The sequence below is a fragment of the Dermacentor variabilis genome, chromosome 5, assembly GCF_050947875.1.
Source record: "Dermacentor variabilis isolate Ectoservices chromosome 5, ASM5094787v1, whole genome shotgun sequence".
Lineage (NCBI taxonomy): Eukaryota > Metazoa > Arthropoda > Arachnida > Ixodida > Ixodidae > Dermacentor > Dermacentor variabilis.
Window position 1 is genome coordinate 54,585,022 of NC_134572.1, and position 144,179 is coordinate 54,729,200.

Consider the following 144,179-nt stretch of genomic DNA (forward strand, 5'->3'; position numbering starts at 1 on the left):
AGATTACAGGAGGGGGAAGCGCTCATAGGCACACGGGTGTATACAAATGTGCACACATACCGCGTAGTAAAGTATTGCTTTTTTTTCGCTTCCTTTTTGCGGAAGCAAAAATAATCATTCTGCCGGCATGTGACAGCCCCGAAAACGTGCAGAGCCGCTGGCCAAAAAAAAAAAAGGAACGGGGACAAAAGAGTTAGCAAAATAAAAATGTAGTGAAAGAAAGAGCTGAAGCTAGAGGGGAAGAAATGCGGTAGGAAGCTTCATCGAAAGAAAAAGAAAACGCACAAATGAAATTTAAAAAAAAACTGTCACTTAGGTCTCCGAGTGCGTCTGCCTCTGTGCCCGGCTACAAAACTACGGCATCCTTCTCCTGTATCCTGGGCCCTGTATTCGTCATCGTCATCGCAGTCGCATCGCTTCAAGAGAGACTTTCGTTTTCCGTTCCAGATGGCGTGCCCCCGCCTTGCGGTGCGCGATGTTGCTTTGGCCTCCCCTGTTTGAATCCCACCGATGGCAACGGTTGTTGTGGTCGGACTGATGGTACGACCTGTTGGGAACTCGGCGCTGACGCCCGTTGTTGCACCTGGGTCGCAAGCCCCAAGGGTAGCGTTGGCCTGGCGGCCTGGGGTACAACTGGAAGCATCCGAAGGTCCCGGCAAAGCATGAGTCGACTGGTAACAACAAAACAACTTGTTTATTTTAACATCGCAAAGAGTTGGCGGTCAGGTTGACCGAAGTAGAGAGACGGGAGAGCACGTTACTCAACAGAAGAAATCGGAGCCCTCCTTTTGGCGTCCGGGGGCAGCTGTTTTTATACTCTCGCAGTTGAGGGCAAGAAGGAACCCCTCAATAGACGAGCACGTGATTGTACAATGGGTTAAGGTGACGCATACTGTCGTAGCGCCGCTGGTCGGGCACAAAGACTGGGAGGAGAAGGTAACTTCTGCTCTCGTAGCGCCTCTGGTCGGGCACAATGACTGGAAGGAGAAGGTGACTTCTGCTCTCGTAGCGCCTCTGGTCGGGCACAATGACTGGGAGGAGAAGGTAACTTCTGCTCTCGTAGCGCCTCTGGTCGGGCACAATGACTGGAAGGAGAAGGTGACTTCTGCTCTCGTAGCGCCTCTGGTCGGGCACAATGGCACATACACTCACACACGCACATGAAGACACGTGGCATCGGAACATGCCTGGAAACGCTTGGCGGGGAGCGTAGCGGCGACGCCGAACGGGCCAAAATGTCTGCCGCTTTGTTGCAGTCGCGCCGGCTAAACCGCGCGTCGTAGGCGAAACGTAACAGACCGCCCCGCCGGGGGAAGGAGATCCCGATGGACAGGGGACTGCATCCGCTGTCCGGAGGGATGTCGCTCGATGATGCTCATAACCGAAGTCGGGCGTCCCTCGACGTTTCTTGAGCGCAGCGCACAGAGAAGGCCTCGTTCTCTCGTTCAGGTTCGCACGGGACACTGCAAAGTGACTTCGGGAGAGTTCACATTCTTGTTCTCGTTCCCGGCAAGCGTTAGAATTACGCTGAAACTCAAGCGCTCAGTCAGCAAGCACGGCACAACCCTCACTAAGCCCTGCCAGGCTCTTTCCCCTTTTATACCACTGCCTAGTTCCTTACAGTAGTCTAGCATCACTCAGAACGCGTCCACAAATTGGAAAATTGCACTAGAAAGCATATCATCACTTTGAAACACTAAACAAAAGCAATATGTTAAAAAAATCCTGCCTCAGGAAGAAAAACATCAGTAACAAACAATTTTGAGGCTGATTCCTACGTTAGGGGCTTCGACTTAAGCCATCGGCGTTACCGTTGAGACTCCCCTTTTTGTAGCGCACCTCAAAGGAATATTGTTGCAAAGCGAGGCTCCAGCGCAGGAGGCGGCCATTTTTGGGAGAGATGGTCTGCAGCCATTGGAGAGGGTAGTGATCCGTCTCAATGATAAACCTCGAGCCGGCTAGATAGCATGACAATTTCTGAACGGCCCACACGAGACATGCACACTCTTTCTCGGTGGCGCTATACGCCTGCTCACGACTGGTCAGCTTACGACTAGCATACAGGACGGGGTGTTCTACTTCTCCATTTTCCCGTTGGCACAGTACAACGCCCATGCCTCGCTCACTAGCATCGCACTGAACAACGAACCCTTTTGTATAGTCTGGCGATCGTAGCACAGGCTGGCTTGTTAGGGCACTCTTTAGGGCGCTAAAAGCTCTTTCCTTTGTCTCGTCCCAGACGACTGTTTGAGGCTCTGTTTTTCTTAGAGCATCCGTCAGGGGAGCCGCGATATCAGAGTACCTGGGGATGTACCTCTGATAGTAGCCGGCGACACCTAAGAACGACCGAATATCGGTCTTTGTGCGCGGTTGCGGAAAGTCTCGCACAGCGGCCACTTTTATTTCAGAGGGGCGGCGACGACCCTGACCAATCACGTGACCGAGGTAGACAACCTCGGCCTGTGCTAACTGGCACTTAGGAGCCTTTACTGTCAAGCCCGCTTCGCGCAGGCGGGTTAGCACTGCCCGCAAGTGTGCCATATGCTCAGACCAGGATGCGGAGAATATCGCTACGTCGTCTAGATACGGTAAAGCGAATTCTTGCTGTCCCCGCAACACTTTATCCATGAGGCTTGAAAAACAGTATGGCGCGTTCTTCAAACCAAAACTCAACACTTTCGGACGGAATGTTCCCATTGGCGAAATGAACGCCGCATACCTACTAGCCTCTTCTGTAAGTGGAACCTGCCAATAACCCCTGACAAGATCTAGGGTGGAAATAAACTGAGCGCTACTAACTTTCTCAAGGCGCTCCTCGATGTTAGGGATCGGATAAATTTGATCCTTAGTGATGGAATTAAGCCTGCGGTAGTCGACGCAAGGACGAGGTTCCTTGCCCGGTACCTCAACTAAAATCAAAGGCGAGGTATAATCACTCTCACCTGCCTCAATAACACCGAGCTGTAGCATTTTCTTTACCTCAGCCTCCATAATATCGTTCTGGCGGGGTGACACCCGGTACGCCTTGGATCGTACTGGCTCTGGGGAGGTAAGTTCTATATCATGAGTAAGTACAGAAGTCCTACCAGGCCTCTCAGAGAACAGACCTTGAAACTCTTGTAAGAGCTGGTGTAGTTCGGTTTTCTGCTCACGCGACAGCGATGCTTTACTGATAAGGTCACTAATGACCTGACCGGTGTCTTCCCTGTTCGTCACTGAGCCTAGTCCAGGAAGCTCGACCGGAAGCTCTTCAGGAACGTTTACCATCATGCACACCACTGCTTCCCGTTGTTTATAGGGTTTGAGCAGATTACAGTGGTAAACTTGCTGTGCTTTCCGCTTTCCTGGCAGACTTACCACGTAGTTAACGTCCGACAGTTTCTGAACAATTCGTGCTGGGCCCTCCCACTGCACGTCTAGTTTGTTGTTTAGCGATGTGCGCAATATCATGACCTCATCGCCCACCTCAAAACGACGGGCCCTGGCTGTCCGATCATAATAAACCTTGGCCCTCTGCTGGGCCTTTGCCATTGCTTCACCTGACAACTCCTGTGCCCTTCTTAAGCGTTCGAGGAGCTTAAGCACGTACTCCACCACGACTGGGTCGTCGCCCCTGCCTTCCCACGATTCTCGAAGCATGCGAAGCGGAGACCGAAGCGAGCGACCGTACACCAGTTCAGGTGGCGAAAACCCCGTAGCCGCATGCGGCGCGGTCCTTAATGCAAACATCACCCCAGGCAGACACAGCTCCCAGTCAGTTTGATGTTCAAAACACAATGCTCTCAACACGCGCTTCATGACGGAGTGGAGCTTCTCAACGGAATTCGACTGTGGGTGGTACACTGAGCTGTGTAACAGCTTTACCCCACACCTTTCGAGAAAAGTTGTCGTCAAAGCGCTAGTAAACACTGTGCCCTGATCTGATTGGATTTCCGCAGGAAAACCAACTCGCGCAAATATGGACAGTAGTGCATTGACTATCTCAACTGAGCTGAGTTCTTTAAGCGGCACTGCTTCAGGGAACTTTGTCGCTGGGCAGATCACAGTCAAAATGTGTCTGTACCCCGTGGCTGTTACCGGCAGAGGTCCCACTGTATCAATAACGAGCCGTCTAAAAGGCTCCGTAATGATAGGTACCAATCTCAACGGCGCCCTCGATTTGTCCCCTGGTTTGCCCACCCGCTGACAGGTGTCACATGTCCTCACGAAATGGTCTGCGTCCCGAAAACACCCTGGCCAATAGTACTCTTGCAAGAGACGGTCCTTAGTTTTCTTAACTCCAAGGTGTCCGGACCACGAACCCCCATGCGTCAAGCGCAACAGATCCTGACGATAGCACTGAGGCACGATCAGCTGATCGAACTCCACTCCTCTGCGGTCTAGATACTTCCGGTACAGGACTCCACCTCTTTCCACAAAACGCGCATTTTTCCTGGCGATACCTTCCTTGACATTGCAGCGAATGTTTTCTAGGCTGCCATCCTTCTTTTGCTCGGCTATCAAAGCCGACCGGCTGACTTTTAGCAACCTATCAAGTCCGTCTGACGTAGGCGCGATGAGCAAATCTGTAGATAGCTCTTCTAACTTTCCCTTATCGGGCATTTCCTCTCCAGTATCTGGCGCCTTCAACGCTACAGACTCAATTTTATTCAGTTCGGGCGTGCTCTGAATATCAGCTTGCTGCGCCTCTGACCCTTTTTCGTTGTTTGATAACGTCGGCCCCGCAACTACCGCCTTTGCAGCGAGCTCCCGAACCTTCGATCTGGTTAAGGCCTGAACGCTAGCCTCACCAAACAAAAGCCCCTTCTCGCGCAGGAGGTGATCGGACCTGTTTGAAAATAGGTACGGGTACTGGGGGGGCAGCATAGATGACACTGCCGCCTCCGTCTCAAGCGCTCCGAAAGGTCCTTCAATAAGCACTTTTGCTACCGGCAGACACACGCTATGAGCTTCCACGGCTTGCTTGATCCATGCGCACTCGCCCGTGAACATATGGGGTTCTACATAAGACGGGTGAACTACATCCATTGTAGCTGCGGAATCGCGAAGCACTCGGCACTCTTTCCCGTTCACGAGGAGGTCTCGCATGTAAGGCTCGAGAAGCTTCATGTTCTCGTCAGTGCTGCCTATTGAAAAAAACACAACTTTTGGTGTTGTTTCCGGACACTGCGCCGAAAAGTGACCCGGCTTCTGGCACGTATAACAAACGCGCGCTTGCCTCATCTCGAACCGCTTTCTGCGTTCGGCTTCGGCTGCCGCCGTCTCCTTAGGTTCGGTCGCACTGCTTCCACTCGCATCCGCACTACGCGTGTTCCCCTTTGCTCTCATGGGTGTGAACTTCGGCCTCTCAAACTTCGAGCCAAATTCACCCTTTTGACCGTCCTTAGCTTCGCGAGCCCGACGCGTCACAAACTCCTCGGCTAGCTCAGCGGCTTTAGCCACCGTACAAACGTCTGGCCTATCCAAGACCCAGTATCGCACGTTCTCCGGTAACCGACTATAAAACTGTTCTAGCCCAAAACACTGCAGAACTTTATCGTGGTCACCGAACGCTTTCTCTTCTTTGAGCCACTCCTGCATGTTTGACATAAGCCTGTACGCAAACTCTGTATATGACTCACTTGTGCCTTTCTCATTTTCCCGAAACTTCCGACGGAACGCCTCCGCTGACAGCCGGTACTTTTTTAGAAGACTCGATTTCACTGTGTCGAAATCCTCTTCCTCCTCTCTATCCAAGCGAGCGACTACGTCGGCCGCCTCGCCGGGTAACAAAGTGAGCAAGCGCTGTGGCCACGTTTCCCGAGAGAACCCCTGCTTCTCGCACGTTCGCTCAAAGTTAACCAGGAACAAACCAATGTCCTCTCCAAGCTTAAACGGCCGCATCAGGTCAGTCATTTTGAACAATACGCGTTCTCCTGCACCGTGTGCCTGACTTCCATTACGAGCGCGTTCCATCTCTACCTCAAGACGCTTCATTTCCAAAGCGTGTTGACGGTCACGCTCTTGTTGCTCTCGCTCTTTCTGTTCTTTACGTTCACGCTCTTCTTTTTCTTTCTGTTCTTTAAGTTCGCGCTCTTCTTTTTCTTTCTGTTCTTTACGTTCACGCTCTTCTTTTACTTTTTGCTCTTTAAGTTCGCGCTCCTGTCTTTTTGCAGTCTCCCTCTCTTCAATGGTCTCAAGGCATTCCGACAGCTCGTCATCCTCAGCTTCTAACTCAAGAATAGCCTTTAGCAGTTCTGGTTTTCTGAGTTTGTCCGAGACATCCAGACCCAACTCTCTTGCAAGCTCCAACAATTTCGGTTTTCGCAACGACTTCAAATCCATGGCTGCTCTGAATGCTGCTTTCTCTACTGCCTTCTATTGTCTTGCCGCAATCTAACCCGGCAGCAACGACAACCACAATTACCGGCTCTGTTTCTAACACTAACAAAAGCCTGGCAAAGCTCAGAAGAAGAAAGTCCCGCACTCACCAAACCTCGCAGGCAGGAATTCAGCGCAGTCGTTCCGCTGCAGGCAACCAGTCATCACACAGGGCTCGTTGCACTGCTCCCGGATCGTCGATGAGCTGCTCAGCATACAGTCAACTGCATCTCTTCGCTGCTGGCCTCCGTTGTCGCGATCTCACCGCTGGCAGACAGTTGTTTGAATCCCACCGATGGCAACGGTTGTTGTGGTCGGACTGATGGTACGACCTGTTGGGAACTCGGCGCTGACGCCCGTTGTTGCACCTGGGTCGCAAGCCCCAAGGGTAGCGTTGGCCTGGCGGCCTGGGGTACAACTGGAAGCATCCGAAGGTCCCGGCAAAGCATGAGTCGACTGGTAACAACAAAACAACTTGTTTATTTTAACATCGCAAAGAGTTGGCGGTCAGGTTGACCGAAGTAGAGAGACGGGAGAGCACGTTACTCAACAGAAGAAATCGGAGCCCTCCTTTTGGCGTCCGGGGGCAGCTGTTTTTATACTCTCGCAGTTGAGGGCAAGAAGGAACCCCTCAATAGACGAGCACGTGATTGTACAATGGGTTAAGGTGACGCATACTGTCGTAGCGCCGCTGGTCGGGCACAAAGACTGGGAGGAGAAGGTAACTTCTGCTCTCGTAGCGCCTCTGGTCGGGCACAATGACTGGAAGGAGAAGGTGACTTCTGCTCTCGTAGCGCCTCTGGTCGGGCACAATGACTGGGAGGAGAAGGTAACTTCTGCTCTCGTAGCGCCTCTGGTCGGGCACAATGACTGGAAGGAGAAGGTGACTTCTGCTCTCGTAGCGCCTCTGGTCGGGCACAATGGCACATACACTCACACACGCACATGAAGACACGTGGCATCGGAACATGCCTGGAAACGCTTGGCGGGGAGCGTAGCGGCGACGCCGAACGGGCCAAAATGTCTGCCGCTTTGTTGCAGTCGCGCCGGCTAAACCGCGCGTCGTAGGCGAAACGTAACACCCCGTACCGTCGCAGCGCTGAAAAATCTTCGCTGTCGTGCGCACTGCAACCCAGAGGATTTATCGATTCTGAAAAACGCTCTGGGACAAAATAAAAAGTGCGTCGGGATAAATTCTGGAAACGAAGAAATGCCAGGAGCTATAGATGGGGAAGCTTAGTCCTTCGGAGAAGAGCTCCGGTGCGTGCATATATGTAAGGAAGAGGAAGGGTAACGTGAAAGTACGTAGACCAAAGTGTACATGCAAGCGACGTGCGCGAAGTAAATTTGTAAAACGGGTGCGCGGTAATATAAAGAGACTCATACCGAAGTTCGCGGTACAAGATGACCCTTCGAGGAATGCAGCAAGTAGGCATGCGTCTTTGGACAACACACGGAGACAATCTGGGGACACGTAAAGAGAAGACGGCAGGCCGCAGACTCGACACAAAAAACGAATTGCGGGTTTTTACGTGCAAAAAACCGCAGGCTCGACATGTTGAGGTTGAAGTTCATGTACAGTCACATGAGGCATCATGATTGTGATTTCAATGGAGCTAAATACGAAATACGCTTATCAGTCTTCTTTCTCGGCTCGTAGCTCTATGAGCACAGTGAGCGAGGGAGCAACAGCAGAACAATTGTTATTTCTTTTTACTTCAAAAATGTTCCTTTCCTTTTAAAGAAAAAGCAAATAAAAGTTGGTCGAATCACGTCAAACAGATTATTTATGTGCCTAAGGAGACATAATTTGCAAGAAAGACCAAAGCAGTCACTTCACTAGCTAAACTAATTTCATTAACCTATTCGTTACAAAAATTATGGCATGTGTTTATATTGCAAAGTTGAAGGAAATCGTTATCAAAGTCTGGTTCATTGTGTTTCGAAATTTCAAAGCGTTCACGTACGGAAAATTAAGTGAGCTCAAGTTAGTTCTTGAATTCGCCTGATTACGCACGCAGCACTGCGAAATGCAGCACTGCGAAATGCGGCACCCTCCTGTGACATAGCAGACGGGCATAAATCGAAGAACCGCGAACAATTAATTTGAGGGCAATTATTTCGGTTTACATGGTCTTTTTGAAATGTCGTTCAGCTTTCCAATATGAGTATGTGCTGTACAGTTTGCAACTATGAAGTAGTTAATGTTAGTCAGTTTAATTGCTGATGTTATTGCTTTCATTTTTCTTGCGAATGATGCTCGCCTGGGCCCATATTTATTATGTAGCGGCATAATTCGAGCAACTTTTGTGGGCTTCATAAAAATACGTGTTCGATAAATAAAAGCACACTGTATACGAATGACATGAAAATCACGGCAGATATATTGCTCTATATAATAACAATTTCAGCCGGAAAATATTCAGCAATCGAAACAATACTTCAAGTTCACTACATATACTGCAAAAAAGGATGAGTAGGCAGTTTCCCGTCCTTTAAAAGGAAAAAAAAAGAATTATTGTACCTGTCTTGTCTCAAGGTGTATTCCGGTCTGATTTGTATTAAGGCCGGCTGATTCGAACTTCTCAACGGCTGGCGTGTGGCGATAAGCGGCAAAAAAAAATATAGCAGTGGTCCGCCAGTTGGCCTCAGCGGACTAGCTGTCCTAAGGAGCAATTGATCAGTGTGGGTCGGGTTGCAACGCTTTATGAAAATTAAGCGATCTGAAGGAAGAATTCATCTCACTTGCGGTGAAGTGTAAGGTGCGTGGTTATATTTCATCCGGGAAATAAGAAGACCGCCGGAGGTTCCACATTTATTTTGATCTCTGTTCCAAGCTTCGGTCCGAGGAGTGTAGCTAGGGGCTCTGATTTCTTTGTGTTTAGCGCAAGTATAAATCTAAAGCGCCCACACTGTCCACATAAACGCAACCATCATTGCACAGTCGTACACGACGTCTTCGTAACCGTTAAGGAAGGGATACTTCATAGCTGTCAGCAGCAACGAAAATCAATAGGTTAAAAATATAACTTCCATTTAGAAGAAACATTTTTCTTTTATGATACCTTCTAGTTCCTTCTACCTCTGCACGCCTAGACACGTCTCGAAATATACAGATTATTCTATATTTTTCTTCGGCCAGTACTACAGGTCTACGTTTCAAAAGAAAAGGCCTCTAGAGCTAGTACTTTTTATTAAAAACATTTATCGCATCTTAAGGAAACTACGCCTGCAATTGCTGCTGCGCCGACAGCCCTTCATCATTGTTCATAATTTCATAATTTTCTATACTGTTCTTTACGGATATTTTTTAATTTTTTTTATATAATTAACGCGCAGAGTCGTCGGAAGAATACAACCAATGCTGTTCTCTGGGTAGCTACCTCCTCACTACACCAAAGTAACTAAGGTCATCTTTCGGAACGAAATTGGTGGTTTGTGCAGCACATAGAGCCCTTGCCCTGCGGTAGATGGCGCCAGGCGCCGGCCTGATCGGCTTTCTCTTCGCGTCCTTTACCCTCCTCAACCCAGCCCCGTGTCAGCTCGCGGCGCCAACGGCCGACGCTAACGGATTTCGTTGGCGGTGTTCGTCGATCTAGCATCGCAACGGAGCAGTCGGAGCGAAAAGACCTGGGTCGAAGCGCGCTGCTCCGGAAACTTAGCTGCCGACGCGATGCCTCCTTTCGCATCTCGCGACGACGACGCTCTCGCTGAAGTCGGCGTTGGTTCGCCCATGCTCTGTCCTCGGCGCTCGCTCGCAGCCTGAAATTCACGCGCGTTCAAGTTTCGCTGCCAAAAAAACGTTTCTAGTCAGCCCATCAGCCTCACGAAACCGGTGCATTGACTTTTTATTTCCTTCTCCTGCCTCAGCTTTTCTCGCTGCTCCGCGTAAACTCTTCAGTAATCGGGTGTTGCCGGAAGACATTCCGTGAAGCTTGACAGAGCCAGGCGCCGGAGTTTCGATACTTCATCAAAAGTCACATCGTGCCATAATTTTCCTTCCCTTTCCGGTAGGTGTTTTTTCAACAATAGGAACACTTCATTTGGTGCATCACCGGATCTTGTGGCCGGATCAAGGCTTTCTGCCGCTACGTTCCCATCGCTCTACGCGCATGTGATTTTCGGAAGCAACGTTGTATCTCCTGCTGATCACCGTGATTTTCTTTTGTTCTTGGTGAATGAGTACTTGAAATTGAAACTGTTTCCGCAGTTCGTTCCCCGAGACCATCGATTTCGGACGTGACACTACCTTGAACAACATCGTGAAGTACGCCTTTCCTTCGCGCGGATACCCCTGCGCGGCTGTGTTGTGCCCTTGCAGTCGAACCTCGTGCGAGCCGTTGTTCCACGTGGACTGTCGCCGCAGCGTGGAGCTTTAGTCACTGCGTCGAGGATATTGCGTTCTGTACAGTCACTGGACTGGTGTGCGTTCTTCTGCGTAGATGCAAAAGACCTGTGCACGGCAGGTTATGTCCGAGTCAAGGGCACTCTGGTGGCTTCTTTGCTGGACTATCAGCTGCTTGTCGCTCCAAGGTAAGAGCCTTTGCGCGGCTCGGTCGTGGTGTTCGCTTTCGACACAAGATGAAGCGGTACGGAGTAGTCGCCGTATTTTTGTACTCTGTGATTTCAGGTTCAAACGGAGAGAAAACACGTCCCGTTTCAAGTTATTCATGAGGAACGAATTACAAGCACTAAATCACATACCGCATGATCCTGCATGAGGTTGTCAAAACAGATGGTAAAATATCAGCTGCAGGAAAGTGTAATTTCACTGGTGGTTTTACCTCGAAAGAAGCGTAACCTCGGGCGCTGGAGGAGCGGAACTTCCCCCACGTTCCATCTTCTGGGACGCATGCATTCACGCTGTAGGAAGAAGCAATTGCAGTCGCACCCTATGTTGTAACCAATGGAAGAGAGAGCTTCAGTGATTACATGCCAAATTACTTTTTTTTCGCCCTTGTAGTACTTTTTCCCCTCCTCTTAAGATCGTTTTCATACTTCGACTCCTCGTAGATGCGCTTTTGCTGCTCCACAGTACGTTGTTCGGAAAACGCTTACCGAGGAGCTTCATTGAGAGTCGTGCCCTGTGATTGCTTCGATTTCTCGCTGTCTCCTTTTATGCACTCATTTTTTATTTTACCTTCTGCGCTTAAACACGCGAACTTCGATTTTTTTCGGCACATGCAGTGCAGCAGAAAAAGCTGCTTCCTGTTGGGAATTCATAGTTTTAATCTTTCTTTTTTCTTTGTCTGGCATTACCACTTTGATTTCAACCAGTTAGCATTCGAGTACGATATAGTACTTCCTGTAGCGAGTGAAAATTATTCAGCTGTGCTTTTTTTTTTGCCTGCTCTTTCTCATTACGATTCACTATACATGGCACATATGCTGATGAAGAGGCAACAGCGACAGAATCGTCGCTATTTGATTACCGCTGAAATACCAGCGTACGTGTCGAATTGAGCTCGTTTGTATGCTTCTATATAAGTGAACTGCTTTAAACAGTATCACGTAAAACAAAAGCACAAGAAGGCCAGCGATGATGTTCAACTGAAACTTCATGCACACTGCACACACTAAATACAAGCGGAAGTGTATTGGTGCCAAACTATTGTGTGAACTCCTCAGAATACTTGAAAATTGTTCAAGGACAACACAGGACACGGACGAAGCCAGTGGACATACTTGCTTCGAAGTCTGTGTTTCCCACTGCAATTCTTAAACAGCGAAACTTGAGATGTGAGACTTACTTTGGACATTTTCTATGGCGGCTATGGGGTTGTCGTTGAATTTCCTTGCTACACTCACCACGAATGGAGCACAATGACCTAATAGTCACTGTTCTCAACAGCGGCTGTGCATGAAACCAGTCTCACAATTCCGGCCATTTCATCCTGTCATAAAAACAAAACCAATCGTGTTGGTTTGCTACCAGGCTAAATATCAAATACTTTATTCTCATTACAATGTTCTCGCTCTACGGTCCCAGGCTCGCCATTAACATTTCAAGTTTATCTAATTCTTGTGTTCTTGATATATTTCGTATGGCGCGCCAAGGACGAGAACGTGGTGTGATTCCTAATTAAGAAACGGATCCCGAGACATACATGTATTGCGCGTGAAGAAGTTTCCGCAAAAATTTTTGTCTGTGTCAGTAGGACTGAAGGCAACGCCAGCTAATGTGGCTACATACGAACGAACGACACCTGTCGTCTTACGGCGCGATGACCGAGCTTTTCTTATTTAGCTTTTTGGGCACTTTCACAACGGCCAGTCGTCGTCATTCGAATCCAGTGGCCCACGCTTGTTGCACTGGCTGCCACGAATGGTCCTGTGGTGGCTGCGTTGCGGAAACCATGAAAACGTTGTCACCCACGGTGCTTCTGCTAACCCTTTGTCGGACTCCTGCGCGAGGTCGACGCCTTGGGCAATGAGCACTGAGCGACACTCTGAGAGAAAGGCAGAGCCCAAGCAGGAAGGCATGCAGCCTTGCTGGAGAACGGTGCGCCTAAAAAACTTTCGCAGTCCTCCCGTGACTTTTTCTCACTTGTTAATCCCGATCATATAAAGCCAGCGGTCACTGAAACCATATGGATAATGAGCTGTGGTTAAAGTTGAAATTTAGAAAATGTTGAAGAAAAGGGGAAACAAAAGTGGATGAAAAGATGCCTTGCCACTTCTTTTATGCTCCTTTTACACGAAGGCCATTGGATCTCCGTCTGCTATTGAACCATAATTGAGAACTAATTCTAAGAAATCGTGCAGAAGCAAATCTAGAGACGCGCACTTTGCCTGCAAAGGATGACTCGATATTTTGTTGTCAACTCCCAGAACGGTCAAAGTTAAATAAGGCTCAATGTGCCGCCGAAGAATGTGTTAGAGTTCAAGCTCAGGTGGAGGAATTACCGGCATTCCATTTACATTCTTTTTTTCTTATTTTTAAAATGTTATATCTGCACGTAACAGTAACATCCTCCTCTTCCTATTCACGCCGCAGCGTATGATGAAAATGCGGCAAGACATTCTTATGCACTCGAATTCCACCGGAGATCTGTCCATACAGTGTGACTGTTTTTTTTGTGTCGAACCGACAGGCTCATTAAGTGAAGGTAGGTTTCCTGAATACGAAAACCTTCAACCGTAGGCTCACTTGCTACGCCTAATGACAGTGCTCAAGTGTTTGCAAGGCATAGCAAGCCCTAAACTGTGCGATATTTTTATAGTCAAGCGTTGGCAGCATTCCAACGCTATATCGCTTGTCGAGCAACACCCGCGCATTTACCCTTTGCATGCACGTTAATCGTACTTAAAGAAACAAGACAGAAACAGAAAAATTTTGTTGAGATGAAATTCCATGTTTCCTGTGCAGCTACACCCAGCATTTTGTTATCCATACGTGATGTAAGTCTAGTATCGTAGTGCACAACTAGAACCATATTTGCATGTTATTAAAGCACAGGTAGTAGCTGTAAAGGGCTGAAAAATGAATAACATAAATATATAAAAACACGGTGACTGAGCTGACGTACTGAACGTATGTGAAGTATTTTCAAAGCCATCACAAGGTCTCTTTGGTTACACGGTCAAATTGACGTCTCCACGGGCTCAGCTCAAGCGGCTGGTGTTGACATAGTGGTACGCTCAATACAAGACGTTCTCACACTAATGGAGACGGGCGTGCCTATATCGCAGTAACTACCGCTGTCGCTCTCATTTACAGTCACTGATACGATGAAAAAAATTTACATGAAATTTCACTCGGCACGAGTGCAATACAGTGTGGATGTTCTAGGAAACATTTCTAAACAGATGTGGGAGCCTCCTTAATCAGTACTTTAATTTAGTCTGCATAACTTGCGCCAGTTCCCCGAATGTATGTATGCTAGGATATCTAAGAGGTCTATGCTGAACTCTCGAAAGAGCTATTTTGCGTAGTACTCAGAAACACGCTACACTTTAAAGGCTCCCGATTGCGTCAGCCTCTGCTATAGCAAGAAGTTAGCTGCAAGGTGCGTGATATCATGCAAAGTGGTGGCGAACCCTTCGCACTGTTCGTTATTGCCACATTTGATGGTTAAAAATGAATACAACAATGTGAGGTTTTGACAGCAAACGACAATTAGTGTCCTTAAACTTGCGTGGTTGTCACTGTTCTTGTCGCTTACCACTCTGCGCCGCTTGAAACTGGGCACGAAAGGTAGTTTTTTTTCTTTAATCCCTGATATTTGGCCCCTTATATATATATCCAAATACACTGCGCTACAACGGCGTCGTGCTTAAGAAAACACGCTTGCTTTACAGTTAGAAGAAGATGGATTTTGAATATGGTGAACACAGTGGTAACGGCACGCCGCCTGCTCTGAAGGAGTTGAGGGAGGTTAGCAAGTATGTTGCTAACCTGTCTGAACTCCTTAGGCAACATACATGGCTAGCAACATAGCAACATACATGGCTAGCCTCGTAAAACTCTTTCAAGATGGTATGGGAATTCATTGAACGTAACGGTATGGGTGTGTGAAAGAAGTGAGATCAAAGTTACATTGCAGACTTTCTTTTCCGTATTGGGAGCACTGATACTTCATGAGGATTTGTCTTTTTCTCTGTTTGCATTTTCCATATTTATTGATGTTCTAACTCTTGTTAGTAATTGTTGAGCACCTGTAGCATGTTTACATTTTTGCCATCGCCCGCCGTGGTTGCTTAGTGACTTTGCTGTTGCGCTGCTAAGCCCGAAGGCACGGTATCGAATCCCGGCCATGTTGGGCGGATTTCGATAGGTGCGAAATGCAAGAACACCGGTGTACCGTGCATTAGGTGCACTATAAAAAAACCCTGGGTGGTCAAAATTATTCCGGAGTCCCCCAATACACCGTGCCGCGTGATCATATCGTTGCTTTGGCAAGTAAAACCTCAGAATTTATTTGTTTTATTTTAATTTTTGCCTTCTGACACGTAATAACCAGCACCATTTTTTTTGCTAAATTTTCTGGTATATTTGTGTCATGAAATAATAGGAACTATTGGGAAAAAACCGACGGGACACCCGAGTACGACGCCAGCGTTTCGACCCGAGAACTTGTCTTCGAAGTAAGGAAGGAGCTCTTAAGGATGAAAACACTCGTGCAAAATAAAAAGTAAGCCCTTGCCGCTGGCGATATACAACACTATCCAGATCCCACATTTGCTTTCAACGAAGCGTATTTCTCGAAACAAATTTGGTGGCTGTATCAAGTACGCGCCAGGACGTGATGCATTCAGTGGGCAGGATAATGCGGGCTACGCTGAGCGCGACGCACTGACCATCGCGGGCAATAAATTGTGCACACCGACACAGAACGACTTCAGCGGGACGCAAAGAAGGATACGTGAAATGGCGTGTTGTTCAGCCTTGCGTTGCGGATAACACAGCAGGAGTGTTCTGCAAAACGTTCCGGCTAAAGCGATTCAGCAGCTCTATCGGTGCGTTCCACGTGATGCCCCGCTGGGAAATGGAAGCGACATGGCTTCACCAGGTGCCAGAAAGCATGCAGTCGGTGCAGAGCGTAAAGTCAGCTGCGCATATCAGGCGCGCCTGGCTGACGCTCGTCAGTGATAAATTGTATACGCTGACACGAAGCGTTTCCGATACCCCTAAGCCCAGAGGAGGCTGGACAGAAAAGCGAGTTGTGGAGCCCTTTGTCGCGAAAAAAGATTGAAGAAATGCTGGAATGTACTACAGACATGAACGATCAAACAGTACCAGCTCCGCCTCCCTTTAATACTTTCTCACCAATCCCTTGAGTGACAGCCTGGATCAACAGAGATAAAAAAGTGTACTAATGGCTGTCATTCCAGAGCAAGGTAGTAGACAGGCTCTTCACCATGGCTGATAAAAGTTGGCGCTGCTATTCACCAGAGGTACAGTGCATGAAGCTGAAAATTTTTGCTTTAGTTAATAGAATATCCGAATCGCAGAGTATGAGTGGACATCATTTTTTGGATGCCACTTCCTACTCCTGTTGATGGCGGTGGTATTAGGGTGAAGGACACTAAACGTGGACATTAATTTTAAAAATTCTAACACGCAATTACCTGCTGATATGGGCGTTTCGTCATTTGGTACAATTGAAGAAACAAGAAAGTCGTCAACGTATCTGTACACTTTTAAAGCACGTATATTTTTTTCAAGTTCTGGTTGCAGCTGGCAGCCACTTTGGCTAAAAGAATCTCGCAAAGAAGCTAATATCAGCAGCTAATAGCGTGCTAGAATGTTTTGTTTTTCACATTCATTTTCTTTTACTCTTGAACTTCCCGCCAATGACGTGTTGCAGTTCTTAGACATTGCTTTATACTACAAATGGGAGGACTTTTTTTATTGGGAATACTTACCGCGCTCTAAGAAAATCCTTTTGCCATATGACTCTTCACAGATAAAGCTCGCCGAACGAGCGATAGCTCTGCCATGCCTCAATTTGACATTGAGAAAGTCTTGTTTGCACAAGGTAGAGCACAGCTTTAGAATGTAGGTGTCACGTCTAGAAAGCTCGGGTTTCCCTTCCGGTCTGTTAGTGGCCGTAGGAGGTTTGCTTTTAAAGAAGCACAAAAACCGAAAAAGGTTGTGGTGATGCGAAACATACTCGCAGTTTTGCACAACCTGAAGAAAGTCGGACGTAAGCATGGGCTGGACATAGTTTTCACAGCCCCTTGTAAACTCTATAGGTTGTGCTCAAGCGCAAAAAAAAAAAAAGATGCACCTGAGAAGAGGCATGGAAAGCCCTTTGTGACTTGTGCCACTGAGGTCGTTTACAAGATTCCACTAAGCTGCGGTAAAGTTCTCATTGGCCAAACGGGTTGATGTATAAACGACCGTCTCTGGGAGCACTCATCGTCTTTAAAGGCTGTAGCGGGTGGTATGCACCTGCCCGCGCACATCAGTGATTGCAGTTGCCCACCGCTCTTCAACGACGCAACGTTTGTTAAAAAGTCTAATGACAGATTGGTGAAGTAAATTCTTGAGGCCAGATATGTGCACAATCAGCTACGTCTGTTAGTGTCGCGTCAGTAGCGCTGATGGAAAAAGAAATTAGTTTTCCCGATAGGCAATAATATTTTTACAGCTTTTTCACGTGAATATGTATGAGCCTTGTACCTTCCTTCTAAGTGTGCGTGCGCGCCCACTCCGCTTCCTTGGAAACTATTCATTAAACTTAAATTGTAAGTGAGCGTCTGTGCGGTCCAGATCGTTTCTTCCCGCCCTTATTCCGATCAACGAAACTACATCTTTTTTTCTTTTCTCGTTCTGAGGTTCATCATCTTTCAGACGTGCTTCATTTCGCAATTATCTTTTACTTATGCATCATAATTTTAGGAAGCGGCTCTAATTAACATCCTCCTTGTCGACAGCGCCGGCTCAAAGAAAATAAACTACCTCAAGATTTTTTTTTTTTTTTTGCATCCCCAAGGTTTATATCTTGCCTCTTGGCTGGAAGCGGCTCATTTTTCAGGGAGACAGTTGTGCGGGTGACATGGAATGAAAAATTAAATAAAAGCAGGGGGTGTTAGGAGCCTTACTTCTGATCAGAATGAAGTTTAAGACTTCAAGAGCGAGCGCGCCCATTTGAGTCTTATGTTAGGCGCCCCCTAAAGTAGGGCAGCCACTCTGCTATAGCCCTGTTATCGATCTTCGCTTTTCATCGAGCCCTGTGTTATTCATGCCGTCCCATCTTTATATTGGTCAATATTAGTTTTGTTTCGGCGCGACGGCAAAGAAAATGATCTCCGCGATCTTTATGCGTTGCTCCCGCGCTACTCCCAAAGCAATCTTCATGACAGGAGCCATTGATGCGAAACTGTCGCCTGCGCCTCTCATTTTATCTCTCTCCTTTCTTTCTTTGTTTTCTTTATTCTTGTACTTGCTGCGCGCGCACTCGCATTTCATTGCTCTATGTGCTTCTTTTTTATTTTTATTTTTTTACGCTTGTGCCACTTTTACCAGCTGCCTGGGGTGCCTTTATGTACTATGAACAAGACCACGATGTTTTTTACGTTGAGACCTCGTAATGTGCTCAAAGTTTCTGCGGAAGATTTTATAGGCTAAATAAACATTAAACTTGAGACTTCTTTTTGTTTTTGTTTTTTCCACCGACCCTCACATGCTTGTCAAGCAATCTGGTGTCATACTTAACTTTTATGCTTCTTCTAGTTATCATATGCGGAAAGAGCAATACCAACAAGAAAGAAAAGAGAAGAGAGAGAGATTTACAGAAAGGCAGAGAGGTCGGCCTCAGCTATAATTTGCTCTGGCCTGCTATTCTAGACTGGGGAAAAGGAATGGGGAGGAAAAGGGCTGATGAATGATAATGATATGAGGAAGAGATGCGTATATACAAGTTCACAGAGTTGTAGCATCTCTAAAGCGGTGCGTCCAGCCCAGTGGCTAGAAGAAATGCTATAGCGGCACTTCTTATCACGGCTGCGCTGTAAGGAACTAAAAGAAACTCGTCTGATAGCGTCCTCTTATTCACGTTTGCAATAGAAGTAACCAGTTGCTGTCGTTCTTGAGCGTACGCGGAACAAAGACAAATAAACAAAAAAGAAGCAATAGGTTTTGCATAAGTAGAGAGGTAAGTAGGGTTTGATATAGTACGTAGACCTTTTGTGAATTCATGAACATGTGATCGCCAATTGTCACTTTTCTTTTCTTTCAAGTAGCGCTGTATGCTTTTTCTAAATTGTAGCAATCTGCTCTGAATTTATTAATTACGTCTTTGATGGCTCACTCTGTTAAAGCAGTGGGCGTGGAGTGCATTTATTTATTTATTTATTTATTTATTTATTTATTTATTTATTTATTTATTTATTTATTTATTTATTTATTGTATTCGTGAGTGCGTAAATTCGTCTGGCTAATAAGAAGGCAGATTCACTGCCCTCAGGCAATTTTTCAGCCGAAATCCCTTTGCACCACTCCAGTAACAGTGCACAGTGTGAAAACTATGTAAATATGACGTCTCGTGTCCTAATTAAAATCCAGAATTTGTTAATGAACAACAATGATGAATGCATTCGCATTCCATACCTTGTTTGATGAAATGCCATGAAGCAATCAAAATCATACTGCGACACAAACATGCTGACCGTGGGTGCCGTTCTCATTATTTTCGAGCATAGAGGGTACGCAGGTGCATTTAAGATACCAAGCAGATTTGCGTTTTGTTCATTTTATACAAGGTTTTAGTCGTAGGGATGCTACGATATATTCTCGATATATTTTGCTTTGCGCAGGTACAATACTTGTGGGCGCCCACTGAAATCGGTCCGTACGCATCAAAGAAATTTTTTTTGTAATTTCCATAGATGCACTTCATTATTACGCAGGCTAAATCTGGGCCTGCATAAGCGTTCTTGAAGAAAATGTTTTGAATTCAATGATAATTCCTGCCAGCTCTGCACGCTGAACAATGAATAGCTAAGACGTATATTACTTAAGTTGTAGCAGTTCAACCTCTACGTAAAGGATGCAGGAAGGAAGAAAGGGAAGAAAAGATCCAGAGAGCATTTTTATCTAAAGAACTATGTTTATGAGACAGTCTTCAAGAAGCTGACGTTAGTCAAAACTGGCGGTGTCATCGGTATGACATGCGAAAACAGATGTTTACTGCTACGAAAAAGCTGAGGAGCCGCTTTGTTGCTTTCCCTACCATGTGCTGAAAAGAGAAGTTGAATGAGCGGAAACTCTATGCGATAATGTGCTAGCCGGTTGGTGTCAACATTCCATCGCTTCGTGCATTATCACTTCAGCTGCTTGTTAGTATTTTGTTCTGTCGACGAGTAGGAGACTTCACAAGCTATTTTGAAACTCTCGTTGCACCATGAATAACAAATACCACCTATAACATGTGCGATAATTGCCGTAACCATGATGTATTGCTCATGGCGCCGATATGAATGTCTTGTTGCATGTCATGACGCCCCCACTTTTTTGCAGTGAGATGTCACCGGCGAATTAAATCAGTTTATATGGAAGCAATCCGGGTAGCACTTGCACGCTTCCATGGGACTTAGCAGCACTCGGGGTTGTAATATAACTTTGCAGATTCAAGTTTAACTATATGAATTTCGTTCCATCGGGCTACTTTCTTGGTTCGTTGGGTGCTTCTTCTGCCTGCTGGTTAACGTTGTTACCATCCTTGTTCCTTTCCTACCTTGTTGCCTACTCACGGTTTCTCTTCTCAGTAAGTATACTTCAACATATACTTGGACTTGTCACAAAACGATTCAGTCGCGGTGGTGGCTAAGTGGCTATGGCGTTGCGCTGCTAAACACGAGACCACAGGCTCGAATCCAGGCTTCAGTGACCGCATTCTTGTGGATTGCGAAATTCAAAAACACACGTATCCTTAGCTTTAAGTATGCGCTAAAAAAATAAGTAGTCAACTTTAATGCGGGTTCCCCCACTACTACGTGCATAGTAATCGGATCATGTTTTTCCACGTAAAATATCATAGTTTATTTATTTGTTTTCAAACACGATCTTTCAGCACGTTATTGGAGCTCATGCAGGGGCTGATCAACACTCATGCAGTCTTTACAGCGCTCAATAGGAACCATGAACTTATTGTTTGTTTTCCAGGTCGGCCAGCTTTGCAGGGCAAAATTTATTTGCAATATATATCAACACGGCTTACGTTACAAATTGGTTAGAGCTCGTCTAACTCTGTGATACCTGCGACACTGAGTGAGATTGTGTTAACTAGGGTGCTTTGCTGGGCGAGTTGGTGCATAGTGAAAGTATGATGGTTTCAGTAAAAGAAGCAGACGCGACCACAAGTAGAAGGAGTAGTCCTCGCGTCTTTTCACCTTGCTGAAACCATCCTGCTTTGAGAGAGTCAAAGCTCGTTCGTTGCAACCTGTTCTATGCAGCCTGTAAGCATTTCATTCCTAATAATCCGTTCGCACATTGCAAACGGGCTTTGCCGCAATTAGTTAGTGCTTGCGACGGAGCCAGCTTGCGGGTTGAGCAAGCTGAGTATATTAGTGAAGCAAGCCCGCATCCATACTCCGTTTCGCAATAATTGGGGGCTAAAGTAGAAGCTTTCAAGCATGCTCTGATTTTTGAGGTACTGCGTTCGACACTCAACTGTCGAATTTAAGGTCTACCCCGGAGAACCATGCGACGCAGGAATGTGTTAATTAGCTTGTTCATTTTCCTGATTGACGGACGCCAGCAGTAACTTACGCTACCGTTGCACATTCTTTTAAAACAGAGCGTACGCTTCATTTATCAAATTTTGTCCTTTTTGATGCGAATGCGCTTAATGGCTCATTGAGCGAAAAAAAAAAGAACCTGCGTCCCGCGTCTTTAGCAGCGAAACAGCACCTGAATTCCCATTGGCTGCGACGCCAGGGCACAAGTGCCCCTCGACGGAGCAGAGCGGGCGAAATGGCCCACCTGGCAGTACCGCGCCAGATGGGGAGAGGGCATCACCGTGACGTCGAATCCCCCTCGCTCTAGGAAGCTTGTGTTATCCGCGCGTTCCTTCTCCGCGCAAGCTCTTGCCGGCGTTCTAACTGCGCCTCAGTAAGGACAAATCAAAACTCGCCAAGCGCCTGAACGCGCTCGCTTGCTTGCGAGAAGCTCATAATTCAAAGGACCACTCAGTGCCGTGCAAATGGACATTAATGATTTCGCCTCCACAACTCGTAAGAAGGGCGTAGGTGTCCTCGGATATTTTCTCTCTCTCTCTCTCTCTCTCTCTCTCTCTCTCTCTTGAAACTAAGTGAAAGATAAGAAACGAGGACAAAAAACACACGCAGCAGGACTAGGACTGCAGGACTAGCAGAAAATTTAGTTATTACGCCGAATTCAGCAGTGAGGAACAACGAAAACTGTATGGTGGTTGAACACTGCTTGATAGCCGGCTTCCATGTAGTATCTACGGAAACGAAAGGATTTGATTTGATTTGATTTATTCATTTCCATTTACACACGCACACACGCACACACGCACACACGCACACACACACACACACACACACACACACACACACACACACACACACATGTACAGAGTAATGGTAAATGAGGTGGATGAGGGAAAAAAGCCGCACAGGCGTGGCTTGAGGTAACCTCATCCCCTTAGGTAAAATATGGCGGCATGGGGTAACACATCAAGCGCCATATAAATTACATTTATATAGTGTATTGCAGTTATGCACAATATAAGAAACAGTGAAATATTTCCACAATAACAATGCAAAACACACTGCGGCATTGAAATAATTAAATGATTTACACTTGGTAACATAGACAAAAAATAAGAACAAGACATACATTAATAATCATTCACAAACGCGCTATAGATGTTATAGATTATAGTTATAGATGTTACGGGCTGTAACAATGTTGTATTTCTCGAACAGGCTTTCAGTATGGGCGGCAAACGGTACATTAGCGATGACACGTGTTATTTTCTTCTGCACACGAAATAATTTACTCAAGTTACATTCAGTTGGGATGCCCCATACAAGATATCCATAATGTATGTGAGACACAAATAAGGCATTATAAATTAATAATTTTAGAGAAACGGGTAAAGTATATCTGTAGCGATTTAACACACCTGTTATGTGGCTACGTTTTTGGAGTACAAAGCTTACATGGTCGTTCCAATGCATAGTACTTGTGAAGTGTACCCGTAACACCTCTGCAGAGAGAGCAAGTTCTATATTTGTGGATCTGTACGCTAATGTTAGATCTGGAGGAAGGCTCATGCCTTTGGTATGAAAAATTATGGCCTTTGTTTTCGCCGTATTTACTTTTAAACAGTTCTCTGTGGACCAATAGGAAAGGCTGCACAAGAAGTCATTTGCCGTAGTAATTATATTGGTGCAAGAAACGGACGAGATGAAAACACTTGTCATCTACGTAAATTATAAATTTCGCCTTTTCGTAGATGGAAGTAACATCGTTAGCATACAAGTTAAAGAGCAACGGGCCCAAAATGCTACCCTGTGTGACGCCACAAAATATTCCTTTCCACAAAATATTCCACAAAATATTCCTACAGAAACAAACTGGCATCTGTTATTAAGATAAGATTTTAATAATTGAAGTACAATGCCTCTAATCCCATATTTCTCTAGTTTGTAGAATAAAATGTCGTGAATAATATGATCAAAGACCTGCGTAAAGTCGACAAATATACCTATTGTTATTAGCTTATGTTCGAAATTCTGCAATATAAATTCTTTTTGATCGAGAAGAGCTAATTCAGTCGACCTGTTCTTGCGAAAATCATATTTAGCATTTGAAATTATTTTGCATTTTTCACAGAATGAAGACAACTGACTTAGAATAATCTTTTCAAGACCTCTTGAAGAAACAGAGAGGATAGAGATCAGGCGATAATTTTTATATCTAATTTATCACCCTTTTTAAATAATACTAATATCTTAGCAACCTTCATGTTTTCTGGAAATACGCGTGTAGAAATGCACAAATTATAAATATATGTCAAAATAGGGGCTATATCATATATAACAAATTTTATAGGTTGAATCTGCAGACCATCGGCATCGCAGCTGCGAGAATGTTTTGAGTCTTAGGTATGCAGAACATACATCCGAAGGCATGAGTGGCTTAAAAAATATTGTGTTTGCGTTTGGAGCAATGTGCACATAATGCGGCATGGGATGAATGAGGTCAGCGTCTCTGTGTACAAAATAATCATTGAAGGAGTTTGCCAAATCCTCCTTTACCAAAAATCTACCGTTTAAACTCATTTGTTCAATTCGACCACTCCGCTGATTTCTGTTCATAAGAGCATTTAGTCTATCCCATAGTTTCTTTGAGTCATTCATACAAGACGAAAACATCTGCAGAAAATAAGCATCACGCGCTTTCCGTAACTCTTTGCTTAATTTGTTACGAAAAATGTTAAATGTTTTTAAGACCAGAAGCTCTAGAGTTTTGATTAATTTGGCATATAGTTTGTCACGCTTCTTCATTTTTTACAAAGAGCATTCGTTAGCCATGGCTTTCTGAGGCATATTTTTCTCCTGCTAGTTTTGTAAACAAAATGTTTTTTATGCATGGCAACGAACCTCTAAGAAAAATATTGTACGCTGATTAAGCATCATGTTCCTGTAAAACATCATCGCAGTTAATTTGCTTCAGCTCTGTTTGAAAGGATGTCAAGGTATCCTCGGTTACTTTCTGGAAGCTTTCCCGCTTGTGGCTCTGTGCAAGGTGCTAGCTATTCTAGTTTTGACAAACATGCAAATAGGCATACGGTCGCTTATAGCACTACTCAAAACAGCACTTATGATACACTGAGGAGAGTAACTCGTTATAAACAAATCAAGTGTAGTTTCTGGATTTTCTGTTATTCTAGTGCTGGAGTGAATTGTATTTATACAACCATTAGAAATGAATACCCTTTCAAAATCGCACCAGCGTACTGTATCCGCGCCAATATTTACATTAAAATCTCTTCCAATAATCATGTTTAGGCAGTTTTGATTAGCAAAAGATAACAGATCATCAAACATTCAAGAAAATGGACAAGAACACCATCAGCAGGGCGGTAGTATGCAGCAAAGAGGTCTTTTTCTGAATGAACACATAGCACTTCGCAATCACTCGTTGTACGCTAAATATTACGAAGCATATCACAAGGTATATGGTCAGACATTAAGAGGGACACACCTCCCGCGCGTCTTGTTAACCTATTAGGGTACAATGTTTTCATGTGCAGAAGCTGAAAAACGTGACTGTCATTCGTATACCAGGTTTCGCTTATCATAACAACGTCACACAGCTTGTCTATCCCAACAAAAAAGCTTTCCAGTTCTTCTATTTTGCTAGAAGCGGATTGAGCGTTAATATGAACAAAACTAATTTCCTTTTGTTCAGCTTCTGTGTGGGCAAACCATTCTTGTTTAGAAAGCGAGCCTAAGTGATTCATGGTACTGAAAAAAAAATCACCAGCAAGGAACATTAGCAAGGAATAAGTGAGAGTCGAGAGCTCATCCTCGTGCTTAATGACTACAGCCTGGGCACCATTTACTTTCCGTACAAGCTCATGCCCATTCGCGTGCCATGCATACTTATACCCGGAATGTTTTGCCCGTTCTTTAGCGACAGCCAGAAGCTTTCTGGATCGAGTTGTCATGTTCTCGTCGATGAAAGCTTTCATCGAACTATCTCTGAGTGATCGTTTCTTAGCAAGCCAGGCATTTTGCAGTTCCTGACGCGCGAAGCGCACAATAATGCCACGGGTCCTGCCCGACCTAGCTGGCAGCCTGTGTATAGCCACAACGTCCTGCTCCGATAAACATACGATGTTAAGTTGTCGTGCTGTTTCGTTCACTTGAGATAACAATTCTCGCCCTCAGTCTCAGGAACTTCATGAATTTCTAGGTTCAGGCGCCTGCTCTGCCATTCAAGGGCGTCAATGCCATCTCGAAGCTTACTAAGGTCCTCAGGGGCTCGAGCCCCCTTCCATCTTTTCCACCCTATGCTTTACATTGTTGGTGTCTTTTTCGTGACAGTCCAGACGTCTCTTAATTTAATAAAATTGATCAGACAGCATTTGTATAGATTGCTCAATGGCACTTACTTTACTTGCCAAGTCCAAAAGCAAATTAATCTTCTTATCCTATTCTACCAGCTTTGCCATGATTTCCGGATCTTTTACCTGACCCTGCACAGGCGCAACAGTTTCGCCTCCTTTCCCTTGACATGTCTCACACTTCCAATTTTTCTTGAAGGCTCCTCGTTTGGCCTCATTCACGTCCAAACACTGACCAATATGAAAAATAAATCTGCAGTCGTAGCACGTTAGAACTGAGTCATGCTCGCCGATAACTAAACGGCAAGTGCAACATCGGGACATTGTAGGCAGCTTTTACGTACAACCACAATCACCAGCACATGTGAGAAACGGTAGAGCTACAGTGGCTAAACACGTTAAGGGTCAACGCAGACAATCAGTTAGGCAGCAGACACGGACAAGCAGTTTGGCAGTGGCAGCAGCGGAGCGCAAAAATATTAAGGTTCAAATTACAGAGATAGACCAACCTGTGAAACAGAGGACCGTTCAAGCTTTCGTGCACGATGCGCTCCGCCGCTGCAGCCAAAAATTACGGGGAGTAGATAGTGGTCGATGTGCGAAGGACTAAATGTCACAATGTATATACTCCTTTCACGGGCGGCCTGTAACAAGCTCATTCGAACGTTTGCAAGGTTTAAAATGTGCAATCACATACATAAGCTTCCATGGATTTTCATGAAAAAGAGAGGGGAGTAACAGCTAGTCCAAGAATGAGCCCGGTCGGCAAACCACAGTCATGGCAATAATGCGCCTTGTGGTCTGAAGCTTGTCTGTTGGTTGTGCAGTCGTTGGTTGTGCAGACAGTAGCTAGTACTGAGGCATTTTTATGTTTGCATAACCAATACCTATACCTTAACACAGACAAAGTTATCTTGTAAATAAATAAATGAGCAAATGATGGCGCATAAGGAAGGACAAACGCTTTGCCCTTTTGATTCTGGAGCAGATACTCAACCAACTGCGTCACCAATTCATCAGGTATCTAATTGCATTTAATGTAATACAATGGTTTAGGAAACAGTATGCCTTTCTCTCACCGCATGCTGAATGCTCAAAGCGAGAGAGATAAATTAGATTCAAAAGGCTGGGAGCTTAACTGGAAGATAGACATCCAGTTTGCTACCCTGCACTGGGGGGTAAGTAGAGAAATAAAAATAAAGGATAAATACACACACACAGAAAGAGAGGGAGGCGAAAAAGGTTATTTGTACTGTCCATTATTAAGGTGGTGGTTTGAGAAACCGAACTCACGGAATGCATGGCAAGCAATGCATTAAGTTATGGTAAGACAAGGTAAGCAAAGGTGGTGTAAAACATGTAAATTAGTACGGAGAAAAGGGCTGTCGGAAGTGCTAATTTGCGCTTCAGACCAACGGAAATAAATTGGAATTCTTACGAAAATGAAATGCTGGGGGAGGCGAGTAAATAACTGAAACACCAAAAGAGACCGATGTGGCCAGCTGCTTCGTAGTTTGAAAAAGTTGTTAAATCAGCGATGATTTATATCGCACAGTTTTATGGAGAAGTCCAAGATGCTTCTAACTTTTTTTTAGAATTGTTTATGTACGAATTCACTCGTAACGCGAACTTGGACACCCTGACCTGCTCCATTCGCTACTCTTGGTCATACGTTTCTGGTGTTTCGCAGTTCAGCCTTATGCATGCGGTTTGTGCTCTACCGAACACAGGAACTGAACAATGCTTTCAACGCAGCTTTATGCAGCTGAGGGAAGCTGGCGACAGCTGCTTGCGCTTAGAGTGGCGCGAAAAGTGATAGTTGGCGGAAAGGAAGAGAACTTCAGAGCTAGACACGCGACGCGGACGTGAAAACATGGCACTGTTAAGCGAACGCGTAGAAACTGTAACGCGCTAAACTTGTTTTGTATGTGTGAGCTTGCAGAGCGCTAGCACGGAGTGGGCAACTCTCCTGCAGCTCTTAAACTCTTGCAGGTCATTTTTGGTTAAAAAATACGAAACAAAAACTTTAGGACAAACTTTAGACTTTTCTAACTAGGAACCATACATTACAATGCGAACTACCAGAATGCGGTGTATGGCAAACTTCTACTCTCTGAAAACACGATGATGAACGATGCATACTATATGTTCCCACAAATCGCTTCAACACGGCGACCAGTAAGGACAGTATCCTACAAAGTGCGCTTAAAAATTGCAAATCACCGGCTTTGTAATGGAAATTATGCATGTCATGATGGGTATGTATGGAAGTCTAGAAAGCAGCGAGGCAATCGATGATTGCCTGGTTATATGTTTACGTTAGATAATTCGAAATCATGGTTTTTAAAAATATTTTTTGACGATTTCTGCAAATAATTAGCATGTACGTAGTAGGTCTTGACGCAAGACTATCTCAGCCTAAATATATTTAGTATAGGTGTAGTTGTAGGGCTAAAGAGTTAGGGATCTCTAAACTAAAATAGTTCTTCTCCTGGTTATTTTCTTGTTTTGTTTTTGCACTTATTCGAGCATTTACGCACACTGTAGTGAAAGCAGACAACAGTGGGTAAATGTTTCCTTAAATGTCGAAGGCAGCTACTCTAACATATGTGGCTTTAATAGCAGATTAGCTCTAAACTAGCAAGCAAACTTGTAGTTTCAAAGTTTTATGCATTGCACATACACTCACGGATTTCAACGTCATCACTATTTGACTTCCCACCCGACCACATCTCTTATTGCGTCATATTTTGGAGATGTAGCTTCAGTTCCCGCTTGTGGCAAGTTTTCTTTTCGTCCACTTTCATTTTTATGCCTTATTATTTCTACATTGCAATTAAACATTACAATCAACTTCCCCTATGCTTTCTGTTACTTCATTTGCTCTCGCGTTGTATCGGTGGCTCACAACAGAGATCGCACAAAGCACACTTAGTAAAAAAGAAAAACTAGCTAGATTTGTAGTCCGAAAATATTCTGTGTTTCTTTTATTTTACGGATCTCAACCATACAACCAACTTCCGCCACCCTTGTTAAAAAGAAAGATTATTCCTTTCAGTCTCTGCCTTTCTGAGCACACGTTGCAGGCACCATCACAAGCGCAAGGAAAATAGCACACCGCTCGACGAAGTCAATCGCGGCGGCTTATAGATTTGATTCTAGCCAAAGGTATTTCTGCATCATCATCAGCAGCAGCCTGGTTACGCCCACTGCAGGGCAAAGGCCTCTCCCATAATTCCCCAACTACCTCGGTATTCCTGCATTTATCGTACTATAAAGTCTAGATCTACAATGTGATAGCAAATTATTGCTCTACCTCACAGCTCTGCCATAGTTTGTCCGCCAGAGACGCGTAAGATGTTTCCTTCTGTGCGCTACACGATTCTCGTCCCTTCATAGAGAATTCTTGTTTCTTTTCTCTACTCAGGATGTCTCCGAATGTTTTAAAGATGAAAACATTTAACTAGGTGCATTTCAAGGTTATACAGCGGACGAAAAGGAGCTACATCGAAAATACAACAAGAGTGAACAGCGAGAAATGAGCGCTCTTTATGTTTTACTTGGTGCGTGCGCTTTCCCAGTGGCACTCCGCGAAGCGCTCAGCTGTCGTAGAAATGGCACCACCAAAGGGAAGAGGGGGAACACGAACGAAAAAGAACCCCAAGCAGAGGGCCCATATGCTTCCGGCGTATTTCTTCGACGAGGTTTTCCGAGGCGCGCATAGTGGGCACCATGGGTCGCGGGCGCCTCGGGGCTTTCCGCTCGTCTTTGAAAGCCGCTGGAACGAAACAGCCGAGCACAACAGCATGGTCAGCCTCCCTCTCTCTTTTCTCTCTCTCGCAACTCTCTCTCTCTCTCTCTCTCTCTCATACGACTCAATATCTGGTACTTGTTCAGGCTTCTCAAGGGCGCAGCCTCCGCTTCGCAATTCGTAAGAGCCGCAAAACAAAATCAATCAGACGAGCAAGGCCTGAAGCTGCGCGCTACGAGGCCAACTCTTTCGCGTGCAGCTTTTAACAAAGCTGTGATTTCGGAAGCGCTTACACGGACAAATCTACGTGAAAGTGTCAGCGTTAGCCTTACAAGTTTTACGAGTGAAAGGGAAGAGTACAATGCTGCTACAGCGACAAGGTGGGTGCGGTGGATGGAAGGCAGAATGTTTCGGGAAATAATAGTTCCCTTTACCATGACAGTGGTGGCAACGGGGCGTGCACGGCCTTCTAGTCTGCGCTACAGGGAACATTGATCATGACATCGCCAACAACAAGATCATGTATGCGGCAACACCGTTCGACCGGTCGGTCAAAATACGCGGCCTTTCAAAGGCCTGTCCTTTGAAAAAAAATACTGTCCGCTCAAAGTACGGCACCGTTCTCTAACCTATACCCCTCGAGCATCTTAGTTGCATTCGCTCTGATGTTCAACAGCAGCTACCAGGTGTTCTAGGATTTCTCAAAACAACCATACTTAAGGAGCTAACGTATATGTAGTTATCAAACGTGTGAGCTTCTTAATTTAGTTGACTTCTGCCTCATCTGTTCCTTTTCAACATCATGTTCTACTTGTGTTTTACACATTGAACTGTCTAACTTGAGCTGTAGACGCAGAGTAGCTCACTACTAAATTTAGCATATTCCTAGTCATTGTGGCCCAGTGCTTACTGTTTTTTTTTCATATTTTGAAGCCGCTTGAATTGTACATCACAGAAAAATAAATTTAGCCCTGTTCTTTCTTTTTCACTTTCCTTCTTTTTTCTGAACCAATGTTCAAAAGCTAATTTTACATTCTGCACGACCTTTGCAAATTATTGCCAGAAACCTTGTTTCCCAGAGCTCTAAGTGCTGCTTTACGTGCATCTATAACACAATGCTTGGCGTAATTTCCGATCGTTTGAGCACTGTCGTGCCTCTATTGCCCTCATTTGAACTTGCCGTTCAGCGCATTTGAGAAACGACGGAGTGCATTTTATTTTCAGTTCTCCATGCACTTTAGTTGCGGCAACATTGATGTCTTCAGGCGCGTCGATACGGTGGTAATATCCATCACACGGAGTTTTCCCTTTAGTAGAGCGGCCGGTGACCGGTTAGAGGACGAATGGCATCAAAAAATGACGGGGGATGCGAAAGGCATGGGTATCCTACCACTAAAAGGAGCTGCGAGATTGCATGGAGTGAAAGGCCATCAAAGACAAACATTTGCGAAAAAAGGAGGGTAAGGCTGGAGGAGGGGAGGGGAGGGGTTAGTATTGAATGTGCATGGTTCGGAGACAAAAGCGCCGACTACTAGAGAGAGATCTTGAGAAACACTGCGCCATGACTTCACATTTTCTTTCTCTTTTCATGGACAAACGCGCAGCAGCGATCAATCTGGAACCCCGCAAACGCACTGTTCGACCATCTTTTGCCGTTTGTGCAGTTGCATGTTTTTCGTTTTTTTTTTCCCGTAGCACTGCAGTTTCGCGTGTGTGACGAATTCGCCGGCAAGATTTCTTTTTGCTCCCACGCGTATATATTTTATTAAGAGGAACGCAATGGGACGACCAGATGGGAGATAACCGCAAACACGCGACTTTAAAGCAAATATAGCACGCGTCGAACGGGGTCTAGGTGTTCGCCGTTTTTTCCAAGAGTACAACACGATGTCGCAGCTATGGCATTGAAGGCTTCTGTTTCTTTTTTCTTTGGGAGCGGGGAGGAGTGGGTCTGTTATCTTCGACCTCTCCTTGCTCATTCCTGCTGTCTTGCGTAACGGGCATTGTGAAAGAAAGGTGAGCGCGTGACAGTGTCTGTGTACCTATAAATGTATTTGTTCTATAGATTTATAAGGCGGGCGGGCAAACGCTCGATGATCGCGCCCTCCTACAGATTTCTAGAGACTGTTGGAGGCACGCGAATGCTCCATCGTCTCCGACAAAGAAAGCATTAAACGGCAAGGCTTTCCAATGAGACAAAGTAAAGTACGACAACGGCGAACATGCGCCTTAACTAATAATACAAAAGCACTAGAAGTAGGAAGAAGGCCCACGAAAAGCACACACGCAACTGTTTTGTCAATATTAGTGGCTTGTCTTTTTCTGTGTGGTACGTGCTAGAGTCCTAGGACTCTATGCTTTTATTTTTGTTCGCACCGTTGCTTTAAGCGTTATTTTTTGACATAGTTATCTTGTTTTGACTGTTACATTGTGACGTAGTTGTGTCCTGTGTTCATTGCGAGAAAGTCGTCCTTCGGTGTAAAATACATAAGAGTATATAGAAGTATTCTTCCCGATGGGATAGCACTTTCCTTACAAAAGTCGTTATGAATTTCATGCGGCTTCTTGATTTAGCTTTCTTTTGTTCAGTATATTTCTCGCTGAAATGCAGTTGAACGCTATGCATTATTTTTAAAAGTGTGTCTGTTTGTAGGGCAATGAATACTCACTGCCACATTCGTAAGCTAGCACATCCTTACAGTGTCAATAAGCAAAACAGAAACAAGAGAAAAAGAGACATGATAAGGACGAGGCTATGGGGGTAGGCAGGGGGGGGGGGGCTGCGTTTACAAGGCTGAGCCTGGTTGGCTACCCAGTGCTAGGGAATGAGGAAAGGATACTGAAAGCTGCGAAGGAAAGAAGTTCATGCTATGCACAGACACACACACGCAATAAGGCGTTTATCGTTGAGTTATTTACAAACGACCACACAGGCCGATGCATCTTGAAGCAGCGCAGCGGCGCAGCAGCGCTTTTGTGGCTTTGCAAGTCGCGTACGCTCGAGGCGACGGTCTAAGGATCTTCCCTTTCATAAAAGGCCTGTCATCTAATCGCTCTAAAGCTGTTCGAAGGGAAAGCACGAGGAAAGAACGCATTCGGGAATGTGCCAATTTATTTTTTCGCTTTTGTTGCCGTTGTTCCCGCGTTGCTAACCATTTCGTTATGTAGTACCAGCTCATCAGTATATGCCCGTCCTGTATAGAAAGAAAGCTCAAGTCGCGTGGCAGCCAGACGCTTTCTTCGTCTCTTCCTGCAGATCCGACGCCACTCTCTTCTATCCGACACGTCCGTCTAAACATTCGCCTTTCCTTAGTTTGTTATTCGTCTCCTTCGGGACAAAAGAAGTACCAGCGCGACAGGGAGGATATGGGCACTGAGGCGTGCCTTCCTTCATATATATATATATATATATATATATATATATATATATATATATATATATATATATATATATATATATATATATATATACACACGGCTGGCACGATCGAAAGGATCTGCCTCGATACGCGTCCGACGTAGGCAATTTTGCTCATCGATTAATCCCTCCTTGCCTCTTTTTCTTTTCTTCTCGCACGCACCCACCCGCAAGCGCTTCTTGCTTTCCGCATGCGCTTTTGTGAACAATGGAATGCCGCTGTGCACGGTGCAACATGCAGAACGGTGTATCGGAAAAGAAGGGTATGGTTTGTGTATGTGTGCGTGAGGAAGGGGGTTGGGGTTGAGAAAGCAAGAGGAAGACGACTTAGTATGAAGGTACTGTGAGAGGGCGACGGAGTTTTGTTTTTTTTCAGTGTGTTTTGCTGCTGACTCCACCACCCGTCGTCGACTTTGTTGCAGCGAGAGTGCTTTTCTTCCTCCGTGCTTCATTCCCTGTTGCCGCTCACTCGGCAGCAGAGACCCGTCACTCCTGAGGACTTTTCAACGATTTGTCTCGTAGAATGCTGGAAGTGAACGGCTTTTGTTTTAACGATTGTGACAAGAAGGGCGGATGCTCCGACCCATGATTGCGTATGCGTGTCGCCGGTTGCTGCTAAGTGTAGTTGAAATGGAAGGACAGCAAAAAGCGTAGAGACGAAGGGTGCACTTAACATCCTCCGAGAGATCGGTGAGCTATAGTTAAGATTGTTTACTTAGTCTAACGTCTAAAAAAAGTGAGCATGTTTGCTCTTTATTCAAGGATATTATCAGCAACCCTTTCCCAAATTCAGCTAAGTTGCAGCGGTAACTTAATCTCTACAGCTCGCCATTCTTTCTTTTTTTTCCTTTCTCCACTAAACTATACTTATAGAAGTATGTGATGTCAGACATACGTCAGACACTGCGGTGTCTTACTTATCTTTGCAACCGCAAGGTTCATTGTGAATGCTAATGTTTCGTGCTTGACATCGTCAAAACAATTTTCACGCATAAATAATGCTAAAAATTTGCGATAGCAATTATATTAAATATAAAGCTTGTATTCTTGCACACGTAATGCGTTTATACATTCTTCCTGACTGATACATATCGCATCGACACCACTACGTTCATTATCAACGTCAGTACCGTGCACAAGTCGAAACTGTGTTCCAAGGGTCAACGACAACGACAATTGCAACAGACATGACTGCCGCGAACTGTGCTGACCGCATGGTAAAAATCTATACCAGCGTCTGGTATCCAGTATAGCACAGACTTCCACCTGCTTTAAGAAACACACAGCAGCTACCACCGGGAAACATCCGTGCACAGAAAGGGCAGTAAGAAAACATGCTGACGACCGAAGACATGAGCATCCTGCATACATAACGAAAGACAAAAGAGAAGGGATATTGAGCAGCTGTAATTCGTGCGCGTACGTACATTAATACTGTAATTTATGTAGGATTAAAATGGACGTTTGGGCGAGTTGATAAGCCATTTTAAACAAAACAGTGCGTATTTTGACAGGGACTAGGAGGCAGACACGACACGGACATGGAGAGTTGCAAGTCAGCGCTGTCCGTTTCCTGTCTCCCTCCTAGTGCCTGTCAAAATACGCGCTGTTCTGTTTGAAATATTATGTAGGGTGCGCCTTACCTCTGTAGCGCTCATAGCGCGATAGTGAATGCTGTATTATCTATTTTGCACATGCTGCTATTCTTGCTCTTGCATATTGCTCTAAATGTATGAAGACCACGCGCGCATGCGTGCATACGTGCGTGCGTGCGGGGTGCTTTTGCATTTGGTAACGCATGGTTATTTCTCATAGCGTATTTGTGACACAGATACGTGGCGCTTGAAAGCAATCTGATTATACCAACGTTATTGTCTCGATGTCCTGAGAATGCTATGTATTTATTGTTCTGTGACACGCTACAAATATCGGCAGGACATCTTCCTTGTGCAAAAGTTCCGGGCAATTTAGGTTGAATGATTTAGAGCAAAAATAGGACGCGTTCTGGTTGCTGACAACAACCACCGTCTACGCCTCTCTGATGGCCACGCCTTTAGGTAGTGGTGGTTTCTTGTCGAGTAAAATCATTTCTAAGGTAAGTGGCGAGGGAGACGAAGGAAGACTTATTGAAGAAACGCACAGAGGTTGGCCTCAAGTAACTTACCCTAACCTGCTACTTTGCTCAAAGGGGAAGGGAAGAGGTGAAAAATAGGGGTAGGAAGAGCGATAACGAGGATAGGTAGTAGTGTGGGGATCGCGGCGTCGGGGTCACTCCAGTCTTCTGGCGACGGCAGTGGCTGCGTTCCTGGTAAGGCGCCGTTGTTACATCCGGCGCGATTCGCTGAATGCGACAAAGCGCCAGTTCTGCGTGCTGACGCCGCACGTTGAGTCCGGGGAGAGAATGCTAATGAAGTCAGTGTGCCGGAGCCGAAGACATGCTTACGCTGTTTTCCTCCGTCTCGAGAAGAAACGACTTCGGTGGAAGAAGGGGGCCGCCGAGACACCGTGTTCATTCCGCACTGGTGACCATCAGACGCTGACTAATCGCTTCTGTCGCGAACGCCGCCGTTCCGACGAACGCGAGGATTTCACAGCCTGACGAATCTGTAGGAAACAGGTAAGCAGTCAGAAATCAGAGCCGTGTAGCGTATTTCACGGCCACCAGAGCACTAGTGGCTGTATGTGTAAGTCTGAAAGTGTTTCGTTGCTCACGCGCTGCAAAATTCGTGGTTCACCGCGCTCTCACGTGAAACCCGAGTTCATGAGGTCGGGTTTCGTATGAGAACGCGTTGAAGAGGCAATGATTATCCGGAAGGCAGTGCTTTGGGTGCGAGCAGAACTTGACTTCTGGAAAGAAATGAATCCGAAAGAGAGCGAAAGACCGCTGACAAGTGAGAACGACAGCGCTTTTTTCATTCATTGATCACTGGCCAATGAATACATCGTCGTATCGTTCTTAAACCTGCATCCTCTGCGTGAGTTCTGCGCAGCTCCCTCTTAATTATATTTCCATAAAATTTAGCTTGGTGAGGAGAATATTTTAGTAGTGCTCATATTGGGCACAGACATTGGCTGAAGTAGTGTTGCTGTATTTGCTCCAATATACAGTCACTCTAGGCTAGGAGGCCAAATGCAAGCAAAAGGCTGAAATGGTATGTTTCAATTCTCGATATTAGGCCTCGTAAGTCCACTCTGGGTAGCAGGGCACTCGAGGTGAAAAAATTGCAAGAACACCATTGCTGAAAGTTCTTTAGGGCGCACTCTAACTCGGGCGACTCATATTCTGAATTTCTTGTACATTTCTGCTCTCATTTGAAATTCTGATTCTGTGCTCATCAGCGTTTCGCTCTTGCTTTGCAGATCATTCCTCGTGCAGCCGTATTATTCGCGATATGAGCTTTTCAGAAAGAACGTATGTCATTGGAAATAAGAGGGAGGGGGGAGGGTATCAAAGCAAGAGTTGAATGATTCCCGCGTTCTCGAATCTGATGGCAACAGGTTCCATTACGGAGCGAACCTGCGTGAAAGCTGCCAATTCGGCTTCAGTGTTTATGCACCGGCGCTTTGAAAGGTGGGCTGCCGTCCCGAGTGTTTGAAAGATGAACAAACTCGTCCTATTCAAGAAAATGACTTGGTAAATATACTTCCTTCCAGAATGGGAGAGGTGAGAGCCTCTTTGTTTGTTTCACAAACGGGCTTAGGTTTCGGTACGTCTAAAGTTCATTATGGTCCTAGTGTAGTGGTCCACACGGGCGCCTACTTTGAAGGCTTCAAAGACAGTGCGCAGCTTGCAATGTTGTCGGGAAATGCAGTAAGTCGTGAAAGCATAGTGCGACTGTTTTAGGCTTGTAGCGCAGCTCAGAAAGAGCAAAAAAGGAAGGCGGTAGGGGTAATCAAAGGGAACGGAAAACAGAGTGAGCGCTAACTTCCAACTGATGGTTTATTTCGTGACAGAAGACTACTTATACACTCGGCAAACCATGTGACATCAAGAGATTACAAAGAACCAAGCAACAAAACCGATAGTAACCAAGTGGCAACATATTCAGACAGCCTGTGGCTGCAGTCGGAGATACGCCAATTCATTGCTTGATAATGATAATGAGGGTGAGCTTACACATGCATGGCCCAGACCAATGATAGCCTTTGCTTCGATGATTTCTCTTGTGAGCTGATTACGACTATGACCTAGAATGACGCATTCCTCTAAGACAGGTTCGCAACCACACGTTTTGCAGTGCTGCGCAAGAAACCCCCCAGCTGTAATACAATTCCTGGCATTGTAACCATGTTCGCGCAGCCTGTCATTCAGACATCGGCCAGTTTGACCAACCTAAGGTTTTCCACACTTGAGTGGAAAACAATAAACAACACAATGTGCGCAATAAACGAACTTCTTTTTGTGGTTCTTATCACAGGAAAGAGGAGCTACCTTATTCGAATTAGTGAGCTTGCAAATCCTCATGAGCTTGTTAGGGGCAGAAAACACTACACGAACATTCGCTCGCTGGGCGATTTTCTTAAGTTTATGCGAGATGGTGTGAATATAAGGGATGATGCTTTTCCTAGCCCGAGTAGTTCCAGGATTATCTGCGTGCTGGTTGTCTTTTCTACACTCTCTTAGAATTCGTTCTGCTATTGACACTTGTAGGGACACGGGATAACCAGCCTGCGAAAGCCGTTCGCACTGAGAGGCAAAGCTAGACGAAACACTATGGTGGCACGACTTTTTCAAAGCATTATTAAGGCAAAGGTTATCAATGCCTCCCTTGACCAACTTAGAATGGGCAGAATGAAACGGAAGAAGTGGTTTGTTAGCACGAGGCTCATAGTACCAACACGTATGAATATCCGAACAAGCTAAACGCAGATCCGAAAACCGGATCGTATGATCCTGTGGGAGCTCGTAGGTAACGTCAAGGGGCGCAAGGCATTCTTTGACTATTCGCACTACCGAGGCAACCTCAGTCTCAAGGTCAGCCGGAGAACACTGAACACAAGACAAAAAATCGTCCACATAAAGAAATATTTTGAAAATGTTAGTCTGATAAAGGTTCACTGACATGGCGACGTCTAGGCGAGCTAAAAATAAATCACTGAGAAGCGGGGCAATGCACCAACCAATGCATACTCCGTTTTTCTACAAATAGATGGTGTCATTCCATGTAATGAACGTTGATGACAAATAAAAGCTCAAAACTTCTAAAAAGTGATTACTAGACAGCCCAGCGTTATTTTGAAAACGTGTGACGCCAAATTCATCAATTGTCTGCGAAATAGCTGACAGCAGGTCATTGTGAGGAATAGAATAGTAGAGGTCCTTCACATCGACGGAGAAGACTTGAAAGCCTCGATCAGAGTTGTCCTTTAAAAATTCAATTACTTCATCAGAGTTGCGTATTAACAACCGGTCATTCACGGTAAAATGGCTGGCTTGGCCTGCAGAAACAGTGCGACAGACTTCTGCCACCTGTCCTTCTCTGAAACAATAACCCTCAACGGGACGTCAGGTTTGTGCGTTTTCGCGCTAAAGAACACCTCTAGGTGATCTCGTTTGCTGCTGGCAGTGTTTCTCAACATTTTGTCCAAGTTGCGTTCCCTGCAAAGTTTCTTAGCCTTAGCTTTTACCTTACTTAAGGACACTGTATCCTGACGCTTGAAAACGGCGGAAATTGCCTGACCAACCTGACGAAATTGGCTAACGAAATAAACCATCAGTTGGAAGTTAGCGCTCACTCTGTTTTCCGTTCCCTTTGATTACCCCTACCTCCTTCCTTTTTCGCTCTTTCTGAGCTGCGCTACAAGCCTAAAACAGTCATGACATACCAACTCGCCCAAACTGCCACGCTTTTGGCATAGTGCGACACATACAAAGACGAACACTCCTATATTTTGTTTTCTTCTCGTCATTTTTCTTTTTTCCATGATCCAATCCATGTCTCTTCTGCAGTGTGACTAACAAGAAACATATGTCTCTAACCTCGCGGCAATACATTTCGTTTCGCCTGCTCGTTGGAAAAGCTCACTGCTTCTCAGCGTGCTTGTCAAGCCAAATTCTTCTTTTACTTATTTAGTGCCGAACTCTTGAAATAAGAGAGCTCTCGAGGGTACGGTTTGGTTAGGAGCTTCCTGGCAGGCCGGTGTCACCCTGTTTGTGCAGCTTAGGAAATCCGTAAGAGCAACGCCGTCCACAAAGGCTCATGGGCGTCGTTGGGACACTCACCTTGTTACTTACCAAGGAAATTTCGCTTGATTTTTACAGCGAAGCTGTATATGGCCAGTGTTCCATGCATTTTTCTTCTCCGTAAACACAAACTATCATCATCAATGGCCCATGCCCCCGTAAGCATTTTATGCTCCCGTAAGCAAGCAAAAAAATGCAGTGGCTCATAGCCCCGCAAGGCGTAGGCTACAATCACTCAGCAAAATGAAGCGAACAGTGCTTAAATTCTTTCTAATCACGCATACAATATACAGAACAGCATGTCGAGAACTGTCATCAATGGCTCATACTCTCGTGAAAAATGAGTGAGTGAGTGAATAAACTTTATTGCAGGTCCGGCGAGGACGCGAACTCGTCGCGCACCCGGCTAGTCCCACGTCGGGACCGGCAGGTCTAGCCCACTGGCCCGGTCGCGGGCACGCCGGACGGCCAGGATTTGCTTTTCTAGAGCGGGGCTATGCAGAAGCGAGTCCCACTCCTCCTTGATGAACTTGGGGTATGTCGACCCGCACTCCCAGAGCATGTGAGGTAGAGTGGAGGTCCGGCCGCAGGACGGGCTGGCGTCGTCGCGATACACGTCGGGGTAAGCCTCGTGGAGAACGGACAGACACGGATATGTGCTGGTCTGTAGAAGCCTAAGGGAAACGGCTTGTGCCCTATTCAACTTGGGGTGAGGGGGTGGAAAGACCCTTCTGGACATGTAGAAATATTTAATAATCTCGTTGTGAGTAGCGGGAGCGTCCCGGTGACCGTAGAGAGGAGGGGAGTCAGTGCTCCTTATAGAGGGAGCGCGGTCGGTGAGGTCACGCGCAGCCTCGTGGGCAGACTTATTGAGGTTCGGGGGAGCCCCCTCGACCGATCCTACGTGAGCGGGAAACCAGTGAATTGAATGGGTTGTGAGAGCATGTGGACTCGAGCCGCTAAGAAGACGAACAGCTTCCTTGGCGATGCAACCCTTCTGAAAAGCTCTAACTGCCGTTTTGGAATCACTATAGATTTCGGACCCACGACCGTCTAGCAGGGCGAGGGCAATGGCGACTTGCTCGGCGACTCCAGGGTCTGAAGTGCGAATCGAGGCGCTATTGGAAATGTTTCCGCTCGAGTCGACCACAACGACGGCAAAGGTCTTCCCGTCACTGTACTCCGCAGTGTCGACGAAGCTTGCGCTAATGTCGTGTCGCTTGATTTGTTTGAGGATGGCTGCTGCTCTGGCCTTGCGTCTGCGCTCGTTGTGGACGGGATGGACGTTTCGGGGCACAGGGGCCACTACGAACTTGTCTCGAATGCACCTAGAGATCGGGATACTGACCATCGAAAATTCCGCAAGGTGGTAACCCAGCTCTTCGAGGATGCCTTTACCTGCCGCTGTGGTGGTCAGGCGACTGAGTTGCGCGCGTTCTTGGGCTTCGGCATTCTCCTCGGCGGTGTTATGTACCCCCAGCTTCAAGAGATCCTCGGTATGGGTCCTGATTGGTAGCCCGAGAGCCCTCTTGACTATTTTGCGGATAAGAACGTTGAGCTTGTCTCGCTGCGCTCTGAGCCACTTGTGCTTAGAAATCGTGTACGTGAGGTGGCAGAGTACGAAGGCATTGATCAGCCTGAGAAGATTGTTTTCCTTCATGCCTCGATGCCGGTTTGCGATTCGGCGAACGTGGCGGAAAGCGTTGTCCGTCTTTGCGATGATCTTGCGGAGAGCAGTTCTGTTCCCCGTTGAATTCGACAAATATGCCCAGGACCCGAATAACGTCGACCCTGGGTATCATCCCCCCGTCACAAGTGTGAACTCTGAAGCTGCTTTCAGAGACTGGTTTCCAATCTTTGGGTCTGCCTCCCTTCTCTTTTCTGTAAAGTAGGAGCTCCGACTTGGCGGGGGAGCACCGAAGTCCGGTGGGGCGGAGATACTCCTCGATCACGTCGATCGCTTCCTGCATGGCTTCTTCGACTCTGCCCTCGCAGTCATGGGAGCACCATATGGTGATGTCATCGGCGTAAATGGCGCGCTTGACGTCCTCGACGCGCACCAACCTCTCGGAAAGACCAATCATACAGATGTTAAACAGTGTTGGGGAGATGACGGCGCCCTGAGGAGTACCCCGCCCTCCGAGGGGCACATCTGCGGAGTGGAAGTCTCCAATGCGAAGCTTGGCCGTCCTGTCAGTTAGAAAAGAGCTGACGTAGTTGTGGAATCTCGAACCGAGACCCATGTCTGAAATGGTCTTGACGATGAAGGTGTGGAGCACGTTGTCGAAAGCCTTCTCGAGGTCCAGACCGAGCAGAGCCTTGCCGTCTCTGGAACGGCCATCCACAATCTGATGCTTGATTAGTTTCATGACATCCTGCGTTGAGAGTCCGCGCGGAAGCCGATCATGTTGTACGTGTAAACCTCGTTGTCTTCGAGGTACCCGTTAAGCCTGTTGAGGACGACGCGCTACATGACCTTGCCGACGCAAGAGGTCAGAGAAATCGGCCTCAAGTTTTCGATGTTCGGGGCCTTGCCGGGCTTGGGAATAAGCACCGTGCAGGCCGTCTTCCATTCTGCAGATACAATGCCGCTCTTCCAGGACTCGTTTATCTTGTCGGTCAGAAAGACAATCGACGTGTCGTCGAGGTTTCCCAACATTCTGTTGGTGACTCCGTCCGGACCCGGCGCAGACTTGCGGTTGAGCGCGAAGATGGCCTGTCTGACCTCGGCAATGGAGAAGTCTTCATCCAGCTCGGGGCGTGGAGGGCCTCGGTAGTCCGGTTGTTGGGTCGACGGATCTCCGTCGCGACGGAAGGGCAGGTACTTCTGTATGAGTTTTGCGACGAGTTCATCGACCGTGTGAGACCTGGTGGCTTCGTGAAGGGCCCGGGGCAACGTATGCCGTTGATTTGACTTCGAGCCGCTTTCGTCGAGAAGGTGCTTCAGCATACCCCAGGATTTGCCGTTGCGCATCTGTCCGTCGATGGATTCTCAGAGCTCGTCCCACTGCTGCTAGCGTAGCGCCTTGCAGGGGTCATCGATGACCTTGTTGAGTTCCTAAATCTTCTTTCGGAGTCTGCGATTGAGCCTTTGACCTTTCCGTAAGCTGAGCATGGCGGTTTTGGCCTCGATCAGGTGGGCGAGTCTACTGTCCATCCGCTCGACGTCGAGATCTGTTTCCACTTTCTTGGTTGTCACGGAAGCGTCGTTCAGGATGCCTTCACACCATTCTTCGAGAGTGGCGGGTGCCCTGGCTCTCCCGGGTTCGTCACGAATCTTGCGAAAATGATCCCAATCGATGAACATGAATTCCCTGACCCAACTCCGAGACACCTTGAAGTTGGTCTCGAGAATGTAGTGGTCGCTGCCGAACTCCATGGCGGTGTTCTTCCAGCCCACGTCCTCGACGTTCCTCACGAAGGCGAGGTCGAGTGTCGAGTCCCGGGTGATGAAGTTGCCAATGCGCGTAGGAAAATTCTTGTCAGTGACCAGAGTGAGGCCCATCTCGTTGGCGTCTTACCACTCGTTGCGCCCCTTGGTAGTGTCGTAGACGTAACCCCAGATGCCATATGGTGCGTTGAAGACGCCGACGACGACGAAGGGTTGAGGGCCGGCCAAGGCGGTCGCCTTCTTGAGAATGGTCTTGAACTGCTGGCGCGAGTCTCTGGGGTTGCTATATACATTGAAGACGAACACGCTGTTTCTGCGCTGATTCCGCTGCGGAACGTCGAGCAGGATCGCAACCATGACATATTCGATTCTACCACTCGCCAGCTTGAGGTCGTGGGTAATATGAGATAGCCGTTTATCGATCACGGTGCAAATCCCTCGCCCCCCGGGCCGGCCCGACACGGCCCTGTAGCTCTGGAGCGAGGCGGTGGAGATTAATGTTTCCTGGAGAGCAATGACCTGAGGTTTCGCAGTGAAAGACCTGAAAAACTGCTGCAGAGGGGCTTTTTTGTTAAAATACCCTCTGCAGTTCCATTGCCAAATGCGAAAACTCTCTTTGAATCTATCCATTATGGCTGACCTGACGGACTACCACCTAATGGGGCAGTTAGGCCTGCGCAAAGAATGGGTCCTCCTGTCGCCGCGCTGGTGGGATAATGAAGTATAGCTTCCTTTAGTATGGCGGCGGGAACGGTTAGAGGTTGTACGACGGAGGCGGATGAAGCCACTCGCGCCTCAATGGCGTCGATGTGATCTGCGAGAGCTCTGAGGCCCCTGTTGGGGTCCCCGAGTGCAACCTGAATTTGGCGAACGTCATCACTGAGGCAAGCGACGCTAGCAGTGACCTGTTTGAAGCCGTCTGCCAGCCCCATGAGACTTTGCTTAATCTCGCTGACTTCTGCAGACAACGCTCCCGATTCACGTTTGTTTGAGTACTGCCCTGCGTTTGGAGGATGTCGGAGTACCGTCTACCGGAGCTGGGACTGGAGTCTCGGTGACCGTGACTGACGCACCGTTACCCGACACATTCGAAACGAGTTTCCTGATCTCTGCCATTTCGCTAACTAGCCTCTTGATCGTGTTCTTGAGGTCGTCGTCCTCTTTGCGTAAGCGAATGACTTCCGCGTCTCTAGCTTGCTCTGTGGGCGGGTTGCTACGAGATGCCGGAGCAGCCTGGGTATTGTCGCCGGGCTTGGGTCGTACCAGATCGGCCCAAACAAGGGTCGGCTGCTTTCCGCAACGTGTGGAGGCGGGCTGAGGCCCGGATGCTGGCTGAGTTCTGGAACCGGATCTGGACCTGGATCTGGATCGGAACAGGGATCTTGACCTCGACCTGGCCCTGGAGACGGAGCGGCTCCTGGTGCGACCGCTGGAGCGGCCACGAGACCTGGATCTCCCCCTGGACCGGGAGCGGCTGCGACCGTAAAGGCGTTCAGGCGATGCTTGCCGGGCTTGATTCGCGCCCTCCATGGGCGAGAAATGTTCGGCATTGAGGGCGCGGGAGCGTTGCCCCCGTCTGCGCCTGACGAGATATAGCGTCTGAAATCGTTGCTTGCACTCCTTGGCGGCGGTAAGGTGGTCGCCTCCGCACAGCTTGCATTTGGGATCGCACCTATGCTGAGCGTCAGGGTTCGCTTCTCCGCATCCTCTGCAGATGGCGTCGTTGGGCGAAAGGCAGACGTCGGAGCGGTGCCCGAGTCTGCCGCAGCTGTAACACACGTCCATTTGCTTGCGAAATAAAGTGCACCTGACGATAGTGCCGCCGTAGGAGACATAATTTGGCACCCGGCACCCCTCGAACAGGACCACCATGGTACCGGTGTTCTTGATTCTTTTGGCGCCCAGCGCCGTGGGATTTCTCGGGTTGACGAGTTTTTTTGTCGATCGCCGCGGGCCCGTCGGTAAGGGAGACGCCTCGGATGACGCTCTCGCACGTGCAGTGGGGGGCGGCCTCGTAAGCGCTCACCTCGAAACGTTGGCCGGCGACGGAGATGCCCTCGATGCCGACGTAGCGTGCAGCGTTGTCCCTGTTTGGTGTGCTGATCACCATTATGTTTTGTTGAAAGTTGAACAATGGCTCATACCCCCGTAAGCAAGCAAAAAGATGCAATTACTCATAGTCGCGTAAGGTTCATGGCTGCTCACTGCGTGAATTAGCTGCGATGACGCTACCTCTGTTGTCGTTGTCGGTGATTTCAATGCCGATGTGTAGGTACCGAAAAGGGAGCGGTTTACACGTTCCGTGTTGCAGACATACCTCTTGCGATTCCACACCGATCCTGCCTAAACAACCACCCAGCGGCGGCGTACATGTATCGATTTAAGGTTATCAAAGAATGTGATTGCATTTGCGAATGAAATAATGACCGCCGATCAAGACAATAAATCAGTGTGCATACTTTTTATTACGATGACCACCGATCAAGACAATAAATGAGTTCGCACCTTTGTTCGAAATTATGTGTCACCTCCGTGTCGTGTGCTAAACAGCTTCGCTAGTCAACCACCTTCACAGAGTGGAATGGCTGATAACTTTTTCTTTCCTATGTTCTTTCTTTCTCTCTTTCTTTTTCTTTCTTTCTTAATTTTTTCGTATACCCTTGTGGTCCCTAGGCGAATAAGGGAACTGCCTCAGACGGCCTAGAGTTGTCCTCATGCTTACAAGAAGACACAAAAAAAACAGAACTACAACGTTCTTCCTTCTTTATTTTCTCTTAGAAGCACTTCAAAAAATAAACGTGCATACTATTAAACTTGTTTCACCACTTTCTTTTTTCATGGTCATGGTATTTCATTCTGATTTTGTAAAACACGCTAACAAAGTGGCGCAGACGTAACTCGAGCCTGTTTGGCCTGGCACGTTACTCAGCACTGGCGATTTCACTTTGCATGAGTCGAACTATCCGCTCCGGTTTCACCACTTCTCCCGCTAAAAACAGCATACATAATCGGCGGCAGCGCACAAGAGAACAGCAGCCTGAATCGCGCGTTTCAAGCAAGACCATTCATACAGGTTTGACAGGTCAAGATCCGATACTTCGGGGTCATGAAAGATGACGTCCTGTGCCGGCCTCGCTTTCTATTTTCCCCGGAGCACCGAAGGGACTCGGTGGGAGGGGAAGTGCGTCCGCAATGGAGAAGGTGCCGACGGAATGCGTTCTAGCATCTGAAGCGCTGCGTGCAATTACTATTGATCGACCCACTAAAAACACAGGCCAGTAAACAACCTCTCACTGCTGACTTTTGAGAACGTGGTGATGGAGAATGTCTGGAGTGTAGGAGAAAATAGAAGAGTGATGTGCACCACGCTTCTATCCGGCTGTCGGAAGGATCTCTGGACCATCTACTTCAGATATAAATACTTTACAGTAAATCTATCAGGCTCCAGCTGGTCGGGATATTTCGCCAGTTCGTGCTCGCCCAGAAACAGTACCGCCGCCTAATGGCCACGGGCACTCAGGCAGACCTATAACGGCAGCTGGAAAAGGGCGTTGTCTTTCTCTTTCCGTGTAACAGAACTATATTTTCTCGTATATTCCTATTACAGTCATAAGCTACCATGGGCGCTCTAACGTAAAACTACTCAAAACTGTCCTATTCCAATTCTGCAATCAGCCCTCGCGATTGGTCACAAACTTTTTTGGACCACTCCCACTTCGCCTGTCTGTCACACGACGTCAAGGAAACTGCGACAACTCCCCATCTGATATGACGTGTACATACTTATAATGTATGATTGGACCGAACAAAAGCAAAATCGCAATTTCTGATTTCACCCCTCTTCCCCATTAGCCCTTGGCTATCGGTCCAATTTCGGGCTGCACCCACTTCACCTGCCTGTCACGCGACGTAACAAAACCGCAAAAACTCACCGCGTCAAAGTGACTTGTACGCGTTAAAGATGCATTAATATGCCGAACAAAACTGAATTTCTTTTGTATAGCCGCAGGCTGCCCCGTTCCGAAAGGCATAAAAGGTGGCTGCCGCCGATCGCTCAGGCACTGGCGATTCGCATCTGCCGGAGAGCATGGGTTTAATTGCGTATAATAAAACTTTCTGCATGGCCGTGTAACGTTTCCGAGCACTTTCGGCACATTTACGACCTCGTTCTGCCAACTACTCTTTGCTGAGGATTCGTTTCAGCGTCATTCCTAAACTTCCGTTGCATGCCGCCGCGATTTTCGACCAGCCACCGCAAGCTAAGTAAGGGAAAGCGGACCAATCGCAGACGCCGGCAGCACCCTCTTGATCCGGTTATCGATTTTCAGTGCAATGGCTCGGCCCCATCAAAACCCTCTCCACTTGAGTGTGCTCCTCGCCTCTTGTGAGCCAATTAGATAAGACAAGCCGCTCAGTGTAGGCAATATTATTTGTTCTTAAAGCAAACAAAAGTGACCTCCTATGAACGAGGAGAGCGTTTGGTGGGTCTGTTCCGACAACCCTGCTGGTGACCGCCCGATGCTTGCGTCGCCGGTTACGCAAATTTGACGCAAGGAGTTTGGAATAAAACATATTTGAATAGTTTTAGGTTAAAGGGCCCTATGTCTGCAGCTTGTGTGTAAGTCGTGCATTTCAAATTATCTGACGCAATTTACTTTGAAAATTCCAGTTATTTAAATAAGACACTTGCGCTTGGTGGAGGGCCTAGAAGAATGAGGATGTATGTTGCGCTTCCATACACGTGCGTGCACGTGCGATGCACGTGTGCACACAATACATCTTTCCTTGATCGCTGTGCGCTGTGCCCGTTACATCTGTCGCACGGCCTGTGTTGCGACCATAATCAACACTGTGCCAAACACTGTCCAAAAACAGTACCGCCACCTAGCAGCCGAGGCCAATCAGACAGACCTCAAACGGAAGCTCGAAAACGGGGCGTATGGGCTCATGCCCCTAGTCCGAGCGCACCTGCAATTGGTGGCGTGTGAATTGACGTCAAGCAGCGCAACCCAATCGCAGATGGCGGGCGCCTTTTCAAGCGGAAGTAGCGACCACAGGCAAGGCCATCGTTACAACTATAACGAAATAAAAGTATCACTTCAGCAATTTGGGATTGTCTAATGTCTCGTGTGCTGGTGGTGCTTGTCTAACGTCGCCTAATGTCAGTTGGGGTGGTGGTACTTGTCTAACGTCAGTTGTGCTTGCCTGACGGCAGCATACAGCTTTGCTGTACATCCACTTTCGTAGGATAGAATGGAGGCGGATTTTTCGTTGAAATCTTCTGTCTCCCTACAAAACTGTCTGTTCTTCTCGGTACTGACACGTTAGCTAACCCAAGATCTCAGGTGTCCACGTGGAGTCACTATTATGGTAACAAGCCCCAAAGCGACGTCGTAAGCACGGCAGTGACCTTTGGAGACGATGTCGACATTGGCAGGTACGCAAACTTCAGTCCTTCTGATTCCGAGCGGCTAAGATTCGCCCCTGCTTAGCCTATCGGTTTGGCAGTAAAGTTCGAACACGCAGTTGACAGAACGTTGTAACGATGAGTGCGGCACAACTGCAGATGAGAAAGAGTGTCCTGTCTTGTTTTCGCACACGTGCACGACTTATCAGTCTCGCAAGCCTTGTCTTCAGGGATAAACGCCCACCTTCTGTCGATGTGAACAAAGCACACGTGCAATAAACAAAAGCATTCAGCCGTGTTCGGTAATGTAACCGCTGGCTCGTTAGTCCAGAGAAGATCGATGTTTCTGGGCCTATTTCGGAAAGAGCACACGCCTCTCTGAATCGACCGATTGTGCCCGTGTCCTTATATGGTTTCTTCTTTTGTACCTTGAGATATTATAGTTTATACTTTAACATGGTCCAAAGTTCCATCCCTGTGCCATTAAACCCACAAACCGAACCAGGCTGCCCTTCAATGTTCGACGAGAAGTAAATGTAATACGCAAAGCTTTATTTTTCTTTAAAAGTGATCGTGTTGGTGAAGAATCGGCTCACTTTGGAGTAGACAGTAGATATTTTTGGTACATATGGATTGCGGCAATCTGTCAAGAAAAAAATTAAACAAATTAAAGCGCACGTGGAAATGCTGAAAGCTACATCGCTATGTGAAACGTGGCAAATTATTTGTCTAGAAGCGCTGTCACGAACATTTAGGACAAATATTTAGAATGTCATAAATGCGACTTGCGGCTGTTTAGCGCAGGACAAAGAATATACTTTTAGTGAAGCAAATTGAAAGTCCTCTAGGTCACTGTAGATACTATGTATCGACACATTGCCGTTGCGTCTTTACATATTAATAAAACGCCCTCTTTGAATGCCTAAGAGATGAACTTATGCAACAACAGTTAACTCATATTACCTAGAGCGGTATGTGCGTGAAGCACGTCAAATAAAATTTACAGATCTCTTCAAAAAATCATCACAAAAGGCAACACATTCACTCTCTGAAATCATGTTTCATGCGAATACCTCAACAAGTAAGAAAGACGAAAGGATGTGTCAAATCCTCCAGTGATGGTATTATTCGCAACGTTGTTCAAACCTAGAGCAACTCAAATGTTGAAGCTACTTCTTTTTTTTATATGTGATAGTTCTGCGGAAACCCACCAGGTGGAGAGAAGTAATTAATGAAGGGAAAAATCAGACATCTACCCGTTCGTAGCTATTGCTACAAAGGAAACCCATACGGGTTCCTCGAAAGAAAAGCCTAACAGTTGAAGAAAAATTCGTCCTGGTCTGGAATATTGGTTCCGGACCAGGACGAATTTTTCTTCAACTGTGAGGCTTTTCTTTCGAGGAACCCGTATGGGTTTCCTTTGTAGCAATGGCTACGAACGGGTGGATGTCTGATTTTTCTCTTCATTAATTATTTTGTTATAATTTACGCTTTCTTTTTTTTAATTCCAGTAAATAAAAATGAATGAAATAAATTTTTCAGCAAACTTATGTGGCCTCTAGACGACTAAAGAAAGTGCCTCAGACAGCTTAGGGTTGTCCTCAGGCTTCCAAGAAGAAGAAAAAAAGCACTACAATGTTCTACAAGTAAAATAATGTCTGATAAAGCCAAACAAAGAAAAACCTAGTGTGACGTAGATTATTACATGTCACTTCTTTTGTAGGGTGTGGAACTCACCACTTGTCCGCCAGAATAATGCTTACTCCACCCCTGTATTGCACAAACTATCTGCTACGCCCCTTCACCAACTGCAACTATTGCAGGATCGGAGTTTGCGAGTATGTATAAGAGTCCCAATAGCTACATCTAGTCACCTTACCGTAATTCACAGCCTGGAAACGTGCCGGCATTTCTTCAGAATTTGTACCCTGCATTCTGCGCACCCACTTCTTTCAATGATAGAGAGCCGTCCGGGTGCACAGATACGCGCCATGTTTCAAGAGCATAAGTCATGACTTCCACGACCGCTTTTTTGGCGTTCAGACCTCTGCTATTCATCATGGCTTCTACAAGTACCGAAAATAGAAACGTCAATCGAAGGTCTTAAAAGTAAAAGCGACGTTTCCACATTGGCAGCGAAATAATTAGCCTTGCATCAGCTATTTGACAAGTACCATGGAGTCTATTTGCGTGTACACGAATGGCTCTGTAACAAAAGAAAATACGACTGCAGCTTATGTTATACTATCCTTACAGGTAGACAATGCGTGTCATCTAGGACTCACGTGGTCACCAGCAACAGCGGAATTATTGGCAATTCTCCAAGCCAACTATTTTATCAAAACATATAAGATACTAAAAAAACTGGGTAATTTGTACGGACTCCTTATCGGCTTTAGCATCTCTTGAAAATATTGGTGACAACCAACCGCACGCACGAATGACATACGCAGTACTGCAGAGTTTCACTAAGGCTGCTGAAGGAAAACATTAAGTGATATTACAGCGCGTCCCAGGGCATATTGGTATAGCAAACAACCAATTACCGGACTCGTTCGCAAAATCGGCCCATAAAGGTGATGAAATTCAACTCATCGCTTCAACACGAGTGTGCACCCAGCGCATTTTAAGAGAGCTAAAAAAAGGACTTGTGTATGTCAGCCTGGTTGAATAAATATAATAAGCAATCGATTCTTTGCAAAATGGACCCTGAACTCAAATAGCGGCTGAATGTAGAACCTCCGAAAAGTACCGAGACACTAATTCATCGACTGCGCCTTGGGACACCATACACCAAACATTCCTTTATGTCGAAAAAAAAACTGGCATCTTCCCCGGCTTGCTCCTGTGGCAACGACGATGACGATGTTCGCCCTCTCCGCTTCCAATGCCCTAGACACGCTACGCAAACACGGCATCTAGAACAAGCTCTACACTCCATTGATCCTCGCCGACCTTTCTCACTCGCAAAATTATTGGGCCCATGACCATCGAAAATAACCCAGCGAAGAGCATTGAATGCACTAGAACATTTTTACGAAGATACAGCCATCTTTACCAAGTAGTAGATATCGCACTGAATAGACACACAATATAACTACATTTTGCTTTCATTATTTGTAATTGTTAGCGCTTATATATTACGTGTCATACTCTTTTGTATTGTTTGCTGAAACTCAGTCTTGACTGTAATATTCTGTGCGTGCATTATTTTAACTCTGTTGTTCCTCATCTGTTCTCATGCTCATCGCAGTCTACATCGCGGCCGCTTGTGTGACTTAGTTTGCGACTTTGTTTACAAAGTCAATGTGGCGCGATTTGCCCTTACCTTTAACATATATATATATATATATATATATATATATATATATATATATATATATATATATATATATACATATATATATATATATATATATATATATATATATGCATACTGTGGGTTTTTGACCCTGTAACGTCGTTTTTTTTTTCATTTTCCTACTACATATTTCTTTACATATTGTTATTTCTGCTATGAAAACAGGAGTAGCCATCACCATTGTATGGTGACTACATCTCTTTCTTTTATTTTCATTTCATATTAAAAAAGACAACTACACAAAGTGGACAATGCCGCGGGATGGTTGCGAGAAGCTCGACAGGAAAGCAAGGCGGGCTCAATGGGACGTAAAAAATAAAAGAATATTGCTACTGCTAATAAAATTTGGAGACGTAACTTGAAGCTCCTATACACCGTCTTGCTTGTTCGCAAAGAGCAGCGGGAGACACAGGCGTCCCGCTTAAAGACATTTGTCAATCTGTAAATGTCTATGCTGAAGCCACCACGCTTCAGTGGCATTAAAGATTTTGAACACGAGACGTAATCCTACACGTTAGTGTGAATAAAGCGAGCTAAACGTACACTGTGCGCGTATGACGATCAGGAAACTCTACATGGCCGGTGCTCATGAATCACGAGTACAAGGTTGCTTCTGTACTAAATTGTGGAGGTGGAACAGTGGAGGCTGTATCAGTGTATACCAGCGACAAAGCACGCTCTGCATATACCAATTTGCGTACAGCATGCCGGCTTCAAAATAAGCACAAAACCATTTAATATCACAATAACAATATATATCTGAACCTTCCGAAAAACAAAGCATACGGAAGGAAAAATTCGGCACAAGCAGGAGCTTTAAGGACTGGAAAGGACGGGCTGGTTGAGAAACGAGAGATCACGCTCTCGACAAAACACACTACAAAGATGAGAGCACGAGTCTGCTTGAGAGAGAAAGAGAGAAGGCATAAGATAAAGGCAGGGAGGTTAGCCAGGCTGATTCCGGTAGGCTAACTTGCACTCGGGAAGGGCGAAAGGGGATTGAAATAGGAGAAGGAAGAGAGAAGTACTGAAGTGCCACTAAAGGCAAGGCTAAACTGGTTCTAGGGAAGCAATGATGTTTGAAAGGCCGAGGATGAAGTGGTCTGCGGCTCTATTCGGGAAGTTCAAGAAGAATGAAAAATCGTGGGCACCTGTGTGTTAGTTTAGTTGTCTCTAACTTATTCGAGATCTACGGGCTTTCGAGATCGTAAAAGATTAATAGAATGACGTGGTACGGCAAAAAAAAGTTATGACAGTGCATCGCGAAGTAGTGCACAGGTAAAAAAAAATCTACAGCCAGCTCAGCCGCATCGGTTAATCAATCGGTTAATTAATTAGCATGGTTAATCGAAACTGGTGCCGTACCAGTTTCTTCGTTCTGTTTACATATCGGGCGGTTTGCCTCGGTTCTTGCACTTCAGTAGTGACCTCTCTTCGCTTGTTTCATGTCTATTTTGTCTTTGCCTTCGTTATCACTAAGCAAATGTGGATAAGAACAGGAGCTCGCTGCAGTGTCTCGCTGCTTTCTTAGTCGAGACATGGAGTCTATCCGTTTTCTTGGAATGAGGCTCGTGCTGGATTCGCCGCGTTGGGGAATTTTCTAGGAGGAGGTGAGCGGTCAGTTCATGCTTTCGTTAGGGAGATGGAAAACAAAGTGGAAGATGTAGATGAAAGCTTTTCCCTAGACGCAGCCTGGGCTCGTCTGCTTGTGTACAGGAGAGACCAAATTCTATCCTGCTACGCCTGCCGGTGTTATTCAGTAATTGCGGGAGTGGGGCCAGTTACAATTATCGTCACTACACGCGTGATGTATTGTTCAGGCTTCGGAACTGTTAATGTCAGCAACACGCTAGCGCATTATTACAAAAAGTAGTGGGGGTCATAAAGGGTTTTTCGAACTCCTACTGGAACACATCAACAAAACAACAATGTAACGCTAAATTGAACAAATTTATGTACTGTACTCAGGACCTCCAGCAGCAGCGCATAGGCATGCTACTATTGGCGGTTCTGAGCGCTCTACGCGAGCGGGTTCTGTGCACTACAATGGGCAGCCGCTCGCAAGCACACACTGTCAGCTGTTTATGCGCGTGATTCTGCGCACGCGTGATTGATTGATTGATTGATTGATTGATTGATTGATTGATTGATTGATTGATTGATTGATTGATTGATTGATTGATTGATTGATTGATTGATTGATTGATTGATTGATTGATTGATTGATTGTAACTGCTTTCTGATTTCAGAAGGTGCAAATATACCGCAGTAAATATTTTTTTTAGCATTGGGGATAATATTTTGAAAATTACAGTAAATTAAATTGGGGTACCTCGTCTTTTGCCTAGAGCTGTAAAAAAGTGCAAGTCACCCGTACGTGCAGCTTTGTGCTACATATTTGCAAGATGCGCGATTAGGATGTTCAAGGAGACGAAGTACCCGGCAGTGCACGCGTTCTCTGTAGCTGTGCTGCTGAGCCCATCTACGCAATTAAGAAAGCATAGGTTGAGAAAATAAGTTCAAGAGGAAAGAAAATTAAAAAAAAAACAGTTTCTTTGCTCTTGCACTTGTACTCTGACGCAAACTTCCAGCCAAGTAAATGATGCAATGTCATGAAATACATTAGCCCGAGGGCGGTGACGCGCTTCTCGGTGAAATCTTTAACCCTCTTTCATGTGCTGTATTCTTTTCTGTACAACACCCAAGCAACAAAAGACAAATAAGGGCGAATGCCTTGCAGAAGGTATAACGTGCTAAGCCGTAATGAGCTTGTCATGATGGCGTGAAATCAACAACCTAGTGTTCTTGTTATAAGTTACCCTATCCAGCGCTCATCCGGCATTCTTTGAGACAGTTCGCTTTCTGCGAATCTCTGAATGTTCACCTATGTGATTTTCTCCATTATTATTTTTCGATGCACACGGCGTTTGCCTCAGTTCGACACCTTAGAATTGAATACGTCCCAGCCATAGACCAGCCATAGACGGAATTTAAAAAAAAAGGCTTCCTGTGTATTGTATTCGAAGCCGTTACTATGGTCTTCAGGAACCGCATTGCACAACGCGCCTTGCACACGGCGAAGCAACTGATGGATTTCGCAAACCTGTCGGGGCAGTTACCATGGCGAGCTTCATTGCACGTCATTGTGTGGAAAGTTCGCAGGACGAAAACGGAGAACCTATAAAGACACAAAGCGATGAAAACAATAACAATAGCAGGTGAGGGCATGCGATGTGGGTAGGTGTCATTGAGCAAGATTGAGTCACGCAAATTTCTGAAACATTAGGTTAGAAGCGTCGTTCATACTTCAAAAGCGAAAGACGGGTGCATGCGTTGGCAGCCGTAAGAATTTCGTACTACGGCACGGTTTTGTTTTCGTTATTCACGGTTCCGAACTGGAAGTTCGTCTCGCAATCTCGCTTTCGCAAGGAATGCGAACGTTGTAGTTATGTGTTGTCAGAGGTGGAGAGCAGCGACCTAGGCTCGCATCAAAAGGGCACCGAACGCATGCGTTTACGGAGAGACGGAGGCCACGAGACTGCAATGCGACAAGCGCTGGCTGCCTTCATTTTTCACTATTCCATTAGTTCTTACGCTTCGAGTGATTTCTTGCGCTTAATTAATGAAAACACATTAAGGTCACAAAAGTATTTCGGTACAATAACCCGTAAAAGCGGGTCACATGATGTGGAAATTATGCCCGCTACTCTTAAAAAATGCGTCGACAGCACTAAGAGTAATTTCGGAGAAAAACGTAGACGTGACGTAATGAGCGTTCTTCATTGTGGAAGCCACGAGTACACTAGTGCGAAGCGCGGGAGTATAGTATGCCGCAAAGCATGCACCAGCGCCACCGACCGCATGCCAGCGTGTCTCGACAACTTCCCTCTCAGCGAGTGGCACCTGAAAGACCTCCGTTAGCTGCGGTGTCATCTGTGCACTGAGGACAAACACTGCAGCTGGTGACAGACCACGCGTACACGATCGTTTTCGCAATCCGCGTCCAATGGAACGGGGCCGCCGAGATGGTGAGTCGAACTCATCACAGTCACTGAGCTTAATAAGGCTTTTAAGTAAGGAAATGGAAAGGTAAAGAAAGAAAGAAAGAAAGAAAGAAAGAAACAAAGAACGAAAGAAGGAAAGAAAGAAAGAAGCGTAGGAAAGCTCTTTGTTTTGCTTCTATTGTAAATCAGAAACGATCGGAATGCCGCAAATAAATAGAAAATAACTTTATGCTGTGAAAACGGACAGACAACTATAAATTGGATAAGCGTTCTTGTTCACGAACGATTAACCTTGTAATGGTCGCAAAACCTTCCCTTGGAGTCATGGGACAGCTTCAAATTTCCCATTCAGGCCATCGGCAATTTCGTCCGCGGTATAGAATTTCCAAGCAAGCGTACCATGTCCTCAGGCGGCGCCCCCTAGGCGGCTTGACAACTTTCGTGTGGACCCCCGCTCACGCGGCTGTGCCCGGCAACACGTCGGCTCACAGTTTGGCTCGAGATCTTGCTTGCCGAGCCTCGTCCGCGGATGCGGATGGCGGGAATGAGGAGGAGAGACACGAGGAACCCTGCGAGTCTTATCATGAAATAGCCCATAGGTATCGCTTGAGGCGTCGCGCGCTCCCGCTACCGGCCAAGAAACTCGATAAAATGCAAACGATCGCGTTTAGGCGACTCCAGACAAACACATACCCACACCCAAAGTACATTAACAAAATCAGAGGGTGCAAAAAAAGCAACCAATGTAGGCTCTGTTCAGAAACAGGGACCTCCACACACATAATGTGGGAATGCACCTCACTCCTGTTTTCTCATCCCCCCGTCCGCAGCGAGACTGAATGGACAGCCTGGCTCAGTTCCGGGGACGTCGACCGACAGCTTGAACTGGTGGACAGGGCGGAGAAGGCCAAGCAGGCCCAGGGCCTTACTTGAGCCCGATCCCTCAGCCACGTTCCCCTTTACCATTCCCCCTTTCAATAAAGTTTACCACCATCATCCTGATGTATGGTAAAAACAAAAAACTGCGCCAAAATAAACACATAAGACTTATTAAGCCGGCGCACTCGCTGGTTCGTTCTTTGCCATTGCTCTTACTGCACTGATTGCGACACCTAAAGATAATTTGCACAACGCGCGCCCAAAAATCGTTTGTAAAATTTTGCTCAGGGTAGTCATCAATAACGGAGGCTAACGCACAAGAAGGAATACACTCGGCGCAATTGGCATAGTCGAAGACCATGAAGGCTATGATTATTGGCTGTCAAAATCCTGTAGAGGAAGCTCGTAAGTTCGCCGTAAACACGACATCGACGTAGAAACGAAATTCTGCTGTAAAATTCATATAGATGTATAACTGAAACAAGAAATGCGCAGGATAAAAACATACAATGTGCCAACGCAAAGTGGGCACTTGGGCGCTTATTTCATGCAACGAAACTGCTTTCATCCGAAGGAAAGAAACACGCTCACTTTTTTCGCACCCGGCTAAACACTAGGTCGAAGAAAGGCACAAAAGATTTCATCATTCGCCGACGATTCCCGAGCAAGCTCTTTCGCGTTCTTATTCACTTCGCTGCACTTGCAGTTAGATTTCGCGGCTTGCTCGATAGGGCACTTTCGCTGTTTCACAGTAACTTCCTCGAGCGTAAGCCCTTGAGTGTATGCCTATGCAAGCGCAGCTCACAAGCCGCGGATTCGAAGCGAACTCTTTGCGAAACGTAAAGCCGGCATCTCGGTGGAAACTCCTCTTTTAGAAACTATAAGGGCTCCTGTTCCTTTCTTTCTTCTTTCTTTTTTATGGAGGGGGGTGCGAGGTCTTTGTCTTTTTTGTGGGTGCCCGCTCGTTTTCCCTGCCTTCAGCGCAATAAAATTGCATACATATAAGAGCGCACTCTACATGTATGCCTCCCATTGGCGGCGTTATGCATTTCCGGTCACGGTCTCGCAGTTTCTGGCTCAAATCCGCTCTACGCCTCGCCATGCCGCTATAGCACTCAACGTTCGCGTCTCGCCTCGAGAATAGCGCTTCGGTCATTTTGCGGCAGCCACGGGGGAAGATCACGCCGTCGCTAGCTGCAACTGCTATAGGAGGCTTTCTGCATTCTGCCGGTATTCCTCCGATACTGTCACTGGTTGGCTGCCTCGCCATTTGTACGCGGCGCCCAGCCTTGCATTCGTGTTGCTGTTCTCTTTGCTTCCAGTCGTTGCCTCCTGATTATGGTACTTCGTTTTAGCCCCCAATGTTGTTTTAGCTGATTTCTTCACCCGAGTAAGGGACGAGCAACGCCGCTTTCGATGGCTTCGATGCTTGCTCACCGAATTGAATAGTTCGTATCGGTGCATGCGTTTTTGAACACTTTCAGTCGATGATACAACGCAGGCTTCTGTATTCGCTTTGGTATGTGAACCTGCCGTCTGGTTTGTCTTGTTGTAGCAGTTAACATTTTGTTCGTCTTCTTGAACGCGGCAGGGCGGCTCGAAGCTTACTTGCGGTTTCATTCACAATCTGTACTCCCCGCTTCTGAAGATACCAGGGAGGGCCTCGCTGGTGTCTGAAGCGTTGGAGGATAGCATCAAGCTTCGATTTCTTGACCACCACGACGTTGCCCCGTTTATGGGGAGTAGCTGTCTGTCATTTACTTTCAGTACTGTCTTGTGGATAAAAAGCTCTGGAGTGCCTGCCATTTGTTATACAGCTTTCAACGGTTCTCATGTCTTCCTTGAAGTCTCTTGCGTCAGAGCAGATCCTCCTTGTTCGGTTGACCATGCGACGACATGACCACACGGTTGTGGTTAGGGGTGCGTAGAGTGGAAATTCAGAAGTTTTGCGGTGTGCGTTAATTATCGCTACACGCTTTGTAACAGCGAAAGGCGGGCTAGTTGGTGGTCGATATTAGAATGCATAATGCAACCGCGCAAACGACAACCGACGAAGTCCAGTGTGTTTTCTTCTTCGTCCGCTGTCGTTTGCGCGGTTACATTATGCATTCTTACACGCTTTGACTTGGTCAGTAACTTAATTTTTCAATTGTGGTGTACTTATGTAGCCAAGGCGAGTAAAAAATGCAACATAATCTGCTACTTTATAAAAGCTAGTTGAAACGCGGGCAAAACAAGGCAAGTAAACTAGAGACAGCAGAATACTATCTGCTCTTCCTACTGGGTGTTTGCTACCATGAAAAAGCAAGCATAGAAATTTATTCCCCTAGAAAGCATCAGTACGATTCACCGCCACTCTGGCATCACTTTGTATCACAGCGTTCGGCCAGTGTTATAAATCGTACTGAGCAACATCTTCGACTGCACTACCTGTTTTACAGCATGTGCATGCAATGGACGAACTACAGGAACACAGGATAATCCAGGACATATCCTGTGCTCTTTCCTGCCGTCTATTGTCTGCAGTATACGCTGTACACCACTCACGTGCATCCAAGAAGTGTTTGGTATGTATGGTTGCATTTATCACGAAACTATATTTTTAGGCGTACAGGCAATAGGTTTGATTTAGTACGCATAGGGGGGCAGAATCGGTGTTATTTCTCGCTGCGTTCTGTCTTGCAGACAAAAGCAACTGCCCAGAGTAAAGGTTTTCAAACCATGCAAAGCGATAACATTGTACAAATCATACACAAAATGGATGTTCGAAAGAAATTAGTTGATAAATGAGGACGCCAGCCAATCTGTTTTTATCCTCTCATCAAATGATAGTCAACGCGGTCACCAATAACAAATCGATTCTTTGGAACCAAGCGCATTGGCTAGTCCGGCCTCGTAACGTTTCATTCGCAACTGCACATCAAGCCAGCTTTGACTCGAGGCTTCTACATCTTTTTCGGGCTTTGCCACACTATGCTCCTCATTAAAATTTCAGGCACACTGGCCATTTTTTTGTTGTTGTTGTTTCCAAGTGGTCGATCTGTCCGACGAAAACGAGCCGGTCACGCCCTTAGTATCTCGCCATCAGAGTGCGATGTACACGGTACTGGTCGTAATCTTCGCTGCGCGTAGCTTCAACGGGCCTGAGTGCAATCTCTGTCGCTCGCGCCCAACAGGAAAGGAGGTCCCGGGGGTATCCCATAAAAGGAACGCACCACTGTTCCGGTGAAGCGAGGCCAGTCAATCAACGCAAACCCTTTTATGTACCCCTGGCTCCATGTGTCGTTTACGCGAGGAAGAAAGAGAGGACAGGTGGCTCTTTTCAGGCTGTCGCCATCGACTTAGTCGTGGTCCCTCTATTCGGTTATCTGAGTGCGTGTGATCATCGCCTACTATTTCTCGCTCTCATGAATCATGCATGGCGGTTCAATTAAGATACGCGCACTTATAATCGCCTGTCCGTCCTCGCGGGGGGGGGGGGGGGATGTTATTATCTGTAACAGCTTTGTTGCAAGTGCAGGTGGCCTAAGCATGAATGCGCTCAATAACGCCACAGAAGCGAAGCGAAGTTCTTTATGCAGTTGTCTGCGGTGATATATTTTGCATTCCGCTGTTATTTTTATAATGATTGCTGTGGCAATGCACGCCACTGCTTTAGGTGCTGAGTTTCAAGTTTCTCACATCACAACTTCATGCAGTGATTTTTCCAGCAACTCCCGTACTATTTTCAAGTTCGGAAGCGATTGCGAAATTAACTCAAACTATTTCGAACTTCATCAGCTACACCTCTTTTAGGCAAGTGGACAAAGCTGTGGGGGGCGAATAATTTTAACTGTCTCTACAATTTATTATATTTCAGAAGTAAAAGAAACTTATTACCTAAACCTGGTCACCGCGTGTTTAAGTTGGTGCGCTGTAACTTTCTTGATCGGGGACGCTGCCTCAGCGACTGCCATAAAAGGGGCGCCGTCAGCGCTCCGTCGATTGTTTATACCCTGTCGTCATTACTAACTTTGTGCTCTCTCCAGCTCACTAACTACCCACGGCGAAACTGTGTAGCAAAAGTTCGCAACGGCTACTAACCGACTAGAGCAGAGAAAAATTTGATTGCTCGTCAATCTAGATTGCAGACCAGACTGGCTTTTTTGATTACTTCACATACGCCAGAATTTTCAGATACACCTCGGTTGGAGTATGTTAGCAAGAAATAAAAAAAAGCAAAGATTAATGTATTTTTGTTTTGGTGATAGAAAGGACCACCGAAAATTTTTGGTCATTTTTCATTTCATCATCATCATCGTCATCATCAGCCTGGTTACGCCCACTGCAGGGCAAAGGCCTCTCCCATACTTCTCCAACAAGCCCGGTCATGTACTAATTGTGGCCATGCCATCCCTGCAAACTTCTTAATCTCATCCGCCCACCTAACTTTCTGCCGCCCCCTGCTACGCTTCCCTTCCCTTGGGATCCAGTCCGTAACCCTTAATGACCATCGGTTATCTTCCCTCCTCATTACATGTCCTGCCCATTCCCATTTCTTTTGCTTGATTTCAACTAAGATGTCATTAACTCGCGTTTGTTCCCTCACCCAATCTGCTCTTTTCTTATCCCTTAACGTTACACCTATCATTCTTCTTTCCATAGCTCGTTGTGTCGTCCTCAATTTCAGCAGAACCCTTTTCGTAAGCCTCCAGGTTTCTGCCCCATATGCGAGTACTGGTAACACACAGCTGTTATACACTTTCCTTTTGAGGGATAGTGGCAACCTGCTGTTCATGATTTGAGAATGCCTGCCAAACGCACCCCAGCCCATTCTTATTCTTCTGGTTATTTCAGTCTCATGATCCGGATCCGTGGCCACTACCTGCCCTAAGTAGATGTATTCCCTTACCACTTCCAGTGCCTCGCTGCCTATTGTAAATTGCTGTTCTTTCCCGAGACTGTTAAGCATTACTTTAGTTTTCTGCAGATTAATTTTTAGACCCACTCTTCTGCTTTGCCTCTCCAGGTCAGTGAGCATGCATTGCAATTGGTCCCCTGAGTTACTAAGCAAGGCAATATCATCAGCGAATCGCAAGTTACTAAGGTATTCTCCATTAACTTTTATCCCCAATTCTTCCCAATCCAGGTCTCTGAATACCTCCTGTAAACACGCTGTGAATAGCATTGGAGATATCGTATCTCCCTGCCTGACGCCTTTCTTTATTCGGATTTTGTTGCTTGCTTTATGGAGGACTACGGTGGCTGTGGAGCCGCTATAGATATCTTCCAGTATTTTTACATATGGCTCATCTACACCCTGATTCCGTAATGCCTCCATGACTGCTGAGGTTTCGACTGAATCAAACCCTTTCTCGTAATCAATGAAAGCTATATATAAGGGTTGGTTATATTCTGCACATTTCTCTATCACTTGATTGATAGTGTGAATATGGTCTATTGTTGAGTAGCCTTTACGAAATCCTGCCTGGTCCTTTGGTTGACAGAAGTCTAAGGTGTTCCTGATTCTATTTGCAATTACCTTAGTAAATACTTTGTAGGCAACGGACAGTAAGCTGATCGGTCTATAATTTTTCAAGTCATTGGCGTCCCCTTTCTTATGGATTAGGATTATGTTAGCGTTCTTCCAAGATTCCGGTACGCTCGAGGTCATGAGGCATTGCGTATACAGGGTGGCCAGTTTCTCTTGAACAATCTGTCCACCATCCTTCAACAAATCTGCTGTTACCTGATCCTCCCCAGCTGCCTTCCCCCCTTGCATATCTCCTAAGGTTTTCTTTACTTCTTCCGGCATTACCTTCGGGATTTCGAATTCCTCTAGACTATTTTCTCTTCCATTATCGTCGTGGATGCCACTGGTACTGTATAAATCTCTATAGAACTCCTCAGCCACTTGAACTATCTCATCCATATTAGTAATGATATTGCCGGCTTTGTCTCTTAATGCATACATCTGATTCTTGCCAATTCCTAGTTTCTTCTTCACTGTTTTTAGGCTTCCTCCGTTCCTAAGAGCTTGTTCAATTATATCCATTTTATACTTCCTTATGTCAGCTGTCTTACGCTTGTTGATTAACTTCGAAAGTTCTGCCAGTTCTATTCTAGCTGTAGGGTTAGATGCTTTCATACATTGGCGTTTCTTGATCAGATCTTTCGTCTCCTGCGATAGTTTGCTGGTATCCTGCCTAACGGAGTTACCACCGACTTCCATTGCACACTCCTTAATGATGCCCACAAGATTGTCGTTTATTGCTTCAACACTAAGGTCCTCTTCCTGAGTTAAAGCTGAATACCTGTTCTGTAGCTTGATCTGGAATTCCTCTATTTTCCCTCTTACCGCTAACTCATTGATCGGCTTCTTATGTACCAGTTTCTTCCGTTCCCTCCTCAGGTCTAGGCTAATTCGAGTTCTAACCATCCTGTGGTCACTGCAGCGCACCTTGCCGAGCACGTCCACATCTTGTATGATGCCAGGGTTAGCGCAGAGTATGAAGTCTATTTCATTTCTAGTCTCGCCGTTCGGGCTCCTCCACGTCCACTTTCGGCTATCCCGCTTGCGGAAGAAGGTATTCATTATCCTCATATTATTCTGTTCCGCAAACTCTACTAATAACTCTCCCCTGCTATTCCTAGTGCCTATGCCATATTCACCCACTGCCTTGTCTCCAGCCTGCTTCTTGCCTACCTTGGCATTAAAGTCGCCCATTAGTATAGTGTATTTAGTTTTCACTCTGCCCATCGCCGATTCCACGTCTTCATAGAAGCTTTCGACTTCCTGGTCATCATGACTGGATGTAGGGGCGTAGACCTGTACAATCTTCATTTTGTACCTCTTATTAAGTTTCACAACAAGACCTGCCACCCTCTCGTTAATGCTATAGAATTCCTGTATGTTACCAGCTATATTCTTATTAACCAGGAATCCGACTCCTAGTTCTCTTCTCTCCGCTAAGCCCCGGTAGCACAGGACGTGCCCGCTATTTAGCACTGTATATGCTTCTTTTGGCCTCCTAACTTCACTGAGCCCTATTATATCCCATTTACTGCCCTCTAATTCCTCCAATAGAACTGCTAGACTCGCCTCACTAGATAACGTTCTAGCGTTAAACGTTGCCAGGTTCATATTCCAATGGCGGCCTGTCCGGAGCCAGTGATTCTTAGCACCCTCTGCTGCGTCGCAGGTCTGACCGCCGCCGTGGTCAGTTGCTTCGCAGCTGCTGGGGACTGAGGGCCGGGGTTTGATTGTTGTGTTCATAGGAGGTTGTGGCCAAGTACTGCACCAGGGTGGCCAATCCTGCTCTGGTGAAGGAGTGCGTTACCGGTTCTGGTCACCGGGATCAGGCCACACTCCAGGCCTGTTTGTGCAATTTTATCAACACGCGGATTTTTTTTTAATCCGGTGGAAAATTGCCGGCACCGGGATTCGAACCACGGACCTCTTGCACGCGACGCGGGTGTTCTACCTCTACGCCACCGCTGCACTGCTTTTCATGTCTATGCTTTTCATGCATAGACACTAATGAACCCTAAAGTTTGCTGCTACGTGCGAGTGAGAATTACACGGACCATGTCTTGGTGTGGGAAAGAAAAAGTACAATCAGCCGCCATGTATTTAGTTATGGAGAATCTTTATTGCGATAAATTGCGTAGCACCACTGAAAACAGACCGACATCAAGATCAATATTGGCAACATGGTTGACGTAGATCTTGTATTCTGGCAATCATGGTGAAGCATATTTTTACTTATATGTTCTGAGAATGTGTATCTAGGCAATGTTCGTTTAACGCAGCACGTTATATGATGTGTGCTAACTTCTCGTTCTTCTACGCCCTGATGACAGTGAGTACCAGTCTTCTATAGTACTTCTAATGGCATGGGTGAATGGGGAAACTTCATAATTAAACGAATGCCAATACACCAAAAATAAATGACGCAGAGTGTGCAAAAAGTACCTATAGCTTTCTCCCACATTCAAATGACAGTTCAGGGAAGGCAAAATGTAGAATGTGGTAAATAATGTTGCATGGTTTCTTTTAGTTTCTGCATATCTTGTGGCTGGCGCAGATTGCCTTAGTCGCTTTTGCGCCATTAAACCCGAATTAGCTATCTCTTAGCTTTTGCAATACTATTTAGGCCTTCTAGCGACTATGCCGTCAATGAGACGCATTACAAATAAAGTACGAGAGAAATATGATCACAATTAGTTCCCGTAACAATGACATCAATAAACGAAGAGAAGTTCGAGCAGCTGCACGTACTAAAACATAGAAAAATAGAAGGATAAATGAAGGGCAAAGCGTTTAACCACGCAGGACTCAACGCGGTTTACTACCTTGCATTCAAAAGGAAAAATGGGAGGGAAAATTAAGAGAAGTAAATGATTCAGTGTTTTCACCGCCCTAGTGAAAATTATCCGTGCTGCATCAAAGACGGTTGTTCAGTTCGGTTGCCTTCAGAAATCGCAGCAGCGATTTTTAAGCCTTCTGCAGCTGTGATACGCGAGACTAAGGTCCCGAGATCTTATACAACCAGGAAGTTTTTCTGTCTAGCTGGTTTAGACGGATGTGGAGGGCAAGTCTTTCATTTTCGAAGGACGCGGGCTGTAGTAAACAAGGTGTTCTATACAATTTCTTCGCTACCAAAGGCATACCAGTCTGTGCTGGCTTTCATTGCAGTCAATAATGAGTATGCTTCAGTTACGTGCCAAACCAGACCAAAAATTAGAAATATGGTATGTCAAGATGGTACTTGGTCAGACTTGATGAGGTGGACAAAAATGCGCAATGGTTCAAAATTAGGTGTCAGGTTCATAACGAATTAATACTTCATGGCTTAGAATCTTAGTACGAGTTAGCAAATGCTGGAGCTCAAGCTAATGAGCGTTTTTAGGACACCTAGATATAGTTAGTGCGCCTAACTTATCAATTTCAAAGCTTCAAATGTGTGCTAGCGATGGCGCTGGTTCCTTCAAAGTTGTTTGTCAGGAAACTGCTGTTGGGTCTAGACAGAAAATGGTTTTCTATTAAAAGCTGAGCGCCACGAGGCACACCGCAGTCTAGGGGCCGTTGTATGACCGCGTTTGTACGCTGCGTAAGGAAGCATCCAGTATGACGGACTCCGAGAGGATCTCAGTGATGCGTGATGATCCTGGTCATTATTGGCGACTCCTTAATGAGTCGCCAACTCGGTGCATCGTTAGCAGCAGTGCTCGAGGATATTTCTCGCTCAAGGTGAGCGTCTGGTGCTGCCTGGGCCATCCGGCTGCAGCTATTTCCGGTTCCGGTGTATTTGCAAGCCAGAGACAGTGCCATTAGGCGCTAAAAGTCCCTACGTTTGATGTCGCCTTGTGGTTATCGTAGGGACTATCCCTAGGTTTACACATGCAAAAGGAAATGAAAAACTGCTTCAAACTATTCTTTAGCGTGTGATTTTTTTTATTTGTGATTTTCTTCACAATAAAAGCGGTAGGTTTCTGGACGGATTGCTTTTGTCAGTTTTCGTGAGGCTTATAGCTTCGATTACGTAGGCCATGTCGCGGTGCCGACAGGATAGTATGACGTAAGTGAGCTTTTAAGAGGAAGCTTTATCTCGGGAGCGTCAACCTAAATACATGGGAACGGAGAAATCGGTTTTCTCAGCAACCACTGTACCAATAATTGATTACGTATATTTCATTTAAAAATAAGAATAAGAAATAAGAACTCTAGTCACAGTGAGAACAAATACTTTAATTCGGCCATCAGTGTTTCTAAAACATCATAGAAAGTTCGCAATTTAAGGAAGCTCAGCTATCAAGTTTACAACTCGGTAACTAAGCAATAAAAAAACGGTATCAAAATTTTGCGAAACGCACCTAATAATAAATATAATGCGGACAAAATTCATATGTTACACTTAGCTCTGAACTATACCACTAATTTAAGTGTCGGGCTTTTGCGATACTCTCGTAAACATCGTAACAATTTCATGTAAGCTGTCAGTTCATAAATCAAGTTTGCCCACTTTAGGGGCTTTAACGGATGCAGTTTAAAGAACTGCGATACCCATTTTGCTTCGAAGTTAGGATTTTGTAAACTTCGGCCTGCAATTTTTCTTTTTTTAAACGTCACAAGTGTGAAAAATTTTAGTAACATATTCCAACGTCTAAATCACACTACGGCTTTCTACAGTCAGTATAATTTATCATTCTCTCTCAAATGGAACAAATTCTATTCAAACAGTTTTATAACTGCGCAAACAAACGACGACAGAGAGAGAGAGCACACAAGGACATGCGCAGGATTGCGCTTGTCCTTGTGTGCTCTCTTTCTGTGGTCGTTTGCTTGCGCAGTTATAAAACTGTTTGCTAAAATGCACCAACTCATTCAACAAGAAATTATTCTAAGCTACATAAATTCTATTTAAATCGGCCCAGAGGCTTTCTTATAAAATAATTTCTGCGTGCATTTCAATGGGCGGCATCGAAGTTGGTCCCGAGCTAGAGCTTCCTCTTAAGTCGTTCTTCTGGCCACTCAGCAAAGTCTAAAATGCTTAATAAATTGGAGACTGATGGTGGGACTACACTTACGGTAGTACTCTCGGTGGTACGGTGGATCGCACGTCGTGGACCGTAATGAAATTCTATGGGGCAGGTGGGGATTTGAATTTTCTCGTGGAATGTTCTTCTTTCGCTAAGAAAAACATTGTGATGGCAAACATATTGATTATAGATTATAACATTATATAGATAATAGATTATTAACATATGATTATATGATTATATTGATTATAGTGGAGATTATAGTACAGAAGCTGCAAAAAAATGCCAACAGTCATCTTTGTAGTATTTTATCAATCCGAGAAGTCTGATTGGGCGCAGTGACGCTCAAAACTTAAGAAGGAGCATAACATCATATAGGAAATCAAAGTGCTATCCTGGCAAATAAACGGGTTTCTGCGCAGTTTTCAGTCACCCTAAGGGAATTGCTATTTCCCCCCCCCCCATTCCGTCTTTTTTTCTTTAAATAGATATTTTCAAACGCAGTCAGATATCTCTGTTTTGTTTTTCTTCACTTGGAATGTAGTTTTTACGCCTTCTTCTCTGTATCCATAGTTATCTGTAGTGCTAGAACTTGCAGAGTTTCCAGCCCCCCTTATCGCTCAAAAATGGTCTCCAAGACTTCATCGCACGGTCATGTATTTACGGTAAAAGCGCATAAGCTGTGCGGCTTCCGGGAGAAGGCTGGTTTCTTTGGTTTCCGCTATCCGTGCCTTCATCGAGCCTGAACAAATCCTGGGACTTGACTGCGCTCCACACACATCTTAACCTCCATTTCCTGTCGGTGAGGGTCAATCCGCGGCTGGCTCAACGACGTGCCCTTTGCCTGCACGCTGCTTTCCTTCTTGCTTCTCCCCCAGACTTCCTTTCCCGACCCATTATGACGCTTCTCCAATTTAGCCGTCTATATCTTTAAGATCACGTAGGTCCTTCCACGAAGAGGCCAGGTGCGTGAAAAAGCGAGGCGGTGTAAAGTCGTTTGACATTTTCGCTACTGATCACAGAGGACTCGTTTTCCGAGAAGTTGCCTTAGTCACGCACAAAAAAAAAATGAAGCCAAAAAGTGTGTCGACGTTTACCGGAAGAGCGTGAGCTTTTCTACCAAATTATAATAACCAAATTTTGTGGCAGTAGCAATCGGAGGCGCCAAAGCCGCGAGATCGGATGAGAAAAAGAATCGGCAGCAACTTATACGCCAAAAGAAGCATGCCGAACTCGCTGCCAATAGCAGTAGTCAAGTTGGTCGATCGTCAAGGGAAAGAGGAGCTGCATATTAATAGCCTTGGAACTCCACCAGCGGTGATTGATTGATTGATTGATTGATTGATTGATTGATTGATTGATTGATTGATTGATTGATTGATTGATTGATTGATTGATTGATTGATTGATTGATTGATTGATTGATTGACCGCACATAGAGCGGCGGCCATGTAAGAATGATGAGCTGCATGAACGGTGCACCAGAATTTGTGTTCCCGCCACTGCGCTCAGTGTTGAAGATGTGCTTGAAGTTCGCAGTGTGTCTGCCTATGTGTCAGCTAGGATGTGTCTACGCTACAGTTTTCGTATGCGCTTGTCATAGAATGCGGCAGTGAATGTGAATGAGGCTGCGACAAAAATAGAGAAGTTGCGCCCCCATCGTTAGTCTGCCGCCGCTCGGCACCGCTTGTCAGGTACTCTCGAAGAAAAGAACAAAACGTGGAGAAAAATTGTGTAGTTGCAGAATGATGAAAGCGGTGCGGAATCAAAAAGATGGCGGTGTGAAGGGAACCGTTCGAAGGAGCCTGGCGTGAATTATTAAAGCTAAGATCAACTTCTCTTGAATTTTTTTTTAAGAAGTAGACAGTGACTTGAGCAAATTGTGCGCGTATGCCTGCTCCCCAGCTGCTTATGAGCAAGTCCCTACGATTTACGACTAAGGGAAAGCTAAGCTTCGTGGAGGTGTTCGCAGATTTGAACAGGGTCCGATGGGGGTGCAATGCAAGAACTCTCGTGTGTCGTGCATTGGCTGCACGTTGATGAACCCCTGGTGCCCAAAATTATTCCAGAGACCCCCCCCCCCGCCCCTCATACAGACCAAGCAATGGCGTGCCTCATAATCAGGTCATGGTTTTGAGACGCTTACTACATATGTCTTGCGGTAAATATGGCAAAAGAAACGAAATAATTAATTCATTCTCTTTCCTTCTTAGAAACAGTCTGATGCAACTTTATTTTGCCTTGAAAAACTATGGGGCTCAGTGTGAGAAAAACTATCAAGCCGCTGTCTTTCAATGTAGATTCAACAAGCTCCGCGGTGCCCCACTCTTCATTTTGACCAAAAAAGCTACGTAACACTGGTGTTTACCGGTAGAAGTTGAAAAAATATTTAAATGTGATAAAACTAAGTCTGAACGTTTATATTCACATATTTATTGAAATAGAGTGTGGCGTGAAAGCGGCCGGCATTGCGCACCCGCACATAAGCTCAGCTTTTGTAGACACGTACGAAATTTCTTAATCCCGTGCTGTTAAGTGAACGTAATAGCTTCCTTTTTTTTTTTTTGCTGTAAAGGGAGCCAATATCACTCTTGACCCGTCGTCTGCCAGGGTTTACAAAGATGGCACGGGCCTTAACGCGTCAAATCTCTTTGAGCGAAGCTGCAAGTACGCAAAAGAGCTTCAGTGACTACATAAGTGAATAGAGCCACGAAGACAAGAGCAATATAAACATGTAAGGTAAACCAGCCGAGTCGGAGTTGACAGATCTGGCCACGAGGCGGCACGACAAATTACGAAGCAAGACGGGACTGAAAGCTGCGCTTACGAGAAGAAGAAAAAGAAAACAGTAAAAGAAAAGAACGCGTCATACAGATCTCATTCAGCCTATATATGGCATTAAGAACGACGTGAAAGCTTAATTTCGAAACGCCTGTTCTCTTAATCACTTCTCTTTTATCTTAATTCTGATTATTATTTGTGCTTTGCTTTAGCGGTATTTTCAGTTTGATTTCTGTAATTAAAGCAGACGCAATCTCAGGTTCAATCCCCTTTACAGCAATTCTGGCCAGAGAAATCAGGGGCTGCCAGGGGGAGAGCTGTTTTAACTTCTTGTTTGTTTGCGGCGTTAATTTCTAACCGTACGCGTTGGAATAAGGCGTCGGGGTAAAGAGCGTCGGCTGGCGTCCTAGTCATTGGAGAACGGAGGTGGCAGGGATTGGAAAAGCTGGAATGGCTGCCTTCTGCTTAACGACCTGACCGAGCCATCTTTCGCCCTTACCGTTCACCGCGCGCTCCTTTCCTTGCCGGCCGAACTCGAAGCCGGTCTCTCATCGGCAGCGAAAGGCCATTAACCGAAACGCGCTGAGCGTGCATGCGTGCGTTGTCCCTCCGGCGCACTTTGAGGCTTGTGCTGAGGTGTGCGCCTAACGTACAAAACCAGCCCGCGTGCAAGCCGAGCCAACTCGCCGGCTCGTCCGGATCAGTTACTTCCAGTTCGTTCTTTATATACCTACAGCCATTCGCGGCTCTGGTGGCCGGGGCAAACACCGGCGTGTATACATAGCGTACACGCGTGCGAAGTTTTTATATGTGCGCCGAGTTCTCTTATTCCGCTTTGTGAGAACGCCAAGAGCCGGTTAGTGGAAACCGCTTCGCGCATGCCGAGGTGAGCGTTTAGTCAGCAAATGTATTTCACTTTTGTGTTTGCGCGAACGAGTTGATGTGCAGTTTAGACCCTGTGCAAAAGTCGTCGAAATGAAGGCACGGTGTTATCAGCCGTCTGCGTGCTAGCGGGGTCGGTGTGCTCGCACGCCATTGTGCTAAAGGAGCCTGACGGGTGAGTGAGCGGCTTGTTATGAAATGCATGGCTCGGCAAAGCGTGCGACCGGTGCCTTGTCCCAACATTGTGAGCGAAGTGAGGGGCGACAATCTCGATTGTAATAAAAAGTGAGCCGGTTTCGCTTGATATATTGACCGTGTTTTTTTTTTTTACGCTTAAACGTAGCTCGTGATCCGCGAAGCGTGTTTTGCGCAGAGTGCAAGGAAGGACATGCAAGGGATCTGTAGATATGTAGCTACTATCAGCCCAACCGCAGTCAAGTTTTCTTTAGAACACTTTTAACAGTGAAAAATCGCCAGGTTTTGCTACACTCGTCGTTTATTTGCTTTCTGGTTCTAATGTAGTACATTTAAAACATTCGCTGTGTTTACCTATTGTCAAGCCCAATTCGCGGCTGCCTTGTGAAATTTTTTTTTTAAACATTATCATATTTGGGATTATCCAGACTCGATAAGTATTTGCGTCTTTTTATTTTTCTAGTGCAATCCGTATTAAATATCTCATATTTCACTTACTTTAATCCTGTGTGGTCATATGGTTTTATATGAAATGCACACGTTTTCATGCAGAGTTTTGTTTGATGATATATGTCGTCAAACGGCATGAATATTGTAATTAATACCATATAGTATTATGTTTACGTAGCATATAGGGCCTACGTTTTTTGTTTGTTGTTGCTGTTATTTTTTATACTGGCAAGGCATGTTCATGGTAACTGCGAGACGAGAGGTAACAGACAGTCTGTCCTTTCCTTGTTAGCGCATGCGCAAGGTGGAATACCTGAAGTGTTTAAGAGATATTTTAGCAGATCGCTCAAAACACCTGAGGCATGGTTGAAGGAACCTTTAATGTGAGGCAGTAAGTAGGTCTGGTCGATGCATATTAGTATTTGTGGCTGGGGATCTCGGTGTCGGAAAGCATGCTAGAGATACGTGATGTAGCACAGAGAGAAAGTACAAATTCAGGAACAACAAAAACCTTTCGGTCTCATTGCACCTTCAGCGCACTTCTCACCAAAGTATAAAGATACAGCGCCCGTTGTTCATTTAAGGTAGGCCTCGTCATTCTCCCTGCATGCGTTCGTCCTTCAGTTGTCGTTGGATAAAACTGCTTCTAACGTTCATATAGTTCGTGGAACATTTCGCGGAAGGATAGCTTGAAAGAAGTTCTACCGTGCATCTGTACCTTACTGGAAAACATCGCTCTTTTAAACAGGCATTGTCCTAACAGATGCAATAACGGGTCGATCGTCGGGCACTCTAGGGACAGGGCAAACGACATTTCAGTGATGGCCAATTTCGTTTTGTCTATCCCCTAATGGTGATATCCCACGATGCTCAGCAGGCATCTGTGCAGGAATCTGTGCAGAGCACTATTCACCGTAAAATATAGTTTACCGTCACTTGAGTTTAGCGCAATACAAGTTGATCTGAAAAGGTCGTTTCTGGGAGCGAGTGCGTCCCCGCTTAGTTGGGCACAGTTGACTTGCTGTAAGATAACGACGAAAGACAACGAGGCCTCATGATTCTACGCACTGCTTCACTCCAGCAGTTTTATCGCTTTTAGGCTCTTCGTCTGCTGCTATATAAGGGCGCCATGAAACCACCGTGATCCTATACTTCCGAACATTATCACACCACCGTAAACGGTAAAGGTTCTCTCCTTTGCGAGTTTTATCGCAGAAAGTCGAGAAGCCGGGTCGCAGAGGATCACAGTGATGTCGGGAGAATCGCAGACCTCCTTTTTTTCTTCCCATTCAACGGCGACGAGAAAGAGCAGCGAGTCGGCGCGATGGTCCCTTCCTTCCCGTCGTATATTGAGACATCTCCCCGTGTTTGAACCTGGCGCTATCGGCACCGCCCGCGATGGCGCGCTGCTAATCCGAGAGCCGAAGCGTAAGCCCAGACCTCCAGGCGAAGCCGGAAGGCTCTCGCACTGTGCTCGTGAGTAATGATCGGCGTGGAACGAAATCAGATTCGGGGATCGCACCCACTCGCCGGGGACAGTGTGCAGGAGACAAGGAGCGCCCGCGCGGAATTCCTTCGAATGGAGAGTCGGAAAGTCAGAAGAAAGCCGGTCGCGCGAGTTCTCCAAGTACATTTTCTTTTTCTACTTCCAATCATATATCCCTTTATCCGGCGGAATAATTCGGCGCTATTCGATTTCAACTTTGCGCCTACATATATCAGAACTTTTCATACTTCCTTTCCCGTCTTACATTATCTCAGTGAGATTTATCCGCTGTGGGAGCGGAAGAGAAAAAAATAAAGGACAAGAGACATCGAGAGCACAATCGTAAGAGCCCGTCTAGAGGGAAAAAAGAAAAGCGCTCTTTTCGGAAACTGCGCTTCATGGCCGGCGCGCGGAAATATTTCCACAGCGATTGGCGAGGCTTGGAGAAAAGGGCATTTCCAGAACGCTCCGGCTTGGGGGGGGGGGGGGGGGGGGGGGCGAGCTTCGGCAGAAAGCGAGGGCGCGCGGAAATGGAGGACAGACACGACCGGGAAGAGTGGATTCTTCTCCAGCGCGCATTCTCTGGCCACACTCATTCGCGTACAGCTCAGTGCACTGCGAAAGAAAATCGGGAAGATAAATTGACGCGGCGCAGCGTCAGCACTCGCCCGCTTTTCATTTCGATCGCGGGGACCGTGTACATTGCGAACTGTTAAAGGAGAGACTGCCGGCACGCCAGCGGACACGCTATATAGGCGAGAGCACAAAGGCGCCCTCTGCAGTCAGTTCAGCAAAAAAAAAAAAAAAAAAGGAAGTGAACGTACGCGAGCTTCAGATACGCATACCTGTTGAACGAACGTCGCACGTTAGCCTCAGTGGCTGAGTCCAGCAATATTGCCTGCTGTTTCGTATCTGGCGGGCCTTTCTCTGCTTACAGACTGCGGTTTTCTGGTTTGTTTTAAATCTAATCTGCCCCAAAAGTCGGCAAGTGGCCATTTTGTCTTTCAGTGATCGATTTCTTGGCACATCGGAGCATTTCGCTCTTGCAACAATGGCCACTTCTTTTTGTTGTCCTTGTCGAAAATTGTTTCTGAAAATGACTCCTCAGAGCAGACTCCTTGAGTCGTCTTCCCTAACCCCTTTTCACACCACCACACATTTTAAATGCGTAAGCGTTTTTATGCCTACCCAACGAGGAAACCCATCCGTCCGTCACGTAAGACGATCGCTTTCGAGATAGGGCCCGCAGCAGCGCGCAAATTCACCTTCGTGTTGCCTCTCGCTTCAGCGCGAACTAAGCGGCTAGAGCACAGCGCTCGCGAAGCTATCAGCACTCAGCGCACCCAGTCCCCATCGCAGATCGCTTTCAAGATAGGGCCCGCGCGGCCGCGCCAAAGGCAGCCGCCGCCGGAGTACGGTTGATCACGTTTGATAATGGTTCGCATCGAGAGGAGGCAGCTTCATCGATCACATCTGCGTACGAGATCTACCAAACGTGACACTGTTCATTTACGTAATGTACTACAGCACGCATCGCCCAGTGCTCAACTTCCACGAAGCAGCGGCTTCACACAAACGCACCATCATATGACATCACTTAACACTGTTACTACTCGCCTCTTTTTCTTCGTCTCATGCTGGTCAGTTAATATTTCGGTGTTGCAACCGCACTTCACCGCCTCACGATTCTTTCGCAGTGTTTCTCGCAGTTATACCAAACGATGACGAAACAGCAGGTGATTAGTAGCAAATGCTTACGCGTCATTTAGAAAAAATTCCATAGGAGATCCTGCGTGCACTTTCGTTTTCTTTCCTTTTAAAAAATATTTGGGTCATACCAATACGAGGCCAACCGAGATATGATGACACGTAAAATATTGCTGAAACATTAATTTATAGGGTCCGCACATCCCTTTCGCAGTAATGCTGTACGCTCCGCCCACGTATCAAAGTATAGGCTGCAGTCGCACGAATACGATGGTTTCCTGTTACATGCGGCTGAGCACACACTTTCAAAGCGCTATCCAGTTTTTCCAGTTCACGATTTCAGTTTCTTTGCATGTTGGTCGTTTCTTTGCGCTTAAGGGAACAGAAGCATCAGTAGCATTGAACCGTACATTGCCCAAGCCCTTTCTTTGACCAAGACAAGGCAGACCTTTACCAGCAAGCTGGTCGCAATTCAGGAAGTGTTCACTTCGAAAATCCGCGCAGCTTCGCTTTTTATGGATTAGCTATCAGTCTCGTAATTGTGATCCCTGTCACAAAAAGAGTTTGACAAGAAGACTCATCAGGTGCCATGACAGAAACAGAAAAAGCGTAAGAGAAAGAAGTATCACGACACATTTTATACAAAACTGACATACGGAATACTTTATTGTTTGTTAGTGGATGCTGATGTACCGTTTAGAAAACGTAAACTAGCTTTATTTTAATTTGGACGGCTTCTTGTGTGTCTTTTGATGTTAAAATGCGCTGTAAGTCCCCAAGAAAGGCTTGCAAGGAAAAGCACAGCATGGGTGACGTGAGAAGACGTTGACGCGCACACAGACAACAGAATGTTGCAATATCAACCAACCAGATGACGCAATCAGACGACGAAGGAAGTTGCAGATGCTGGCCATTTAAGCGGTACCCAGGTGCACTCATTGGGCCGCTGATGGAAATGGCAGCGACACGGTGTACTGCCGGTTCAATCAGAGGGGCTCCGGAGGAAAGGCAGCATTACAAGGCACGCACATCGTGTGCTTCGTTATATGGGAAATGAAGACGCGAAGCGATGCTTGCTCATCGTCTCTTGAGGCAACAAACAAGGCGTAACTTTAGCAAACAAGGGGACTAGCTGAGTAGCGCAAGTGGCAGGAAAAAGGGGATTGGCCAGGCTGTGTGTTGTCGCTATATGGGTAGGAGAAAAACAGGGTCCTGGTGTGAAGAAAAAAAAGTTAGCGCCACGTTTGTGTTTATTATCCCATGCTCAAGATTACCGCTGTGCTCATATAGAACACAAGTTTCACTCTTTCGATTAACGTTGGCGATGAAGATGTCATGGTGTATTTTCTTTTTCATCAGCGAATTCACCTTTGCCGACTCATTGCCGACTATCTGTTTCGTCACGTCTTTGCTGGCGAGGAAAGCGGCTCAGTCGTGCAATGACAACGGAGTTTTGCGGAGGAGTATGATGTCGCGCGATTGAAGCCCCCATGTATTTCTAGAGAGGTAGATTGAAAAAAAAAGCGCGTAGTAATTCAAGTTTGATGCCCATTGAATAACTCCGGCTGGTTAATGCGGGGCCCGTCGCTATAACGTCTCATAGGGCCTAGGAGCGCGGTTGGATGCTAAATATAGTGTGCTGATGTGACAGATGAGGCTTTTCATTTTTTTGCATTATATTAACATCCACACCCTTTGAACTTTAGAAGAATACTTGCAAGCGTCAGAGTGTCCTAAAAGAATAGTGCGCTAATTTCTTCTCCAAACCAGAGCCCGCATTTCCCCAAAAAGATCTTACGCTTGAACTGTTCTAAAATGCAGATGGCAGCGAATCCTGATGCTCGACATATTAATGGTGAAGGTGTCTAGCCAATGAAAAACCCCACCTACGAATGAAAAGGTTTTCTCTCTCTCACGAGACGTCACAAAACCACGAAAGCTCACCCCATCAAAGTAACATGTACGCGTTAAAGACGCTATAATATGCCGAACAAAACTGAAAGTTTTTCGGCCCCGATCCAAAATGAATCGAAGGCTGCCGCCAATCGCTGTGGCACTGGCTACTCGGAGCTACCGGCGAGCATGGATTTATTTGCGTATGAGATATTGCGTGGCCGTATAACGTTAGCGAGACTTTTCGTCACACATACGACATCGCTCTGCCAACTCTTTTGCTGAGGATCCGTTTTAATGGCATTTTTAACCCTCCGTTTCTCGCCGCCACGATATTCGACCAGCCACCGCAAGCTAATTTAGTAAGGGGAAGCGCACCAATTGCAAACGCCGGCACCCCCCCCCCCCCCTCCTAATCCGGTTATCTACTTTCACTGCGCTGGCTCGGCCCCATCGAACCTCTCTCCCTTTGAGCGTGCTCCTCGCCAATCAGATAAGAAAAACTGCTCAATGTAGGCAATGCTATTCGATTTTAATGCAAAAGAAAGTGACATCCTATAAACGAGAAGCGTGTTTGAATGGCCTTTTCAAACAACGCCGCGTGTTACCGCTCGATGCTTGCGTCGGTGGTTCCGTAAGACGTTAGCGCATTGTAATAAGAACAGATTGGAGTAGTTTTACGTTATAGGGCTCATGGTTCAAGCTTAGATTTAGCTGCTCAGTCGGTGGACGCGTCGCGACGTCAAGATATATTGCTCCTCGTCTGGAATCGCGGTGAGCGGCCCACGCGGGTACAGCCTGGAGACACGCGTTCAGCACTCTTGTCTACATTTTATGAGCAACGTCATCATACCTAGCCTTGTTGCTACACGATGTCAGCAATTCTTGCTTTCTCATGATGTCGCAATGATGTCGATTACTCCAGGGTGGAGTCTGAAGGTGAATTTTACAACCTAAGCAAAATCTACAACCTTTGGGGCCCAGCTTGTCCCCATACAATAATCTTCATCTGTCTGGTTGGCGTTTCCTTTCTTGAAAACTGTGCGCTCGCTGCTTTCCTGTCAAGAATGCTATTTTACGCTGATAACGAGCATGCTGTTCGCTACCTACAAGTACCGGGCGCACAGCGTTAAATAAAGTAAGACACGCAATTTAGATAGACAAGATATGCATAATAACTACAAAGTGTGCAAACCTTTTTTAGCGTTTGTAATAAATTTATTGATAAGTGTTTCTACAGCTTGCATACTTGCTAGGTGTTATTCTCTTGCGGGCGATAAGCGTGTGGTACCACTTGTAAAATGTGGGTCAGTATTCCATTAAGCCATATCAATTATTATTTGTTGGCAGAGAACGATCTTTACGAAGAACGCACTTCTCTGTTTTGTAGACTTTCTTAAGCCCCCCTGGAGGCGGACTGGCACGTTATGATGCACTAACGCGGAATTTGTTACGCAATCACGAGCTGGCCTTGCTGGATTCGGATTTCACTGCCGTAACTGCTGCGACGCGAGCGGGGAGCGCTTCTAAGCAATCGCTTAGCCGTCGCTTAGCCGAGTCGGGTCTAGATTGCACCTTGATTTTCTTTTTTTTAGAGCGCTGCTCTTAGACGCCTGTTCCTGCGTTGAGCGTTGGCGTCTGCGTAACCGAGCGAACGAGCACAGCGAAGGATGAAAGAACGTGCGCGGAGCGCAGTGGGGGATGAAGGACGGCTATAGCGAAGAGAGCGCGAGGAGGAGGCTACAGTGAAGGCATGAGGTGGAAAGCGGAAGAGGAGAGTATGGCTAAACGGTGAGGAAGGAAGGAGAGCGCCGCACGAGACTACGAGATGGTGCCATAGTAGCGTGCTCCGTAGTACGCCGGTGGCGGCATTACTAAGGCGCTAAGGCATGGGCGAGCGCATCCACCAATACCACAGGTGGAAACAGCGTTGGCGTATCCTGTGGACCCACATCGGATGCGCTACTTCGCCCGCGCCGCCACCGATAGAGAATAGGCATGAGAATGCGATCGGTGCGAGAAACTCGTTCCCGTGTTGGCGCTTTCTTTCTCAACAATGGGCGACGCAACCGATGGAATTCGAAACACCTAAAGAGCTGCACTCAAATTTCGCATTAGGGAGCATCGTAATCGTCGGTGAATTCTTTGTTGTTGCTATTTTACATTCAAAGATATGTTCCTAAAGCGTTTTTATTTTTGTCTTTGTGTTATCTAGCTAGTCCCTTATTTCACGGGTAGTTTATTTATAAAGTCCGTAACCGTATACGCTTTGTTTCACTGAGTCCCGCCTCCCTGGCATGAAATTATGTATCGCCGCTTCGCAGTTCTACCCGCGTCAAGTGTGAACAAATGTCAAATTCTGAGCTGCACACTTTCCTTCTCAAGAACTGAAATAACTCCTGACTGAAAGGTGCAGATAACGTGGAAATTTTGTTTAGCATTTCCGCATACGTCGTTGCTTTACAACCACTATAATGCACACCAGCAGCGTGTTTCAAACTTGTGAAAACTGACGACCACACTTAGACAAGTAGTTCCTTCTTCACTGAACTGAGAAAGACAGCCCGCTCTGTGCACCGGCATTTAAGTAATTCTTGCAGACACGACTTTTCTCCGGTGACGGCGGGGCCACGTACCGAGAAGCACAAGTTCGAGAATGTAAACGATGTAAACACTACAATAACCTTAAGCAATGTACTACACACGGCGTTAAATAAAGTAAAGAAATTGCAATTTTTTTTTTTTGCAGTGCTGCTTTCAATGCTGAAAATAACAAGACACGATAAACGCTTTCGAAGCACGCTTGAATGTGCCATATTCTGTGAAAGGCATGCAGAAATACCTGAATATAAAAACGACGAAGTTCCTCTAATTAACGCAGCGAAGTGATAACGGCAGTTTTCGGGAAAGTTGAAAGTATGCGTCAGGAAAGCACGAAACAGAATCATTTAAAGTATCCTCTTCCCGCTTACCGTACGAGCCTGTTAACGACGAGCAAATTTACTCGCGTGCTTAACATTCTTTCCTGCAACGCAGAGGATGGTAAAAGTTAGTGTTCCCGTCACCGCTTCAATCTTCCTGCCACAGGACTAATAGTAAAAATTTAGTTTTTACTTTTAATCTGAAGGTTTTTCAGTTCCATCACCCGCCGCGCTGGCTTAGCAGCTATGGTGCTACGCTGCTAAGCGCGAAGTCGAGGGATCAAAGCCCGGCCGCGGCAGCCACATTTTAATGGGGGCGAAATGTAAAAACGCCCGAGGCCCGTGCATTAAGGCTACGACAAAGATCCCCTTGAGGTCAAAATTTATTTCGATATTCCTACTACGCCATGCATCATAACTAAATCTTGGTTTTGGGACGTAAAACCCCTGAATTCAATTCTATTCAGTTCCATGGCGTTATTTTTAACATGTTCTGTTCAAATTTCATAAGCGCTATGTAATTGCAAAGGGCTGCATGTGGAGTGGTCTGTGATTCTTCGCTTTTTGTAACTTGCAAAAGAATAGCTTTTCAAAAGTTTTGGAGTAGTTACGGCACATAAGACGTAGAATGAATTGTCTTTAGCACCCAGAACAGATGTCATCTTATGCGAATTAATTCTTCCCTCTTTCATTTGCCTGAGACACTTGTCACCAAGTATCAAAACACATTTCACTCGCACAAACTCACTTTATCGGTCCTTTATAATTCTTTCGTTGTACTGATGTACACCCCTATGAAAATTGTCGACGTGTAAACAGCTTTGTAACTCTGTAACGAAAATTTTAGTGTTATTAGCTTTAGAGAATAACACAGCGGCCTACTGGAAGAGCCAGCTTTGAAATGTAGCGTTTTAAATTATTGGACAGCTGCATAATAAAGATTTGATACGAAAAATTCGGCCCTCTCTAAGTACGTGCAAATAACCAATTTCTGAAAAGCAACCTTACCTTTCTCTTTAAAAAATATTTAATTATCCATAAATATTTATGGACACAAACAAGCCTTTGTTCAGGCTTGCAGGAGCCTGGGCCCGAAGCCATAAAGCTTCTTGTTGGCAAGTGCTGTTGGTCATTTGCCGGCTGGCAGCTACCCTGACGAACAGTTGCAGCGTAAATTTTTTTGTCTGAGAACACAGACCCTGCTATTGTGGAACCATACAAAGAACAATATTTCATCTTTTTCATCACTGAAGCAGTTTTTCCCAAAATTTTCGCAGACTTCCATTTCACGCAAACTGCGTCATCGTCCGACGTAGTCCCACAAAGGACAGTACACATATAACGTATAGCCGTTTGTATACTGCCGTCAGAGATTCACAGGTCACGGGCTCTCTTCTGCATTAAATTGCGCAGTGAAATAAAACACGCTAACTCAATATCATCACTTAAACATATGTACACCGTAAAATTTATCATTCCTTTAATACACCAAATCGATTTCTTTGACTCTCTCTTCTTTTCTAAAAAGAGTAGTTTTCTTTGGCTCTTTCACACGTTTTTCACACCCGGGCTTTCACCCCTAAGGTCACTTGCTGTAGCGCAACCAAGTTGCCGGGCACGTTCATTAACAAACGCCATGTCTTTCAGGTGCACGTGGTGTCATGCGAGAACTTCGCAACTGCCCCTTCAGCGGGAGCCATCACCATGCGTGTTGTCTTCTGTCATAGTTACTGCGGTCACAGGATCGCGAGAAAAACCACAGCGCATTTTCTCGGATGAAAGCAGGCAATGCAAGCTTCATCGTTTCGAGGCAAGGTGCCCCTGTCGAGCGAGTTGGCAACTTATCGCGGCAAAGAACCAGCGCAAATACAGAAAAGCAGCTAAAGGGCCAAACGACACAACGCCAATTGCTAACGGACAATTGACTGCACAAGCTGGAAATGGGCAAGACAAAGTTTAATAGAAAAGTGGATAAAGATAAACTTAAGTGTGTGGTTTAACCAATAAAACCTCTTTGGGTTCACCATCCTGAAAATGCGCAGTGGGTGATGAGGATGGCTGTATGGTGAAATGCTTGGAATTAATGTTCACCACGTGGGCTTCTTTAACGCGCAAATACACCCACATACACGAGGGTTTTCACATTTTCCTCTCACCAAAGCAAGGACCCAAAACTGGGCATTGAACCCGCGACCTCTGCGCTCAGCAGCAGAGCGCCCTCTCTACGAAACCACAACGGCGGGTAGAAATGGACAGAAAGAAGCTAGTACTGACTGCATACACTAATCAGGTCCTTTATCGCTTAAAGAGAGACTACGCAGATCTAGCGCGCAAGTTTGAATCTGTGTGAAGCGTAGCTTCAGTGGAGTGTTTAATTAATTGCTATATAATTAAATGCGACACGTAAATTGTTATTATATTAAACGCGCTCTCTGGGGTAACGTTTATGTTTAACCACCGCACAGGCCGAAACTTCAACCTGCCGCAATGCTTAAATTTATGTGCTACGTCGTTCATGGGCTATGCTGAAATGCAAACACCGAATTGAGTGAACGCGCCGCGTGAAAGGCCGATGCAGCGACTTAGACAGGCAGAGAAAACTTCGCTTTGCAGCAAAACTCGTAGGAGTGGCGAATATCTTTACTATGTGTGGCAAGCTCAGCTCCCAGTTTCAACGTCGGGGCCTCTCTATATAGCAACGTCTGCGACAAGAATCGCTTGCAAATCCTCGTTTCGTGCGAGATCCGCGATGTACGTTAGGTGCCTCTATCCTGCAGTAGGTCGCAGGGCAGTGTGCAGAGACAATCACTTTCCGTCGTGCTGAACCAGTTGGAGGACCAGGATCTGTCAGAAGAAAAAATTTTACATCGACGCGACTTAACATCGCATCAGAAGGCCGTGCAATCGCTACTGCGCTTCTTGTGATCGATCGGCTTGTGCGATCGTCTGTGATTGGAACGGTTTTTCTGCTACTCGTTTTATTTTCTCCTCTTTGTCGTCTTTACAACCCCTATATCCCCACCCTCCCACCCCGCAGGACAGCAAACCGGAAACACGCCCCTGGTTAACCTCCCTGCCTTTCCCCTCTCTCTCTCAAACACGAATGTCAACAAATAGCGTGTTCAATTCAATACAATTTATTCAAATTTTCCCCCACAGTGAATATATTTGCGTAGTGCAGCAGGATTCATAGCCATCAGATCTATCAGCTGTTGTATATTAAAAAAAATGTGATGACAAACACAGAGTAGCCTTTCAATATCATCCCACCCCCCTTTGATAGGTACAGAGAAATAAGAATGAATAACAATTTGGCATATGTACAAACAAGTGCAAATGAGAAGTACGCTTTGAGAAGAGTTATGTTGGTCAGTCAGTCAGTCAAGAACTTTATTGAGGTCCTGAGGGGTCTAAGCCGTTGGAAATCGCACGCGGGGAGCTCCTTGGGCCGAAACCGTAGGCGACGCCCAAGTCGGGACGGGAACGTGGTGACGCTCCGCCAGTTCCTGGGCCCTCTGGACGGCCTTGAGTTGGAGTTTGAGGTTCGGGCTTTTGAGGGCTTCTTCCCATTCGGGCTTGGGAGCTTTAAGGTTTTGAATCTGCTGTTTTGCGTCATTAAGCTGCGCTGTAAGCACTTGTATGGTGGCCCGGAGACCCGCTAGTTCCTGTCGTAGGGCTGTGACTATCTCGCTCTCATGCTCGGGCAATGAAGACCGCGTTACCTGTCTGGTAGGTGAAGCGTCCTGTTGCTGCTGCTGGTGATGTCTCCCTCGTACTCGGTCGGCCCACGTCAGTTTGGTGTGGCCGGATGTAGGGCGCCCCCTAGAGCAGGACCGGCTGTTGCGTCATCCCCTGGAGCGGGAGCGGCTGCTGCGGAGGGCGCTGCCGCGCTCGGGTGTCGGCGTGACCGAGCGACTCCTTGTGGTCGCTACGGGAATACCCGAGGTGGCGCTCGAGTCACTGTGACTGGCGCCGTTCGGTCCTTGGGAGCGGCTATGGCCGCGTTGGTTGCGTCTGCGGCGGCGTCTCTGTCGCACGATGTAAGGGACTTGAAACTTGCGCTTGCAGTCCTTGTCGGCGGTGGGGTGCGGTCCGCCGCACAGGGTACAGTGAGGGGAACACTGGTGATCTTCCGCTGGAGTTTTGAGGCCACACTTCCGGCACCACGTGGTACTGGGGTTAGGGCAGAAATCCGCGCGGTGACAGATGTTGCCACAGTTGTAGCAAACTTCCGTGTGTCTGCGAAAGAATGTGCATCGAACAATGCTTGCTCCGCAGTAGATGTAATTTGGTACTTGCATTCCTTGGAAAAGGATTGCCACGGCTGTCGTGTTCTTGATTCTCTTCACCTCCAAGGCGTTGGGGTTGCGTTTCGTGACGATTAGTTCTCGGAGTTGGGAGTCGTTGAGCTCGAGGTCAATGCCTCGGACTACGCCTTTGCAGGTATCATCGGGTGGCTGGGGGTGCAGATGATGAAGATATTCTGAGTTACGTTGGGGCAGATGGAGTCTTCCGTGAGGTCTTGAGGAGCCAGGGCTGCCGCCATTGCCAGGGCTTGCTCAACCTGCACTGGTGTAGATTTGGCCACGTTAAGATCGTCTCGGGGTCTCACAATTATACGGAACGTGTCCCTCGGTAGCTGAGGGAGCCTCGAGGTAGCGACGAGGCGCTGGTATCCGCTGTTCGGTCCGGCGGTGCGATCGCCGTCCCTTCGTCTGCCACGAGTACTCAAACTTGGTCCTTGTGGTTGACTGGCCTTTCCTTTGCGCGATTTGCGGTTATATGCCGCAATCCAGCCCGGGTCATTCGCGTCTTCCGGCGATATCGTCTCACCGGTGACGATTTCCATGGCGGCAATGACTGACTTGCGGTGTTAGGCCTAGGCCTACCCGCCTTTGAACGCCGAGGTTGAGAATTCGAATGCAGAAAATGTTGAGAAAGAGTCCACCCACCGAAATAAATCCGGTATCCACGGAATCCGTATAACTTGCTGCTTTCGTTGGTACGCAATTCACTTCGATTTAGGGTGAATAACCTCGTGAAATCATTGATGATATCGGGAGCCGATGTTTGCACGTCCGCACTAGTCGGCGCCCCACTACCACCACCGTTATGTTGGTAACAAAATAGGTTTCACAAGAAACAAAAGAAAGCGCACCTTGCACTGCAAAAAAATAGACCAGGTTTAGCTGCATAACCTGTTCACAACTATCCGTAGAGTTGGTCTGCGTCAGCATTACAGGTACGTTGCGCCAGCGACCACTAGCGCAAAAATATAAACTTGCAGATTTCATGAATAGGTAGCAATTCGGCAGTGCATTGTGCCGCTTTTAGCAATCAGCCTTTTTTAACCTTAAGTGTCCTTTACAGCTAGTTACCGGGATCAGCAATCACGATAGATGAAAGAGGCGTTTGATATTAACCGGAAAGAGGCGTCATGCGTAAGCGTGCTATCACTTTCATTTTATTTTTCAGCTTTTTTGTCTGGACAATTGAGATCAGACGCTCGTGTTCACGAGTTCTCTTAGGGACGTTACTTATAGCATTGATTGGCGGAATAAGTTTTTTGGATGGCTGGATGGACAAAACCCGCATGGCTCTTCCGCTATAGTCTGGCAGAGGCTAACCTGTCGTTTTCTTTAATATCCGCCAGTTGTTTTCAGGTACCAAAAAGGCTCAAAACATCTGCAGCAGACGGCCAGCATATTAAAGAAATGTTCTGGCAGACAAATTCATAGAGCAGTGTTCATGGCAACTGGGTTTGTATAGCGATTTATACAGTTGTGCCTTCTCTCTCATATACAGTGGGCTCAGCTTCAAATGATTCAATGTTCACACCTTCAGTCCATGTTAGTGCATGGTGGATTTTTCTATCAACGATCAACGGCTGCGAAGTCTAGCCCGCGTTTGTTCAACATCGTGGGCAGCAGCTGTAGCTGAATAAACGCTCAATCTGGGCATCATCAAGGTGCCCTTTCGCTTCGTTGCGACTTACTTTACCTATTTCGAACTCGTTTAAAAGCGAAGCCTTTCTTTGCAAACCTCGCCGGGTTTCGTAGCATGGGTGCTTCGACTTGACTGTTCTCTTGCCGAATACATTCTTAAAAAAGCTTGCACCCTTTAGGGCTTATCTTGTCCCACAACAATAATCGTCATCTGCCTTGCATGACTTTCCTTTCTCGAAAACTCAGCACTCGCTACTTTCCTGTCGAGAATGCTGTGTCACGATGAGAACGCGCAAGCCGTTCGCGACTTGGAAGTAGCGGGCTCGTATAGAGTCAAAGAAAGGAACTGTGGGCAAGACAGATGACGATTATTGTTGTGGGACGAGATACGGCCCAAAGGGGGTAAACTTGAGAGCGTCGGTCAACCAATCACAGCTGAGAACGCACGCCGCGCGCGCCGCTGGGTTCCTTGAACCACCACCAGATGGCGCTCGCTTCCGCACATCCGCGGCAGCGGCGGCGACATTGCATTAATCTCTCTATAAGGCCCGAACAAAGCTTCCCGTGTCACTTTCTGCGGACATTTAGTGAACACAAATTCGTGTTTCTACTCTTTAGGTACTCGCACAAAGGTTCGCTTTATAGATTACAACTCGCTGGATCTGCTGCACTTGTTTTTAATTATTATATGCTCTATCGCGAAGATAAATTTAGTATAACCAAGCTATTTTCAACCTGAGCCTCTCCACAGCAACCCACTTACAACAGAAAGTGCTTTAGCTGCCGGCTGCACTGAGCCGGTGTAGTTTCATTAGGGCCACTGTTTGGAACCAATAAAGAGGACAGGAAATGGATGACCTGCATGGTCCATGTAAACGAGCGTCTGTGTAGCGGACACAAATGGAATCCATAATCATGGCAAGAAGCGAACACTTTTCGAAGAAGGCCCCGCTGTAACAAACCACAGTGATTTCACCATTTCGAAACTGAGGTTAATCACGGGAGATCCCCTGACTAAGCGTGTTCCTTCGCAGGTATCTGTGCCTAAAGTACCTGGAAATAACAGCGCGCTCGAAAAACGAGATAATACTTTGTAAGCTACTTAGTTCGCGGTTTTACAGCGTTTACCAAAACTACAGGCATATATAATGTGCGTGAACATTCATCAATGCGAACGAAAATGAAATTACCATATTGTATTGCATGCGTTTTCTTTTAGCTATTCTACAGCCGTATCTTCCGAGTACTCTCAATAAATTTATTCCGTAAACTTTATGGGCTAAAAACGCATTCACTGCCTTTTTATGTGGAATGCTGTGTAGTGTCGTGCCGAACATAGTGTAGTGCATAACGCTTGCGCCCCTTCTGTGGGAGCCCCCTGATTTCAACCCGCAAAGAGCAGCCCTCTCCGCCACCCTAGACAAACTGGATAAGCACCCAGTAACAGAAAACAACATCCTTGGAAACTGGTCTACGCGAAGATCAGCACGATCCGCTATCAAAATCAGAATCGGTTTTTATTGAGATGATTATGAAGATTAGAAGATGGTAATATACAGAAGGAGGTCCCGAAGCCAACGACTGCAATGAGACCTCCTTTACAAAGTAAACGTAATGAAACGCAAATGACAGCAGTTATGAAGGCAGTTATGGAGACGCTGCTGCGGTACTTAAAAGATACGGGACTTTCTGACAAATTGTGACTGTACACTGTGTGACGTAGGATTGGCCGGTAACACTGCGTAACACTAGGAACGCCTTCGCAGACTGCGTGACAGTGCCCACAAAAACAGTTCGTGTGTATCGTGTGTACGCGTGTGTGTGTATATATATATATATATATATATATATATATATATATATATATATATATATATATATATATATATGTTCTTTTTGTTTTGTTTTTCTTCTTTTCTTTATCCTTTTCTCTTTCTCCTATCGCATCTCTTTGTCCCTCCCCCAGTACAGGGTAGCCAGCCGGAGGTAATCTCTTGTTGACCTCCCTGTCTTTCATTTGCCTCTCTCTTTCTCTCTTTCTCTCTCTCTCTCTCTTGCGCAATGCGAAAATGTTTTGCTGCAAAGCTGACTGCGTTTTTGTCGACCAAACCAGCCAATGGCAGAAGTTACTTACGTGATGGTGTCGCAGCTCAAAGTGTTAAATACGAGGCACCATTCGCATGTGGCTGGTCTCACCTGCAACGACGAGATCGTGCGTCACTTGAGGCCGCTGCCGCGAACGGTGCTTCAGACAGTGAGTTCCAGCGATACAGCCGACGCAGCAACGCGCAGCTGCCGGGTGATCGGCTCAATTCCTATGTAGCGAAGTCTGCTCTGTCTGTCAGTGAGTCTTTTTTTTTTTCTCGTGGGCGAAGCACTCAGCGCGCCATGATGGATGGTGGACGGCCTCGCTTCCGGAGCCGATGCTTGCACTTCCTCACCGGGACCCCGAAAGAACAGAAAAAGCACGCGCCACGTTCTTTCTCTTTTTTTTCTTTTTTCTTCTTTGTCGTGCAGTGGCTAAGCGAGAACAACCAGTGAATCTTAAACAAAGGTAGTGTGCTGCGAAGGAGCGTTGTGTCGGAAAGAAAGAGAGAGCAAAGGCGAAGAATAGGCAACGAGGCGCACTGTACGTGCGCCCGGCTTGCTACCCTACACAAGAAAGAAAGAAAGAAAGAACGAAAGAAGGAAAGAAAGAAAGAAAGAAAGAAAGAAAGAAAGAAAGAAAGAAAGAAAGAAAGAAAGAAAGAAAGAAAGTAAGAAAGAAAGAGGACACTGAAGGTATCGCTTCGTTCGGAAATGCACATCGAAACTATGCACAATAACTCAGTGAGGTATGTCGATGTCACGTTCTGCAGTAATGCACATGTCGCTTTCTGGGCTTGTGCGGCATGTGCCCATGGTCCAAGTACTTGCGTCACCTTCAGCGATCTTGAATCAAGGTCATATAACGTAGTGCCGATTAGAAGATGACGGTCGTCATAGCGCGGACAGATATAGAGGAGGTGTTCGATACATTCACAAAGACCTATTCGTTCCTCATTGTGATGAGTGGCACATCGTGCGGCATTTGTGGGTTTTGAAGAATCTGTCGAATTGTTTTTGAAGCAGATCAGAAGTATCTGTATCATCTCATTTAGGATAAGACTGTCAGTTTCAGTTACGTGATTTAAGTAATTAACAGCTTCGAAAGCAGAATTTCCGGCTTTTCGGACTTCTCATTGATCGCTTCGGAGGTTTAGGCGCTCCGTCGAACAATAAGCAACGTTAGAGACATTTTATATAAACAATTGTGTATACTCCGCTATTGGTAGTCTGTAACCACAACCGGAGAATACACAATGCATATTCTCTATGCCGAATCATACAACCTCACATTTCTTTAACGAAGCGAAAGTTTCATTGAATGTGGTTTCTCATGACTCGGAGATGCACAGTCACATTACACGCGCAGTAGAGTAATTTCAAATATCACCGTGCCACTCTTTACGGATTTCATACTGATTTCGTGTAAACTCTCGATGATTTCGGAACAAGCAATATCGAAAACATTTAGCACTGCAGGACTGAATCTGGAACGTTTTAGTGGGGACAAGTATCACAGGCGCGGAGCTATCAGCGCAATAATGTGAGAGCTGGTAGCCTGGCTAGAATTTCTCGGTTTGGATGTCGCCTGGAAGAACCGTTACCGTTTATTACCCAAGTCACAAGGTGCGCTTTCAATGGAGATCGATCCACCTCCGTGTCTGATCACGATTGAAAGTGCCCCCTGTGAGATGTATTGGCGACCTGCCGGCGCTCTTGCGAAAATTGGCACCGTGTCGTACGATCGTGGTTAACATTCATCACCTAAGCCGTCGTCGCGAATTTCACTTTTTATTGAAGGCTGTCGTTCTAACCACTTAAATTGGTATCGAAAATCTATTATTCGCGGTCCTTTCATCACCGACCACTGAATTACACGCGAGAACGCGCAGGAAGCGCTTCTCATTGCTGCGAGAGTGCCCCCTCATTGTGAATGGAGCGCCAACATAGGGAACTACATCCCGTGTGCATGGAGGAGCACATTCCCGATGCAGAGGCACCGCACACGCGTACATGCATAGGCCCCCCATTTCTCGTCTGGAACGAAAACGACAAGTGCGATTTCTGCGGTCTTCTATTTCACAGGCCACAGCAGCTCTATGCAGCGAACCCCGTCTCGCTCGCTCTATTTGGTCTCCGCGCTTTTCCCTTGGGTATCGCGCACGTATATTGTACGTATATTTGCATAGCACCCGTCGGGACGAGTAGTGCAGAGAAAGCGCCCAGCTCCGTATTTGCAAACGGGATGCGGGCGCGGAAGAGTTCGCATACGACTCCTCGTTCTCAGCTTGATCGCAGGGCCGCACACTTCTTGATTGCACGAGATAAACTGAACGGCGTGAGCTGCCGGAACCTTTTATGCAGGCCTGCCTACCAAGGCTTTTGCGAAAGAAAGTATGGACAACGAAAAAAGAAAAGCAAGGCATTGTAGAAGTAAAATAGGGGTAATACAGACCATCATGATGGATACGCAGCAGGGGTAATACAGGACAAGTACGTATAAGAAGGAAAATTCAACTGGGAGGAGTGTACAAGTGCATTGTGCGGCGTACAAAGGAGATGGTCTACCAAAACGGAAGGCTTGTTTTCTTTAGTACTCTCTTCTCTTGTTTATTTCTCTGTTCTTTACACCATGTATAGTAACGCTTTCCTGGCATAACCCTTTCGACGCCGCAACAGTCCAAGAAACCCGAGCTTCCCTGAGACACAGTAAGACGAAGGTAATTCAGAGTAACTCGTAACCCGTCATGCGAGCTGCGCGTGAAGGTTGAACTTAACGGTCCTGGTATGGTACGTCCACATTGTACTCGGCTAAATGCCACAAATATTAAATGCCTCCTATTCAAAACAAATGGATGTGTTTGTAACTCTGCCCTGTGTGCTACGTGCGGATAGACTTACCTGCACTGATTGTGTGCTTGCAAGCTATCCACATTTATTTATATGTGTTGAAAGAAATCAACGAAAAGAAAGAAGGAACATCCCTAATAACGGAAATAGAAAAAAAAAACCCGGCGTGGTTGGATGGAGTGAGACTTCAACACCGACTACTGAAAAGCAATGAATATTCATCAATGACTTTCACTCCTTGAGTACAACACGTACTTGGCCCGTGCATCACGCTACTTGTGCGTCTCGCTCAACGAAGCTACTTATAACTCTTCTTAGAGACACTGGTCTCAATGAGATACTTTATTGTTGAGTGTTGGGGTGTGCGTTGTGCGTGTTGTACATCCATGACGTGCACTGTGTATATCATTTGATTTTTCACCACATCCATCTAGAGTAGCAGGCCAGGTGTGTACTCAGGCTCACTTCTCCAAGATTCATTATACAGCGTCTCTCTCTCTCTTTAAAAACCTAATTCTTGCAGCAAAAAGCGCACGAATGCATTTTTTCTTGTTCTTTTTTTGCCTTTGTACCTTCTGACACTCAATGTTCAGATGTGTGAGCTTGATAACATGGCGAAAATATCCGCTAACTTCACACGTGGTCCACATGAATGAAATATTTACCGCGCTAATCATACAAGTCACGAGATTGCGAGACTCCAACGTGATTTAGTGATTTCGCAGCGACATTTTCGCGAACACACAGTGAGGAAACCGTGGAAAATACCGGGAAGACACTTTAGAATACATATTTAATAGGCTCAGTGTATCAATGCAGCTACTTGGGCGGCATATTTATTAACGCATATGCATTCCCTATAGCACTAGCGACCAGTGCCGCGTGCAATATTTGGGGGTGTGACCAAACAATAGAGCACCTTGTGTGCATTGCTCACGCTTCGGATAGATTCTGGCACTTGGATGACAGACCGTTCCGGGAGCAAAGGATCCTGGGACCTTGGTCTAAGCATACCTGCCAAGCTTTCCGAATTTTTCGTAGCTTCACGAATGCTTTACTCTTTCTACGATTTTGCGAATGTTGGCTCAAGTTTTACAAAAGAAAACATATTCTATTGGCGAAAAAGCTTTAAAGGTGTAGAAAGGTGGGGCTGTGCAAGATTGCAAAAAAAAAAGGAATAGGAATAAAGAAGAAGAAAACACACAATAAAGACATTTTAAAAATTAAATTATGGGCTTTTACGTGCCAAAACCACTTTCTGATTATGAGGCACGCCGTAGTGGAGGATTTCGGAAATTTCAACCACCAGGGGTTCTTTAACGTGCGCCTAAATCTAAGTACACGGCTGTTTTCACATTTCGCCCCCATCGAAATGCGGCCGCCGTGGACGGGAATAAACAAATTTTGATGGTAGCTTTGTACATTTGTCGCCCTTTTGTGGCATCAGACAACTCTATATACTAGATATCTACTTGCTTCGAGCAAGTTTATTCAGACAAGTTCCTGAAGCAGGCGACAATGTCAACAGCAATGTCGCTGAAAAAATACACCATGGTCTAAAAACAGTGGGTTGATTTTCAGTCTCTAGTGCTGTTCTTAGATTTTTGTGGGCCTCAATGCAAACTTAACCCTCCCTCCCCCCCCCCCCCCCCCCCCTCTTGTCATGTCCACGGGATTTTTAAGAATTTTAAGATTCACAGGTTGACAAGTATGGGACTAAGTCCTCTTAAAATCAAAAAGTCACAAAAGTCCCATCGCGCTTTTTGAAGGCGACTGAGCCTTACGAACGCTTGTACCTGTCGGCAAACAATCCTCTGCTAGTGTGTTCGTACTGACTGCATCTTCATAATTTATTATCGTGTCTTTTTCTCATCTATATTTCCTACTTTTACCTGCTCCTAGTGTAGGGTAGTCAACCGGGCACAGCCTTGATTAACCTCCCTGCTCTTCCTTCGTCTTCTTTCTCTTAAACTTCTTTTCCCCTGGCTCTCTCGGCTATGCCATATAAAATATGCCATATTTCAACTCTATGACGCAGGAGCTCTGTGCGTGGCCATTTGGAAGCTGTCGGTGCCACGCTGGGTTCCGAACGGCACCGAGGAGCCCGTGTTGCTGGACTGCGAGTACGTGTACAACGAGCACGACGTGCGACTCGTGGTCAAGTGGTTCTTCAACGACCTCCTGGAGCCCGTGTACCAGTGGATACCGGAGCTGAACTCGCGGCAGGCGAGCGGCATCCTGGCCGGTCACCTAGACGACTCCTCGTACACCGGGCCCTCGCAGTACCGGGCACTGCGCATCATACGGCCCACAACCGAGATGAGCGGCCTCTACACTTGCGTCGTTTCTTCCCTGGCCGGTATAGACTCGAGGCAGCAGTCAATGATGGTCTACGGTGAGTCCTTGCACGTATGTACTTGAGCTGTCCTAAAACCTTACCTTATGCACTGCCCCTGTTTTAGCGATGAAAGAAAGACATTGCTTGACCCTTTAAGATGACTGGACGGCAGAGCGTTCACAGAAGAAAGAACACTGGAACCATAGCCTCGACATTCATCCACGCTTTGGGCCACAAAGGCACTGTGGCGCTTTTTGAAGAAGACTGAGCTCTGCGACTGTCTTTTATTGAATGGAATCCCGGCCACGGCGGCCGCATTTCGATGGGAGTTAAAGGCAAAAACACCCGCCTACTTAGATTCAGGTTCACGTTAAAGAACTCCAAGTGGTCCAAATTATTCCGGAGCCCTCCACTGCATACAGAACTTAATTATTTTTTTATATTGAGTGGGTAACACTGTTGTGTGTTCGAGCACGTCACTGGTTCTTGTTTTCCTTCTCCTTCTCCTTTTACTTTTCTGCCCGCTTCGCTCTCCCCCGTGTAGGGTAGCAAACCAGATGCAACATGGTTAAACTCTCTGCCTTTCTTTCTCCTTCGCTGTGAAAATTTAAAAGAACGTGTTACTGATTGAGTTGGTTTACACTTTACAGGTTTCAATAAGCGCACACTTTGGCCAAAAATGAAGAGAAGGCACAGAACTGACTTGGTCTTTTTCGCGCTGAATTGAAAATACAAGAAAGAGATTTAGACACCTGCTATGGCGACGTCTACTCCTTTTCAGGTCATAAATATAACAATATTAAAAATATAGCGAAAACAGAAGTAACGTCACTAGGTTAGGAAAATCTAGAGCTGAGCTAGACAAGAGAGTAAACGAAGTCCACGTATATTCGGACCTATTTTTGTTTTATTATTGTCAAAGCATGCATACCGATAGGAAAAAATGTGCAATTAAGTATTTTTTCTCGCAAGAGGCCCACTAACAATCATAACAGTCTCGTACTCGGAATGTAGCTTGTGATGTGCATGTATTCCCCCACCAAATGAACCAGTCTAAATATAAAGTCTATGCATGAACTGCTCATCCTCTGAAGCTCTCATATAGCCCGGTGTTATGCGTCGCGTAGTTCATCTCAATACCCATCTTTGACTAGTGCGGAGATACTGTTTTTGTTCTTCGTTTATTTAAAGATATTGCCACTAACGCATGTTTAGGAAATAAACACAGAGAATTCGCACCTGCTCTCGCCTTGTCCAATCTATTTGGAACCAGAAAATGTTGATTCCCAACCGGGCAGTTAGCTTCCACACACTAAATAAAAATTGTACCCTTAAAGGTGCTCTCTCGGGTCTATAACTGACCCACTTACATCCACAGAAAAGGGTATTTAGCGAACTAATACACTCATTTCTAAGGGTAATATCTGGGAATAACACCCTTTCCCTCAATCTGTTTTCGCCCAAATGCACACTATGCTTTATTTTTACCACGATATATTTTATTCTATCACTACCCTAGTCTTTCAGACGTCCGCACAAGCAATGCCGAAGTGTTTTCCGAGACGTTTATAAAAAAAAAAATTAAGCGAAGAACAGATAATGTCCGACGATTACGACATTCTCTAACGCGAAACTTGAGCGCAGCTCGATACGTGTTTTCATTTCACCGTATTTTGAGGGAAAGAATTTGAGACCGAAATCGCCGCACCGACTACCAGTGGACCAGTGCCCTCAGCGCATTCGAAGAGAGAGGGCAGCTGTATGCGAACGCTGGCATGGTGAGCGGCATCGGAGCCAGCTGTGGAAGAAGACGACGACGACGAACGCGCGGGCAGGGGCACGAGTGTGTTCACGCGGTTACGCCGAGGCACACCGACGCTCAACCCAGGAACGGGAGCCTAAGGGCTGCGCTCTAAAATCCGCTCAACCTAGTGTGCAACTGCAGACCCAAAGATTTATGAGTCGAAAATGTTACCTCTCGACACAACTATTGGGAGCAATACAGCGCTTTAATAATGCAGAAGCTCCTCTAGCTGCTCTGATGGGCGGTGCTTCAGTGCTTCAGTTTATCTGTAAATTCGTACCGAGGTGAAGCAACTTAAGCGAAGCTAGCACTAAAATTTGAAAGTCAGGAAGGAGAGATGGCGGCAAGGCAAACGTGTCTTTTTACTTTACGGCCGGAACGCGCCGCCTCGACAATAAGTGCTTTGTTCTCAACGGTGGCAGATTGCTCCGCGCGCGTCTGCGAGTGTTTATTCGAACCGATAATTGTATGCAACGGCGCAAGACTTACTGCGCATAATATTGCGCCGGCCCTGATGCTGCACCAGACAGAACATGCGCCTGACAGGCTATGATTGACTGACGCCCTATTATTTGTTGACGATGGGAAGCTGATCTATAAAACGACGCCGAGCTGAAACAACCTAAACGACTCAAGTGGTAAAAACAGAAAAGCATAAAATAAAAGAAGCCATGTATTTCCACTTCCCCACCGGACAAACCATGTGCATGAAATAGCAGGTCGACATCCGTAGCCTTTACTGTGGCCATATGTCGCGCTCTAACGAAAACTTGGCGGAAACCGCTGGAAAATACACGCTTGTGGCTTATTTGTTTGCTCGAAATGTAGAAGTGCCTGAGTACCATTAATACCTGCAAGGTGTATGTTTTGAACAGAACACCCTTTGACCCCCTTGAAATTGCTGAAAGGTCGAAATAAGGCTGTTCTGCTAACGAATGCACCTTGTTTGGATCCCACCGATGGCATCGGTTGTTGGGAACTCGGCGCTGACGCCCGTGGTTGTACCTGGGTCGCAAGCCCCAAGGGTAGCGTTGGCCTGGCGGCCTGGGGTACAGCTGGAAGCATCCGAAGGTCCCGGCAAAGCATGAGTCGACTGGTAACAACAAAACAACTTGTTTATTTTAACATCGCAAAGAGTTGGCGGTCAGGTTGACCGAAGTAGAGAGACGGGAGAGCTCTTTACTCAACAGAAGAAATCGGAGCCCTCCTTTTGGCGTCCGGGGGCAGCTGTTTTTATACTCTCGCAGTTGAGGGCAAGAAGGAACCCCTCAATAGACGAGCGCGTGATTGTACAATGGGCTAATGGTGACGCACACTGTCGTAGCGCCGCCGGTCGGGCACAAAGACTGGGAGGAGAGGGTGACCCCTGCTGTCGCATCGCCTGGTTCGGGCACAATGACTGGAAGGAGAGGGTGACCCCTGCTGTCGCATCGCCTGGTTCGGGCACAATGACTGGAAGGAGAGGGTGACCCCTGCTGTCGCATCGCCTGGTTCGGGCACAATGGCACATACACTCACACACGCACATGAAGACACGTGGCATCGGAACATGCCTGGAAACGCCTGGAAACGCCTGGCGGGGAGCGTTGCGGCGACGCCGAACGGGCCAAAATGTCTGCCGCCCCGCCGCAGTCGCGCCGGCAAAACCGCGTGTCGCAGGCGAAACGCAACAGACCGCCCCGCCGGGGGAAGGAAATCCCGATGGACAGGGGACTGCATCCGCTGTCCGGAGGGATGTCGCTCGATGATGCTCATAACCGAAGTCGGGTGTCCCTCGACGTTTCTTGAGCGCAGCGCACAGAGAAGGTCTCGTTCTCTCGTTCAGGTTCGCACGGGACACTGCAAAGTGACTTCGGGAGAGTTCACATTTTTGTTCTCGTTCCCGGCAAGCGTTAGAACTACGCTGAAACTCAACCGCTCAGTCAGCAAGCACGGCACAACCCTCACTAAGCCCTGCCAGGCTCTTTCCCCTTTTTATACCACTGCCTAGTTCCTTACAGTAGTCTAGCATCACTCAGAACGCGTCCACAAATTGGAAAATTGCACTAGAAAGCATATCATCACTTTGAAACACTAAACAAAAGCAATATGTTAAAAAAAATCCTGCCTCAGGAAGAAAAACATCAGTAACCAACAATTTTGAGGCTGATTCCTACGTTAGGGGCTTCGACTTAAGCCATCGGCGTTACCGTTGAGACTCCCCTTTTTGTAACGCACCTCAAAGGAATATTGTTGTAAAGCGAGGATCCAGCGCAGGAGGCGGCCATTTTTGGGAGAGATGGTCTGCAGCCATAGGAGAGGGCAGTGATCCGTCTCAATGATAAACCTCGAGCCGGCTAGATAGCATGACAATTTCTGAACGGCCCACACGAGACACGCACACTCTTTCTCGGTGGCGCTATACGCCTGCTCACGACTGGTCAGCTTACGACTAGCATACAGGACGGGGTGTTCTACTTCTCCCTTTTCCCGTTGGCACAGTACAACGCCCATGCCTCGCTCACTAGCATCGCACTGAACAATGAACCCTTTTGTATAGTCTGGCGATCGTAGCACAGGCTGGTTTGTTAGGGCACTCTTTAGGGCGCTAAAAGCTCTTTCCTTTGTCTCGTCCCAGACGACTGTTTGAGGCTCTGTCTTTCTTAGAGCATCCGTCAGGGGAGCCGCGATATCAGAGTACCTGGGGATGTACCTCTGATAGTAGCCGGCGACACCTAAGAACGACCGAATATCGGTCTTTGTGCGCGGTTGCGGAAAGTCTCGCACAGCGGCCACTTTTATTTCAGAGGGGCGGCGACGACCCTGACCAATCACGTGACCGAGGTAGACAACCTCGGCCTGTGCTAACTGGCACTTAGGAGCCTTTACTGTCAAGCCCGCTTCGCGCAGGCGGGTTAGCACTGCCCGCAAGTGTGCCATATGCTCAGACCAGGATGCGGAGAATATCGCTACGTCGTCTAGATACGGTAAAGCGAATTCTTGCTGTCCCCGCAACACTTTATCCATGAGGCTTGAAAAACAGTATGGCGCGTTCTTCAAACCAAAACTCAACACTTTAGGACGGAATGTTCCCATTGGTGAAATGAACGCCGCATACCTACTAGCCTCTTCTGTAAGTGGAACCTGCCAATAACCCCTGACAAGATCTAGGGTCGAAATAAACTGAGCGCTACTAACTTTCTCAAGGCGCTCCTCGATGTTAGGGATCGGATAAATTTGATCCTTAGTGATGGAATTAAGCCTGCGGTAGTCGACGCAAGGACGAGGTTCCTTGCCCGGTACCTCAACTAAAATCAAAGGGGAGGTATAATCACTCTCACCTGCCTCAATAACACCGAGCTGTAGCATTTTCTTTACCTCAGCCTCCATAATATCGCTCTGGCGGGGTGACACCCGATACGCCTTGGATCGTACTGGCTCTGGGGAGGTAAGTTCTATATCATGAGTAAGTACAGAAGTCCTACCAGGCCTCTCAGAGAACAGACCTTGAAACTCTTGTAATAGCTGGTGTAGTTCGGTTTTCTGCTCGGGCGACAGCGGTGCTTTACTGATAAGGTCACTAATGACTTGACCGGTGTCTTCCCTGTTCGTCACTGAGCCTAGTCCCGGAAGCTCGACCGGAAGCTCTTCAGGAACGTTTACCATCATGCACACCACTGCTTCCCTTTGTCTATAAGGTTTGAGCAGATTACAGTGGTAAACTTGCTGTGCTTTCCGCTTTCCTGGCAGACTTACCACGTAGTTAACGTCCGACAGTTTCTGAACAATTCGTGCTGGGCCCTCCCACTGCACGTCTAGTTTGTTGTTTAGCGATGTGCGCAATATCATGACCTCATCGCCCACCTCAAAACGACGGGCCCTGGCGGTCCGATCATAATAAACCTTGGCCCTCTGCTGGGCCTTTGTCATTGCTTCACCTGACAACTCCTGTGCCCTTCTTAAGCGTTCGAGGAGCTTAAGCACGTACTCCACCACGACTGGGTCGTCGCCCCTGCCTTCCCATGATTCTCGAAGCATGCGAAGCGGAGATCGAAGCGAGCGACCGTACACCAGTTCAGCTGGCGAAAACCCCGTAGCCGCATGCGGCGCGGTCCTTAAAGCAAACATCACCCCAGGCAGACACAGCTCCCAGTCAGTTCGATGTTCAAAACACAACGCTCTCAACACGCGCTTCATGACGGAGTGGAGCTTCTCAACGGAATTCGACTGTGGGTGGTACACTGAGCTGTGTAGCAGCTTTACCCCACACCTTTCGAGAAAAGTTGTCGTCAAAGCGCTAGTAAACACTGTGCCCTGATCTGATTGGATTTCCGCTGGAAAACCAACTCGCGCAAATATGGACAGTAGTGCATTGACTATCTCAACTGAGCTGAGTTCTTTAAGCGGCACTGCTTCAGGGAACTTTGTCGCTGGGCAGATCACAGTCAAAATGTGTCTGTACCCCGTGGCTGTTACCGGCAGAGGTCCCACTGTATCAATAACGAGCCGTCTAAAAGGCTCCGTAATGATAGGTACCAATTTCAACGGCGCCCTTGATTTGTCCCCTGGTTTGCCCACCCGCTGACAGGTGTCACATGACCTTACGAAATGGTCTGCGTCCCGAAAACACCCTGGCCAATAGTACTCTTGCAAGAGACGGTCCTTAGTTTTCTTAACTCCTAGGTGTCCGGACCACGAACCCCCGTGTGACAAGCGCAACAGATCCTGACGATAGCATTGAGGCACGATCAGCTGATCGAACTCCACTCCTCGGCGGTCTAGATACTTCCGGTACAGGACTCCACCTCTTTCCACAAAACGCGCAGTTTTCCTGGCGATACCTTCTTTGACATTGCAGCGCACGTTTTCCAGGCTGCCATCCTTTTTTTGCTCGGCTATCAAAGCCGACCGGCTGACTTTTAGCAACCTATTAAGTCCGTCTGACGTAGGCGCGATGAGCAAATCAGTAGATAGCTCTTCTAACTTTCCCGCATCGGGCGTTTCCTCTCCAGTATCTGGCGCCTTCAACGTTACAGACTCAAGTTTATTCAGTTCGTCAGCTTGCTGCACCTCTGACCCTTTTTCATTGTTCGATAACGTCGGCCCCGCAACTACCGCCTTTGCAGCGAGCTCCCGAACCTTCGACCTGGTTAAGGCCTGAACGCTAGCCTCACCAAACAAAAGCCCCTTCTCGCGCAGGAGGTGATCGGACCTGTTTGAAAATAGGTACGGGTACTGGGGTGGCAGCATAGATGACACTGCGGCCTCCGTCTCAAGCGCTCCGAAAGGTCCTTCAATAAGCACTTTTGCTACCGGCAGACACACGCTATGAGCTTCCACGGCTTGCTTGATCCACGCGCACTCGCCCGTGAACATATGGGGTTCTACGTAAGACGGGTGAACTACATCCATCGTAGCTGCGGAATCGCGAAGCACTCGGCACTCTTTCCCGTTCACGAGGAGGTCTCGCATGTAAGGCTCGAGAAGCTTCATGTTCTCGTCAGTGCTGCCTATTGAAAAAAACACAACTTTTGGTGTTGTTTCCGGACACTGCGCCGAAAAGTGACCCGGCTTCTGGCACGTATAACAAACGCGCGCTTGCCTCATCTCGAACCGCTTTCTGCGTTCGGCTTCGGCTGCCGCCGTCTCCTTAGGTTCGGTCGCACTGCTTCCACTCGCATCCGCACTACGCGTGTTCCCCTTTGCTCTCATGGGTGTGAACTTCGGCCTCTCAAACTTCGAGCCAAATTCACCCTTTTGACCGTCCTTAGCTCCGCGAGCCCGACGCGTCACAAACTCCTCGGCTAGCTCAGCGGCTTTAGCCACCGTACAAACGTCTGGCCTATCCAAGACCCAGTATCGCACGTTCTCCGGTAACCGACTATAAAACTGTTCTAGCCCGAAGCACTGCAGAACTTTATCGTGGTCACCAAACGCTTTCTCTTCTTTGAGCCACTCCTGCATGTTTGACATAAGCCTATACGCAAACTCTGTATATGACTCACTTTTGCCTTTCTCATTTTCCCGAAACTTCCGACGGAACGCCTCCGCAGACAGCCGGTACTTTTTTAGAAGACTCGATTTCACTGTGTCGAAATCCTCTGCCTCCTCTCTATCCAAGCGAGCGACTATACGCCGGCCGCCTCGCCGGGTAACAAAGTGAGCAAGCGCTGTGGCCACGTTTCCCGAGAGAACCCCTGCTTCTCGCACGTTCGCTCAAAGTTAACCAGGAACAAACCAATGTCCTCTCCAAGCTTAAACGGCCGCATTAGGTCAGTCATTTTGAACAATACGCGTTCTCCTGCACCGTGTGCCTGACTTCCATTACGAGCGCGTTCCATCTCTATCTCGAGACGCTTCATTTCCAAAGCGTGTTGACGGTCACGCTCTTGTTGCTCTCGCTCTTTCTGTTCTTTACGTTCACGCTCTTCTTTTTCTTTTTGCTCTTTAAGTTCGCGCTCCTGTCTTTTTGCAGTCTCCCTCTCTTCAATGGTCTCAAGGCATTCCGACAGCTCGTCATCCTCAGCTTCTAACTCAAGAATAGCCTTTAGCAGTTCAGGTTTTCTTAGTTTGTCTGAGACATCCAGACCCAACTCTCTTGCAAGCTCCAACAATTTCGGTTTGCGCAACGACTTCAAATCCATGGCTGCTCTGAATGCTGCTTTCTCTACTGCTTACTATTGTCTTGCCGCAAACTAACCCGGCAGCAACGACAACCACAACTACCAGCTCTGTTTCTGACACTAACAAAAGCCTGGCAAAGCTCAGAAGAAGAAAGTCCCGCACTCACCAAACCTCGCAGCCAAGAGTTCCGCGCAGTCGTTCCGCTGCAGGCAACCAGTCGTCACACAGGGCTCGTTGCACTGCTCCCGGATCGTCGTTGAGCTGCTCAGCATACAGTCAACTGCATCTCTTCGCTGCTGGCCTCCGTTGTCGCGATCTCACCGCTGGCAGACAGTTGTTTGAAGTCGGAGGCGATCTCACCGCTGCCAACCAGATGTTTCGATCCCACCGATGGCATCGGTTGTTGGGAACTCGGCGCTGACGCCCGTGGTTGTACCTGGGTCGCAAGCCCCAAGGGTAGCGTTGGCCTGGCGGCCTGGGGTACAACTGGAAGCATCCGAAGGTCCCGGCAAAGCATGAGTCGACTGGTAACAACAAAACAACTTGTTTATTTTAACATCGCAAAGAGTTGGCGGTCAGGTTGACCGAAGTAGAGAGACGGGAGAGCTCTTTACTCAACAGAAGAAATCGGAGCCCTCCTTTTGGCGTCCGGGGGCAGCTGTTTTTATACTCTCGCAGTTGAGGGCAAGAAGGAACCCCTCAATAGACGAGCGCGTGATTGTACAATGGGCTAATGGTGACGCACACTGTCGTAGCGCCGCCGGTCGGGCACAAAGACTGGGAGGAGAGGGTGACCCCTGCTGTCGCATCGCCTGGTTCGGGCACAATGACTGGAAGGAGAGGGTGACCCCTGCTGTCGCATCGCCTGGTTCGGGCACAATGGCACATACACTCACACACGCACATGAAGACACGTGGCATCGGAACATGCCTGGAAACGCCTGGAAACGCCTGGCGGGGAGCGTTGCGGCGACGCCGAACGGGCCAAAATGTCTGCCGCCCCGCCGCAGTCGCGCCGGCAAAACCGCGTGTCGCAGGCGAAACGCAACAACCTGTTTTCGAAATTTTCAGAGAAAGTAAGGGTACAAAAGGAGTATTTTGACATCCAATCAAGCCTCGAGGGTGTAATTTTCCTTAAAGTGCCCCGAGACAAATTCGATGTGGTGAACAGCAAAGTTAGAAGTTGCGCCTAAATAGAAACAATGAGATCCAGAAAGCAGTTAACTCCAGTTAAAATTACTCATCACGTGCTTACTTTCTAGAGAAGGTTGTTTTGCGCAGTTCCGGCATGAAGATGTCCGCAAGGAAATAAGGAATAAATGAAGGAATCCAGTTCAAAATCAACAAAGGAGCCGGAAGTGTTGGGTTGCGGGATTGGATTCCGGGTGGTAGACGTTTGTTCTAACGCGCAAAACCAATCCGATCTTCCCATTCGGTCACTGGTGATGCCAGAAGCAAAAGAAAAGTCAGAAAATGGGAACGTATCCCGGGTGATAAATGTTTGTTCTAACACGCAAAACCAATCCGGCCTTGCCACTCGGCCACAATGCTGATGCCCGATGAGCAAATAAAAATAAAAATGGATAAACAACGAGAGAAACCCCTTAGCAGGGTCCGCGCGAGGTATGCGATCTCAAAGAGTAGGCGGGGCGCGAGAAAAGCCAACGCTTCCTCCAGCAGTAAAAACTTTCCGCAAGAAAAATGAAGAAGGCAGAAAAACTACGTATAGGGGGTTCAGACAAGGAAAATCAATCTGATTCCTCCGGGGTTAGGAAGCACACTTAAACAAACTTAGAATAGGGAAGGTCTAAAGCACGTAAGTACAACGGAGTGCAAATGGCGAGTGAAGACAAAGTGTTACGAGCAAAGCACAGGGCGGTAACAAGATGGGGGCGTGCCGAGGAAAAGCGAGAAGAGGCAAATAGGATCATCTTTCTATAGAAAATAAAGAAACAAGGACAGTAAGCAACAGAAAAAAATATAGGCAGTGTAACGCGGGAAACGCATTCCCTATCGCGAAAAAAAAAAAGGAGGGAAGAGCGCGTGCATGGCGATGGAAGGGGTGTGGTGAGGTTTGCCTGCCGGCTCGGCGTGCGAGGGGCAATAAACGCCGCCGTCCTGTGAGAGGCAAGAGAAAGCTGGCCGATGTGGCGACATAGATGGCAAGCTGTCGTTGTAGGGGCGGCGCGGAGCAATTCGAGCTCGCAGCATGCCAATGTGTCCGAGGATTTGGACAATGCGTCCGGCTGGTTGTGGAAACAGCTGGTTCCTCAATTTCAGGGCGAGGACTGCGAAGGAAATTTCTTCTTTGAGCGGCACTCTTTTCGGGGTGTTCGGTGGTGGGCAATGTCCTGCCTTGTATAAGAGCCACGCTTTATGCGCCACGTGTAGTACGCAAATGTGCAAATAATGGGGGTGTGGGAGTATTTTGGGGGCGATACGGGAGGAATAAATACTTGGTGCGTAATCAACAGCTTTCGTTACTTAACAACTCAACAGTTGTTAAGAAGACCGCACACTTGGCACGTTCCTCATTCTGTGCGATGTTTGGGCATTTCGTTGCTGCACCAGATTTCTTTTCCTATTTGGTTATCATTTGCATTCTGCCGAAATTTCACTGTGTTGTATTGCAATGTTAGTACTTCCTCTCATTTGATTTGCGTAAGTGTGTCTGAGATATATATTTGCTTGTTGACCTTCAAGTCAATGTTATAAATAATAAGTGTCGGCATATAAAGGCTGTACCTTTAATGCGAATCCCTGCTTTCCATTAGGCATTCCGTTATTATAAACTGCGAAGAAGTTGCAGGCCGTTCCTATAACTTGTATGGGTTGTACGTTCTACATGGTTATCGGCCTTTTCTGTTTATTTGCTTTCCCCCTTCCCGCATTGAAGAGCAGCCAGCTAGTACCATCTCCACTTAACCCCCTTGTTGGCGCATTCCTTCTTTTTTTTTCCTTGTGTAGCAGTAGTAGACCGCGTGCCATTTTTTTTTTTCGTTTTCTTTGGTGCCCACCTAGCCTCACTTTAACGCGTGCCATTGCGATGCTGTTTTTCTTTTTCTGATCAAAAAGGAAAACGAAAAAAGTTTCCTTAGGCACCACACCAACGTCTTCTGCGTCCAATTTCCCTGAGTAGGTCCATCCACAGCGCGGAATGCTTTCGCACTTTCATGACCTTATAGTGGCGCTGGCCCCGTTTCTCCACGTGGCTCCGTGCTCAATGCTGGTCATGCAATCCAGCTTTCGCGGTCGCGCGTAAGAAGCAATCAATAGTACAACTTCGCAAATCCACGCTCTCGCGCACATGTAACACTTTTTGATGCGAAGATATCTGGGCGAACTGCCCCAAACTCTGCTGAGCGTGGCTGCTGCTGGGTACTGCTGCTCCTCCTGCCGAACAGCTCACAGACATACGACAGCAGTCGTACAACAGACTGCTTATATGTAGCCCTATTTGCACTACACCACTAGAGTTGTGTCGGTGGTCGGCTTTTTTCTTTGTGGAATCACGCAGTGACGCCAAAAATGGCACCTAAATATCTTCAGTGAAATAAATATACTCCTTCGAGCGCATAATTCATTTTAGGGGAAAAGGAGGGTGGCGGACGGCTTGCCAATTTGCCAGGAAGGCACGTAATCGCGGTGCTGGTGAACGCGTCGCGGAAGATTAATGCTTTTGTAGCATCTCTCTAACCGCTTGACAACCATCCCAAAATGCGCGTTGGATCTGCATATTTCTTTCTCGGCATCCGAGAACCGCTGTCATTAAGGAATTGTTTGCTATGAGGCAGCTGTATATAGACTAAATCATAAGCAACAAAAACTGATAGCCTCCGTCTGGGAGTGTTCATAACCATAATCATCATAATAATCATCATCTGTTTACTTCAACATCGTATCTGCTGCTGTAGGACACAGTCAAAAACTGGAAAACTTGAAACTTGAATTCTGGAAGAGAAAAGTTAACCGGAATTTATGTGCCTTTGCTGGAACCACGCTTTCATCTATTATCGCTTTCATTTTGTTTTCACATCGCATGAGGCATTGTTAACCTCGTCTTTGTAAATATTATCAAATGTCGCACTGTTCATACTCAGGCCCAATATTTGGGTATACAAAGGATTTTTGTTGATAATTTACGCAGAGTTGCCCTTACACAAGAAACAACCGTGTAGAAACGAATAACGCTAAATTCTACGAGCAGTGGTCATGTCACGCGCAGCAAAATGCATACAATATGCGCAACCCTCCTTAAGAATTGAATACATGTATAAATGTAACATGAAGTTCAGAATTTGGAGGTAGCACGGTCACTACTTAAAATTAACCCCTTGCCTAGGCAACAGTGTGTTAATCATTAAATGTAGACTGACAAGCAAATAACTGACAAGCATTCTTCATCCTCCAGCTCAGGTAAAGTGAGCGCCGTGTATGCCTCGTAGAACTTTCTTTTCGAAATGAGTAATGAGCTTGGTTCAACTGAGCTTACTTTTCTCGGAGCCTACGCCACGGGACACCCACATTGTTTGTCTTCGTCATGCGCGTCAACCCTTTTACTTGCCCTGCATATTCTATATGCACGACACTGACCCGGGGCGCACTTATTAAACTTATTGACCCGTCGGAAGCCGCTTTCATAGCTCTTTGCGGGCCATTTCCTCGAGAGACGAGCCCACATGATCCCTGCTACGTACGTATAAGGCAATAAGCCATGGTATAAGCTCCCCAATACCGTAAGCGGCTCGGCCGACGACGTCAAAATGCAAAATGCAAACAAAAATGACCAAGACGAACGGGTTCTTCTCGTGAATACCGGAAGTAACTGCGCTCCTCGTGTAATCTGCCCTCTCTTTGTGATTCTATCGGTAACAGGAAAAAAAAGAAAGAAATGCCTGACACGTAGAAGCAACCGGGAAGAGCTTGCGATAAGCGGGAAAAGCAGGTTGCGTTATTCGGTTCGTCGATACTGCACACTCGCCATCTGTCCCATCGGACTATGATTGGGTGTTTCGAGATGGCCGGTTGTTATGTCGAGAGCACCGAGCACACACACTATTAAAGAAGTTTACACCCTTTGGGTCGTATCTTGTCCCACGACGATAATCTTCATCTATCTTGCCCGCATTTCCCCTCTTTAACGCTGTGAGCGCGGTACATCCAAGTCCAGAACGGCTTGCGCTTTATCAGCGTGGCACAGCATTGTCGACAGGAAAATTTCAGGAGTTTTCAAGAAAGGAAACGGAAGGAAGGCAGATGGCAATTATTCCTGTAAGACAAGATAAGTACCAAAGGATGTAAACTTTTCATAAGAGCGCATTTACCCGTCGGAGGTCCGGTTCCCACGCAGTAGATAGAAAATCAAGAGCGTCATGCTGACACCACCGCACAAAAGCTCAATAAGGGGAACAACCACGTGTAAGCCTTAGAGGATTGTAACTTGTAAAAAAATCATTCATGCGCAACTATCTAAAGGGTGGCTGTCGTTCTATTACAGTAGTTCAACGGCGTTGAAACATAAAGGCGCCGAAGCACAGGCGTTATGCTAACACCGTTGGACCTGCGCAACAAATGCAGTTTTTTCACAGCATATTGCACTCACAACTTCTGATCACGCGTCGACGCAGTTCATTGCACGTATAAGTTCTGATCCCACGTCGACGACACAACAGACAAACCGCAACGTTGAATCTTGACTTCCACCAACAAAGAACGGGAGAGTGAGTATGATGAGCCGTGCTCAGACGCACTGGCGATGTTGATAGTGATCGTGCAGCAGAGCTTAGCTTGGCAGCCTGCAGGCACAGCCGTCTACAGTTTTTTTTCCCACTGAGTGTCCATGCTTATGATCATGAATCTACACCTAATTGAGCACGAATTTCAGCCTACTATCATTCAAATTGCTCCTAGTTTTCCAGCCAGTAATTGTTCGTCAACTCCCGGTCGATGCAGCCAACGCTACGATACTGCGCGCACAGTGATAGAGTGCGCGCATTTCGCACTAAACTTAGGGACCATATATGTAAACCAGCGCTACATGTAGGGTATCTAGCATAACCTGCATGCTCGCGATAGCTTTCAAGGCTTGCAAAAGACCACGCGCTTCAAGTTTTGTACGAATACCTGTTAAGTTTTCTTCACTCGTCCACAGGCTTCGAACGTTGGATGAGCGAGGTTTTTTTTTACGTTGCTTTCCAGTGAATTCTCTCCCGCGTCGAAATTCTAGGAAAATAACTTGCAGGCGGCGTCCTCACCATAAAAACTCTGCACAAAAAATGTGCCGCACATCTGGCACATAAACTCGTGCGATGTTGCGCGCTCCTCCATAGTTCGCGAACTTGTCGCCCAACTGCGCTGCTGACAGCCGCATCGCAGTCGGCGGCGCGGCGCAGCTCCTTCCAAAGCGCTGTTTCAGCCGGAAGCGTGTACGGACGATTGAGCACAGACACCAGATTGCAAGGGGCTTGGAAACCCAAAGTGCAGCACTTGTGCATTCCGTAATCACTGGCCTATCTGCTGTGTGAATTTCCAGTCCATAAATATGCGCAGGAAGTTCTGCACAGTGCATTCAATAGATTGAGTTTACCCTATTCATTGCTTGAAAACATTCTCGTTTCCAGCGAACCTTCCCATAAACGTAAGTGAGCCCTTCGAAGCCTGCTTGAGTCTGCTGACTCCGCTCATCTCTTTCCACGGTTCTGATCATTTGTACCTGACCCTGAAGTGATGCGTCAAACTACGACGACTTGAACTCTCCTTGATCCCCTCTCCACTCTTTCACGTCTTCAATAGCCCTCTTCCCCAAGTGCGCTGTTGTTGAGGTACCGAAAGCAGCAACAACTACAAGTGCAAAAATCGAAATCATTGGATGAAAACAAAAATCACATATCGACAGTGACAAACGAATATGAACGCGTCATAGAGGAATAAAATTATCACAGTGTTTACTGACAACGATTGCAACAAGTTATCGCTGTCCATGTACTCTCGGTTGGTCGATGCTGCAGGATTATTTTAATGCCCAAGAAGACCGCGCTTCATGGGCAGCTTCAAGCTCGCCGCCAGGATGAATGCGCGCACGCAACCTTTGATGAAGCAAAACAACGGGGGCAATAAATGCGGCGTACCTGGGTTTTAGCCAGCAAGCTAGCTGCAGTCGACAGCCACTATACATGCATCGCCTCCAGCGCAATACCCTGCCTCCACCAGGCGTCGCGGTTTCCTGAGTCTTACGACCCGCTAACCGCTCCTTGTTCCAACAAGAGACCCGTAAAGTAAGGTCGGGGCACGGACAAGCGACGAAGTAAAAGCCTCCGAGGGACATGGAAAGTCACCCAAGCGTTTCCTGCCTGATGAGGTCAAATAATGCACAAAACAGTGGGGACGTGCCATCCGGCAGCGTTGTCGCGTCTAAATAGAAGAAACAGAGGGGAGAACTCGCGCTCGGGGGTCCCTGCCTTGGGGCGTGTTCACCCTTACCAGGCGTAAATAAGCACATATGTCTACAGCAGGCTAGGGGTCCCGTTTCCTCGTCCGTGTGGAAAGTGCTCGTACTGTTTTGCTTGTCTTTCTATGCGGGCTGCTTCGGAACTTCCACGCTCGTCTAGCTCGACTAGTCCGGTGGCCTGTAGAGACTATCCATACGCCGGGGTCTTACGCGTTACGACACATTCCCGTGTATAGACAGAGTTCGTACGTGCTCGCGGTTCAAACATGTAGCAGCCCTCTTTCTTGTTCCGTTCCCTTAATTTCTGATCGCTCGTCTCTTCTTCTTCTTCTTCTTCTTTTTTGCTTGTTGAAGTCCACAGGCTTCAGCGCGACAGAAGGAAGCTCATAGGTGTTCAGATGTGCGCAGTAATTCTGCGTCACAGGTGTGCGATGGTGTAAAGTTAGAGCGCCGAAACACGACAAGGACGAGAAGAACGTAAAGGAGGGCATGCGCTGACTTCAAACTAAATTGTATTCCTTGAAAGCGCCGCATATATTACCCGAGTCCGCCACGAGAACCGCATCTACAAAAATAAACTCTAGCGGTTTCCTCTTGCCAGATTCTTAGCATGAGTGACAGCATATTGATCTCAAGGTTGCTGTTTATAACTCGTTATAAGTTTTAAAGTCAAATTGAAAAACGCTCCTTTCCACTCAAAGTTGCGAAAGCTTATATGTGTTCGGAAACAAGTGAAAGAGTTCGATGCAAAAAGGCAAACAGCATTAAGTTTCGCAACTAGTTCGACTCGTCGACTCATAGTGATTCTCGTGAATAATTCGCGCCGGACTGCGCTAAACCAGGGTATACCGCGCACTACAACAGTTCGCAATTAGACAGTAGTCCTCCGCCATAATATTTCAAAAAAGTGCAGTCTTTTCTTCTCTGCTTTTCTTATATGTGTGTATACTAATATGTATGTGTATAATATAATATATTATTAATATGTATGTGTATACTATTCCAGCCACCCTTCTTCGCTTGACCGAGCTGTATAAGTAAAATTTAGGCCAGCTAAATCAAAAAGAACATCAAAACAAATAAGAATATATATTATAAAGAAAGGTCGCACCTCGTTCACGCATTGTTCGTGAAAGTTCAAGTAAACGCCATTTTACGTCACAACAAATACACATGACACAGCAAATACTACCGACTTATAAAAACGAAAGAGAAATAAATGCAAAATCAGAGCAATTGAATGTCACTTCATATGCTGTTTGAGTAAGCACCATTGCAGCCCGAGAGTATGTGTGTAAATATAGTTCATGGAGCACCGCCCATTTCTCTAGTAATTCTCTGAAATTCTTGTCTCAGAAAGTTTTTTTTTTTTTTTTTTTTAAGACACGCTGCTCTACCAGCTATGACTTGGTGTGACATTTACGAAAGCTTACTGCTTTCCTCTTTCCATGGCCGATGCACCAATGTTTGACACCGGTGGGCCTGAAGAAACTATCCAACACCTATATCTGCGCTTACCCTCAGTACGAAGTCCAGCGTACCTCTTTACAGGCCGCCCTAAGCGAACTGGACCCTAGCACATTTTCTGAAACAAATGCTTGCACTATGGGTTCATCCGTCAATGGCGCGGAAAGCTGTTCGCGTGCCACTGCAGTTTATTCGCGTGCCATTGCAATCGGTCTCAGGGACCGATTGTAGTTTTTCTGTGCGTCCTACTGTGCGTTCGCAGCACTCATGCTCTGCCTTTTTTTTTCTTGCCACCAGTGTAGGGTTGCAGACCAGATGCTCGACCAGTAGAACCCCGTACCTTTCTTCTGCTTGCTTTCGTTTTCTTTCTTTATCTCTCTCTCTCTCTCTCTCTCTCTCTCTTGTACTTCAGAAGATTTGTCTGTTTCCATTCCCGCCTTCCCCTCTCGCAGTGCCGGCAAGAAACTTCACGTTGACGTACGTGACCACGCCAGTGCCAGCCGCGTCAACCGCTCCAGCCTCGTCCCTGGGAGTGCGAGCGCGAGTCGGGACTCCCGCGGACACCACCTCCGCACCAGGGTCGTCCTCGAGCGGCAACTCGGGCGTCGGCGGACCGACGGTCGAGGTGCACTGCGACGCCCTCGGGCTGCACCCGCGTCCCACGCTGCGGCTGTTCAGCATCACACCGGACATGCGTCGCACCGAGGTCCAGCGCGGCAGGACGCGCAAGAGTAACGGCACGTACGACATCGAGCTGTGGCGCTCGTTCAACGCCGAGCAGCTGCCGCCGTCGGTGACCTTCGAGTGCGTGCTCGAGATACCAGGCACCGACTACGAGGTCCGCCGTAGGACTGCGTACAGTCCCGGTGAGTGTGCTATGTGCAGACTCAGCGCCTGCTTGCATAGGCCCTATTGGCATAGGCAATGGGGAAAGCATTGCTCAAAAATATAGATGACTAACGACACAGCTAATGCTCTGTATCTAGTGTGGGAGAGCTCACTTTACGTTCTAGTGTGTTATATGTGACCTTTATTGTGACCTTTCTCTTTTACATTTGCCTGATATGGACTTTACATTCCGATTCGTTTTATGAGATTTCTGTTGCAAACTGTGTTAGTGCGTTTACGTCGTCTCACTGTCTGACTTTTCGTTCTTGTTATACTTTTCTTTTGTTCAGTGCCGGCTTGTTATTTCATATTTAGTGTACATTTGTTCCATGCGAAAAGGCGCAGACTGCGCCGCGTCAAGTCGCCGGCATCTTCTAAATTTCATGTATTAAAATAAATGCGCTGACTCCCAGCAACAGACTTTGTTGCATCCACGTTGTTACACGTGATTTTAGCTACTGGTGTCGGTTCGGAATAAAACCAAACTCAACTAGCGAAATCCTTCTCCTATTTTCATTCCCCGACGCAGCAAGTGGTCGCTCTCGATTCGGTGCTGCTGTTCGGTCATTCTATGTCGACGTTATGGCATTGTTTTCCTCCCTTCCATAAAAATAAAATTACACTCATTTGTAAAGCCACTGAAATGATGATCGCCAGGTACCTACGACCTGAGACTGGCCTAACAATTTATAGCGAACGAAAATAGATAGCGATTCACAATTTCTCTACTGGGTTCAACGATTGATAACTATGTACAGCAGGTAACGATAGGCTACTCTGTACTGTGGGGAAAATGAGAATGATAAAAATAAAGATCACAAGAAAGGAAACGAAGATGTGAACAAGATCGCTCCCCACACACGTATAGAGGGGCCTGACAATGATCAAAAACTGTCAAGCTGTCCCTATACCTTACGAGTGCACAAGAGCCCCTCGGGCTGACATATTATTTTGAAGGTGTAAAATTCAGCGCAAAATCCAGGACAACCCACAAAGAAGAGACGAGACAAGCACTGGTTCATTGACTAACGACTGATTTATTCTTCTTGCGACAACCCATATGAATACCATTAATCACTCGACCGCGCATGCGTGTGCTACAAAACACACAGAAATTCATGTCACGCTAAAGCCAGTTACCGAAGACGCGCGGACAAGAAATTATATTGGGCTGAGTACAGAGAGAAGGAGGTATGTCTGATACAGTCGTCTGCTTCTTTCTTTATGTGGAAAGCCTTCAAAGTGAGCCATGCATGTTCATTTGTGCTTCAACCAATTTTTCACCTTCAAAATACCATGCACCAACCAGCCCGAACCGAAGTTTTATCGGGCTGACATCGGGTGGAACAATATACCAAGATTTATTGAAACCTCAAATATATTCAACGCGATTATAAGTGCATCGAAACCACTCTTTAAACGCATGAATTTTAAGCGCGAAGTAATTGACAAACGGAAAAGCGCTACATGCCTCAGACGATAGCTTGACAAGTCTTCTGGCACAATCTCAGATTAATCATTGATTTCAAATTGGTATTAAATCTCTATCATTTACACATATACGCAATGTATATATTGCGCACAAATTGAACAGGGGATGAATTAGTGTCGCGTTGTTAACAAATTTCATTACTACGATGTCCCAAAGTTGCGTAGAGCCATCATAATATTTATTTTGTCTCCTTGCTTGCGTACAACGTTTTTGTTTATTTGTGTTTTATTGTGTTCATGCCATAAACCGAAACGATTAGCCGACTCTCGTGGTGACATAGCCAAAGGGACATGATCAAAGTCACATAATCAACATGTCATAATCAAGGCCAACAACGACGGCACTATAAAAGAACTTACTCTAAATAATGCAACAAAAAAATTAAGATGACTGAAAATACGTGTAAAGTACAAGTTGAACTTTCGAAAGCACGAAGTTATTTTTGCGGAGAACTTTAAAGCCTCAATCATGGGCCGCTTTCATGAGCATAAATAAAAATGACAAAAGAAAAGAGCAAGCCTAACTGCCTTCGGGATTGGAAATTCCATTTAAAAAATACGACACCTAGAGATTCTTAAATGTCAGTTCGCTTGCGGGCTTCCAGGTCAAAAATTCGCTAAAAGGCTATTTCTCGCTTCACGAACTCGTGACTTGACATAATTTCTTTTGAAAATTGGAGTTGACAGTGCAATAGATTGGAATCACCTAGGCGTGAGAGGATTTCTCGGAGAGCGGCAATACTGCTGCCCCCATAAGTAGCGAAAAGGAAAACAGCAGTAAGTTACATATTGAAACTTATTTCTTGAACAGTTTAGTAAAGGAATAACTGACGGAACCGTACGTTGGTGCATTTCTATCTCTTAATATTTGTGCACTCTTAATTAATCAATCTCAACTGTTCTGTTCAACAATCCTCTACACTGCGGGCAAGTGCAAAGTGTTTCATTTGCCCATCCAAATCCTTTTGCCATTGAATTAGTCTTTGAAGGTAGTTGTAAGCTTATGGTTATTTACACTGTTATCTGCATTTCTAAACGCATGTCACTTGTTTTTCTTTTCTCCTTTTTTTCAGGATATCTCTACTTAACAGGTACGTATATTCCGTTAATATCTGCACTACTCGTATGAACTTATATGCAGTATCTTAATGACCTTATATAGACAGTGAATTTTAGGCATCGTTAAAAACGACCCTAAAGGGCAAAATAAATAAAGCGTGAAATTAGGACGCTAAAATTATCCCGGTTTTGTTAACCTTGCAGGGGTAAAAATACAGCGGTATAATTCTTTTACCAAATTGTCATGTTTGATTACTTCACTCTCCCATCCACCACCCCCTCCCAAAGCTAACTACGTTCTTACTTTGGTTATATGCCATTACAGCCTGTTCAGCCAATGCACTTCAAATTAAGTGCAAATGCTTTTGCTCAAATATCACTGTCGTTCTTACTTTTCATGATTATTACTTCTCTCTTAAAAAGCAGCCGCATCACCTTCAGAATTGTCGCACTTGCTTAGCAGATACCTACGGTGTTGTTTGCTACAGAAACGTAATACACGTGTTTTTTGTTTAAAATATTCACTGCATCATCACCTTTTTGCATATTACTAGTAAAAAATTATGAAAGAATTTGCTTTTAAAGTAACAGATTAGTCGGTTCGTAAGAAGCAAACGACTGGTATACGCACCGTTAGGCTTAGTTGGAAGGCGCATTAGAAAAATACAGCAAGTACAGCACAGGGACAAGATCTTTGCAATATTTCACCAGGAACAAGCTAGAGGGAGAAAAAAGAAAAAAAGACAGGCTTGTTTAACAGAAATGCGTCTGATTGGCTACCCTGCACTGGGGCAAGGAACCAATACCCTCAAATAAAACCTTGAAGCTCGCTGGTTTTTGTAAAGCCATATTTATTCCAGAGCCTGCCATAATTACGGTCCCAAAACTATAGTTAAGTCATGCACACATTGGCTTCTTGCCTCTGTTCCTTAAAATGACGTATCTCTTTACAAGGCGAGAATAGAAAAGTTTTGGAGAAATTTAGACCAGAATGGTTCATTTTATTAACTTTTCGTCAGTGCCTATAAGAATCTCGAAAGACTTCTGCATGACGCTGTCGTCTCTGTGTATATCTACAACCCAATAAATATGAGACAGTAAATTCAGCAATACTCTGATGTTTTTTAGGCTCAGCTTTACGCTTTAGGACTAAGCGCCACGGCAGCTAAGGAAAAGCTATGAAAAAACAGCGTAGCAAGAAAGCGCATAACGTCACCTAAATGTCTCACAAGTTTAAAAGGAGAATGGTGTCAAGGTCGAAGAAGTCATGCCGAGGAAGGGCGCGTTCTCGCCAGGCAGGCTCTCAGCGAGAAAGAACATTGAGTAAAATATGAAAAACAGGTTCAAAGTCGCGAATGAATAAACGCTATAGCCTCATTATGCACAGATATCCACCTTTCAACCAATTATTACTCGCGCCCTTAGAAACAGGGGTACTAAGTGCGTTAATTATTCTTTCATTATCTATTATTACTCTCGAATATCGCTCCTTCTTCGGACAGTACGATGCAGCACAAATTAATAAAGAAAAACGCAAGGGATTTGAGGGCTTACGAAAGAAATATCCCCTGGCAACCAATTAAAGGAACTTGTGAAGCAGCCGCCTTCTCTGTGTGCTTGTTATAAATTTTGGAAGTAAGTGCGCCCAGGAGTTCAGTGGAAGAGAGTTCGTAGTCCTCTTTGTCTAAGTGGGCCGAACACTAATTAACAAAAGGAAAACAGTTTTTTTTTCTCGCTTTTTTTCTGAATTTTGTAAAGGTTCTGTCTGCGGCACCATAACGTGCTAACTTGTGCTTCTTTAACGTATTTTATTGGCGTAGATGGTAACTAAACGCGACATATCACCACGCTATGACATCGCGGACCCTGTTAACTCAGTTAACGGTGCATCATTTTACATGCGGTAACCTGCTTTGTTTCTTTAGAAAATAAAAGCCTCCAGTTTAATACAGAGGAAATGGGTTTTTAACACTAACTTAAATTCCCTTTCTCAGTAGCAAATTGTCTAAGCCAAGTATCAAACTACCGAACTCTTTCTCAGCATCAGAACGCCATAGTTGTTTTAGCGCGGTGAGTGGCGATTGTTCACAAACTAAAGATATTCTGCTTCTCTCCCCTTTCCGGTATTTTCGCGTGATTTTATCGCTGACTATTAGCTTTGAAGCTGCAATATAGTGTTAATTTGGAGCTCAACTTTGTGCTTACAGATATTAACACAGCTGTTTCAAACAAAAGACGCATAATGTTTATACACAACAAAGATTTTAGGGCATCATTTACAAATTGTTTCAGAAGTCTTATGTACCTCTCAGTTATAACGCATCGCAGATAATTTTCCGTCTTGAACGAGTCCGAAGTATGACTGCATACAAAGCGCCAAAACTGGGCTACCTCATTTCTTAGTTGTTATTTCTGTCTGGGCAATACTCGTCCTGAATTGTCAGCTATTGTACAGTTTAACCATGAAGTTAAACAACGGCACCACTACACAGCGCAGACGAGACGCATCTGCAATAAGGTTACACGTCGTCTCAAAGCTTTCCGGGCGTAGGAATTTAAATAAAGGGTTAAATGCACATCACAGCTGTTCAAGAAAAGAGATAAAAGGGAAATACAGAGTTCGGTTTGCTACTCAGCATGGAAGAAAAGTGAAAAGTGATCTAATGAGAAAGGATATGAGAAAAAATCACTGCCCAAGCTCTCCGTACAAATGATTAACCAGCGAAGCTGAAATGTGCGGGCCCGGTGTTTATCACTGGGTTAATCATGGTGGTTCATTAAACGACGGCTTGGTAGGCTGCCGGTTCCTTGGTACGCAGTTGCTGCTTGCACTCGGCTGCACAGGCCTGTTCTTGTGCTCGGGCTGAAGAATCGGCATGGCGTAGACGAGCTCGTTCGCGGTTGTGCTCGCGTTGTTGCTGATCGAAAGCTGCCTGCTCTTCAGGAGTACGTATGACGCCTGACCTACTTATTTCGGAGCCGGAGAGTAACTGCTGCGCGTGCGCTCGGCTACGACGGAGAGCAACGACGTCACTACTGACGCAGCCAGTCGGGCACCTCTCTTTCTGTTTTCTTTTTTCGCGCATGCGCATGAGGTTGCGCCGGAGAAGTTTTCGGCGTACAGGTGACATACGGATGGACGGACGAATCGGCTAACCATGCACTTCTAGGCTCTAAAAACAGGTGGTACTGAAAGTAAATCGGCACATAATCAGAGGTGACACGCATCACTAATAAAGCCTATACGCAAGCCCATAGAATGCAGGAAGTGAACTAGCGCTCGAGCTGACTTTAGCGCAGACGTCCATTGAGTGCACTGTTTTATAGTGTCATTTGTTTTCAGAGTCTGTCCAGTCTCACTAGGGCGATATGTTGGACTGGATCTGCCCTGTTACAACGGGGGCAAATGCAACGCAGCTGGACGATAGTATTTGCGGAGATATATCTACTGTCGCGACGTCAGTAGGTCTAGTAAATGTAGAGCAGTTCAGTAGGACATTCCAACGTTTTCAGAAAGTTTCAGAAAGCTGCCGGTCATTGCAACAACGAAAAAGTATGGCCAGCTTAACCCGACACAAAGCCACGGATGGTACAGGAGAATGTCTTCACAAGGCGATAGTCCAGTCGGGTCCCAGCAATGTAGACGGTTGTTCGGGAAAGTGATTTGGGTTCTACAATATCAACGCCAAACTAGACATCTACGAGCCAGTGCTTCAACTTTCAAGTCACATGTTTTCATAATTAATCGATTCATGCTTTCTCGTCTATGTAGTCAACAGCGTAAGTACCGAAAAACGATCCGGTTTAATTGTAAATATTGACAAACATTATGCCAACATCTAGAATTTTCTTCTACAGTGTGCCAGCATTATTGTTTCTTGCAATGCGCGACGAGGTTTAGTTAACGCAGCAAAGTTTACCAGTAATTCCATGCTTTTTAGAAATATGCCTAAGCGTTTAATATCTCAGCAAATTGAGGATGTGGCATTACTTTGCCTGAACAAAACGGCTTCTCGATTATTTCATTTGACATTCATTCTTCTACCTTGATTAACTCCTTTCTTTCCAGATGCTTCTCAAAAACTCACCACGCAAAAGACCTTGTTTGTCCTTCCACTAGCCTTCACGCTTCTAAAGAACTCTTACACTGCTGGAACTTGAAGACTAGTCCCAGGTAAGCGGCAGCCTTCCTAAATTAGCTTCGTGATCTTTCTAAACTAACTCCATTTACCAAAAAGGAGTAGGCGAGAAAAGACATTTCGTAACCTTCCTTAAACCAAAAATTAGCGAAATTTGGATTTTTGCAGTTTTAACAACGTCTAATGTGAGATTTTTTTTTACTTAGCCTCGTTTTCCGCTACATTATAATGTACATATAGTTCGACACCAAAACAATGAAGTCCCTGTGTTGTTTCTTGTGCTCTTCTAAAGCTTCTAAATTACTTGGTGGTGACAAAACGTAGCTTTGCTACATGTGTTTTTAACGGAAGTAGGCCTATATCAACTTTTTTAATACGAATGGAATACAAATAGTAAGTATCGAATCTCGAATTGAATATCGAAAGTGAAACGTGGACGCTTATAATAGCAGCAAGAATATTTATTTCGGTATAATTAGGCTATCGACGAAAAAAGATCATTTTAAACATACGTTCCCTAAGTTTCGTTAATTAAATTGTCTGAATAGTCTATCAGCATCTTACAGCCTTGTTACAGACGAGCTTTCCAAGAATAAATGATTGCTGTTTGTCTAGCTTTTCAAAAACGCTGAATATAAGATTGCCTAAGAAAGCTCAGAAGTTATCGGGGGAAAAAAAGCGGCTGAAGGACTTGTGTGGTGTAGACACATGCCAAAGGGCCAGTTGCAAGGAAAACATCACTAGCTTTAGCGTAAAAAGTAAAACTGCTACATGACTAGATTGTCAAAAACACTAAACGATAGACTACAAACAAAAATCACAGATTGTTATGTGCGCTTCCATCTCTAAACTGAAAACGAAGCTTACATAACTCATTTTGTTTCTGCATTGCTTCGAAAACTATTGGCGTTGTTTCACTTCTGATATATTGCGATATTTCAGTTAACAGACAAAGAACAGAAATAAGGCTATAACAGCTGGTTCTCAAAAAATATTTGGTTAGTTCCGGATATAAAATTCCAAATAATTCCTTTTCTAATAGGACTACGAATAGTGAATGTGTGATATCTTACTCGTATTCAATATTTTGACTATTCGCCCACCCATGGTTCTTAATTCCCATTGCGTGGCATCTGGCAAAAACATCATTGCAGTTGCACCATTGTGATACTTGTGATACGTTGTTATTCGCAGGGTCAAAGAAACTTCGCGTTCAACAAACGTGCTTTTGACAAAGTAAGCTTAGTATGCTCGTTTCTGGCAATTCGTACAGCGGCTGTTTGTGTAGGCTATTATAAGTTTTTGTAGGTAACTATATGTAAATTATGAGGTTTTACGTGCCAAAACCACTTTCTCATTATGAGGCACGCCGTAGTGGGGGACTCCGGAAATTTCGACGGCCTGGGGTTCTTTAACGTGCACCTAAATCTAAGCACACGGGTGTTCTCGCATTTCGCCCCCATCGAAATGCGGCCACCGTGGCCGGGACTCGATCCCACGACCTCGTGCTTAGCAGCCCAACACCATAGCCACTAAGCAACCACGGCGGGTATAGGCCACTATAAAGCGATAATTTTGCAATGTAGCGAAATAAGTATGTGCTTTTGATTTCTGTATAGACAGTTGAGGGAGATACGAATGAACTTAACACAAACTATATAACTTCTTTTTTTTTAAATAGCCCATGATCGACTTGCCATGCACTCTGATACACAATGATACTCTTTTGCAGGTTTGTTGGGGAACCTGTTGGAGAACCTCGAAGGATGCCTAGTCGGACGTTCCAATTGTTTGTATCTATGATGTACATACGCACAAATATTTGTAACGAACCCCACACCTCCGATGGTGAGCAATGAGACTGAACCGAAAAATGGCACATATTTCAAGTTTTACGTTTCTAAGCTTTTAACTGGGAGCGCAGCAATTATTGTCGCCTTCCTTCGTTGTTATAGTCGATGTACTGTGATACTGATAGGCACTTGTTCACACTCATAATTTCGTCATGGGTGGTACAGTTATTGTTTGCTTGAAATCAGCCGGTCATTTATTTCCGCAGCTGATCAGCTGTACGAACAACTTAATGTGAATCCAAAGCACGGACCAAGAAAGTAAAGCATAGAAATCTGGAGTGGTTGTTTCTCACAGCGTTTGCAATGCTAGAACTCTTTACTGGACAGCTCTTACGAGTAGATACGACGTCGGAAAATGATGTGGTCGCCATGGAAGAGGCTGTTCCGGCTTCTCAGACAACAATGATTTTGAGACAGAAATAAAGGGTATTTTTTACAAAAACCAAGCCATTTCATTGTCCCTTTTTTTTCCGGTACTTCTACGCGGGAAAGTGACATTCTTTAGAACTTTGCCTACGCAACAGATTGAGTCAGCCTCCTATGCCTCGATGAGTCTTTGTACGCACATTAGTGCCATCTATGTTTTCACGAATGCGCTGCCCCGATTAAACGACAAGTTGTCAGATAGTACGTTTTCTGCAGTCGTTTAAGGATGGCATTCAAAAAGCAGGTGAGTAGGTCAGCTCGAATTTTAAGCCTTCTTTGTCGGATTTCAAGGAACGGAAATGTGCAGAGAGGTTCGGACATTATCTTCCCGCACTTTCTCGACATCTGCGAACTACTCGACTCTTACATCGCTTTGGTTTCACACGTGAAGTCACAAAGTAGACCCGCGTAAATGCAAGACTGATTCTGGCATGGGGAAATGAGAAAAGAGAACAAGTATTGCCTCAACTTCTCGCGCACGGGGAAAGAAGACCCAGGTGGATAAAGGTAAGTTAAAATGGTCTCTTAACGATGCTTTTCATGGACATTTCCTGTAGACTAACGGGAGTGGAGGTGTGACCTAACTAGGAGTAGTGGCCACACGTAGTAAAACGGTCTAATATTCTTGTTTTGCCACTAAAATATTTCAGAGTCCCTAGTATAAGGCGTGCGCGGTATAAATAATGAAATAAATGTACACCATTTTTTATTACATTTATAGCACTTGCTGTCGGGGCCCCAAGGTTCCAGTATTCTGCTGCTTACGACGAGGCCGGTGTATTGAATGCTAACCTCAGCGCAAGTGCTCCGATGGGGGTGGAGTGCAAGAACATTCATGTATTTTAATTTCGGCGAGCCTTAGAGGATCCCTCCGAAATCGACTTATTCGGATAAATTTTGAGCCCCTATCGTTCTTTGGCACGCACCAAATCTGAGTACGCGGTCGTTTGTTGCACTCTACTCCCACCGGAATGCGGTCGTCGAGACCGGAAATTCACTCGCCATCTCGCACTCAGCAGCTTTACTACCTATGCACTGAGTCACTGTAACGGTTCGAATAAGGACAGCGATTTCTAAGAAAGGCATCCAAAGACAATGTGAACATCAAAATTCAGTCAATCAGCCTAATTAATTTTGCACAGAAGCTTGTTTCTATAATAACACTGAATATTATTCTAAAATATTGTTACAGAGACTAACCCCCGTATTCTCAAACAATCCTTGACTCGAAGCTCTTCCTCCACTGTACCAAGTTGAGCGTAGCGCCACCCATCAATTGAACAAGACACTGCGCTTCACAAGAATGGCCGTAGAGAAACGGTGAAGCGTTGTGACCATTTCTCCGGAGGGGCGGCGCTGCAATCTACTTTCTCGAGGCGAGATGAAGTGTTTAGTGGAGGGACGCTCTAAAATGCGGGGGTAAATAAGCATGGGTAAACAGAAAGAATGAAACAGTTTCACGGGCATTATGAAGATCTCTGGTGGCGAAAACATGTAGCTGTCTCGATGGAGGGGTTCGTTAAACTCGACAAATATTTTTTATGGTCCATCAATGAGACCAACAGAAAATGTTTGCCTTTTATATTTATTTAGATGTGAGTGATCTTGTCTTATATTTTAAGTTAAATGTAAGTAGTGCACAGTCGGCGCATATAGTTGCTATTTCCACTGTAATCCAGTAACTATCAGAAGTAGTCTACTGTCACGTAGTATATACTGACGGCAAAGAACACAGTAGTAATACTGTAAATGACGAAACTAACTTTTATTGGGTGAACATGTGCCCACAAAAACATGCTGCACTGAAAGCACAACGATAGTGGTGAACACAGTCGGCAATCGGCGAAATCTGATCTACCGGTCAAGCGCACCGGCTTTTATACATGAGCCATCGAAGGTTTTATACATGAACCATCGAAGACACGTAGGCTGCTGCCTATGTATCTTCCAAAAGGTTCTACAGAATTCGTGTCACTCATGCAATCAGATTACGCAAGCTTCGGTGACAACAGACAGCAGAAAGAACCATCGATAACATTGGAGAAACTTCCGATAAATGCGGGAGCAATAACATTTTTTAGACGTCGAAAAGAGAGGTCAACCGAAAAAGGTACAATGGTACACTTGTCGCTATGTACCTCTTGGTACAGCTCTGTTGTAATCAGTTTGGCCTGTATTGGGGGTAAAGCCACCGTTAAGCACTCATAAGCTTTTACATTACATATTCGCTGTCTATGACGCGATATAAATAAACGACCAAGTAATTAAAAAATTCACCGACGATTACAATGCTCACTAATGCTAAATTTGAGCACGGTTCTATACGTGTTTTCATTTCACGATATATTGGCTGGCGTGGACAATCTGCCTCGTGAGACGCGTTCAAAGCGGAGCGAAATGTGGCACGTCTGCCTCGCTAATAATAATAATATTTGGGGTTTTACGTGCCAAAACCACTTTCTGATTATGAGGCACGCCGTAGTGGAGGACTCCGGAAATTTTGACCACCTGGGGTTCTTTAACGTGCACCTAAATCTAAGCACACGGGTGTTTTCGCATTTCGCCCCCATCGAAATGCGGCCGCCGTGGCCGGGATTCGATCCCGCGACCTCGTGCTCAGCAGCCCAACACCATAGCCACTGAGCAACCACGGCGGGTCTGCCTCGCTAATAGAAAGATCGCGACAGGCAGCGCAGGTGTGACGCGTAGGTGCGATTCAAAGCAGCCGCCGTAGACAGACCTCTGCTCATGCTGCGCTTTGTTTCCATACAGAAGACGCACGCTACTCTGGCGCCACACTGTATCGTGAGCATCGTCACCACATAGCATGTCTTTTCGCCACTACACTTTTCTTCTGACGCTTTCGTTCCACCATCGCCTCCTCTATTTCTTCATTGCGAGCGCAATCGCTCGCTCTCCAATGGGGGCCCTTGGTGGACCTTAGTTCAGTGAGATGCCGCGATGCGACGCTACCCAGATAGTACGACTAGAGTCACTGTATATGGCTCCTGCGGGTAACTCTAAGTGCGACTAAAGCCGGCCCTCAATAAAAAAAAAAGTAGCGTCATCATCTGAAGATTACCGCCATCCTCCCCTGCGCGTTGTCTCGACGCTCGGCTTTCTCATTGGCCGAACGCCGTCATGCGCTTTTTTTTCTTGCTTGTTTTTGTCTCCGCCGGCATAGCGGTGCCAAATATTGCGAGCGGCGTACGCACACGTCACGTTTCGCGCTTCCTTTGTGCTTTTGTAGCGTAGTTTCGTGTCCGCGATGCCGTGTTGCTGTGCCTTCGGATGCGCCACACGTGAAACTGACGGCAAGTGGTTCCTCCGGATTCCATCTGCGAAACGAGACGCGACGCGTAGGCAGGTCTGGCTTCAAATAATCAACCGGGATGATTTCAACCCAACGCAATGATCCCGGCTCTGTGAGTTAAGCGAACGATTCTTCTTTCATCGCTAATCGCATATGATGCCACTTGTTGTATGCTGCTTCTTTAGTGTTTCGCTCTCCTAAGTGCCGCATGTTCGCGCTGCGTTTATTTGCCACTTTCGTGGCTGACATCAATCAGTCATACATGCCATGTCGTTGTCTTTGTTGGGCCTCAATGAATGTGAACAGCACCTTTATGAGTGTATTGCCGTACGTTACGAAGCGGGGACGGTGCGGCGACCGTACCTTGAAAGCGATCTGTGATGCAGACAAAGAGCGCCGATGCTGATATAGCTTCGCGCTTTGTGTTCTCGACGCTTAACACACTAAGTTTACACCTTTTGAGTCCTATCTTGCCACACAACAATAAACGTCATCTGTCTTGTCCGCATTTCCTTCCTTTAACGATGCGAGCCCAGTACTTCCCAGTAACGAACGGCATGCGCGTTATCGGCATGACATAGCACTGCCGACAGGAAAGTAGCGGGTGCGGCGTTTGCAAGAAAGGAAACGCAAGCAAGGCAGATGTACACCCCAAAGGGTGTAAACTTTTTTTAGTGTGCTATAGCGTTGAAGAGAGACGCGCGGACCCGTATCTTGAAAAGCGATCTGCGAAAGTGCCTGAGTGCGGCGTTGCTGAGAAGCTGCTGAAAACGCTGTGTTCTCGCCGCTTCGTTGGCGCTGAAACGAGAGAGGTAGCACGAATAAGTAGAGCTAACCAAGCCAACCCATTGCAATGACGTTCATATGTCCTCTCTTGATGTTTCGGCAGCCAGTCACGGTATAACGTACAAAAATTCCGATCAAAATACGGTCTCAAAAGCGCGAGCAACACTCGATGACAGCGCTTGATTCAGAGAGCGTCTGGAAGTTCGGCTCCGCGCAGGGGGAGGCAACGCAGGCGCAGGAGGAGGAGAGAGGAGATGGCGCTACCTTTATTTTATTTAGGTGCCTTAGGTACTCTTCCACGACCGTAAAGCAGGCGCGAACGCTAGCCGACGGGGGAAAGCAGGAAAGGACGATAGGAGAGGGTGGTGAAGGGTTGGATCGCCCGCATCTGGCTGGCATTGAGAAAATAGAGGAGGCGATGGTTCCACCAACGACGAGTGACCCTTCGTCGCGGAGAAGTCGTGCAACCAGTGTCAACGGCGACAACGCCCAAGGGAGCGTCACAGCGAGCCTTACTAGTAGCTGCTCGCCATCGCCCCTTGCACGAGCAGTGATCCCAGTCATACACGCTGGTACCGCGAACAGACCTCAGCACAAGACTCTGCGGACGAGCGTAACCCTCCCCACTTCACGGCACCCCCCCCCCTCCCACTCGGAAACGCTGATGAGATCACCCACGCGGCTGCGGATGCCGTGGCCGCCGGCTACTCAGCGCATGCACAGACCGTCTCCCCTCCTCTGCTCCTCCGCTTTCCGCCTCATGGTCCCGCTGCGCCGTCCTCCGACGCTTTCCTCCTCCTCTCATAGCTATTGTCTTTCTTTCATCTACGGCTGCGCTCCACGTTCGCTTTCATTCTTCGCGGCAATGGTCGCTCGGTTACACCACCGACGCCGGCGCTCGCAGCAGGAACGGGATATTAAGAGCTGCTCTCTAATAAATGCGTGCTATAATGCGGCTATTGGTGATCACCCGATTCACCAGCATGTTCCACACCGCCTTCACATTTGTACACTAAGATTTCGTTGCCCTTGTGGCACTAGCAAAAAAAGTTCGGCAGAGCCACTTAAGACTGCTTACGTGTGAGATTGCGAAAGCATTGTAGTCGCTTTGGGGAAATGTTCTCGCTTAGGTATTCATACGTATGTCGTCGTGCACGTTGTGAGCTTGCACGGAATTTCTTCTTGTGTTCCCTTACTTCATCTTCTGCAACGTGCTTCCATTAGCAACCACGCTTCAAAGATGCCGCTGAGGTAGACGCTTCAGAGTGCATCCCAGCAGACACAGCAGAGCAAGCGACGCGCGGGAGGCAGCGACGTGACGTGTGTAATGAGGCACGCACTAGGCACACCCCATTTTATACACTCATGATTTGGCGTCAAGAGTGCATCACAGTAGACACAGCACCGATGAAATCCGAAGAGAAAGTGATACGTGGGAGGCAGTGACGGAGGCAATGACCTGACGTGTGCAATGACGCACCCATGAGGCCCAACATTAGTCAACCATAACCGTGGAGCGACCGTGTGGTCTCACTTCCCCTACAGCCACCGAGGTGAGCGGACGCGGAATGTCGGGCTCTTCACGAGCGGTCTCAGCGGCCCACCCGGGACGCGGTAACAGGATGGTAGCAGAAGACGACAAGGATTTTGAGATTTTGCCGCATTTGCTAACAGGACGCGTCCTTTTGAACACATTGTTCTTGCACAGAGATGTACGAGTGCGGCCATTCAGGGTCGAAGATTTCCGGGACGCTTTGCACAAGGAACGGCTGCTCCCTGACGTTGTGGCTTTGGGTGCCTACCAGATCAACCATGTGTGGGCCGGGACATTAAACAGCCCAGAGGCGACGAAGCAGTTGGCTGGATTGAAAGAACTTCAGGTCAAAGGGCGACGCTGTCTCGTCACCGACCCGCAGGAGCAGCAGGTGAGGCTTCGGCTTCATTGGTTGCTACACGGCGTGGCGGACGACGACGTGCGTACGGCGTTGGCGGCGTTTGGCAAAGTGACCGCGGGAACGCTGGCGTGTGGAAGGAGTGAACGAGAAAGGTTCGACTACCCGGAGTGTGCTCCTGAAGCTCAATAGTGGTCTCAAGGTTGACGACCTGCCACACCAGATTCGCGTCGCCGGTGAACTAGCGCTGTTCGTTGCACCAGGTCGGCCTATGCACTGTTTGCGCTGCCATGGTTCGGGACATGTGCGTCGCGACTGCAAGGTGCCACGTTGCTCACACTGCCGGCATTTCGGTCACGTCCACGCCGAGTGCGTTCGTTCCTACGCCGCAGTGACCGCAACGGCCGGTGATGAGGATTCAACGGTGCACACTATGGATGTGACCGAGGTGGAGGACGCAGCGAAAGGTAGCGGGGATGTGAGCACAACTGGGCCACATTGCGAGGCCTCAACTCCAGCAAGTGAAGATCGATCAGAGGCAGTACACAGCCCGCCGGACTCTGCGGCAAAACGGCTGAGGGCACAGACGACTCTGCAAAAGAAGTAAGTTCTCAAGTAGCCGAAACTCCCACACACGAAGTGTCTAAAAGGGGGGTCGTGAAAAGCATCCCTCGTAGTTCAAGTACGGACATGGATGCTTTCGGCGAGTCACCGAACGCCAGCGGCGTCGCAGGGAGTACTGGCGTCATCTCGGCAGTTAAAAAGACCCCTGGAAGACGCCACAAGCCAAGGAGACAAGGTCGGCTCGAGAAGCATCGAGGGACTGTCGCACGAACCTCAGGGCGAGGCCTGGGGACACAGCGGATAGGAAAGTTGACGACAAGCCACTTTCGCAAAGTGGTGAGACCGTCTCACCGGGCGGTCCCGGAGGCGTCTAGCATTGAGCTAGACGCGCAATGTAAGCGTCACGCTCCGGGCCTACCGTTTCCAGAAATCAACGATGGCTTCTCAAACGTCACTTACACTCGCCACTTTAAACGTTCGTGGTCTCGCCTCTAGGAAAAAACAAAGTCAACTGTACCGGTTGTTAATGGAAGACGATCTCGACGTTTTGGCTGTGCAGGAGACGAAAGTGGAAGGAGAAGAGGAGACGGCGAACATGCTGTGTGGGTTCACTACACGGTACCACGCCGTTGTGAGCCACGCTATCGGCAGGTCCGGTGGGTGCGTCCTCCTTGTTCGAAGGAATCCAGGACTGTCTGTGCAAAACGTTTCTTCGTGTTCTTCCGGTAGATTTGTGCTGTGTGATTTCACATATAGTGATATTGTGTGGCGTGTTATGTGTGTTTATGTGTAGCGCAGGAACGCGTTAATTTATTTTCTAACCTAAGACAGTATTTGTGCATTGATAAGCAGCTTGTTTTGGTTGAGGATTTTAATTGCGTTTTGAACTCAAGTGATAGATCAACTGGAAGAATGGTTAGAGACAAAAGCAGTGATGTGTTGTCACAAATGATTGCAGATCATGTGCTAGCGGATATTGCAGAGTGCCTGGAGGGCTCCCGAGCTGTGAAGTACACTCATTTTCAGGGCAACAGCCATGCCCGCTTGGACCGACTGTACCTGTCAGTGGATACGATCTCAAAGTGTCGCAGTTATGGTGTTTCGCCAATTTCTTTTACTGATCACTGCCTTGTAAAATGTCAAATAGGGTCAAGGAAAGAGAGCAAGAGTTTTTCATGGGAGCAATGGAAATTGAATTCCAATTTATTAAGGCATGAATCTTTCAATGAAGCTGTGATTCATGCAATTAAGAATATCCATGAAGATAGTGGGAACAGAATAGGAGAGCAGTGGGAAATTTTTAAGCAACAGATAAAAATTAAAGTGATAGAAATATCTAGCATTTTATTGTTTGAAGCCAAAAAGAAAGAGAAAGGCCTCAAGGTGATTTTTGAAAAGCTAACAGCGCCTGAATGCGAAACGCCAGGTGTGTATGCCGAAGATCTGCGTAGTATCAAACAGAAACTGGAGCTTTATGATGAGAACCGTTATCGCGGAGCGCAAGTGAGAGCAAGGGTAGAAGCGATGGCTATAGATGAATGTCCAACAAAACGCGCACTTGGACTCGGAAAAAGTCGCGCCCGGCGGAACCATATAGATGTTATTGAAGATAACGGGATAGTAATGACAGACAATGACAGCATAGGACGTGCTTTTGCTCGTCATTACGAAGCGCTTTTTGCTTCTAGACCTGTGAATGCAGAGAGGTTTAAAGGAGAATTTCTTGAGAGAATGCCACGACTGCAAGATGACACCAGAACAGAGTTGGAATCACCCATATCACAAACGGAAGTAGAAAAGGCTATGGATAACCTGAATCTCGGCAAGTCGCCACGGCCTGACGGTCTGAGCACTTCGTTTTACAAGACATTTAAAAAAGAATTGTCTCATCTGCTTACAGTTCTTTTTAATGAGGCTTACGAACTAGATGTCCTGCCCCGGTCTTTTGGGGAAGCACATACTGTATTAATACCGAAGACAGAAGAGACAGAGAAGTTAAAATTGGTTTCCTCATACAGCCTATATCATTAACTAATTGTGATTATAAAATCTTGATGAAAGTGCTAGGAAAGCGGCTACAGAAAGTAATTAGGGAATTGGTTGGTTCTCACCAAACGTGTGGAATTATGGGGCGTTCGATTGTGACTAATATAGATAAGATGCGGTGAGTGATGGAGTGCTGCGACATTATGCAAGCAGGGGTAGCAGCTCGATCTCGAGAAAGCGTTTGATTGTGTACCTGATGGTATTTTGCTTGACATCCTAGACCACATTAATGTCGGATTCATCATTAGGGATGGGGTAGCTTTGGCGTACCGGAACTGCACTACGCGATTCATTGTTAACAAGTCAGTGGGGGCCCCATAAACCTAAAGCGTTCTGTGCGCCAGGGCTGCCCCCTGAGTCCCCTTCTGTTCAGTATATATGAAGAAACAATGTGCCTAGCGTTCATTGAAAGCTGCAACATTCACGGCTTCAGATTAAATGCATCGGAAGTTAAAATTCTGGCGTATGCGGATTACGTCGCAGTTTCTTGTGCAGATAAAGAGAGTGTAGCTGCAGCTATCGCTGTAGTGAAGGGTTATGGCAAGGTAACTGGAAGCATGGTAAACTGGGAAAAGTGCCTTGGCTTCTGGCACGGAGAATGGCCTTCCACCCCTGTCACTTTCGCCAATGTCAAGTAGCTGACGACACCCGTTAAATAGTTAGGCGTCCCGCTGGAATATTACAAAAATAACGATGAGAATTGGCAAGATCAAACAAGAGAAACAGAGATAAAAGCGAACAAGTGGAAAGGTGGTCATCTGTCAATGTTTGCAAGAGCTACAGTCTGCAATCTATTTTTGTCGCAAAAATATGGTATGTAATGCAGGTATTGCATTGTTCAAGGGTAAATATACAGAAGTTGCACCGAGTATTCGCAGTATTTGTGTGGGCTTCGAATTGGGAACGATGCAGTCGAAAGAATTTGTTCAGGCGAGTTAAAGACGGAGGTTTGGGAATGACGCACCTTTTTGTACGACAGGTCGTAAACCGGTTTTTTATTTTTCCGCGACTTAAGCGATCCTTTCTTGCGCACGGTGTGCCAAGTGAGGCTAAGGAGCGCGTCACCTGGCTATGTAGTCTGTACAGACAATATGAGCGGTCCTGTTTGTGAATTCCTTAAAGAAGTTATATTAAGTGTACGGTTTTTGTCCGTTAGATTTTCAAATGAGTACCTTTTATCAGTGAAACGTAGAACATTGTACAAAGATGTATGCGATGTAGTTCTCCCTGTGCCAATATACAGGGCCATATACAGTGGAGACCAAGGGCAAGGCGGTCTTAAGCGGGGGAAAAGAATGCAAGTAACGCCAGAGACCAAGCCTTTCTTTTTTAAGCTTCACACGGGTACGTTGAATGTCAAAACCTTTTCAGAAGATCGTGGGCTTTTTCTTACCCTGGGGCTCGCATTGCTTGATATGTAAGAAACCAGAAACTATAGATCATGTATTTCTAGATTGTTGGGCGGGTGTCTTCTTTTGGGATGTACTTCAGAGGGCTATCAAAAAGGACTTTCCTTTAGATGCACAGGGTATTAGATATTTATCTATAGAAAACGATGATGGACTGCCATTTGACCTTATTATGCTAGTTGGCCTTCACTGTCTATGGCGCGCCCGTATGGCGGGGTATCACTGCGATGCGGATGCTCGGCCTGCACGAATGCTTTTCCGAGAATGCATGTCGAGATTTGTGGAAATTCAGAAAGCACAAGATTGTGTACCTGCGTGGCTGTCACGGGTGGAACCCTTGACCGCGCTCAAAGAATTCTAAAATAGTCAGCCCTGTAAGGCTGACACTTGGTGCTGAAAACTTGCTAATTTAACTTATTTTCTCAAGTCATTTGTTGTTTGATATAGAAGTACAAAACAGGCAATAAATTAAAGAAAAGCGACCGTGGCGTTGGGGAAGCGTGCTTGCCTCGCACCCTGGAGACCTAGGATCGACTCCCACCCAGACCGAAATGTGCAAAATTTTCTTTTCAATTCCATTAATTGACTTTGTTTACAGAAACCTAGCTGACAAATGTGGCGTCAATCGGAGCATTTCTGACGTGTTCTTACTCGTCGTGCCATGGGCCATTTTTGGTACCATCTTTCGGCCAGGCCGCCGACGACAGCTCCGGATTTTCACATAATGGCGCATGTAATGCTTTCGCAATAAAATTTGCTTACACAGGCGCCTGGGCAGAGTCACAATGTTACTAGCGCCTATAAATAGAAGCAATGAACTTTAAACATAGGAAGAGCTTCAGAACAGTAACTAAGGCGACCGTAGCGCAGGGGAAAAATCGCTAAATGGCGGTTGTCACCTCACCGCCCATCAATGAAAAAGCTCGCTGCCTCCCCATTTCATGGCTCGACAGTCGTCGAGCGGAGACTTCCCGCGAGTTATGGTTAGGCACTCGCAGTTCGGTCGGGCACGGTAAACATCATTTTTTACTACTATATACTCAAGTCATGCAAAGAGGGACTAGAGAAAAAGAGGCTGCATAGAGGAAGGAGGCGCTATTTCTTTTTTCCTGCAGTGAGCACGGCTCAGCGCCTGGTCATGCAGCGAAATGAAAAAAAGACGATGAATGTCGGGTCAGGCAGCAATCGGGACGAGAAACGGGGTTAGGCAAGACATGTCTTGCGTGTAACAAACGACCGGTGTTCTGTTAGAGGAAGTGAATCGGCGTCAAGGGAATGGAGGCGCAGTTGGTAACATTTTTTACCTGCAGGTAACATTTTCTTTTTACTTCGCATCCAAGACAGGAAGGGTCTTCTATAGACGCACATCGAGTGTGATTTGCTGCCTGGCGAGCACAGCATTTTGTTCACTAGCTCAGCATTATTATTTCAGACAGTGGACTACTGTCTTCCTGCGCCAGACATAGACAATGGACAGGGAACAAGTATAAGTAGTAGACAAACGTAGACAATGGACAAGGATATATACAGGTGGCTCCAGTAATCCGCCGGAGTGTTACGCATTACGCAAGAAAGTAGGCGGCTATTCTCAGGCTTCTGAAATTCAACTTAGACCAGAGTGCTACCAATAAGCCTCCGTGTACGCCAGATCGTTGTCACCTGCTGGAAAGCGGCCAGGACTACACTTAAATTTGATATCATTTCCTTTCCTGAAAGCGAGTACGTAGAATTCGAGTGTGACAAATATAAGCATGTTAAGGCGATCGCCTTATCAAGAAGTTAACCATCTGTTAGGCAGTTTCTGCTTCACAATATACTGTCTTCGGTGAAGTGGTTCCTCGACGATAAAATGAACTCCCTTGAGAACGGGTCCCCTTTCGTGAATAAAATGTTTGATACGGATGCATTGGGCTTTTGTTGTCGCTTTGTACCGTTCACCATAATAAACACTTGCAGGTAACGAGACCTTACCGCTGAGTTTGAACGCATCCATAATTCATGAAACATCCTAACAGCGCAAAATTGTTCGATCTTTCGATTTTGTGCTGGTAACACTTTTCACGAATCTAGCAGTCTAGTTCGTCCTACAAAAGCGTTAGTTGTTGTTCTGAAGACAATCCAGATGATAGAACCGAAAGGCAGTGTTTCCAGATCAAAAGCACCCACTGCACGAACATACGGTCGCTCCAATGCTTCATAAATCTTGCGATCCAACGGGCACTTTCTATGCCGGTCTCCTTCGTTTACATTTCTTTTTGGGGGGATCGTCTTTCGCGCAGGCAGTGCGGTAAACAATAACAGTCTGTTGTCACTTAGGCTTTCTCTCGGAGCTGCAAACATGCGTGCAACTCTGCTCTGGCTGACATTCTATATGTCGCTATTTCTATTCGGTGTTATTCCTATTTGCGTAGCACGATACGTTGAGGCCTAGCTGCGAGGTATCGCTACTGGCAACGTATTCGTCTTAATAATGGCCCGCCAATAACCTTCACATTGCCCGGTCCTAAAGCGCAACCCTCGCGCTACTACATGGCTGCGCACGACTGCTACATTTGGTACGGCAGAAACCAAATATTCGGTGCGGACTTGGCGGATGCAGCAACGATTGCGCCATCGAGCGAAAGCTAGCCACGTGCGTCTCGTTAACGAGCCAAGGAGGATTGGGAGAGAGGACGCGGAGCATTGGAAGAAAGGTCGTTTAGTGTGGCAGGGTGCCTAGCAGTTGGCTTCTCTTCGCCAATGTCTGTCCGCAGCAAGACACTTCGAATGTCCAGGCACATAGAAGAGTACATGCTTGTGTTGAGTCGGAAGCGTAATAGCGAGGGATAGAAAAAAAATGTTCTGGTCAACGGACCATAGCTTTGCGGCCACCCGAACCGCGCATTACGTGCTTACCTTATCTTTTCGCGTACAGTAAAATTCGAGGCGGCAAACGCTTACGGGAAGCACGAAGGCGTGATATTTGTGCTTGCTTGCTTAGTGTGGCCACGAGTTGTCTTTACTATTGCGTCGCCCTTTAAGTTATGTAGGATTACGATGCATTGCCGCTGTTTTTTTTTTGTCAGTGTATTGCAGGATCGTAATCCTAGCGCTCTTGGATTTGCCAGTAGAGGAAGTTTTACTAGCTTTTCCATGGGGACTTATTTGTAGTACATATTGATTTGGCTTGGCTTTCACGCAGCCTTCTAAGAGACTTTCAATTAAAACTTCCGTTAAATAGACTAACCAGAGCTGATACTCCTTAATGTGGAGTAATGTGTGCTACTCCATAATGTACAAAGGGAGGCCCTATTTACTCTCCTTAGTTTCGCATTTTTGCACATGTAGTAGAAACACCAGTGCATGGATAAGAATAAATTGTGGTAGCGCGTTCCGCAGCCTCCTTTTTGAAGATATTACATGCTAAATTCAAGATGATATTCTTTCCATGGACCTTGCTGAAGCGGTCAAGTTTGTGTATCAATTCGGTCACATCCTCATGGGGAGCACAGAGAGCATGAAATTGTCGGACCATGTACTAAAGGAATCGGTAAAGCTGATAACGTATGAAACAAAGGTAACCGATGCTAGGCGTTGCTTGCCCTCACGTAGCAAAAAGTGGCAGTAATAGCTGCGTAGTGGCCGAAGTGCCACCTAAGATTGAGGAGCCGGAGACTTCGAAGTATATAGCGCATGTTTGTTTGGACATTGGCCCTTTGCTTAAGTTGCAGTTAGGTATGCGACCGGGCTAGTTAGTATTGATCCACGATGTTTGATGGATGGAACGTAGACAACGTACGGCGGAGGAGAAAAGCACTTGCGTTCATTTGTCACCCATTTCGCAATCCTCTGTCTACGTTCACACTGTGAAACATCACTTAGCTTAAGTGACGACGTATGTGTGACAGTAAATAACTCTTGTACGCCATTATGCACGAAATAAGCACAGTGATACTACATATAATTTATTTAGTAGTTTACTGTGCTTAATGAAGGCGATGTAGGTGTTTACAGTGAGTATCTTTTCTTTCTGTGAGGTTTAAGGCGACCTGTGAGGACGGCTGTTTCCGCTCCCCCGATTACCACTGATTAGTTCACTTGGGCGCGCTCTCCAAAGCAACCCCCCAACCGATGTGGGCATAAGATATCGCAGTTTGCAAATATCGAAGAAGGTTTATCCTGCGAATGACTTTAGTTCAGCCATGTTTATTTTAAAACGTGACAGGTAGAAGTACTGTGTTCATGGTGTACAGCCAAAGGATGGAAGAAAAGAACACGCCCCGCACGCTGTTTCCCATTCATCATCTGATTTCACTTTCTAGTGTTTGGTTGCCATCAAAGTGAAACATATTGTACAACAGCGGTAAGCGTGCACTGTGTAGGCAATTTTGAGAATGCAGTTATACGTGTGAAGGCATAAATTCGCTTCGATCATAAGCATGAAGTTTGGTAGAGCCCAGTACGTAGTCTTTATGTATACCGTCGGCCAAAGGGAGTCGGAGGAAGCCATTCATCTTGAGCCTGTTTTCCCAGCTATCGTGTCGCGTCATTCCTGCGCGTTGCAATTCCGCCACCGAAACATACCACCGATCCTGAGTCACACCGTGCACATGGCCGATCCCAGCCGCTGATGATTCATCCTTTTCGTGTCGAACACATTCAACTAGGGCGCTGGCATTGTCAAATAGCGAGCCGCGAATATATCACGAGAACACCATGTAATGTGTTCAAGCAGGATGTCGGTGATACTTCCTCTTCGCAATATATTCCTGGCTCTTTCACGGCATTCCAACTCTTGCTTAATTGAAGGCGTTGCCTGGGTGCGCTATTTTATTGCAAGCGCCTCTGCACCGCAATAAAAAGCACCGTCATTTTACTTCGTCTGGCGTGCATAGTAACAAGATAAAGTAAGTACAGCGACGTGGAGCAGCTTAAAGTTGGAAACTGGGCAATTATCTTGAAACCAGAGTCCGCGCCAGTGATATTTGTTCGACTTCTTCGATCAACCTTGCATGAAAAAGCACTTCTCTGGCTCCTCTTTTGCTGCCATTATCTGCAATCTGCAGGACACCGACGCGTAGTCTGGCGTTTAGGGACAAGCCTGCCCAGTGACAGCTATTAAAGGTACACAGTAGCAGCTGTTCAAATCATTTCTCAAGGAAGCTCTCTATGTTCCTGCTCAGTACTCACTGCTGGTGAACCATTTTGTTGTTAACTAGGGGGTCACAAAGCCATCCTTATTCACTCATGGCTGCCCTGAGTTGTCCTGCGTGGTTGCCTACCATTTTCCAAGAGGTAAATAGACTGGCAACTGCCAACTGTCTTCTCCGTCATGGCCCCTGAAGAATGGCGTGTGATTGCGGCTAAATAATCGGCACTGAACGCTGGAATATCCTCAATCTTTGTGATTCAGATGATGTGAACTTTTGCTCGGAGAGCTACAGTGAAGGGGTAGATTTTGTTTGTTTCTTTCTTTTTCTTTTCTTAATATTGGAATTTTGATATTGGGCGCTTTATCAGCATGTCCACAGTAGACGCAAGTCTACTTGGCAAATACACCCCCATTTGCCTGCGTGATTTCACTTTGTATGTGTGCTTTGTTTGACAGGAAACATATTTTTTCACCGTTAATTCTCAAGTGTGTTAATTCCTAATCTGAAGACTTGGCGTATAGGCCTTACAATAAAATTGTAAGTTGAACGAGCTGCTCCTGGGTCATCTTCGTAACTGCACGAAATAACGGGACGTAAGCAAAGTGACGGCGCTGTTTTCGTCACCTTCCTGCACCTTTCATTCTTTCACGCTGTTGAGGAGACGAACCTTGCCGTAAAGGCAAATTTCCCCTAAACAGCCCAAGAAAATGCAAAGTTTTTTTTCTATAATACACTTCCTTGGCTTATTTTCTACCATGTACCGCATAGAAATCCTTGCTCGACTAGGGCTCCCCCATGACAATAAATAATTTTTATCATTGAATAAAAGCTTCTTTTCTCTCTCTCTCCATCTCTCTCTCTTTCTCTCTCATTCTCTCTCTCCTTACGCAAATGAAGTGTATCAGTATTTATGTTTCGTTTATTTTTCAGAATACAGGCAGGTAAGCGGGTGAGACATATGAATCTTCACCGCACCACTTACCCATGCGCAACGAAAGACCTGCGTATGTTTTTTTTTTGTATTCTTGTTTTTTTTTGTCTTTTTTTCAGCTCGACGCTTTCAAGATAACTCAACACACTTACAAACCTCGTATACACAAGGCATGTATCCGTCTCCGTCAAGCTTTTCAAACGCTAGACCCTGAATTTTGAATGATATTACAAAGAATAAGATTATTTCCTTTGTTATTTCAGATTATAGCATTTTTTATTACGTCTGAACGAACGTGCGTGAGCGTAAACCTTTGTCCGGCTAGCGTCGACAGCGAGCGCCCACAAAAGCTTCTCAAGCCAGTGGGAGCACGCTTCTGACCAGCAGTTGGGGTCGCTCCTGGCCTAACACGCTCACTCCAGCCCTCGCCTGTACACTGCCTTGCTACACTTGAGTATATAGGGCTTCAAGAATCTTGGGCGATGCCGTTCGCGGCATGGCGCTCTTCCTTTGGCGTCCAGCAATGATTTCGCTTAATCTTATTAGAAGCGTCTCCTCTTCCATGTCTTTTCTCGGGACATTTTTCCCTTTGTTTCAATAAAACCACCACGAAAGGAGAGACAGGTAAAAATATATATATAAAGGTTATACCGAGAAGTTCCGAGGCTTACCACAGTAACGCCGCGCCTCAGTCAGCGTAACGGTCGACCATTCCAGAGCACTAATCCGGTTAAGACTTCATGGCGTCAGTTCAGGCACTACCCCAGAAATCGTCCCAAATCCCACACGACTCCTTGTTGCCAGACCTCCTACCTTCCTCGTGAAGCAACGCGGCACTGTGATACGCAAGCTTTGCCATCAGCGCAGTAAGCAATCTCTCCTCACTTTTCTGTCTGTCCAGAAATAAAACGATATGTTCCGCGAAACCCGCGATGCAAGTAATTCTCTCTTTTCATCGCCAAGCGTAACACTGAGTGCTCTTACAGAAGGATTAACGAAGCCATTTCTCGGATGGAAGGCGCGAATTCAGCGCAGATCTCCGGAACGGGCGGTAGTGAAAGCCGTAAAAGATAAATGACACTCGTAAAATTACTAGGTAAGCTACTTGCGCACCTTCCTAATGTACCTCGCAGACATTACCCGGGAATTATTCAGAGTGCTGTTCTGCTCTGGATGTGGATTATACGGCTTCATTAAAGCCGTAACAAGAACGCCGTATAAGGTGCTCCTGCATCGGTCAAATTGGGTTACGGACACACAGCGACCTGTTCGAAGCAGCGTGAAAAATCGCCACGTTATACGGTCACTCTACTGCAATGCTGCGTGTACGGGCAAGGGTGTTTTAGTGGTGGAAAGACACTTTATGTGGCTGGAGGAGAGAAAGAGGCAATATTCTATTTACAGAAAGGCCGATATTCGGCCTGATCTTATGCGCTCTAACCCGCTACTCTGCGCTGGGGAAGATGGAAGGGTAACAAAAGAGAGATAAAAAATGATGATAAAAATATTGCCAAGCACATCTAGATTTCGCTCAGAAACACAGAAAAGACATTCAATAGAGGTCTGACGTTCGTAGTTGCCAGATATAAATTCGGCAGAGACACTTAAGGCTTCTTACGTGTGGGAATGCGAAAGCATTGCTGTCCCTTTGGTGAAATGTTTTTTTTTTTCGCTCGTTCCTCGTCCGCGCAATCTCGCACCTGCGTTCTAATTGCGCCTCCGTAAGGTCAAATCAAAACGAGTCAAGCGTCTCGACGCACTCGCTTGCCCGCGTGCGACGTGCAATAGTGTGCAATGACGCACGCGCTATACTCGCGCACAACTTTCTGTGGCAATGAAAGGAAAGCTATGGAGTCTAAGCGCGCACAAGTGAGAGCGCTTCTGAAAGGAGTCCCGTGTTTTTATCCGCGTTAGCTTAAGCTGCGTTCGAGAAAGCATAAACACCTTAGTAGCAACAGTTAAACAAGATAAAAACACCACTGAATCAAAAAGTTTACTTATTTTGCAGCTTTTCCTTTCTGCATCTGGGCGAACGCACCCGCCGTGGTTGCTCAGTGGCTATGGTGTTGGGCTGCTGAGCACGAGGTCGCGGGATCGAATCCCGGCCACGCTGTCCGCATTTCGATGGAGGCGAAATGCGAAAACACCCATGTACTTAGATTTAGGTGCACGTTAAAAAACCCCAGGTGGTCGAAATTTCCGGAGTGCCCCACTACGGCGTGCCTCATAATCAGAAAGTTGTTTTGGCACGTAAAACCCCATAATTTAGTATTCTGAGCAAACGCGAAACCGTCGCACGTGGATGCTGCGTCGATTCAGCGTCTGTTCCGAGCAGCCAAAAGCCCTGTCAAACGCTGGCAGACAACTTGGCGCTGCAACACATGTGCAGCATCTAGGCGCCCGTAGCTTTCCCTTCATTGCGACACAAAGTTGTCCGCTAGTATAGGCACACCTTTAAAGGCCGCCCCACATTCAGGGCTTTCCCAGCGTTTTCTTTCGTTTCGTCACCCGGCACGGCTCGGCGTCAAGAGACACTAGAAGTACTTTATATGGCTGCCGCATGGAGCCACATAACTGGGGAGCCATAAACAGTAGCACTACTCTCCGCCGCCACCGCCGGAAGCGACTCGGTGAGCGCAGACCGATCAGCGCTATTCTGCGTGCCGCTCGCGTAAACGCTCGTGCGGCTGGACGCTCTCTCTGGCAGCATTCATTCTACGATGCCGAGAGACGCAACACCAGAAAACGCTGGTAAGAACGCTGAATCTGGGGCTGCCTTTAGTCAACCAGAACCTTGGAGCCGCCGTGGCGCCGGGGATGCGTTCTCGGCTCTCACCCTGGATTCCCGGGCTTGATTCATCACTTTCATCACTTTATTACCTTAACGACCCCCGTGGGCTAGCAAATAAAAGTTTCAAATAACAATCTTCAAGCGGAACAGAGTGCTGTTACGTTTTCTGCAATAGTTGATGTACAACTGATGGCCGCAACGTCACAGGGAAGGCCATTCCAGTCTACTGCTGTACGAAGAAAAAATGAGGCAGCGAAAGTGATAGTGCAAGTACTTGAGCGTACAATTTGATGCGGATGGGGAGCGCGGTGGAATATGCAAGTCGGTGGGACGATCTAGGGTGCTTGATTGAGGAAGCTGTGGAAAAGACTTGCGAAGCAAACATAGGCTGGCGATGCAGCGGTGCGTAGAAAGATTTAGAAGACCAGTTTCGCGTTTCAGGGATGATACGGTTGTGTCACATGAGTAGGAAAAATGAATGTACCTAGTGGCATGATTTTGCACGGATTCTAATTTGTTGATTAAATATACCTGGTGCGGACTGCAGATGTGCGCCACATATCCCAGTTTAGATCTGATTCGTGATTTATACGCGAGAAGTTTTATGTCCTGTGGGGCGTGACGCAAATGACGCTTTAGGAAACCGAGAGATCTGTTCGCTGATGACATGACGCTGGTGACATGTGCGTGCCAGGAAGGATCGCAGGGTAAGGTGACACCTAGGTATTTATAAAATTCAACTTACTCAACAGTGCAGTTAGGGATTACGTACGAAAAAATCAAAGGATTACGTTGGCATTGAAATGAAACGAGTTTGCATTTAGTGGGATTAAGCTTCATTAGCCAAAGATTGCAGCACTCCTGTACTCGGTTAAGGTCATTTTGAAGCGCAGTTTGATGAGCAAGTTAGTGATAGATGGCACAATCGTCGGCAAACACGAATATGAGAAGATAAGCTATTAGGCAGATTGTTAATATATAATAGGAACCCAAAGGGTGCGAGGATAGACCCTTGGAGGACGCCATATGTTACAGTGAAGGAGCTAGAACGGTTAATTTTAATAGAGCCGACCTGAGAACGGTTAACAAGAAATCCTGAAATCCATTCGAGAATGTGGGGGTGCAGCTTCATCTGGGCAAGATTTAGTAGCAGGCGTTTGAATGGTACTTTGTCGAATGCTTTAGCGAAGTCCAGAAAGATTGCATCAGTCTGAAGGTTACGGTCAAGATTAGAATGTAAATCATGTATAAATATTGCCAGTTGAGTTTAACAAGTTAAGAATTTACGAAAGCTATGCTGGGAATAATTAAGGAAATTGTTAGTGTCCAGGAAGTGCATTATGTGAGAGTGTATGACATGCTCCATGATTTTGCATGGGATGCTCCATAGTGAAATAGGGTAGTAGCTTAGGGGGGATTGCTCGTTACCTGATTTGTGGACCGGAATGACCTTTCCCACTTTCTAGTCATGTGGTAAAATTTCTGTTTCAAAAGACCAGCCCTGAGAACAGCACTGAGAAATACACTTCAATAATTTGGTTAGTATTTTTCAACAGTTTGGAGGTAATTTCGCCTACGCCAGCCCATGATGAAAGTTTAATTTTGACGATGAGGGACGAAATGCCAACAACAGAGGATGTCCCTGGGGCCATCATTGGTAATGTTTTAGTAGATGGCGTAGGAATAAGGCGTCATAGTAAGCGTTATTAAACAAGTCCGTGCAATAAGCGTCACTCACCTCATCGTCATTATCGTTCGTAAGTGTAATGTCGTGTGTCAGTTGTGGGTTTGTAGCTTCCCAGAACTTCCTAGGGTTACTGTTTAGAATTTTAGATAGGTCGCTGTCATAAAATGTCTGTTTGGCATTCCGAATTGCAGTATAATATGCGTCTACTGCAGCATAGTACCTACCCCATACGCAGGCACTTTCACTAAGTTTCGCAGTACGAAAGAGGACCTTTCCTTTTTTCCCTATTTTTAACGTTTCTGAAAACCATGGTTTGTTTTTATTGGCAAGGAAGATTAGCTTAGGGATGAATTTATTAGCCAGCTCAATTATTCTGTTCTTAAAGATTAGCCAGTTGCCATTAAGAGATGTGGAATCGAGACTGAATTCGTACGCAGGCAGGGAATGTCGTAGTTCATTAGTAATTGCATCACATTCGGCCTTATTGTACAACTGAATTGTTTTGCTAAAAATGTGGCGTGCTTTGGGGACGAAATTAAATGTAGTCTGAATTACTTTGTGGTCACTGATTTTAATATTTCTAGGTTATTTGTTAGCATGAGGTCTAAAATGTTCGAAAATTCACTATACGCGGGTTGGTTCATTTCCCAGTTGGCTAAGGTTAAAGTTAAGGCAAACATCGACGCATTCTCTAGCTTCAGTATTTCCTGCAATAAGTGGTCTTTGGTTCAGTCAGTCAATATTAGGGACGTTAAAATTGCTACAGCGGAGAATATGTGCGGTGGGGTGCTTATTAGCCGAGGTGAGATCATATTTCATTAAGTTCGTGGTCGAAATCCGTATCAGTGCGAGGGGCCCTGTAGCATACGCAAAGTATTACTGTTTTGGATGTGGCACGGCAGATCAGCCATAGTGATTCAAGTTGTGAAGCAGTGCTCATAAGAGAGCATGATAGCTCTTTGTTAGATGCGATGACTACGCCCCCGTCACACTCATTTTTGCGGTCGTGACGAAAAATGTTAACGTTTGCAAAACAGCCAGGGCCTCTTTGTCTAAAATGTTGTCAGTAAGCCACATTTTGGTCGATATTTGTATGCTATAGTGCCAGATGTTTGTAAGAAATTAAACAGGATCACGCGCCTAGGAAGGAAACTACGTATGTTAGTATAAAATGAAAGGTTTGCACTAGCGTTTGTACGAGGCTACTGACACGCTTGCCGACGGCGTGCTAATCCCTACGATATCTCTTTGACAATTCCTGCTGCGTTGTCAAAGATGTATCGCTGAGATCCAATGTGCAAGGCCTTGAACCCCGATGAGAATCGTACAGATCTGCTCCTAGCAAAGGTAACGAGCTGCTTTCGTCCAATTCGAACGGGACGGGTGAAATCTTCGCCATTTCTCAAGTTTGTAAGTTTTAGTTTCGGGCCGTTTGAAAGAATATATTTTTTAGTTTTGAAGTATGAAAGTTTCACTCTTACGGGTCGTTTGCGGTTAGTGTTGTGCCACCCTGGGCGGTGCGCACGCTCTATATCTTTCGGATCGATTGTAAGACTAAGGCGTTCAAGGCAGTTGTGAGTTATGATTCGTTCCGATTCAGCGTATGTTTCCATTGTGTTAGTGTCAGGGAGACCGTAAAACGCTAAATTTTTACGCCAGGAATGGTTCTCGAGGTCGTCAAGGCGCTCTTCTATGTCACACACACGGTGGGTTAACTGAATGGCCTTAGTGTTTATGGTGACTAGTTCCGTCCGCAGGGTTAAAAGATTTTGACGATGGTTTTCTAAAACTGGAATGCGCGCGCTAAGATTAGTGATAGTTTGGTTTGTGGTCGTTAGCTGGTATTTAAGTCCCTGCATCTCAGATATTAGTGTCGACTGGCTGACGAACAACTTTTTCAGCTCGTCCAGGTCAACTTTTTCGGAACCAGGGTTGGTCTCTAGGTCCCCTGATTGCCTTAGCAAGGCGCGTATGACGTTGACACATTCGGTAACAAGGAAATAGCAGCACTGCGGGCTCCACAGCTGCACCAAACAGTAATCGTTTGATTTTTTTTTAAGTAGGCATATAATACGAGCTATTAACGTGCTTGATCAGAATGTATGGGTTAGCGGCCTGTGTAGTGGCACAGCCGAGAAGCCCACCAAACCAAAATTTGGCAAATGTTATCCTCAAAGGCAATAATTTGCTTTGTTCACGGCAATCTCCCTGATAAATGTGACGTCAATCCTAGCATTTTGTGACGTGTTTTTGCTCACTTCGGCGTCGGTAAATTTTGGTACCATCGTTCGGTCACGCCGACGGATTTTCGCGTAATGGGTCATATAATGCTTTTGCAATTAAAAAGCTATAGTCTGCCGCTCTTGTCTGTATGATGGGCAGACGCAAAGTATATGTGCGCTAGCGTGTCTAGTACAGATCAGTGGTTGCAATCTGGGCTGTTCTCATGGTTGTTGCAGTACAGCCAAAAGCTTTATGACAGTAAACACGGGAGTGCGTCCCTCTTGCTACGTGTAAAGAAGTCTAGCTAGGGGCTGGAGCACTCTCATAGCTTGTACGTTTAGCGGACCCACTCTCTGATAGCACTAGATCACGCGTCGTCTGCTGCCCTTTACTACGTCACACCGCCAATCATAATGCTTGCATTCGTGAATAGCGATGCATTCAAACTCTCTCTCCCCCATCCTCCCTTTTCTTCGAAGAAAAATTCAAGGTCACCTAAGCAATTCTTATGAGCTGTGAATGTGAAAGCATTAATGTCCAATAGAACGCCGTTGAGCGGTCCTTCCGAGTTATGAACTCCTCGAGGGCAAGCGAGCACTTTGAGACGCTTGGCCAGCTTAGCCCAGTGGACAAGACAGTCGGCTTCTGAGCGTTGTAAGTTCGGAAGTCACTACCGCCAACGCATTTCCTTTCGAATTTATTCTGTTTTTTATACCTCACTTTTCTTATAGCGATTACCGAAGTGTAATTAGAACGCAGGCGAGAGCTGGCGCAGAGAAGGATCGCACCTATAGCACAGGCTTCCGAGAGCCTTCCTGCCACGGGCATTCCAGGAGCAAGTGTGCCAGAGTGTCGGGTACGTTGCAGAGTGGGCAGAGGTAGCCGTGGAGCGTCGGGTAGAGGCGATGCATCATCGTTCCGTGCGTGTACGTATTACTTTGCAGGCGTCTAAGGATCAGGCTTTCTTCTCTGCCGAGGTTAGGGTGCGGTTGAGGGTACACTCGACGCTCGAGCCTTTAATGTTGCAATATGGCCGAATGTTTGGTGGGTACGGCCTCCGCCTCTTCTGTCGCGGGTCGGAGAGCGCGTGGGGAGAGGGGAGCCCGGCTGACGTGCTCGCGGGCACCGGCGTGGGCCGCTTCGTTCCCCTCTAGTCCCTCGTGTCCGGATACCCACGTTACGCCGGTGTGCGGGAGCGGAGTGCTTCGTCTTTTTAGTATCTTGAGTGCATCGGCCGAGATGCGGCCCCCTCAAGAAGAGAAAACAAAATGAAATTAGGATATTGCTTCACCACTCAGTAGCGTAACTGTAGCACAACCAGTGAGGACGACGACCATGCTTGCGACGCATAGTGGGGTGGGGTGCTGCGACTAACAGCGGCACACGTGTAACGAATTCAAAGTTGTTCAGCAGTTTTCAAGTAAGGGCATCGCTTCAATAAATGAAGGGCTTCACTACAGATAGAAGAGAGTACGTTGATGAGTTGTCATGACCTGGATCTTGTAGCGTTTCATTTCATTATCCATTTATCACGCGCCACAGCGAGTGGTCGATCCCAACGTAAACACCAACTCGGATGCGGGCGAGCCAGGACAAAGGACGAGAACCACGTGACATAAAATCGGATCGTTAGAAAATACTGCCACTGTTCTCTATTACGTGGCGCACTTAGTGCTGCGCTTATAGAGCCACACACTTGCAAGTGTTTACGTTGCAGTGTGTGTGCATGTCGACGCTCGATTTGTACGACAAACAATCCGTGCGCGCACACGTAGTCATCTGTGCAATCTGAGCAAACGCCGACTCGCCTACTTCGTGATGTGCTTGACACACTCACTGCCCAAATGTTTCGGGGATACTTATACG

The 144,179-nt window shown here is 46.5% G+C and overlaps 1 protein-coding gene across 1 annotated transcript; it reads left to right on the forward strand.

The window, feature by feature from the left end:
* Window positions 1–9,950: 9,950 nt before the first annotated feature.
* On the forward strand, window positions 9,951–119,550 carry LOC142581864 (uncharacterized). The gene is made up of 6 exons (XM_075691309.1): window positions 9,951–10,893; window positions 92,063–92,419; window positions 110,136–110,549; window positions 113,136–113,153; window positions 117,191–117,295; window positions 118,993–119,550. Exons 1-5 carry the CDS (start codon window positions 10,803–10,805, stop codon window positions 117,280–117,282), a joined length of 972 nt encoding a protein of 323 aa, XP_075547424.1. The 5' UTR covers window positions 9,951–10,802; the 3' UTR covers window positions 117,283–117,295; window positions 118,993–119,550.
* Window positions 119,551–144,179: the final 24,629 nt, after the last annotated feature.

What these genes read in the sequence shown, in the direction of transcription:
- LOC142581864 (XM_075691309.1), top strand. Translation starts at nt 10,803, where the DNA reads ATGCAAAAGACCTGTGCACGGCAGGTTATGTCCGAGTCAAGGGCACTC. An exon ending in CAGCTGCTTGTCGCTCCAAG is followed by an intron (nt 10,894 to 92,062) that starts GTAAGAGCCTTT and finishes TCTATGACGCAG; the next exon opens with GAGCTCTGTGCGTGGCCATT. An exon ending in GCAGTCAATGATGGTCTACG is followed by an intron (nt 92,420 to 110,135) that starts GTGAGTCCTTGC and finishes CCCCTCTCGCAG; the next exon opens with TGCCGGCAAGAAACTTCACG.